General features: G+C 39.4%; 6 protein-coding genes across 8 annotated transcripts; 3 read left to right on the forward strand and 3 right to left on the reverse strand.

The window, feature by feature from the left end:
- Nucleotides 1-453: 453 nt before the first annotated feature.
- On the forward strand, nucleotides 454-13953 carry atp1b1 (ATPase Na+/K+ transporting subunit beta 1; the record flags this gene model as incomplete). Its single annotated transcript, NM_001016488.2, is given in 6 exon segments — nucleotides 454-803; nucleotides 3643-3771; nucleotides 7795-7947; nucleotides 9666-9850; nucleotides 11155-11235; nucleotides 12559-13953. Coding segments are annotated over 6 exon segments (915 nt in total). The 3' UTR covers nucleotides 12826-13953.
- On the reverse strand, nucleotides 13773-76872 carry nme7 (NME/NM23 family member 7). The gene is made up of 12 exons (NM_203572.1): nucleotides 76791-76872; nucleotides 51605-51712; nucleotides 50171-50337; nucleotides 49190-49300; nucleotides 47632-47682; nucleotides 42410-42617; nucleotides 41084-41189; nucleotides 27571-27635; nucleotides 26976-27044; nucleotides 22436-22537; nucleotides 14612-14719; nucleotides 13773-14018 (listed from the first exon to the last, which is right to left on the reverse strand). Exons 1-12 carry the CDS (start codon nucleotides 76791-76793, stop codon nucleotides 13986-13988), a joined length of 1131 nt encoding a protein of 376 aa, NP_988903.1. The 5' UTR covers nucleotides 76794-76872; the 3' UTR covers nucleotides 13773-13985.
- A 101-nt stretch (nucleotides 76873-76973) lies between these two features.
- blzf1 (basic leucine zipper nuclear factor 1) lies at nucleotides 76974-84119 on the forward strand. The gene is made up of 7 exons (NM_001008040.2): nucleotides 76974-77050; nucleotides 77843-77922; nucleotides 78970-79394; nucleotides 80561-80760; nucleotides 81162-81290; nucleotides 81930-82149; nucleotides 83553-84119. The coding sequence occupies exons 2-7, from the start codon at nucleotides 77895-77897 to the stop codon at nucleotides 83730-83732; spliced, it is 1182 nt and encodes a 393-aa protein (NP_001008041.2). The 5' UTR covers nucleotides 76974-77050; nucleotides 77843-77894; the 3' UTR covers nucleotides 83733-84119.
- Nucleotides 84120-89341: 5222 nt separating this feature from the next.
- LOC100488106 (peptidyl-prolyl cis-trans isomerase) lies at nucleotides 89342-89815 on the forward strand. Its single transcript, XM_004912350.4, has one exon. It carries the CDS (start codon nucleotides 89357-89359, stop codon nucleotides 89798-89800), a length of 444 nt encoding a protein of 147 aa, XP_004912407.1. The 5' UTR covers nucleotides 89342-89356; the 3' UTR covers nucleotides 89801-89815.
- Nucleotides 89816-93496: 3681 nt separating this feature from the next.
- On the reverse strand, nucleotides 93497-120196 carry ccdc181 (coiled-coil domain containing 181). 3 transcript variants are annotated; one of them, XM_012957662.3, is made up of 6 exons: nucleotides 119899-120196; nucleotides 116301-116450; nucleotides 103652-104479; nucleotides 100388-100534; nucleotides 97551-97702; nucleotides 93497-93951 (listed from the first exon to the last, which is right to left on the reverse strand). In XM_012957662.3, the coding sequence occupies exons 2-6, from the start codon at nucleotides 116424-116426 to the stop codon at nucleotides 93789-93791; spliced, it is 1416 nt and encodes a 471-aa protein (XP_012813116.1). In that variant the 5' UTR covers nucleotides 116427-116450; nucleotides 119899-120196; the 3' UTR covers nucleotides 93497-93788. The 3 variants fall into 3 exon arrangements, with proteins under 3 accessions (XP_012813116.1, XP_017947041.1, XP_017947040.1); XM_018091552.2 differs by lacking the exon at nucleotides 119899-120196 and adding an exon at nucleotides 119621-119795; XM_018091551.2 differs by lacking the exon at nucleotides 119899-120196 and adding an exon at nucleotides 119483-119795.
- On the reverse strand, nucleotides 106181-114427 carry LOC116408820. The gene is made up of 2 exons (XM_031896802.1): nucleotides 114386-114427; nucleotides 106181-108794 (listed from the first exon to the last, which is right to left on the reverse strand). The coding sequence occupies exon 2, from the start codon at nucleotides 108105-108107 to the stop codon at nucleotides 106548-106550; it is 1560 nt and encodes a 519-aa protein (XP_031752662.1). The 5' UTR covers nucleotides 108108-108794; nucleotides 114386-114427; the 3' UTR covers nucleotides 106181-106547.
- Nucleotides 120197-123909: the final 3713 nt, after the last annotated feature.

Raw genomic sequence — 123909 nt, forward strand, 5'->3', positions numbered from 1 at the left:
AGAAGGAATTTGTCAGCTGAAGGAAAGACCCTCTCCTGCTCAGTCTAACAGAATCAACGCAGGCTTCTAGCTCCTGAAATGTGCCATTATATATATAATTTCTCTGGCTGTGTTTAATAGGACGCATATTAGGAAGAGGCCAAGGTGCCCCTTTACATGTTCCTGATTGAGGCTTGAGCAGCTGTACCTTGCCCCCACATTAGCTGAAGGCTACACTACAATACAGTACCTTGCCTGAGGGGCGGGGCGATTTACGGATCCAAAGCTCAATTCTGTGAAGAACCAGCTCGTCCTTGAAACTGCCGCTTCCCTGCACAACTTGCCCCTCCTTCCTTTCCCCCGTTGCATGTTCTCAACCTGTCATTGGCTGCACCGGCCTGGGGGCGGAGCCTACTGAGGAAAGAAGGTAGATAAATACAGAGGTAGAGGCTAGGTTGGATCTCGCCGGTTTAAGTTTCTGCCGCGATCTTACCGGGAGCGCTGGTTCACTAAAAACATCCGAACCCGCTGCCGATCGGCTTTCCCATACCCGCATACAGTAACCAGCGTGACAGTGGCCAGCCAGTCCCATTGTTAGATAACAGGAGAATTGTAGGGACAAGGAAGAAGAAGCAGCCCAGTCACGCTTCCCATCAGCGCCCAGTGACATCTCAATAGCCGGTACCGCAAAATAACACAGAACCCTTAACTGAAGTAGGACAATATGGCCAGGGACAAAGCCAAGGAAACCGACGGCGGCTGGAGGAAATTTATCTGGAATCCCGATAAGAAGGAATTTCTTGGCAGAACAGGTGGCAGCTGGTGTGAGTATCTGACATGTGCCCGCCGCCCTCTGGGCTGATGGAGGCTTGTGCTATGTGTGTGCTCGGGCAGGGTGGCACTCGCTAAACTGGCACTGGGACGTGCTGCTGTGTAAGGTGTATGCTCCTATAGAAGGGTACAACTGCTTTGTATAGATGGGTACTTTTGGCTGGTATAATGGGATATGTTGGTCTGTATATTCTGTATAGAGGGGCACATCTGGTCTGTATAGATGGGTACTGTTGGTTGGTATAATGGGATATGTTGGTCTGTATAGAGGGGCACATCTGGTCTGTATATGGGCACCGTTGGTTGGTATAATGGGATATGTGGGTCTGTACTAAGGGGCACTGCTTAGTTGCTAGTTGTGCTACAGGTGGGATGTGGCCGGGTACCTATGTGGATATGATGTTGCTGTGTATATGGCTGCTCCCCAGGCAGGAATCATAGTTGGAACTGATGGACATGGTTACATGGACGTGCCCCCCTGCCAATAAGATGTGTTGCTCTGGTACTATAGGGTTCTTTAGACTAAGTGAAACTGTAGTACTCGACCTCCCTTGGGCTGCGGGGGATGGTGGGAGTTGTAGTCAGTAGCGGCTGGGGGTGTATGCAGGCAAGCCTGCGGTTCGAGGGTGGCAGAACGGCAACTTGAGTGAAATGCCGCTAATGAATGCCCGGCTCGGGTGACACTGTTACTATAAGTAGGTACTTTGTATCCTTTTCCTAAAACTCGGCTCCAGTTACATCCTTTTCTCGTTCTGCGTAATTTGGTCTTTTCTCTCGGAAAAAGGTCATTTTGAAGGACACCGATGTAGCCAATCTATAAGAGCTGAGGGGAGAGGGAGGGGAAAGCCCTGTGTGTCATCGTCACCCACTACACCACGAACAGGGAGAGGGGGGTGGCCCAATGCAGTTGTTCTCTAGCAATGGAAAATACGCACAGGCTGCTGCTATCATGGGGGAAGGGAAGGATGGGGACATTTCTCTGCCAGTGGTACCCCTTGGGCTACACATGGCAGGGGCACAGTCCGTATTGTGTAAAGGGCTTACTTACTCACAACTCTGGTCATGCCCATTCCCACACCTTGTGTCTCAACCCTTTCTCCTTGTAGATTGTAAGCTCTTTTGGGCAGGGCTCTCTTCACCTCTTGTATCGGTTATTGATTGCTTTATATGTTACTCTGTATGTCCAATGTATGTAACCCACTTATTGTACAGCGCTACGGGATATGTTGGCGCTTTATGAATAAATGTTAATGTAATGTAATGTAATGTAATACTTATAACTTTACTGCAAAACAGTTTTGGAGAACTTTTAGTAATATTTGTAGCAATCTATATGGCAGCACCTTCACCAGGAAAGTGGCACAGTTAATAATGTGAGAAGGAATGCAGTGTATACATAAGGCAAGGACCGCAAAGCCTCTTTTTAATGCCAAAGTGATTAAAAGTTAATCACATTCAAGCTATACCTGGGAAGGCTGGTATGAATATCATTAGGGTCATGTTATTGTAAAAGACCCAGATAGCTACAGAAGTTCTACAGAATATTTCTCCATCATTATTTTGTTCTGAAGGACAAACCCATGAACTGTTACTGCCAGTCTTAGCTTGCCTGGGGAGGTCTGAAGCATCTCTGGATGGTTCTGTTCGGGGTTGAAACTGTCACAAGCCCACAGATTGGCAGTTGGAATCCAGACCTGCCTGGAAAATGTATGGCTGGGGGGTCTGGATGAGGGTGTGAGGAGATAAACGAGTTAAAAACTGCATCACTGCTCAAGGTTAGGCAAGGTGACTGCTTCCTGACATGGGCTGTGTATCTACTGTTCAGTGAGGTAATTCAGATACATGATCTACGTATGGGAAACACACATTGCTCTTTTCATGCTTTGATAATACATAGGACATAATCACATAGCTGGACAGAAAAGAAAGTACGACTGAGCAGATCCTGGGAAGGTCGTATCCTAGCAACCATTTGTAACTGGAGTTAGGCCTCAAAGGGACACTACAGATCATGTGATTCCCCAGTCTGCCACCAGTCTCTGATTCACTCTCTATGTATAATGTATGTGTTGTTATAGAAACACTAATTAAAATTTGCCCCTGAACACAAGGATGTCTTCTTTATTCAGTTATATCTGATGCAGTTGGTCTTCTTTGCTGAACAAGACACCATAATGACTCACTTTTAAATGTGTGTAATATATATATATATATATATAAAAAATCTACCTGAAGCTAAACCCACTACAGCCAAAAGGGTCTAGTCTAACACACTACTAGTTACCTGTGAGTCCCTAGATGTTACCTGGCCTCAACTTGTTAATGTAGCATTGTGGCAGCAGTGCAAAGGAACGGAGCATTACCTGACACTTGCTAGAGCTCAGATGAGAGATAAGACTAGGTCTGTGTAGCCAGACAGCCTGTACCAAGAGGTGCTGGAATAGGCTCTAGACTGCGGCCTAGGGTGAAGTCAGCCACATGTTTGCTTAAGAGCAGCGCTGCCTCTTTTCTCCTATGGTGGAGCTGTGGAAAAAATTTCCAAATCTCCCTGACGTCACTGACACTTTCCTAGCGCTGCCTAGATACCAGCATTAACTATCAGCATGCCTTGTTCCCTCCTGCACATAATGCTTAGGCTCATGTCCCATGACTGGTGGCAATAAACAGCTACAATGGGGATTATGTTAAGTACCTTGTAGCCGGATAATTACATTTTTGTATGCAGTTTAGAACTTTAGCCCTAGTAACCCTCACCCATTATATATGTTTATGTCCAATTTTATGATTGTGACAGTGAAGTCCCTAATATGTATATTGGTTTTTTTTTTCCAGTTAAAATTCTTCTGTTCTATCTCATCTTCTATGGGTGCCTTGCTGGCATATTTATTGGGACCATTCAAGTACTCCTGTTAACCATCAGTGAATATGAACCAAAGTATCAAGATCGTGTTGCACCTCCAGGTACTGTTTGTTTGTGGTGGGTAGTAATGTATCTGAATTAGTCTTCTTTACGATGCCATGGCCCCAGTCCCTAAAAGCAGGCTGGGGCCCCAATCTAAAAAGAGCGGGGAGGGGAGAGGGGGGTGATAATATGTAACTCATCTGTGAACCTCCAGCATTTGTTGAACTGCAAGTCCCAATCCACAATTAGTTTTGACAGATGAATGTTAGCAAATGCACACTGATTGGTTGCTATGAATAACTGCACTGGTACATTGTAGCCCTTTTGATTAGGTCATTTTTGTTTGTTTTTGTGTGGCCTAAAGGTGAAGTTACTAGCCAAGTACTGCATACCAATAATAATTTACTTTACTTGTTGCCTGTATCTTTAACAGTTGTTACAAGCTAGTGGAAAATTCCAACCTCGTGGGTGTGAACTGGTTTGACAAATCAGTTACAGTACAGTCAGTGTGAAAGTTCCTATTTGTTCACTTTAACTTCGTTATTAGTTAAATGTTAATAAACCCAGTACTATCTCTGCTGAGTGGCCTTTTCTGCTATCTAGTCTGTAAAGTTATGAAAGCTTTAAATAGAAGGTTCTGTTATATCTGACCCTGCTCCCTAGCATTGTATGCCATTCTGTAGTTTAAGCATTAACCTCTTATCTGAATGTAACACACACAGCGCTGAGGCTCGGATACCAAAAAAGGAAGTAGGGGTGTTTTTTGCATAGTGTATAATTTTTTTGTTCTCTCTACTGACATACAGTGTGAGGAATTATCTCCTCTACTTCTACACTATACGGATGACCTTGGATTCCTGGCATTGCTAATAATTAACTGTTTAAGCAATATGCTAGTTTAATTCTGGCCACATTTGACCGTGCATGCTTTAATTACTCTGGCGATTACAGTTACAATCATTCCCATGACCATTTAAGCAGCTTTTTGTATCATAATAATTGGTTTACCCTTATTTCATATTGTTAAGCCAATTAGTGAATAATCCTAAATTAAAAGCTAGAGTCTTACGCTTTCCATTTCACATCTTTGCCTGCATTGCTATTAAGCACATAGTGATTATCTATAAAACGTGATTTCGTTTTTCTGAAGACCCCCAGCAAATCCAATGTATTGGTATATCATGTTTATAATTTTTTGCTGAAATTGCCATTGCCATTAGACATGATAAAACTGGCAGTTAGGTATTTGAATACTTTGATATTAGTTGGTCTGTTTGGGATAATGAACAGTAAAACAAATACATTGTGCAGTTGTACAGTTAGAATTTGGATGATTCTGTTTGAAGCCAGTATAAGTTATACCTCCTGCCCCAGTAACAAAGTAAATACAGGATCAATTCCTCATCATACTTCATGTTACACAGGGCCAAGCGCTTAAGGTATTTGTTTCCCTTTGGTTTCGTTAAGGCACATGACAAGTCTTCCTGTGTAGTCATTAGTCACATGCCCTTTATGAGAGATTTATCCACAAAAGCAGCATTTCTCTTGCCTGCGGCTTAACAAATATTATCCAGGTAGTAGGAAAGCTATATATCTAGAAGATAGCCATCTCATCTCCACATATTATTTTTTTTTTAATCTCAGAAGATTTTAATACATACAAGTCAGAAAGGGAACCTGGGTGTAGGCTGGCTCATGAGTACAATGAAGAGGAAGTACAGGAAAAGGATTTTGCCCCCTTCCTTCACTTATGTTATGATTGCACCGTGTGACAGTTTATGTAATGGCGACAGTTAACACAATTAAGCAAGCTGTGTGTGTTGGTGGAAGCACGTCACTTACCTCCTTTTTCTTTGATCCAAATTCCGATCTGGCTCTCACTCTGGAGCTAGCTGTGTGATTGAACTTATTATAATGTAATCATATCCAAAGTAATATCCCTCATTCTCTGCAATTGCCTGCAACCCACCCAAAATCACAATGTTACAGGTGGTTCTAGGAGTATCCATGACCAGTATTTAACTCTTAACCCACACTACCTTGATGCATTACCCACAATGTCCTTTTTTCTGCTTTTTTATTAAAGATGATATTCTTGCAATTCACACTGACGCACATTTGGTCCACAATTTTTGGGCCTTGCTAAACCTGAAATTATTTAGAAGCCAGAGCCACTCCTTGGTGCCACCATCTGTAATAGGAAAGTTATGATAAAACCATCCATAGGGTTATTCCACTGCATTTGTATTTTTAGGGCATTATCTGTGTTCACTATTTGATATTAAGTGTCTAGATTGTCAGATTACAATGTCGCATGACAGCAGAAATGGTGCTTGTGACAAGGGGTTATATTATGTGCAAAGCAGGTCTCTAAATCTGCGCAGCTTTCTACCAGTCAGTGAACTAATCAATCCTCAGTTCCCTGAAAACAAAAATATAGAGGTCAGAACATTACATCTAGTGCCTGCTGTTACAAGAAGGTGCAAATCAGATGTTATAAATACTAGCAGTCATCTTGCTGGGGTCTTGTCCCACCAAGAGAGCTTGGGGAGTGTCGCTGCTTGAACTGCTCTGAGCCCCGACTGAGCCCCTAGAGTGTCACTGAGCTCAAGTGCCAACAAAATCACTTTATTAGAATTGACCTGTGCAAAGCACACAGGCCTATTTTGAGCATTTTTTCCAACAGCCAATTTTACTTGCTAAAAATGCAGTGTCAACTGTCTTCCAGTGCCCCAGTGAGAATCACAGCAAACGCAGTTGTCTCGTGATTCTTGCCTGAAAATGCAACCTTGCACATTTCAGCCAAGTACTGAGGGATAATCACTAAGCAAGTTTTTTTTTATATGATTCTCGCTGGCATATGGCACCCTTGGTGTTTTGACTTACACTGTGCTTTTGGACAGGAATATGGCAGCCAAAATGCTCTCCCTGCCTGAGTGGCTGTCTTTGCTTCTCATTGAAAAACATGAGAAATATTTTGCCTATGGCAGACTCTGGCACATACACCCTACCCTTATAATTTCATGCTTTTTTCTCATTTTAGTTGTCAAATCATGCACAGTTTAGGTGAATTCTATATAAAATTAGCGCCTGCTGCCATCAGTTATGTTCCAGTAAAAATGTCAAGGACTAATGAGATGTAGAAAGTGCAAATGGCAGCCAATCAATAGAATAAAATGCTGCTGGGAATTGACTTGTACATCTGACTTGTACCATAATAGCACATCTAATGCTAATCATCTTTCTTTAAAATGTAAAGGACAAATACATATTCACAAATAATCAAGACAATACAAAGTGCTTTTTACATACCTCCATGTTATGTTTGCTGTTGAATGCAGGGATAGCATAGTGCAACTGTAATGTTCTGATACAAACTTACTTAGATAAGTGATGCACAAAAGGCATCCCAGGGGCCCCTTGAGCTCGGCTGCAACCAAGGAAACTTCTGCTGTGTCTGCTGCCTGCACTGGCTTTCTGGCTCATACTAAAATTTTTGTATTCTCAAAGATAATGTAAAATAATTTACATGGCTGGATTTGACTATAATACTAAGAATATTTTCATGTCATTTTCATGCCTTATTCACTATTACCGATACAGCATGCTGCACATGTAATGTGCAAAAAAGCAGACATTAATAGAGGGGCTTATATTTAATATCTAATGGACAGACTTGCTTGGGCTTTCAATTGAAGAGTGGGTCTTTATTTTTTAATAGTACGGTGCCATTTTTTACTTGTATTATGATAAGTGGCCAGGGGCCAAATGTGAAGTCCTACAAACCTTGCATGTTGCTTATCACTGGCCAAACTGGAAGTCTTTGGGTAGGCAGATAAGCATAGCTATGCCTTGGAGGTCTGCCATTTGGCCGATTGCATTTTCTATTTGCAGGGTCTTATTTACTAACATAGCTGCTAAAATGAACCAGTGCAATCGCTCAAAGTAACAAAGAAACTGCAAATTTATACTGTCATATAATGTAAAGTATTCATTTTGAAGTTCTATATTTTTAAAGTAAAGAATACAATGGACAGGCTGCGTGCAACAAAACCTTTCATATTTTTATCCTTTCTATTAAGGACTGACACAAGTACCCAAAGCCGTCAAAACTGAAATCAACTTTTCACCAAACGATCCTGACAGCTACAATGATTACGTGCAAAGCATGGAAAAGTTTATTTCGAAGTACAGCAACGAGAACCAAGTATCCGATAAGTTTGAAGATTGTGGCAGTAAGTTTCCTCGTCATTTGTCCCTATTTATATTATGTTTACCGTATAATGTCTAAAATACAAGGAAAGTTTATTCTGAGTCAGATTGCAGTTGGTCTTTTGAAGATATTTTGTTCATGGTTTTTTTTTAACCATTAGCCTTTAATTTTGCCTGTAAGATATTCTATGATAGCCGCGCTAACTGACCTCAGCAACCACGAAAAAAGGTTAAGTCAAAACCAGATCAGTCCTTGGATTTTAGTTTATTCACTTATCTTTATGTTGAGTCCTTCTCCTAATTATGTTTCAGCCTGTCATTCAAACCGCTTTCTGGTTACTACAGTAAGTGGGACACTAGCAACCAGATATCCATTAAAATACGAAACTGGGGAGCTTCAGAGCAAAAATGAACCTAATTCTAAAACCACAAAGAATAAAAAAAATACAGACCAGTTGTAAGGTGGCTTATAATACTAAATCTACATCATACTAAAACTTAATTTAAAGGGGGACAGCCCAATTCAAGGAACAGTTTTTCCTTCTGTCAAGTGCTAAGTACAGGGTCATACCTGTGTTGGCAGTTTTATATATTTGGACATTTTATGGAAAAAACAAAAATTATTTGTTCTACGAAGAATCCTGTTTCTGGTCCTGTTAGCTGGCCAGTCCCCAAGTGACATCATTGTTTTGCAAGGGTTACTAGGAGACAGCACTTCTGGTGATTATAACATAATAGGCTAAACAGGTGATAAGTTAGCTTGTGTCCAGCCAGACAATAGCTGTTACAAGTTTAGTTACACAAATTAAATGGGAATAACTTCCCATTTTAAAAAATCCCATTTTTTTTTTCCCTTAACATTTTTTTATTGGTGAATAAAAAAGAAAAATAATAGAAAAAAAAAAGGTTTACAGCAATAAGTTGCAGTGGTTTTAAATTATACATTCTGTATACATAATGAAATAAAGCATTGCATCATCAGTTTGTACAAGTAGAAGTAGTTTGTTGTTAGTAGTATATTCACCAATTTTAATACTATATATTAGTAGATAACACACATAAGAAAAATCAAATACCCATTTTTTTTTTTAAAGTTGTTTTATACCCACTGGTGTGTATATGTAATGATAATATTAAAATGTGTCAAACTACTGAAATTTATTTGTAAATAATCAGTAAAGAAAAAACAGGGAACTGCTTTTCTTACCCCAAGTGTTTGTCTTTCTGCTGTAAATGGCTAAGATCACACCGGGCAGAAGTTGGAAGCGTCAATATAATACACAAGAATGTTTGTGTATTAGCCTGCAAAGCAGAAGGAATCCTGGGAAAGAAACAACGTTTTTGGCCCAGAAATTGTCATTTTGATAGAATGCCTTACAGGCTTAAGCTCTCCTGCTAGGTGGGGCTACTTGTTTAAAATGCCTTTCTTCTGGATCCACTTCCCTGGCTCTACATATGCTGATCAGGAAAGCCTGCCCTACGCTAATTAGCCCCAATAAGGGTGAAACCAGTCACTGTTGGGATCTGATCAGCAACAGCCTTAGCTCTGTATTAAAAACCAGTAAATGAGCTTAAGAAAGGAAATCCAACCATATTCTTAACACAACATTATGACTATTGTATAGTGGATCATTAGAAGCATGTTATTGCCTTTAAAAGAATACAGTGCAGACAGAGAAATATACAAGTATTGTCCATGTGTATAACTGGTGCAGTTTTGTTAATGATTACTTTATTTCAGCTATGCCTGGGCAGTACCGTGAGAGGGGGGGTCTTAACAAGGATGGGGGACAGAAAAAATCCTGTGTGTTCAGACGTCAATGGTTGCAGAACTGCTCTGGCATAGATGATCAAACATTTGGATTTGCAGAGGGCAAGCCATGCGTCATCGTGAAGCTCAACCGAATTGTGGCATTTAAGCCAGTGGTTAGTAATATATTTATTCATTTGCTTGTCTTCCATTCAGAGATTTGTAGCTTTAAACTATAAATATTAACTTTGAGCCAATAGCTAGCTGAGAATTTGGGTTACAACACCCGGAGACCACAAGTATAATGCCCCTGATTTAGAATCCAATTGATACAATTTTAAGGGGCAGATATATCAAATTGTGAAATTAGTGCAGACTACAGAAACAACTCACTTTCTTTTAATTCCTATTGGATTTTTAGTAGCGCATTTGTCAGTGGTTGAAAGTTCATCATTTTCTAAATACGCTTGTAAAAATCTCATAGGAAGGAATAGAAAGTAGGGGAGTGTTTTTTTTTTTTTAAGTGAGCTCTAATTTCACACTTTGATAAATCTGCCCTAAATGTTAAGCCTGAATCTCAATTTATAGAAATAAAACTGCTAAAAAAAAAAATCTGATGCTGAAACTGTGAATTTAATAGAGCTGTGGCTGCATTTTTAGACTGTGGTGCACCCAAAACAGCTGCTGCTATTGCAGGACTGAATGTACCGTGCAGTTGCTTAGAGTGCTAAATCATTAAATGGAGCTTTGCCCAGTGCAGTCTCTGCACAATTTTATCTTTTGTAAGATTCCAAAGTTAGTAATGTGTTTGTGGGAGTTATTTTTTCCTTAAAAAAGGATGTAAATATATTCTGTATATTGCAATCATACAAAAAAATCACACACACAGCTAGAAGGGCTGCACTAATTCAACTGAATTGTAATCAATGGGAGTTCTGAATTAGTTTATCCTCTTAATCCATGATCATTATAATCTCTGATATAAATATTAAGGGATCTCCCCCTTTTCCCTAAATGCTAAATGGATCATTCTCCTGTTAATGTAGGAAACTCCAGATCTGCTTTGAGAAGGTTCTTTTTAGGTAGCTGTCTTTTTGCTTCTATATAAGCCCATTGGTACAGATTTCTTATTTATGTGTAATTAAGCCTATCAGTTGCTGTAAATTCTGAGAGCAGAATGCAGATGCAGAGGCCAAACAGCTGAAAACCATAGCATTCTGTTAAACTGCAACAGTGCAATGCCACTCCAATTTAAGAGATACTTTAATCATTCATTCTTTACTTCTGCAACAAGCATTTTCAGCTTCAGTTTAATGCTGATAAGTAACTCTATCTTTGCAATATAAATACAAAGTAAAAAATATGTTGAAGTCGCAGATCGGGAATACTATTATAAGGCTCTGCATATGAAAGCAAAACAGTGATTGATTCAAACAGCGCTTTTCTGCCAGTGACATTATTCTTTGCTTTTATTTTGTAGCCTCCACAGAATAACAGTCTTCCACCAGAAATGACAGCGAACTACAACCCATACGTCATCCCTATCCACTGTCAGGGCAAGGTAAGACAACTCCTTCCTTCCATGAAAGTATAAACATACAAGGATAAACTCCTACAGTCTTGGGGTCATTTTGCTAAAACAATGTAAAAAGCTGTGTTATAAACAGTTGTATAAAGGTGGTCCCCAGGCTTACAGTTTCTCCTAGCTTGTATGTAAAACAAATCTATAATACAGAGTAGCAATATAGAGCTCCCAGCAAGCCGAACTGGTGCAATACAGTATGTTGCTGCATTGAATACTTGGAAGGCCACTTTCATTAATGACATATGAACTAAGCCAAAGAAGGCTCAGAAGGCCATACTGCAGTAGGAATGACTACCTCCATTGCCATCAAAGAGCTTATTTATAGAACTTACATTTATATATGCTGAATAAGATGCATGATTTTTAAGAACAGGGTAAAAAAAATACATTAAAGTATATACTCAACCCTGTATTGATTCCAAGGTACAGTGGCCCTATGAATATAGTTTTACTCCCTGTCTCCTCCCCTAGACATTGCATATGGTGGACGAGCATGTACCAATGTGGGCATATGCATAGGAGCACAACACTGGGCGGCCTGTTAAGTACATGAGTAGGCAAAGTCTGCTTAGGGTCAAGGTACTTGGTAGTTGAGACAGAAGCTTGAACAATAATACAAGCCATTCTTAAAGGACATGTAAACCCCACACAAAAATTAATCTGTGAATGGCCTCTTTGAAATCTTGAAATACCTGCCACTCCTGTTTTTCAAAGGTTAATAGTAAGGCTGCAGCATCCCCTTAATCACTTAGGATTCCTTCTCCTCCTCTAACCCACTCGGACCCCCTCCCTTGGGAATTTACTGTTGGCTTTTAGGCATGCTCACTTCCAAGCCAAGGCATGAATCTTACCAGCTCTGATTACTAAACATGCCCCCTTTAGTCTAGCCACCAATAAAGAGATGGCATTGCTGGTTCCCATGGAAACTGTGCTCTAGCTCTGATGTGTCAGAGGGAAAATGGCCACTGTGTATAGGGGCTATTTGTTTTAGAAATATGTGATGTTGCTGGCAAATGTAGGGGATACTGTATATGCAGTACAAATTATGCTGTTTGGGTGGGGGCCCAATTTATATAAATGGTAGGAAAACTTCGGGATTACATGTCTCCTTAGGGTTTATTGCCTTTCCATATTTAGTACACCTAATACTGAAAATCACAGCAATATTACAAAAATGTAGATAAAGCAAAGCCCAACACTCATGCTATGACCTACTCAATACAATGGGCACCAACACAAGCTTGTGTACTACCCTGGCCTTATTCAGTTATTCACAGACACATTTTTTTTTTATTTCAGAGAGATGAAGACATACCTAACATTCGGGAGGTGAAATATTATGGAATGGGTGGATTTGCAGGATTTCCACTGAACTACTATCCATACTATGGAAAACTGTTGCAGCCTGAATATCTCCAGCCTCTTATTGCAGTGCAATTTACCAATTTAACATTTAATACAGAAATCCGTATAGAGTGCAAGGCCTATGGTGAAAATATAGACTATCATGATAAAGACCGCTTTCAGGGACGTTTTGATATCAAATTTGATATAAAGAGTAGCTGATCTCAAGCACGACCTGCATAAATCTCCCCCCCAAAAAACTTCTAGTCTTGAACAAACTGTCATGTATGGGACCTACACTAAATATATATGCTTTACACTAGCTTCCCGCTTCTACTAGGTTAGAATGTAAAAATCAAGGTGTAGCAATAGAAAGAAGTATTTATTCTATGGTAAATGATCCAATTCAATGACTTGAACCTTGGGAAATGCCCATTTTGCTGTAAATTGTTATTCCATCATCAAAATGTAGTAAAAGCAGTGTTTCTGGCCACAAACTATAGCTGCTTTTCTTTTTTTTATTTTAGTGTGTTTGTACAGTAGGATAAGTGCAGATTCTACAGTCTCGGCCAAGCCATGTTTTGTTTTGTTTCTGCTTTGTGAGCAAGTTTGTAGTCCAAGGTGTAAATAGTCTGTAATGGGGATAAAACTGGCATGGTAATTTTATTGCTACTTTTCTTGTTTTGTTTTTTCTTTTTTTAATTTAAACGGAAGTGGTGGCCAACCAATAATATTTAATAGCACTCCACAAGTCCTTTAAATAAGGCATTGATTTGTTTTATCTGTAAAAGAGCTTCTGTTTTTGTCTTTCTCTTCTTAGTTTCACTGAAATGCAAGAGGTGATGGGTTGTGCGGTGCTTTTTATTTAATGCTTTTTATAGAAACTTTCCCCTTTAAATGCTTAAGCCCATTATGAAGGTGTGTGAAGCCCCGGGTCCGACTGTCACTTTTTGTCAGAAATAGGGCTAATGGTTTTTGAGTTATATATATATAAATATTTTTATTTTATGTTTTTGTTTTTTTGTTTTTTCTGAAAGCATCACAGTTTGGTGCTTTGTCTTTACAAATGTTTTAACCATTTTCATGGTGGAAGAATTTTATATTTATGCAGTTGTACAATTTTTATTTTTCTTCAAGAAAAAGAAAATGTATGAAACAAACCAAAGTAACCTGTTGAAAAATAAATCTTTATTTTAAAACAACGTTCATGGCAATGCAGTATCCCATAGGATGTATTTAAATGTCTACTGTGCACACATTGTTCATACATCTGTAATAATTGCCAGGAGTCCTGTGCTCTTGTTGGAACTTCAGTCAAGTTAAACATGAGACAATAAAACAATAAACAAAGTTTGGTGTTTTGGATTCTTCTGTTTTTCAATTCAGCTATCCAGAATCTTGAAAAAATATTGCACCTGTGAGTGAAGTATTGTCTTGTTATAGGTTTAAATCAAATAAAATCCATTATTACAGTTCAGTCACAAAAAAAAATGAAAAGTAATAAGGGAAAAAGAACATCTAGCCATGTATGTACTTCGATTTCATATCATCTTATGGGTACAGAAATGGGCAGCTTTAGGTTTACATTGGGGGTGGGGTGGGGTGGGGTTTGTAACATGATTTTTGTTGAGAAAAGAACAGTAGTTCTGCATACAGATACCATTAGTTTGGTGTTCTTACAAAATTGTCATGAAAAGCAGTTGGTAGCAAAATACATTCAAATATAATAAGTAAATGTAGCTGATGCTGATGAAAGCCAAGTCAAGAAGTAGACCCACATAGCTGTAGATGCCCCAAACCACATCCTCTAACTGCCCGTTCTTAGTTTCTAAAGGTGGGGCAACTCTACTAAAAAAGGCCTCTTCGACAGGGTGTGTAGCAGAGTTGCACACAGACACAGCTGGGTGAACTGAGGAGTTGCCTTGCTGATTTGAAACTACAGAACTTGGGAAGTATGCCACACTAGGCATAAGAGTATCTTCTACATTAAGACTAGTCTATATCTCACCTCTAATGGCGCATCTTCTGGTAAGTCAGTACAATGAACAGCATTCTTAATTTTGTTTTTTCCAAAGCGAGCACGAAGTGTTTTAGGACGCAAATGGCGAGCTATTTCCTGTTTAGATAAATAAAAAAAAAACCTGCATTGTAGGAATTTATTGATATATACCATTCAGCTTAAGAAGACATGAATTACATTTTTCGAAATTAGCTATGATGGTTGAAACTGGATATTTATAAGACAAGGAAATCCACACATTTTTATTAAAGTTAAAAAAGTGCACCTGTACAAATATATACAGTTATTTTAGTAATGCGATGTGAAGTGGGCTAAAATACTTTTTGGTGGGTCACCTTGTCAATATACCTTTTCACTGTAGATGATGTTACCAAGTAATCCAGATACACAGATTTATATTATTATTTTAGGAGTAGAAAAAAACGTACTTTTAATGGCCAATGGAAAGTTTTTGAGGTGAAATTTTCTATGAACATTTCCCTAAAGAAGTGACCTGTACTGTAAGCTTGCAAGACATTTCTTTTCAGAAAGACTTTCCTGAGTGCACCATACATTTTTCTTGCTAACCAATGGAAAAGCCAGAGTAGCCCAATGCCTTTATTGTGGGATAGCAATGTATTATTGGCTTTGTATATATGCATCTAGTTTGTAGCTGCCCATCCTGGAGTTAAACACACATTTCAGATAGCAAATACTCTAATACTCTGCATACTGAAGCTGGGGGAGCTGTTCTATGTCTGTGATGACGAAGCAAGTGTTTGAAAGTAAACCTGGGTCAGTGCTCCTCCTCTGGCCCAGGGTAGCTTTACTGTGAGCATGATGCTGCCATATATTTCTGGTGTTTTTAACATTTCTGTAGGGTGCATGGGCACAACAAAAGAGAGCTTATTTTTGCCCAAATGGCATTTTAGTCCAAATTTTACTCAAATTAGAATATGTAAATTACAGTTTAGATGCAGTTTAGTCAATTCTTCTATGGAGGGTCAGTATTTGAGAAATCTAAAAGTGAGACATTTGATGCATCTCTTACACTACTACTGGTTGCCAACAAGGATAGGCCATTCCACCTAGCCACAGTTCTCCTTGATGGAATCAAGACAATCAAAACTGTCTATGTACATGTGTACATGTTGAACAGCAAATGCACATATATGTATTCACAGGCCTAAGCACAGCCCCTGCTTGTGAGCTACACATGCACGTGGTTGCATGACTTCACTTCTGCCTGTGATGTGCTAAAAATGGGCCAGTTACCCCCCCCAGCTGCACCAGATTTAGACAGGAAGTATCTGGTGGCTGGGGATATTTTTTTCTTAAATTTATTGTATCATATAGGCACTTGAGTGCAGCCCCCCTAAGCTGCTGCCTTAGGAATGGGCCCTCGGGTGCCTATATATAAATATGGCCCTGTATGTTCAACTGATGAGATCATGCACTATAAATATGGCTACATCTATTAAATAAATAACCTGACACAATTCTCTGTCATATAAAATTGCATCTATAAAGTTGTGCAATGAATGTGAAGATGAGCATAAAATCCTAGTGTAAAATGCGGTAATATTTAAACATAAAGGGGCCCATTTATCAAAGTACGATCGCTTCTGAATAAAAAAAAACATTTTTTGTGACTTTTTCGTTTTCGGCACAACTTTTTGTACTTTGCAACAATTTGTGCGACAAAATCGTATTTGTCGCGATGAGTATGAAAGTTCCGGATTCATTCAAGCTTCAGTATCGTGACTTTCCTTGGGCCAGGTTGGAGCTGCACAGTGCCATTGAGCCCTATGGGAGACTTTCCTTGGGCCGGGTTGGAGCTGCAGAGTGCCATTGAGTCCTATGGGAGACTTTCCTTGGGCCGGGTTGGAGCTGCAGAGTGCCATTGAGCCCTATGGGAGACTTTCCTTGGGCCAGGTTGGAGCTGCAGAGTGCCATTGAGCCCTATGGGAGACTTTCCTTGGGCCAGGTTGGAGCTGCAGAGTGCCATTGAGTCCTATGGGAGACTTCCAAAATCATCCACAGAAGGATCAAAGTCGGAAAGGTTTTCCCACCGTTTACGATCGTTCAGATACGAAAATTTTGTGACTTTGGGGTCACCAATACAATATTATCATGACTAATACGATTTTTTCGTAAGCATTATCGTGACATTTCCAATCATTTGAAATTATCGTATCTAAACCGAATTTTACCCATTTCGGGATTCGAACTCGTACTTTGATGAATCTGCCCCTAAGTGTAAAGTTGTATCACTTTTTGCACAACTTTTTACATCACTTTTATTTTTCAAGTTTCAGGTGGTGAAAAATAATGGTGTAAATTTCTGGAGTTAAAGGAGAGTGAAACCCTCCTCCTCGCTCCAGGCTCATTCCAATGCCCCCAATTAATCGCTCTGGTTCCCAGCGCCACAAGTTGTCTGCCATTCCTTTAAATATGCAGGATTCACAGCTTGGTTGGGAGAAAGAGATCAATTATCACATTTCCCCACCTTATTGTGTTTTCCCTGTGCCTCAGGCACAGCAGTAGGGAGGAGCTAATCTTACAGTGACCATTATCCCACCAAGGACAGGGAGGCAGTGTGGGATTAAACAAACTCCTATTATCCCAGCGTAAAGGTGGCCATATATGGGCAGATTTAAAATGCAGATTCAGTCCCTTCAGTCAAAGGCAGTAGGTTATCTGCCCATGTATGGGTCCCACCAATGAGCCTGCATGACGACAGCTTGGCAAATCAGATCAGATAAAGAGCACATCCATACACTGATGTGTCCCTCATTTAATGGGGTCTCAATCAGCCCCACTGCCACAGGGTCAACGACTCCATCAGTCTGATTTGGTCCAGAATATGGGTGGCCAAATAGGGTACAGATCTGCTCATCTGGCAACCTTGCCATATCAGCAGATCTGCCTGTATGTGGCCATCTTTAGAAATTCTACAGCATGCGCTGATTTTTGGCACAGGATTTTTCATTCAACGTGTTCAACATTCCATTGGGTTAATCTCTGATTCATTAACTAGGTTTAAAGCTGTTCTGATTGTTAAAACCACACATTCATTTTTGTAAGTCTTTGTATTCTGGTTTTCAGTTCCCATGATTATGGATACATAAGGTGTCTGACTCTGAATTCTGTGTTTTGTCCTTATCTATTTAAATAACCTATAATATAGGGTAAATGAATTGTTGGGATGTTTTCTTAGGCACTACATTTTCATTTTATTAGTGACTAATTATTTTATATATTTATAAATATATTATTTTTATAGATTTAACTTGCTTCAAAGTTCTTCATATATACCTTATTAATGAGAGAATATTTTCTGTTATAGTCATAGTAAACGGTGAAGGTTTCTCTTAAATGCTAAGAACATCCAATTTAACATTTACTTATATGAGAGAAAGGTATATTTCTGTCCTTGCTTAAAGTATTTTCACTAGCCTCGATAAAACACTACTATCTAATAGCCATAACCAAATCCTGCTAATTATATTGTTTACCATAAAAAAACAAACAAGCAGGTTAATTGGCCCCGGATGAAACTGCCCCTTTTATGAGAGCCATAGGGACCTTAGATTGCAAGCTCCACTGGGGGCACGGACTGATGAGAATGATGAGCAATCTCTGCATAAACATGTCAATGCTATATATAAATACAAGTATATATTGGTGCTATATACTGCATATAAATAAAAGGATAATGATAATAATATGCCTTAGCTGTGTCAAGCTATTTGGCTGATCCCATTCATAAGGAAAGTCCTACGCTCCTCATTCTTTACCATCTATTGGGGGAAAATAAACCCTAGGCATATTGTAATTGGAATCTGACCTACTACAGTTGGAGACTTTCCATCCTGATCCTTATATAGAGGATGAGCATGGAGATATAGAGGGTTTCAGACTCTTTTCATAAGCCCTCCTGTTGGTTAAGGCTCTGATAAAAACAAGTTTACAGATATATATGAAAATGCAGCTGTATCAGTAATTCAGCTATAGTTCCAAAAACTTAAGTATTTGCCCCAAATCTCACATTAATTATACCTTAAAGGAGAAGGAAAATCATTTTGACATTTTACTGCCAATAGATTTGCCACATTAGTGCCACCTAGAACAATATATTTATTCTGCAGAAACCATTACCATACCTGAGTAAACAGCTCTAGAAGCTTTCTCTGTTTGCTTAAGACAGCAGCTGCCATTTTAAGTAGCTTCCTGCTTGCAGTGTAGCTGTTATAGCTCAAAGGGAGGGGAAAGGGAGTTCTTAGCATTCTTGAGGGAGGGGGAGCAGGAGAGGGGGGGGGGGCAGACTCTGGCCCAGGGAATTAAGGATTTTTCTGAGAGAAAGTCAAACACCTAAACATCATGTTTACAAAAAAGGAGACAAAAAAAATTGTTTCTTTTGATAGCGTGCTTATGGCTGTATTTACATTGACCTTTCTGATAAAGCTTACTTAGTTTTTACCTTTCCTTCTCCTTTAAGTTGGACCCCCATAGACACTGCTCTTGCCCCACACCATCACAGAGGCCATCTCCAGCCAGCACTAAATTGCTATATATCAATAATAATGCAGGTAACGTAGTAATGGCTGATGCTACTCTCTACATTCATATTATTTTTCTGCTGTGCTTGGCATTACCAAGTGTAGTAAAGTAAGGAATAATGACCTGCAGTAGTGTTCTGGGTAAGCCTTTTTGGTTACAATGAATTGTATTAAATGATACTCAGCTTTAAACTCAATCCCCAATTACTGGAAAACCTGCTGAGGGATCAGTCACTGTGTGATTGTACTTTAGGAACAGTTATGTGAATTTTTTTGCATACTCCTAAGGGCAATGACAGACGGGAAGTTTTGTCGCCTGCAATTAATCTTGGCTACAGACTGGGATGAGAAAACAAGGGTCATTTTGTCTCTCACCATCAAGACTAATTGTGGGCAACAAAACACCCTGTCTGTAATTGCCCTTGTAAGGGCCAATCACAGTGTGGACTATTGGAACTCCATGAAAAGGCTATGTTGCGTTTGCTGTATGGGTCTATTCAGAAATTTAAAATTTTTGTTTCTACCTCAATTTTTCCAGGAAATCTGCATACACCTAAGCACTCTACAATATGGTACAAAACACTTTGGGGTATCTCCTGGACAATAAAATGGTATAAAAATGCATATTTGCTATTATTGTAGCTTCAGGGCTACTTAAAGTTTTATATTATTGTGTCAGTAAAATCAAAAATTCACTCAAGAATGTTGACAAGATTTGTTCAAATTGTGCCTGAAAAATATGATATACTTTATTTCATTGCGGTTTCCTACTGAAAAAAAAAACTGATAAGAGCTACATGCTTAAAACTGACTAATTCACCAGTTTATTCAATCAGTTTATGGAAAATCAGCTGGCACTGAAAGACTTCAGAAGACATGTCTTAATACACTTAAAATAATTATTTGATAGTAATGAAACCTTAAGGCTTTCTTATAAGACTTGTATTCTAGTGGTAATCAGACTACAGGAAATTGCTTCCTACTGACAACTAGCTGACCACATTCAACCAGTGTTGAATGTAAGTGATAATTTCACAAACCACATGATATTTAAGCAGCCCTTGTAACAAAGTCCCGTGAGATGGGAGAACAGCAGCACTCTTGTTTTAGAGCTTCCCATAGTTTGTTTAAATATCTTGTCTTTGCTTGTAGATACTACCTGCAGTTTCACATATTTTATGCAGTGAAGGACTGCCATTATAAGGAGAAAAGGGTCTGTTTTAATCAGGAAACTTAACTTTCATTCAGCAGTGGTTAATAAATAATTTACAAAGGAAGTCATGAGGTACAGTACATTTTCTTTTATCTACTATCATTCCAGCTTACATGCGTACTTAGAAACCAGTTGAAGGGACACAGAGTTTCGATATCTCTCAGTAACTCATACACGTAAGATCTTAAGATGTTACCATTGGAACTCTTAGAACCCCCTGCCTTTTGGCACTAATAAGCACACACACAGCTAAGTTCTTGTGCAATCCATATAAATAGATCAGGTGCTTTTCTTTAGTTCACATATAGAAAGACTAGATCAAAATGAGGCTGTGGAAATTGAGAAAATCCACAATCATCAACAGGGTTGTATGTAGTGGGTAGGAAGAGGAGGCCTCTGTCTCAAACTCTTATCATAGGAGTTTGTGGGGCAAGGTGACATGATACCTCGTACTTTAAACTTCAAAGCCCTTCATCTACTTCAAATAATGTGTGAATATAATAAGGGACAGAAGTATTCACTGTGAACTCCAGAATCTTTGCAGTAATCACTGTGGCATCAGGTCATATCTGAAATAGACGGGTTGCACTGCAGTTTAAGGGACAAGGTAAGCTCAATTCACTAGGGCCTACCAGTATGTTATGCTCCTCCCGGTGAATTCAATCTCTAAGTTTTTTACCTGGGCCAGTGCTCTAATTAGGAACAAAGTAGTAAATGAGCCCCATTGTTTTTTATCCTGAGCATATACTGCTGTTTCCAGAAAACAATACATGACTGCCAGCATGCAAAGGAAACCTATTTCTCCACCTTACACAATATTGAACATTGTTCCCAGGTACTGCCTATGTAAACATTTCTATTGACAAAAACAACAGGTCCTCTGCACACACCCATTATCAATATACTGTATATAGGACATTAAGCCAGATTGACTATATTGCATTATATGGACAAACAATCCCTGTTTTGTTTAAAGGGGAGGGCATATTTTGATAGCTTAGTGCACAGAATGTCTTAATGTCCTATATATTGATAATGGGTGAGTGCAGGGGATCTCTCTGTATGAATTTTGTGGTCACAGACTCACTGCACCCCCGCCTAATGGTTTAAAATTTAGTAGTGATCACAACTTGCTCCCTTTTTTGCTATAGTTTATATAGAAATACTTCCTATTCTATTGACAGCATCAAAGAATTTTATTTTTTTGAGGGGTGGCGGAACACTAAGGAACACGTTTGTTAATAATAAGTTTCAGTTTCAGTAATAAGTAAATTAGGTCTTACTACTCCAGCCCAAATAAGTACTGGGCTTGACAGGCCACAATTGAAGCACAAGACCAGGGTCGGACCAGGCCGACGCTGCACAAGACAGTGAAGACTTGTTACAGTTGGCAGGAGTGAAATTAATATAATTCAATTTTGCAATCTAGTCTACATTTGGCCCTAGGGCCAAAAGATCAAATTAGATCGCCAGGTAAAGGCACCCATCGGTTCGGTGACCTCATCAACAAGGCAATGCAGTCCCTGATACGACGAAATTCTAACCTGCCTGATTAAGATCTGCCCGATTTCAAGCCAGATGTCGGTCAGGCAGGCCTGTGCCCATACACTGGCCGATAAGCTGCCGAATTGGTGTATGGCCACCTTAAGCCCCAGGTCTCTCACTAAGTCTTAGCTTTTGCTCATTATGCATGTGTGACATCACATACATGCCCATGATCAACGAGCTAGGAGACACGCTCAGTATGTGCATGGGTGTCAGCAAACATTACCAAGGAGCTCCCATGGTGGGCACATTGTACCTTCTACAAGCATTTTTTGGGGGTAAAACAGTTTGTTCCCCCAAGTAGAGTATAGGCTCTATTATCCCACACCTTCTGTGGGGGAAACGATTTCCATACAATAGGAGCCCTTCAAATTATTTCAAGCATATAAAAAATTGTAGTTATTTGAAATCCAGAAATGCCCTTTGTGACCTGAACCCACCCAACCCACAGGTATAAGATATCCAAGGGTGCATTTATTATACAAAATGTGTTTCAAAATTGTATATACTTACAGGATCAGCAGGACCACAGAAATCTCTGAAACGTTTTGGAGCTTCGGCATCCCGTATCTCTAAAGCAATGCATGGACCAGAACACAATTCTACAATCATATCCTATAAAACAAGATTGTATAGAAAATCTTAATTCGGATTTAACGCATTTTAATATAAATTAATTATCTTCAACAGGTTTTAATTGGAAATAATATAAAAAATGCTTTGGGGTAACAACTTAAAGTGATAGGGGAACATGGGGGATAAAATAGGTAATGTAAAAGCATCAGGAAACTACAAAATTATAATATAGGATGCTAAGACAATGTAATGTAATTTTTGATGTCAGTATTTCTTTAAGTACATAGAAATATGTCTGAGCTAGTATAGGTATATATATATCTCAATGTGTATTTATATTTCTGTCCATACATACATATTGTGTGTTTCTTTGTTTGTATGGGTGTCATTAAAAGGAGAACTAAACCCTAAAAGTTAATATGGCTACTGAAGTTATTACAGCCGCCTTCCTCTACCTAATCCCATATATTTGAAATGTGGTAAACTACAGAGTTGGCGCTCCAATATAAATACAAATACAAATTGTGTTTAATAAAAATCAGTTTTTATTTTCCTTGTGATAGAACAATTCATAACACATTAAAATCAATATGGCATGATATAACAATATCTCTGTAGTAGTAATGATCTAGGCCTTAAAAGTTGGCACAGGAGCTCCCCATCTTGGATTTTGTTAGAAGTGTCAGTGACACACACATGTTCCAAAATGCACAAAAATAATGGCACAACAGGACTTCTTTAAGCGGGATGAACCCTACTATTTTATTAGTAGTAAACCATGTAACGTTTTGGGGGCACGTCCCTTCATCAGACATACCAACCAGTGTAGCTACCAGTTTGGGGGTATTTTACTTGTAATAGCTCTGATGTAAAATACTGTGTCAAATGCCCTTGTGGGCTTGCCTATGTGGGGCAAACAGGCAGACCCATTAAAACACATTTAAATGAACATAAATCCACTATTCGTAATTACTTACGATAATACAGACAAGAAAAGAACAAAAAGGAAACTACATAGGGTATCACAAGTAAGATAGCAGATACTGGAAAAGACTGAAGTAAAATGGGACCAGGATAAGAAAAGGGTTCTTTTGCAATGTGAATCTTATTGGATTTGGGCCCTTCAAACTTGGGTCCCTCAGGGCCTTAATGAAGAGTTTCATTTGACCTTTTTTTTTTTATAAAACATTGTGCCATTTAAGAATAATTTTGTTCTCTTTATTCACAGAGATGAATTTTGAACAGGAACATATTCTTTACCTCCTGTTATGTAGGGTAAAGTAGTAACTTTCTTTCATACTAATCCTATTAACGTCCTTGGTTACAAGTGTTACTTTTCTCAATTTATTAAGCTGTTTTGTTGCTACATTGTTTTGTTTCTGTAGTTGTCCACTTAGGGCTCTGGCACACGAGGAGATTTGTCGCCAGCGATTTTTAAAAGAGCGATTTGGCGACAAGACGCCAATGCTAAATCAAGGGAAATCGCCAGCATCAAAACATACGAGGCTACTTCAAATCGCCTGCTGTTTCAAATCGCACACAGATCCTTTTCTGAGCGACTTGAGTAAACATGTGGGAGGGGTAACTGTTGAGTGTACCATGGGTAGCAGATCGCCTGGAGCTCAACTCGTATGAAATCTCTTCGTGGGTATTGTCGTGGCAACTTGTCGCCAAAGTGCCAGGGGAAAAAACGCAGGCGACAAATCTGCTCATGTGCCAGAGCCCTTAGGTGGTAATTTTCACACATAATACAAGGGGTAATGGACTTTGGACTATGGACTAATTAACCCCTCAGTTTCTATGTATTGTATTGGGAACAAATTAGTTAATTAAATGTATGATGTAATTGCTTCTACACTTTAAAAACTGCACTGCTACACTGGTTGGTATGTCTGACAAAGAGGTGTGCCCCCAAAACGTTACACATTTTGCTACTAATAAAATAGCAGGGTTCATCCCCCTTAAAGAAGTCGGGGTGTGCTGGTGAGTGTGGATTAGTAACACTCACATGCTCAGTGGGCTCTGGGCAGCTGTTGAGAAGCTGAGCTTAGGGGCTGTTTCAAAGACTAAGGGAAGAAAAAGGTTGGCCTGTCATAGAAATTAATGCTAGAATACTAGTTATTAAAGTCTGATTTTAATTGCAGTGGTTCCTGAGCTTCCATGTAATGGAAATCTGAATGAATTACAAATCAGCCTTTTATTGTGGCATTTATATTCTGTATATTCAGTATATTGTGGGTCAGCCCTTAAGCTCAGTAACAGACAGCAGCACAGAGCATGTGCAGTAAATCAGCAGAAAGATGGGGAGCAATTGGGGGCATATTTGGAGACACACTTCTTCCCTGCTAAACGGTTGAGGTTGCCTTGGGCTGGTACAGAAGCCCAAAACACAATGTACAACATTTATAACCTATGTCTTTAATTTAGCTTTAGTTCTCCTTTAAAGGGCACTTGTTACCCTGAAATGATTTCCTCCCACAAGAGCTGCGGGCCTTAAAAACTCTGGTTGGGGGAAACAATATATATATATTTTTTAAAATAGCCCCTGCAACCGCTAGGCCACCCACACTGGGAGCTCACTCCTTGTGCGGGTGGCCATTTTGGGGAACATGCATACACATAATGAGCAAGTGTCACAAGTGTGTGCATGTGTGAGTGCACATGTGTGTGATTTAAGCTTGTGAGGCGCATCCACTGTGCTTATGTCAGACGCATGCTCATAATGAGACTTGCTCATTATTCACATGCCCAATATACAACATGGCCGCCCGCACCTGGTGTGGCCTAGCACAAGTGGGGGTGACTTCAGAGTGACAGGTGCCCTTTAAGAAAACAATTTTTGGACTGATTTCCTTGCTCTGTAATAACAAAACAGTACCATCCACTTTATAGCAACTAAGTAGCATAAATCCAAAACAATATTATTGGGCCTTTTTTAATGTTTAAATGATTTTTAACAGCTTACGGCAAATTTATCCAAATTACACAAAGATCCCTTATCCTGAAAACCCCAGGACCCAAGCATTCCAGATAATAGACCTGTACTATAATTCCCTTAGAGTTATATGATTTATGACTTTATATCTTTATATTGTGTATCAGTACATCTATAGTGTGAAAGCTGAACCTGTCCTAAAAAAAAATAAATACATTTTTATTTTTGATTCTGCAGAAGTCAAATCTTTAGGGGAAGATGTAGAAACTGTACATAGAAAGTTGCTTTCCATGGCTTTCTACACAAATGATCAAACTGCTCTGTTATGCTTAGCCTGTTCCAGTCCCTGTGGATTTCTAGTTGAACAGTTGAGTTCTTCAGGTTCTTTACCTACCACCCTAACCTTCCTGCTTCCTGGGTTTAGCAGCTAATGAAAATGACTAAAACAAATGAAAAACAGCATACTACTGTACCTAAATTCCAGTTTATAGGGTGCACAAAGGAATTTTTTTGTGCACAAGAAGGAATTATAGGGATCACTGCCTGTAGTTAATGCTTGCCTACTGCAGGTAAATTCACAGTTCCACTTTAGTGAGATGCACTTAGCCCCATGCAACAGATTTTTAATCCATGGAAAAATGCAGCTTGCAGATACCAATCTATGGGAGAAAGTGTTCCCCGTATAGGCCCTATTGTCTAACATATTTTCTTAGAACTCCAGCATTTGTGTCTGTAGGTTTGGTAAATAACCCTTTATATCTTTTGTACAAGTGTAACTGTCTACTACAGGTTTAAGTCTATTATCCAGAATGCTTGGGACCTGAGTTTTCCAGATAAGGGAAATTTGGATCAGTAAAAATAATTTTAACATTGGCAGATTTTTGGCTTTGAAAAGGCTTTAGTGCAGAGGAGTGTTTTGATGATCCAGTTAGTGTGTGCAGCCAGCTTTGGGCACAGACAGCAAATGGAAATCAAATCATCATCAAATTGATAATCCAGTTAGTGTGTGCAGCCAGCTTTGGGCACAGACAGCAATGTTTTGCCTGCCATGCTTTTTTAGTAAAGCCCTGTAATTTTACCCTAACGCCACTGTTCAATGTGGCATACTGCCCCCTTTTCTTAGCCCACCCCATCCGCAGCTCCAGGTAGCTGCACTGACAGGCACAGCGTGACCTGAGTACAGGAAAACAGAGAGGGGATTGGCCAAAAAAATGCATGCTTTCGCATTTTTAGGGGCCGATCTCCACTTCAAGTAGCTGTACTCAGACTAACACTGTGCCTGTCAGCAGAGCTACACTGAGCCGTGGTCAAGAGCGTACCTGTGTTTTAAAGGCAGGTGAAAATTCTGTTTTTGACACAGTAAGTGATACTGGCAGCACATATTAAATATGAGATTACTTATAGAAGCAAGCACTTTCTTCAACACCTTAGCTGAACTCACAGTACCAATGCAAATCGTTGTTTTATACAGCAAATTTCCAATCAAAGTACAGTGTTTTCTGAGTCATATTTCAGTGAGAGTGCCAACTGGCTTGTACTTACACTGAATTCTGCTACCACACCTTTATATATTTCACAGAACTCCTCAGCGTTGGCTCTCTCGATGGTAAACTTAAACACAAACAAACAAAATATTACAACATTTATAAACTGCCTTGCCTTGCACTGTGTAAATAATGTTGACTTATGCTTTATATAAATAAAGCATAAACATGCATAGGAATGGTCTCAAATAGTTGCAAAGTTATAACCATCTCAGATTATGTTATATTTTCATTTTTGATAACAAACAACCTACAGAATGTATTTTACCCCCTTCCCTTGTGCACCCATATTGTTACTGTTTTCTCCCAGATATATTCCTCAGTGACCAGAATACTATTTTAACAGCACAGTCTGTACTTAAGGCCATTCTGCATGGTTTCCTTGCCATATAACATAAGAAAATTCCAAAGACAAAAACTGTACAATGACTAAGGTAACCCTTATTTTGTCCTACAGAGAAAAATCTTGGATTTAGTCTTGAAAAGCAAAAAATACTGGAATATGCTATATCTGACATAAAGATATCCTATTCATCTCTTTTGCTTTAAATTCAAAAAACAAGGTATACTTTCCTGTTCAGATCATAAATTACCATTTGCATTGCTGAAATCTCAAAGCCTGCATCCAATATTGCATTAAGGATTTTTCCAGTTAGGCCTGTGTAAAAAAAAAAAAATGACATCTTCATTTTGCTGCCACATAAAAAAGTGTGAAAAAAGTAGAAATATAAAATAGCTTTGTAACAGCAATAAAAATATATATATAATGTACCATGATTTCCATTATGCCAATTCACAAGAAACAAAAGAAAGAGCTGACTTTGCATTCCATATCTTTGATTATATACATGCTTTCCCCAGAGTGGATAGGCTGTAGAGTAAAACTAACAAGCTTTTACAATTTTGTAAAACAGGTTAAGAGATGCAATACCAGTTTATGCCACCAAACATTTTTTTCCATAAGAAAAAAGATGACAAATTTCAGAGAATAATATTCATGTCACCCACAAATTATTTTTTTTTTATTGTAACCTGAAATTTTCAGCATTATTCAGCTTAGAATAGTAAATATCTGATTATGGCATCTATGATGGGATCTGTATTTATGCATATAAATAAACACAGGGAGTTTCCCGTGGTATTAATTGTACATTTATGGCCCAGTTCATCTAATCACTTCCCAAATACAATTACACTATGCTCCAGGACTACCAGGCCAAAACACTGCTGACTTCATATAAAGAAAAATACAAAAAAAGTCCTGTAAAAAGTGACAGAATTTGTGGCCAGGCCTTTCATGAGGCAATGGCTTCTTAAAGGAGAAGGAAAGTCTAGTAAAGAGTTAATCTCAAGCTGCAGGCATACCTTCAGTTGTCTCAATAGTGCCCTTAAGTCTCCCCATATTTCTCCCGTTCAGATGATCAGAAGCCAAACAGGAAGAGAAAACGCTGAGCTGTGTAAAGAAAGTTCCCATAATGCCTCACTCCTGCACCAAGACCAAGACCAAGTGAACATGCTCATTTAGTTAGACTATGGGGCTGATTTACTTACCCACAAACGGGTCGAATGGAGTCCGATTGCGTTTTTTTCGTAATGATCGGTATTTTGCGATTTTTTCGTATGTTTTGTGATTTTTTCGGATTCTTTACGAATTTTTCGTTACCAATACGATTTTTGCGTAAAAACGCGAGTTTTCCTATCCATTACGAAAGTTGCGTAAAAAGTTGCGCATTTTTCGTAGCGTTAAAACTTACGCGAAAAGTTGCGCATTTTTCGCGTAAGTTTTAACGCTACGAAAAATGCGCAACTTTTTACGCAACTTTCGTAATGGATACGAAAAACTCGCGTTTTTACGCAAAAATCGTATTGGTAACGAAAAATTCGTACAGAATCCGAAAAAATCGCAAAACATACGAAAAAGTCGCAAAATGTTCGTTTTCAAGTCGGAACTTTTCCAATTCGGGTCGGATTCGTGGGTTAGTAAATCAGCCCCTATGAGTCAGCTTCCTGCTGATTGGCTCAGATCCACATTCCTAAGTGGGGGGGTGAGTTCTTAGCATTCTTGAGGGAGGGGGGAGCAGGAGAGTGCAGAGAGCAAAGAGCTATGTGTCTCTGGCACATGAATTACAGACACAAGAAATCTTTTGACAGAGAAGTCAGTGCAGTGATTATGGCTGTATTTACATAGACCTTTCTGATAGAGCTTACTTAGTTTTTACCTTTCCTTCTCCTTTAAGTAAGGCTAAGCATGTGAACAGCATCTTTGGAAAAATTAATGAAAATGTATTTGTATACTAAGCTTTTAATAATCTCATTATGAAAGTCTGTGTTATGAAAAGATTATGAAAGATGTGCTAATAAAAAAATGAGTTTGGGTTTCACGTTTAATTTAAAAAAGGACTTTTATTTTACAGCTTTTTATGCCTGGGTGACAGGTCCACTTTAAGTAAGGGCAAGAACAGCAGCAGAATAGCTTTTTTAGTTTTATCCTCAGTGGAGTTCATGTTTTCTTTTTAAAATAATAGAGTCAGGTGCAAAATTCAAATGAACAGAATATATTATCCCTTTTCTTTATGACATTAAAGACAGCAAGGTATGCTGGCATATATTGATTTAAATAATGAATTGTTTGATTATTGTGATTAGATTCTGAATGGATACAAGTAGTTACAATCAAGAATAAAGGTTCCCATACACCTTAAGACATCGCCAAGCAAGCAGATCTTCTCCCGATATCCCCCACCTACGGGAGTGCGATATCGGGAGAATCCAGGCTAATTCGATCGTTTGGCCCCAGGCAAAGTCGGTTCAGGGACCGCATCAACGAGACGATGTGGTCCCCGATCTGACTAGATTTTTAAACCTGCCTGATCAAGATCTGGCCGATTTCAGGCCAGATATTGGTCAGGCAGTCCCGTCGGTAGTGCCCATACACAGGCCGATTAGCTGCCGAATTGGTCTAAGGCAGCTAGAATCGGCCAGTGTATGTGGACTTTCAGGGCCAACCCCAAAGCAATAACACTGCAGGAGTTATTATAATGGATTTGCTAAGCACAGCACATTTTTCTTTGAGTGGAGGACCCACTAGCAGTAAAAGGACATAGCTAGGTCAAGGGCTAAGTGTGCTTTCAGTGCCTGCTGGAGCACTACTTGTTCCAGCAAGACCTATACAATTGTTCTAGCAGTTGCTTTGAGAAAGCTGTGTGCACATAAGCAAGCTTGCTTGTGCTATTCCAGACACTGTAAGCCTTATACAGTCTAGGACATGACCAAACAATCAATCCTCAAACACACAAGGTAAGGTTAACTCTTTCTATGCTGGAGCTGCTCCACGTGTTGCTAGTAACCACATGATGTGATCACAAATCAAAAAGAAACACAGACATTTAGAATATACAGTGCTGGCACCCTGGTACTTTATTGTCAACACCGTAGATTCTATAATGTGTGGCATGTAAAGAGTTTTAAGGAGTAGTTCACCTTTAAGTTAACTTTTAGTATGTTATTGAATGGCCAATACTAAGCAACTTTTCAATCGGCCTTCATGATTTATTTTTTATAGTTTAATTATTTGACACCTTTTTATTATTGTTGTTATTTTTTTTTTTTACCTAGTTTTCTACTCAGGTCCTCTTCTATTCATACCAGAGTGTCTCATTCTAGCCACTCACTGATTGCTAAGGTAATTTGAATCCTAGCAACCGGACAACTGCTGAATTTCCAAACTACAGAGTTTCTAAACAAAAAGTGAAATAATTACAAAACCAACTAAGACCAACTGCAAATAGTCTTAGAATATTACTTTTTACAATACATCATACTAAAAGTAAATTCAAAGGTGAACAATCCCTTTAAGGCAAAATATAAAATTGATTAAACTTATGTGTAAATATTTGCTATTAAAAGCAGTACCTGTCTTTCCCTTGCAGTTCTTTTAAAGGGGTGCTTCACTTTCAGGTTAACTTTTAGTATGTTATAGAATGGCCTTTTCTTAGCAAATTTTCAATAGGTCTTCATTTTTTATTTTTCATTATTTGCCTTCTTTTTTTGACTCTTTACAAATTTCAAATTGTGGTCACTGACTCCTGCATCCAAAAACTATGGCTCAGTGAGGCTACATTTTTATTGTCATATATTTTTATAACCTGTCTTTCTATTTAGGCCCTCCTCTATTTATATTCCAGTCTCTCTTTCAATCCACAGGCTGGTTGCTAGGTTAAACTTGACCCTAGCAACTAGATAGCTGCTAAAATTCCAAACTGCTGCTGCTGAACAAAATAATAATAAAAAAATGCTAATAATAAAAAATCTAGACCAATCACAAATTGTCTTAGAATAACACTCTCTACATCAGGGGTGGCCAGATTTCTTTCGGTCACAATCAACCAATGACCAGGGAATGCGGAAGTGTAGCACAGCACTTCCGCATCCCCGGCTTGATCGCGGTCCACTAGGAATCCGTGGGGGATCGACTGGTGGACCGCGATTGACGTATTGGCCAACTCTGTTCTACATCATACTAAAAGTTAATTTTAAGGTGAACAATCCCTTTAACTACATGTAAAATTACAAACATTTAGTCATCCATCCAAGACATTATTTCCCACCAGGTCTGGACAGAGATTCAAGTACACAGAGGCCCAAACAGCCCTCCATCAGCCCAATAAAAAGTGACTGTCTATGGCATCTTACAGCAGCCCCTCTGGCATTTACCAGAATCCACAGATTGCCAATGTGGGCCTGTTTCCCACAATGCATGCATATTGTATTATTCTTCTTGGTATATCATTTTAACTAAAAGTTCCAGTTTCTGGAAACGTGCAGAAAGTAGCACTACACTATTATCCCAAACATTGCTATATAATGTTTGCTATTTTTGTACTCTTCAGAGGATTTCTGTTGAAGACTGGGCAGAAGGTTTTGTTTAGGAAAAGGTGTAAAGTGAAGAAAATGTTAGTAAGATAGGGTCGCCACCTGTCCAACAGTCCCGGTTTTTAAAGGGCTGCCTGGATCAAAACTGGACAGGTGAAACCCTAGCATACTAACAAAGTTTTGCACTTTACACCCTGTAATACACTTTGTAAGAACAATTTCCTAAACTTTTCAAACCAGATTTATGGCTATAAAATTATTCCCCAGGAGCCTAAACATCCCCTTGTGGTGCACCAGCCAGCTCAAATTGTACTTATTAGTGCTGTACTTATTGCCTATAAAAGACAGCCTTTTAAAGCTCAATTTCTTTGTTGTTAAAGGGACACTCTTTTAACATTTGTTTAAAAGGATGCATCTTTATAGTTAGCGCATGACTGATTATAAACAGATGCATCTGCATGTGCATGTCATATTGTTTCCATTAATTCTGAGAGGTCAGAGACATGACAACCATTTGAGCATAAATATTCCACATCAATAATGTATATTTTAAGCTTGAATGAAAAACAATGTATATTTTAAGAATGTGACTGTACAACTGCAAAGAAAGCAAAGTTAATATCTGTTCTGTTTCTAAAGGTAATATATATTGCCTTTAATGATCTCTATATTTTGTGACATTGTAAAAAGTGTATAAAAAATGTTGTCTAGCTTTAGTTTTTGTAAAGTGACACATGGTGCTAAATGCCTTGCTCTGTCTCTAGATGCATCACAATCACAGGGCTTACATCACATCAGTTGTATATATTTTCTCTGCACAAATAGTAAGCGGTGTTGAATTCACTTGCATGTTTGTTGCAATATATTTAGCAATCTGCTGAACACTTTAGAAAGCAGAACATTATGGCATTATGAAGACTCAATATAGCAAAGTTTCATTACTTCACTATTATACAGGTATAATGTTAACTTAGAGGAAAAGAATATTTAACTGTTGGCCCATATTTTGTCACATGTACACTCTGTAAGCCTTTACTCAGGATTAGTATGCAAGATAAAGTCCATTCAAACATGCCCCCCCCTTTTTTTTTTTGTTACACTCATGTTCTCCTGCTAAACATCTTCAGGTGATTCTTTTTCTCTTTTAACTGATTTAGCAGTTTCCAAAATTCTCTCTTCCTCACATACCTGCTACCTACCTACCTACCAACCAAAACGCCAATATCTACCCAGTGTTATTATGAATCAAATTAAATAGTTATTTATGCTTTCTAAGGCTGAAAAAATGAAAAAAAATTCTCAAACTTCTTAATGGCTACAACTACATGCCTGCTATACCAACTGAATTTTAGAATAGCATAAGCCCATAGCTGTGTTAAACATGAATTTATAAAAATCTTTCAACTTGCAACAAGGCAATAAATAAAGAATGGCTTTCATTAATATATAAAGCAGCTACAAAAAACCAATGCACTGAACCACATAATACAAATGATTTCAAAAAAGTTAAGGCATATTGGCATTAAAATGTAATTTCTCTCCCCTCCGTAACATCTTAAACCAGAACACAAAATCATTAAGCGTGTCATCCTTTATTCACACAATGACAAGACATTAAGCAATGCAGTACAAAACACCAGAAGGCTTATAACCTTATTGCAGTATGAAAGATAAGTAAATGCCTTGCTAAAAACTAATTATAATCTAGCATACATAACATACAGTTTATTTTCTAAAGGTGCTGGAAACAGTACCTTCAATAAAACATACATACTCAAATGAACATATGAAGCTAAAAACAATCCTGAAAGTAGACAATGGGCACACACAGTTAAAAAAAAATATAAGAAGAAACCGTAATAATATTGAAGGAGCCTGGAATTATGAAAATCAATATTGTGATTGAACATACCATATAATATGGGGCTAAGTTAAATATTAACTTAGCCCCATAAAACCATTTGCTTTATTTTAGAGGAGACAGTACAAGGATAAACATATTTTGAGTACAAACAACTAAGAACAAGACTGAACTTTTCTTGACATAAGAGCAGCTATTAAGTTCATTTCAGACTTGGATATAGGATACAGATTTATTTTATTTCAATAATGTCCACAGGGATCCACTACCCTTCCGTACCAGTCCCAAACAGGCCTGGATTGTCGACCTGTAGATTCAAGCAAATGTCAGAGGGGGTGCTGTAAGATGCCATAGATCAGTGCTTTCCAACTGCTGGCCTGCAGGCCGTATCTGGCCCACAACCCCCCTCTGTGTGGTCCCCCCACCTGTCTGGCTGCTTTGATGTCTTACCTTTGTGTAAGCTTTAAATGGTATCAGTACTGAGATCAACTGCCCCTCTGCATGGTTCACACATCAGATTCAGGCTGTAATCCCCTGTATTGTTTATTCATGTAATCCCCTGTACTGTTCACACATTTAAATCCTTGTGTTGTTCCCACCTTTTAGTGCCTGCATTGTTCACCCCCTGCATTGTTCACACCTCAGGCTCAGACTGTAAGTGCCATTGTTCACCTGTCTACACCTCAGACTGTAGGAGCAGTGCAGCATTGTGTCACTGTATGTATAGGGCAGGCAGAGTAAGGCACACACACAGACAGGGTAGGAGTATGGCACACAGGCAGCATAGGGCAGACAGAGTATTGCACACACAGGCAGCATAGGGCAAGCAGAGTATGGCACACACAGGCAGCATAGGGCATGCAGAATATGACACACACAGGCAGCATAGGGCAGGCAGAGTATGGAAAACGCAGGCAGAATAGGGCAGGCAGAGTATGGCACCCAGGCAGCACAGGGCAGGCAAAGTATGACACACACAGGCAGCATGGGGCAGGCAGAATAAAGCACACACGGCAGCATAGTGCCGGCAGAGTACTGGACACAAAGACAGGGTAGGGCAGATAGAGTATGGCACACAGGCAACATAGGGCAGGCAGAGTACTGCCTGTGTGCCATATTTTGCCTGCCCTGTGCTGCCTGTGTGTGCCTTACTCTGCCTGCCCTATGCTGCCTGTGTGTGCCAAACTCTGCCTAACCTATTCTGCCTGTGGGGGGTGAACCTGGCAGAACCTGGCAGTTCTATGAACTATACTGACAGTTCACACAACTGTTTTGCATATAATAAGTATTTTTAATACTTTAACGATTTGTTACCTTGCAGAAAAGAGAATTTTCTGAACGTTAAGCCTTGCAAAAAGATAGTTAAAATGTAATGAAAGTTAAATTCAGAAGGGCACCACTGAGCTGTAAAACCCCATAGCACAGAATGGAGTTTTAATCCTCAAAGTAGTCAAACACATTCTGAGAAACTGACTTATTGATATAAACAGTACATAATGTGATAAATGTGTTACAAAACAGCTAGGATTCCATCAGGAGTGCAGCTTTGCAGCATATAATAAAAAAACATTCTTTATACCACCTATTATAAAAGAAAAGCAGTATTTTTAAATAATTCTTCATTTTAGAGACTGTGTGCTAAATAAGTTTGTTCTATATATGGAGGTGGTGAACCAAAATACAATAGGCTTATCAAGTTGTTATTATATAAAAGGACTATTTGTCATAGTAAATATAAGTGTATTCCTTTAACCCTTTCCCTGCCAAGACCGTAGGTACTACGTCGTTTTAAAAAAAGCAGTTTCCTGCTAACGACATAGTACCTACGTTTTTTCTTCCTGATCGGTTCTCTCTGCATCGGCGGCAAAAGCCGCCGGTGCAGAGAGACAGATGTGCCTCCAACCCCTTCGGCAACGAGCCGAGGGGGTTGGGGGGGGATAGTCCTGCGATGCCATTATCGCAGGACCATCCTACAAGCAGCAGATGCTTGTACAGCTTCATGCTTCCCCCCCCCCAGAGCTGCCTCCCACCTACTTCCTCGGCGACTGCAGGAAGGAGAAGCAGGGAACCGATCTGATCTTCAGACAGGTAAGTGTGACTTTATTTTTAGTTATACACACTTTTACACACACTTACACACATTTATATACATTTATATACATTTATACACACATACAACACAATTTAGCACAGGTTTTTTTTTTCCACTATACACTCATATACACTTATATACACTCATATACACTCATATACACACTGTCACACAACTTTTACATGTGCACATGTATACACAAACTCACAAAACTTCTTAAATTTTTTTTAATTTTTTTTTAATTTTACTTCTTTTTTTTTTTTATTTCCCCCCAAAACTGTTTATTTTGACAGCGTGACTATTTGATCAGATATTCTGACCACTAATTATGCTGTTGTGTGACTTATTTTGTTGTTTCATTGATTTGCACATTTTTATCCCTATATTAGTATTCCTGATCTGTTTTAGCGTAGCATTGCCATGTGTAACTTTGGTGTACAAAAATAACTTTACCTATTTTGAATTCATCAGAATGTGTACTTTCCAAAAATATATGGTTTTCTGGGGGTCCCTGTGTAGTTTGGGGGTCTTACTACATATAATAGGCCGTCAGGGGGCTCTGTGTGCAAAAGCTGAGCTGGCAGGCGAGAAATCCTTATGCGCTATTTTCATTTTGGGGTCAGTACATACCGCAGACTTTGGTATATCTATGCATATTGGGCATCAAACTGTTCAGTAGGCCTCTGGTGTTCCTATTTGGGGTGAGCTGCCTTTGTACGCAAGAAATTGTGTGAGATAAATGCGGCAAACTGCAACATTTTTATGTGATTTTCTCAAATGTCATAAAAACCACTAACTTTAGGAAAGCTTTGCAGATGGGTACTTTGGTGTAGAAAGGACTCTTTACCCTTGTTGGATTTGTCAGAATGTGTACTTTCTAAAAATATATGGTTTTCTGGGGGTCCCTGTGTAGTTTGGGGGTCTTACTGCATATAATAGGCTGTCAGGGGGCTCTGTGTGCAAAAGCTGAGCTGGCAGGCGAGAAATCCTTATGCGCTATTTTCATTTTGGGGTCAGTACATACCGCAGACTTTGGTATATCTATGCATATTGGGCATCAATCTGTTCAGTAGGCCTCTGGTGTTCCTATTTGGGGTGAGCTGCCTTTGTACGCAAGAAATTGTGTGAGATAAATGCGGCAAACTGCAACATTTTTATGCGATTTTCTCAATAGTCATAAAAACCACTAACTTTAGGAAAGCTTTGCAGATGGGTACTTTGGTGTAGAAAGGACTCTTTACCCTTGTTGGATTTGTCAGAATGTGTACTTTCCAAAAATATATGGTTTTCTTGGGGTCCTTGTGTAGTTTGGGGGTCTTACTGCATATAATAGGCTGTCAGGGGGCTCTGTGTGCAAAAGCTGAGCTGGCAGGCGAGAAATCCTTATGCGCTATTTTCATTTTAGGGTCAGTACATACCGCAGACTTTGGTATATCTATGCATATTGGGCATCAAACTGTTCAGTAGGCCTCTGGTGTTCCTATTTGGGGTGAGCTGCCTTTGTACGCAAGAAATTGTGCGAGATAAATGCGGCAAACTGCAACATTTTTATGCGATTTTCTCAAATGTCATAAAAACCACTAACTTTAGGAAAGCTTTGCAGATGGGTACTTTGGTGTAGAAAGGACTCTTTACCCTTGTTGGATTTGTCAGAATGTGTACTTTCCAAAAATATATGGTTTTCTGGGGGTCCCTGTGTAGTTTGGCGGTCTTACTGCATATAATAGGCTGTCAGGGGGCTCTGTGTGCAAAAGCTGAGCTGGCAGGCGAGAAATCCTTATGCGCTATTTTCAATTTGGGGTCAGTACATACCGCAGACTTTGGTATATCTATGCATATTGGGCATCAATCTGTTCAGTAGGCCTCTGGTGTTCCTATTTGGGGTGAGCTGCCTTTGTACGCAAGAAATTGTGTGAGATAAATGCGGCAAACTGCAACATTTTTATGCGATTTTCTCAAATGTCATAAAAACCACTAACTTTAGGAAAGCTTTGCAGATGGGTACTTTGGTGTAGAAAGGACTCTTTACCCTTGTTGGATTTGTCAGAATGTGTACTTTCCAAAAATATATGGTTTTCTGGGGGTCTCTGTATAGTTAGGGGGGTTACGGTACATAATACGCTGTCAGGGGGCTCTGTGTGCAAAAGCTAAGTTGGCGAGAAATCCATATGCGCTATTTTCATTTTGGGTTCAGTACACACCACAGACTTTGGTATATCTATGCATATTGGGCATCAAACTGTTCAGTAGGCCTCTGGTGTTCCTATTTGGGGTGATTTGCCATTGTATGCAAGAAATTGTGTGAGATAAATGCGGCAAACTGCAATATTTTTATGTGATTTTCTGAAATGTCATAAAAACCGCTAGCTTTAGGAAAGCTTTGCAGATTGGTACTTTGGTGTAGAAAGGACTCTTTACCCTTGTTGGATTTGTCAGAATGTGTACTTTCCAAAAATATAGGGATTTTAGGGGTCACCCAACATTTCTGCAGCTTCTACCCCTCATAAAACTGTCATGTGTTTATGAATTAGGTAAAGATAAGCCATGAAATTTGTGTGCACAAGGTATATTTGGGGGTCTCTAAGTGCCATGTGCTTTGATAAACCTATGTACAGTGGGCATCAAACTGTTCAGTAGACCTCTGGGGTTCATATTTAGGGTGTTTTATCTTGGTACCTAATGACCTGTAGAAAATAAGATGCTGTATAGTGGAAGTTTTGAGGTGATTTTTGGAAATGCCATAAAAATCATCAAACTTAGGAAAGCTTTATGGCTTGGTACTTTGGAGTAGAAAGACATGGGTACCCATTTTAGATTCGGGGGGATGTGTACTTTCCAGAAATATATGACTTTCTGTGGTGAATGTACTTTTTACTAGCATTATCCCACATATAATGATGTAAATGTATTGATTTTGCAGAAGCTGAAATGACAGAAATGATAGTTCATATGGGGGTATGTTCTCATTGTGGCCCCTACATGCCACATACTTAGGTAAACCTATACATATTGGGCATCAAACTGTTCAGTGGGCCCCTGGCGTTCATATTTAGGGTGTTTTATCTTGGTACCTAATGCTATGTGAGAGATAAGATTCTGGAAACTGGAAGCTTTGAGTGGATTTTTGGAAATGTTATCAAAATTGCCAATTTTAGGAAAGCTTTGCGGCTTGGTACTTTGGAGTAGAAAGACATGGGTACCCATTTTAGATTCGGGGGAATGTGTACTTTCCAAAAATATATGGCTTTCTGGGGTGAATGTACTTTTTACTAGCTTTATCCCACATGTAATGATGTAAATGTTGATTTTGCAGAAGCTGAAATGACAGAAATGACAGTACATATGGGTATATGTTCACATTGGGGCCCCTACATGCCACATACTTAGGTAAACCTATACATATTGGGCATCAAACTGTTCAGTAGACCTCTGGGGTTCATATTTAGGGTGTTTTGTCTTGGTACCTAATGACCTGAAGAAAATAAGATGCTGCATAGTGGAAGTTTTGAGGTGATTTTTGGAAATGCCATAAAAATCGTCAAACTTAGGAAAGCTTTATGGCTTGGTACTGTGGAGTAGAAAGACATGGGTACCCATTTTAGATTCGGGTGAATGTGTACTTTCCAAAAATATATGACTTTCTGGGGTGAATGTACTTTTTACTAGCTTTATCCCACATGTAATGATGTAAATGTTGATTTTGCAGAAGCTGAAATGACAGAAATGACAGTACATATGGGTACATGTTCACATTGGGGACCCTACATGCCACATACTTAGGTAAACCTATACCTATTGGGCATCAAACTGTTCAGTAGATCTCTGGGGTTCATATTTAGGGTGTTTTGTCTTGGTACCTAATGACCTGTAGAAAATAAGATGCTGCATAGTGGAAGTTTTGAGGTGATTTTTGGAAATGCCATAAAAATCGTCAAACTTAGGAAAGCTTTATGGCTTGGTACTGTGGAGTAGAAAGACATGGGTACCCATTTTAGATTCGGGGGAATGTGTACTTTCCAAAAATATATGGCTTTCTGGGGTGAATGTACTTTTTACTAGCATTATCCCACATGTAATGATGTAAATGTTGATTTTGCAGAAGCTGAAATGACAGAAATGACAGTACATGTGGGTGTATGTTCACATTGGGGCCCCTACATGCCACATACTTGGCTAAACCTATACATATTGGGCATCAAACTGTTCAGTGGACCCCTGGCATTCATATTTAGGGTGTTTTATTTGGTTACTTTATGACCTTTAGGAGTTAAGATACTATAGACTGGAAGCTTTGAAGCGATTTTAAAAAAATTTCACAAATTTTGATAAAAACCAATAATTTTAGGAAAGTATTGAGACTTGATAGTTTGGAGTAGACAGACAGTTGTGCCTATTCTGGATTCCCCAGAATCTCTTCTTTCTAAAAATGTAAAATTTTCTGGGATAAACTTTCTGTTAGCGGAATTTTTGGCCTTAAAATCTAAAGTGTGCAGCTTTCTGGAGCAGTGCTTTGGAAATTTGGTAGTGTACTGCTGGGAGTTTTTGACCTATACATGTGAGAAATCTCCATAAAACTATATATATTTGGTATTGGCACGTTCAGGAGACATGGGACTTTCCAAATCAGGTGTATTTTCATGCATAAAATAATTTTTGTTTCTGGTATGTGTGTTTATATTATGGAAAATATAATTTTTTTTCATTTTTTAGACATTTAGAAGCCTATATCTTGTTACAAAATTGGAATTACACAAAAATTCTACCATATTTTAAAAGCTTAGGTTGTCCTGAAAAAAACAATATATTGTTTTCCTGGGTAAACTAAAAGTTCCCCCAAGGAAAGGCCCCTAAAGTGAAACAGTGCAAAATGTTCAAAAACTGTCTGGCAGTAGAAGTTCCACTTTGTTCAAAACGGCTGGCAGTGAAAGGGTTAACATCAAATGAACCAAAATATCTCCAGCCTTACTTACAGCCACCTTGAGAGCCAAAAGTGTAGTTCCTTTCCCTAACCACCAAAAAGGGGAAATGCTGAATATCAAAGTTGTAGGAACAGAGATAGGCTCAACAGCAGGACATACCTTGCAGAAGTGCGTTTATTGTGCCATTTTCCAAAAAAAAAAAGGCACAATACATGCACTTTTTCAAAGGAAAGGAAAGTCCTGCGGATGTGCCTATGTCTGTTCCTACAACTTTGATATTCCTTTTACATATCCTGCTGTGAAATTTTCACTGTTTTGTGTCATCCTTTGATATGTAAACAATAGCATAGTGTTATACTCACCTTCAGAAATGGCATGGGGCTTAATAATACAGCAAGTACAGTCTGTAAACTTTGCAGTATTTTTTGGAGCACGTCCTCCACTTGATGGAAAGAAAAATTCCAATTCCTAGTAACATTTAACAAAAAAAAATTAACTTTTGTTAAGAATTTGAAGGCTAGCATTCCTGTTACAAGAAAAAAAACATTTGTAAAATAAAAACTTGGCAAAGGGACAGCAAGAGCTGCAGTACAGTTAAACTCACAGTATCAATCTACTAGTGATATTAGGAGTTCCAGAAGCAATAGCTACAAATGTAAAAGCGAGTCTATCCATGGCCAAATATCTGTATATATATATATCCTTGCTAGTATATGGAACTACAACACAGATAAGCCATGCAGAGAAATAAAAAGGCTGTGCAAATTCTAAAGCTAGGTACAAAACATCTAGTTTGTGCCAGGTTACCATACCAGTTTTTTTGTCTGAGATGGTGTGCCAGAACTCTCATTCAAGTTAGGCTACGTGAAAAGATGAAAACAAAACTCTATTGTTTATAAACCACAAGCATTCTATAACAATATTAAACCCTCCAACAGATCAGACTCAATCTGCATAATCTGTATTAAAACCCAGTTTTCCATGTTCCCAGAGTGAACCAGCACTAAAATTAGGTCAGTTCCAGTAAGTTCTTACTTGCTATATTCTGTCTGGGGTTGTGATTCATTTGATTTACAATGAGTTAGCAGATTTAATTGAAAATACCAAAAAGGGACTTCAAAACGATTGCCAAGGATTTATGCAGATATGTTTTAACAGGGCCAATCAGTGCTGAGGTCAGGCAGAAAGAAATAAGCTTTTAAAGAATGTGTGCAGTATTAGGGAGTTAAACACAGTTCTTTTAAATAACCAGCCAGCTGACTAAAAAGTAGAGGAACATCAATAGTCTATTGATTTTGACAGAGAAACCCGATGATCTTAGACAAATGTTTTCTTATCATACTATACTTACTGCATAGACACTAAAGGAGTTATTTATTCTACCCAGGAAAGAAGTGCTTGAGCACTAAGGGGCACAGGTCCCCCAGGTCTGGCTGCACTCCACTGTATTCAAATTATGCCTGGCTGATAAGAATAAGATCACAGTATGTTTCAGTATGATTATTTGCATTTTATTTTTGACCTGCTATTAAATAAATTAATTAGAAGGTAATGTATTCCTTCACTTACTCTTTTCAGAAACAGCTATATTACTTACTAAAATTCATATAATATAGAGTTGACTAAAGAAATCAGGACTGACAAAACATTTCCATTTTTACTAGAAAGTATAGATCTTCTATACTTACACGAGCAGCTGAAGCAATGGAATCTGAACCATGAGCTGCATTCTTGGTGCCATCAGTTCCAAACCTTGCTCTTATGCTCTGAGGAAGTTCACTCCTTGCAATGCTGGAATTTGTTGGTCCTAATAATTTTCTCCATGAAGAGACAGCTTCATCTCCAACTACCTCCATTGCTACAATGGGCCCACTTGTCATAAAACTAATAAGATCACTGAAAAACATATGAAATGGTTTACTTGGACATAAAATCAAAAGGTGTATTGAAAGTATAACATTTCACATTTTGCTTAACAGCACAGAACAATGCTTTTTCTAAAGATAATTTTATGGGATCTCTAATTTCTATAGAATATGAACAAATGTAGGACATTTTGGGGTGTTTCTATGTACCTGTAACTAGTGATGAGCTAATCTGTCCAGATGAAAAATTAGCGAAACTTACCCTTAAATTTCGCAAAACGCAACCTTTTTTCCGCAACTGCAACTTTTTTTTTTATACGACTGCAATATTTTGCTGCCATTTGGCAAAAAAAAAAATTGCCAATGGCAAAATGCGGAATTTCCCTGCAAATCCATTTGTGGTAAAAAACTTAGCTCATCACTACCTGTAACCATCAGGCCATGACCCCAAATGGTATTTTAATACTTGACTAAAGGGGTTTGGGAGTAGAAAGGGAATGAGACACTAAAGTCATCACATCATTACATAACTTTATATTTTTCTATAACTTTTATATATAACTTTAATATTTAAAATTTGCCAGAAATTGATATGTTTTCTTCCGTAAATGACAAGAAAAAGCATAAGGAGAAGGAGAATAGTTAGCCCAAAAAAGGATTTTAAAAATAACTAAATACCTGTTTATCATTTTTTATCTCTGTGTAAAGTTACCCTGGTTATCCCAGTCTTTCTGTACATTGCTTGTACAGGTATGGGATCCCTTATCCGGAAACCCCTTATCCAGAGAGCTCCGAATTATGGAAAGCCCATCTCCCATAGACTACATTTTAATCAAATAATTCAGAATTTTAAAACCGATTTCCTTTTTCTCTGTAGTAATAAAACAGTACCTTGTAATTGATCCCAACTAAGATATAAATAATCCTTATTGGAGGCAAAACAATCTTATTGGGTTTAATTAATGTTTTATTGATTTTTTAGTAGACTTAAGGTATGGAGCTCCAAATTACGGAAAGACCCCTTATCCGGAATACCCTCGGCCCCAAGCATTCTGGATAACGGGTTCTATACCTGTACTAGTTACACACTAGTTAGTTTGAGAGTGCAAATAACAGTCAGTATATGGAGGTGTGTTTGTGGTGCTAAAAAATATTGTCCAGGTCATGGGATCTTTTATCCAGTAACCCATTATCTAGAAAGCTCCAAATACAATTTCCCATAGTATCTACTTTTTAAATTATGAACCTACATGAAAAGTTACCTATAGATCATGTTGATCGTTTCTTGCTAATAGGGCTGTTTTTGTAAGTAATTGTTACTTGAAATTCCTAAACCTGACTGTTTTGCCAACCTGACTGTCCTTTCTCAACCTGTCAGTTATAGCTTCTAATGCTAACGGCCTCCTGCTGCACAAATATGGCAGCCCCCTTATAGGGGAACATGAGGGATCAGAGAGGTAATGTAAAAGCATCGGACAAATACTTTTATGGCAAAATTATAAATAGCATGCAAAGACAATGTTATGATAGATGTAAAAAAGGTTTCATTTCTGGTATCAGGATCTCTTTAAATATTATACCATACAATAATAAACCACTTTTCAATAATTTCTGGTGTAAATAATTTTACACAGTATAGTAAATAGGCCCCTTTGTCTTTAAGGACTTGGAGTGCAACAACAAAATTGTGATTAAGCCAGCAGATAAGAGATTTACCCAATTAGTATCTGACACACCCAAATAGCTTTAACAGATTAATATAACAACTAAAATGTCACAGCACTAAGTTAAACCATTCCAGCTTCCTAACAAGAATCTAGCCCAGACAGCTTTTAAGGTTAAAAAAAAAAAAAAAAAAAAAAAAAAAAAAAAAAAAAAAAAAAGTGTGCACATGTGTGTATATGTGTATTTTTAGTTCTTTATCCTAGATAAAAAAAATCCAAGCTGGCCATATTTGATTATGTTTATCATGTTAAACAAACTATGTTACTCTAGATTATTTGATATACAGATATTTACTTTGCTGAAAGAACATTAAAACTAATATTTGCTTTTAGCATACTATACCCTATATAGTTAACATATGCAGCTATCCTCGCTGCGAAATTGTAGATTATTTCCTTTATAATTTTTTTTCCAAGTAATTGTTAAGGCAATCACAGATTGGGTTTTTTCAGTGATTATGAGAATAGACTGACAAGAAGCAGGCAGACATTTATATAGTCTTTAATAAAAAGGTAGTTTGGGGTGTTTGGTTGCCCATGCAGAAGAGATTTTGTACATTCCAGAAACCACCTTCTCTGTTTTTAGGCCAATGCCACATGGGGCGGATTCTTGGCCTGTGGATAAACGCAGGCTGAGAATCCTCCCTTGCACTCAATAAAGCTTATGGTTGTGTCTGCACTGTGTACTGTACCCAGGCACAATGGCTCCAGGTGCAGGCCCATCAATAAGCTTCTTTAAATGCAGGGGTGGGATCTGCCCTGTGAGGCACTGGCTTTAACATTGAAGACATAATATTTACATATGTTTAACCCAAGGCAACTTGAATTTTGGCTTCTTCTGTCTTTGTGTTTATTTAAAAAAAAAAACCAAAAACATTAAAAAATCTTTGCTTACGAAAAGCATCACATCACCATTGAGTAGGATCTCTTACAGCAACTTCCTCCCACTGTCAAAGTCACTGTGGGAAGAAACCTTATTATGTAGACTGACTTTTCCTTCTCTCCAAATGTGTTGTTTCTTTGTGTTTCTTTCCCCATAAGCACCCTGGCAGATAAGAAGTTTTGTCGCCTGCAGTAAATCTTTGCAACTGCGGACAACAAATCTCCCAAAAATGCCTTCTCATTGCCTAACATTTGGACCTGGCAATGTACACAATGTTGTAGGCAAAATTGAGTAATGGCTAAAAGGTAACTAGAGGTTAAGATGGAAACAATAACAACAAAGGATTTCCGAGAATAAAAGAAATTAGTACTTGTGTATGAGGATTTAAAATACTGGAATAGGGGTTGAATTCAGGAGTGTTGACATTATATATCAGCAGAAAATGAATGAAAAGTGATATATCTGTGCTGATATACTGTAGGTATATAGAATTTCTTGTGTAATGGAATGCTGAGGCCAATGTTATCTGTTTTGTATTTGTGGTACTAGTGGTGGGTGTGGTGTTATATGAAGCCAGTAAAGGATTAGAAGGTGGGTGGAAATTAGGATTACAGAGGTTGTTTAGTGAGTAGAACTTCTTTGGTAGCAGTACAGGCATGAATCTCAATTGGAGCAAGTGAGGGCCTGTCCATGACCTTCTCAACTGTTTTTGGCTGATCTGGAGGCATCTTTAAAGGCATGTAAAGCCTACATTTGCCTACAAGGTATATCAGTTGGGCATGTCACCCCCACCATAATGGCATTATTTGTACTGCATATATCCCCCTCCATCACCATCACATTTTCCTAAAGCAAATAGCAGCTTTCACACGGTGGCCATTTTTCCTCTGATGCATAATCAGATACATTTATATCTGCAAACAGCATACACACACATACCCTTATTCAGCATTCAGCTGAGCTCAGGAGAGGAGGTTAGGAGAAAAAAAGAGAAGCAGACAGCTAGAGCTGAGTTTATATGGAAACCAGCAATGCCATCTCTTCACTGGCTGCTAGTCTGAAGGATGTGTTTAGTAATCTGAGTTTAGAACAACTGAGCATGCCCACAAGCCAATAGCCAAAGCAAATTCCTGATGGGAGGGGGCCCAAGTGGGTTTCAGGAGGAGAAGGAAATCTAAGTGATTAAGGGTATGTTGCAGCCTTCCTATTAACCTCTGGACAACCAGAGTGGCAGGTATTGAAAGATTTCAGAGGCTGTTCACTGATTACATTTTTGTGTGTGGGTTTTACATGCCCTTTAAAGGCAGCAAGTTGAAATAGTGTGCCAAAGTTGGATTAGCTGTGGGCCAGAGTAAGTGTAAGGGTACAGTTGAAGGGGAAAGCATGTGATAAACTGCAAATTTGAGAATGCTCAGGTTGTATGATAATTGCCTTATAAATAGGCACTAGGACACATGGTTAAGTGAGCAAAGGCAAGTGGACTAACACCAGGGGGTGTAAACAAAATAAAAAAAATCCAAACAAAACAGGGACATGAACATCCAGTTAGGATACCTTAATCTTCCCTAATAATAAAAGAGAATCTCTAAAACTATGTCAAAGCATATATATTTTTCCATAAGCAGGTTGTTCACAGGTGTGCATATTTACAAAAGGAACTTGAGCTACAGCCTGAGTTATTCCAAGGTTCCCATAGCAGGCTGCGTCAATAGGTGCAACAAATGTAGAGACACTTGCAAAAGACACAGTAATGCCATTTGAATAATGCAATCCCCACAATGAAATTTTGCACTTGCTTCAATTTTGTTGTATCAGATACTACTGTGGTTAAAGGAACAGTAACACTAAAAAATAAAAGAGCTTTAAAGTAATAAAAATATAATGTACTGTTGCCCTGCACTGGTAAAACTGGTGTGTTTGCTACAGTAACACTACTATAATTTATATAATAAGCTGCTGTGTAGCCACGGGGGCAGCCATTCAAGCTGGAAAAAAGGAGAAAGGCACAGGTTACATAGCAGATAACAGATAAGCTCTGTAGAATACAATAGTGTTTTATCTGTTATCTGCTATGTGCCTGTGCCTTTTCTCCTTTGAATGGCTGCCCCCATGGCTATATAGCACCTTATTTATATAAAATTATAGTAGACTTTCTGAAGTAAACACACAACTTTTACCAGTGCAGGGCAGCAGCACATTATATTTTAGTTACTTTTATACACTTTCATTTTTTGGTGTTACTGTTCCTTTAAGACAAGCCACAATGACATTGAAGTTGTGGGTAAAAAAATGGCAAATTGCAGCTAAAAATTGCACACTGCACTCACAGTCGTAAATGGGACTTTATATGTCAAATATGGTGACAAAATTGTCCACAGTGTACCGCAACTGAATTTTAATCCCACTTTACCTTCTGTAGATCAACTTTAAAACCATACCTAAAAAATGATTTTGAATGATGTTCATTATAAAAGTCCATTGCTTCAGTTCTGTAAAAAAGAATAAAGAGATGTTACAGCTGCATTTCTTTTCCTCTTTACCCCTGGCAAATTTTGTCTTATATTTTACATTAGGGGATACACTATACAGATGAATGAGTAAGATTTGGCACCCATGGCCAAATAACACATCTAAGCTAGTTTAAGTGAAATCAGCAAAGTAAAGAAAAGAAACTGTGTGTATGTAAGTACGTACGTACGTACGTACGTACGTACGTACGTACGTACGTACGTTATCCACGCCGTTATCTTTGAATCTTGGACAATTAAAGGGAGTGCGGACAGTGTGAGGTATTTTTATTTATATATATGTATAAACACACACACACAATTTATTCACTTTGTCCAGCCTTACCCTCTGTATTGTGTACTTTAACTTATGACAGTTTCTTTCAGCCCATTTCCAGTTCTAGGCAGCTAATATAATGGGGGTGGATTTGCAGAATTGATATGAACCACACTGAGAAATAACCGCAAGCTAATATAATTTACTAGAGCTTAATGACACCATTAAAGTAAAGCACATCAAAGAGAGGTATAAATGCTGATTAAGGTGGAAAAACAAACACTGGTATTTAACATTGTGGCTGATCTGATTTAAGAAAGTGGATAAAAAAATACTAATTTAACTTTATGAGACAAACAATAGGGCAATAGCTGTCATTCACTACCAGCTGAGGCTAATTTAATATGTACTGGTTTCTAACTAAAACTTTCCATGCCGCCTCTTGTCATGGGACACATCTACAGTGGTGCTGTCAAAGGGAGGCAGTGTTCTCAGATTCAGGTATTTCTCCATTGGTGGACATAGGCTGGCAGATACAACTGTCCTACCTACCTTTCTGATTTGAAAACATGGACATTTTAGAAAAAGACTTCCATAATTTACCCAAATCTGGTCCCCTCTGGGTGCTTCATTCTTCAGGTTAACTTTTAGTATGCTATAGAATGAACTGTTCTTAGCAACGTTTAAATCGGCCTTTGTTTTTTGGTTTTTTTTTATAGTTTTTAAATTATTTGCCTTCCTCTTCTGACTCAAGAAAGATGCTGAACAACAGGCTAAATAATTAAAAACCCACAAATAAAAAATGAAGACCAATTGTAAACTGTTTTGGAATAGCACTCTCTAGATCCTATTAAAAGTTAATTCAAGGCTGATGGCCCACAGAGTTAGTCGCCCGCAATAGATCTCTGCTACTGTGGCGACTACCTGCTCCGAAATGCCTTTCCACCAGCGACAACAGGAGTCTCCGCTGGAGAGGCCTACGCATTGCTTTGGCTTCCAAAGTTGCACAAAGTTTCCTCCTGCAGGCAACTTCACGCGACTCTGGAAAGCCGAAGCAATGCACTGGCCTTTCCACCGGCGACTTGTTCCGTGAACAACCCCTTTAACTAATTATTAACTTATTACCCATAATTTATAAAGTTCCAACATATTCATTTCAAAATATGCAAAGAAATTACAGCACAACTGCATCAATTTTATCATAATATTTACCTTAAGAGCAAAACCATTTTAGCCTTTGAGATTACAAACCCTGAGTCCAGTATGGCTTCAATAATTGAACCCATTTTTGTTACAGCATCTGGTTTTATCAAAGCTAATGTTCTGCAATAAAGAAAATATAAATATATTTTAGAATGCATTTGCTTTAGGTAAAACAATGTATTAGCATTTTCTATTTCTGCAAGCTTTTGAGAATTTATTACTGTAATCAGCTGCAATTTTAGCCACTGTCTCTCAGGCTGGCTCCTGAAAAGCTTTCCCTCCCTCTTTTATTGTCTGGGTTAATATCCAGTTACAAAAAGCAAGAAAAAGGTGTCAGGCACTCTCTATAGCAGGGACAACTCTCTGGATTTTCTAATAGCTCATATTAAAAGATACCATAAATTTGTGCCAACATAGGCATTTCTTTTGTGGCAGGCACAATTCTGCAGGCTGTTTAGAGTGGACTATAAAATATAAGAGTAACTAAATTAAAGACAATGTAGATCTTAGTGCTACACATTTCCTGATGAAAAGTATTTAAAAAAAACATGCATATAATTTAGTTTTCTGTTATGCAGCACTTTACAATCATTTATAACAAACCAGGGTCTTACAATAATTTAACAAACAAGGGTTACAGAATAAAAGAAGGATAAGAAGGTCAAAGCACAAAGTACATACCCTTTTAATGGCCTTTAATGGAAAGATTCGCCCACCCCTGTCATTACAGTGTATATAGCACAAAAGGTGAGTGCACTGGCCAACAGGATGTCTTACCACAAGCTACAAGCCAAAAAGTAGTCCCAGTGTTCATATGCTTAATCCAAGCATGTTACTATATATTAGAACCACAATCATGTGGTAGGAGCCCATTTGCTTTAAGCAAAGATTATCTAACAACATAGCTTATATATTGTGTTGAGACTGTGATTGTAAAAAAAAGTCTGCATAGTAGATTCACAGCAAATTATAAAGCCAAGATCCACTTACTTTTCCTTCTTGCTTCCAACCTTTCGAGAAGTATATTGATCTGCGTAGTCAATTAAATGAAGGTGCCGTGAAAAAACATTAATTTTGTTGCCCACAAATAAATCATCCTTACAAATTTCATCATATTTTGTTCGTCTTAAAAACACTCGATGGTTTTTAATGTCATACTGTAAAAAAGAAATAAAAATTGGGCATAGCCAAAATATTTAACACAGGAGATCACATAGATTAAATCCATCAGTTTTCAAGTTTAAACGTTTCAAGTTCTTTAATTTATAATAATCTGATGTTTTAAATGTGTCTTTTTAAAACAAGAAGCACTCACTAATAAATATATAATATATAGGTAATTATGTACAAGCTATCAACTATAGACAGCAGGAAAAAATTATTGTATTCTAAGAAAAAGTTATTGGTATAAAGATGTACATCATACTGCAAACAAATAAAATTCTTAGAAAGTATTTTACAGCAAAAATTATAAATAACATGTTAATAGCTAATGTTATGATACATGGAAAAAAAAGATTTAATCTCTGGTGTCAGTATCTCTTTAAGGGGAGATATCAAAAAATTGTTTCCGGCACAGGGAAACAATTTTTATTTAAAAAATTGCCCTCCCTCGGACCAGCTTTCGTTCCTTATGCGTAGGGGACTTTGAAGTAGGTAATCTTCTTTATTTTTTCAGTTCCTGGCTTAAAGTAATTAAAGATAAAAATATATACCAAATATACCATATTTACCTGCAGGTTAATCTGTCTTATAAAACTGAATTCAGAATTCTCCACAGGAAAACAGAGAAACACCTTAACTAAAAGTTATAAATTGATGACCTTATTTTGTGGTTTCCTAAGGATCATTTTTAGATATTTTGCTACCTGGGCAACCAAAATATCCCTTCCCACAAGAGGTATACATGCAGAGAGAGAAGGAATGTTTCCTACACTAATTAATACATAATAAGCTTATTGTACTATCTAGTGGAAAATGTATATAGAGAGAAACTGCCAAATAGAGTTAACTGTCCTGTGAAAACAGTACATATCAGGTCAGAGTTTAATGTTCGCACATTCCTTATTGCATAATTTCTTGTTTTACTTTTTTTTCAGATGAACTGGAGAAGCCACATTTCTTGCTTTGGTAAAGGCATTCTCATTTCAACAGCATTATTAACTCAAAGAGAGTCATATTTTCTTTCCCTAGAGTTTGTAACACCCCATTAAGTTAGATGTTACTTACAATGCCCCTTTGGACTGTGTATTATCATAGTTTGTTAGAATTTTTTTGTATTTTGCACTCAAATTAGTAAATAAGGCCTTATGTGCCTTACATGGCTTATTTTATCCAAAGGATTTGATATAATATTTGTTTATTAGTTCTAATAAGAAATATCTGTTTAATAATGAACTCTTTTTGTTCACATCCATATCTTACCATTTCAACAGATCCATCCTTAGTGTAATAGTTCAGCTGGTATCGTCTTTGTATTGCTGCATTTGGATCATACCATTCAGCAATAAAGGCAAACCTGTCCTCTTCACTCTAAATTGTAATAAAGACATAAACGTCATTATATATTCACTGCAGAAAACATTTGTTTTCAGGAATACTATGCAGGTCTGCATTTAATGAACATATTGTCAGGTCCAATTTTTCCTAAACACCAGTCATATGCAACTTAAAGAAAAACTATACCCCCAAACAATCTAGGTCTCTATAAAATTATATTGCATAAAACAGCTCATATGTCGATCCCTGCTTCATTTAAATTAACCATTTTCATAGAAATTTACTTTTTTAGAAGTATGTGCCATTGGGTAATCCTAAATATAAAACTGGCACATTTACTAATCCACGAATCCGAATGGGAAAAGTTTGGATTGGAAACGAACATTTTGCGACTTTTTCGTAGCCGTTACGACTTGCGCGAATTGACGCAACTTTTTCGTAGCCGTTACGATTTGCTCGTATACTTTTTCATATTGAGCGCTCGTAAACGGCGGGCAAACCTTTCAGACTTTGTATGATTTTGGAAGCCTCCCATACGACTCAATGGCACTCTGCAGCTCCAACCTGGCCCAAGGAAAGTCACGATACTGAAGCTTGAATGAATCCGAAACTTTAGTACTCGGCGCGACGGCTATGAAAAAGTCACAACAATTTGCGCAAGTCGTAACGGCTACGAAAAAGTCGCGACAATTTACGAAAAACTCGTAACAGCTACGAAAAAGTCGCAAAATACCGATCATTACGAAAAAACTGCATTCGGACGCTTTTCGGACGTTCGTGGATTAGTAAATGTGCCCCTAAGTATTAAGGGCTGCCTCCTGGGATCATATGAGTCACGGTGCACACAAACAAACCAATGGCATACACACGTTAGGCCACGTCATCCAATGAATATACAAAGCTGTGTATTTTAGCCCCACGCTTTTTCCTGTTACAGTTAATGCTGCATTATTTCCTGTCAGGTGATCTCTAATCGAGCACACAGATCACCACAAAATGATGGTTGAAGAGACATATATATTGCAGTTTGGTTGGATTCTTTAATAGGCAATGTAATATGATATAAGCTATCTGGTGGTAAAGTGTTCATTCTGGGGGTATAGTTTTCCTTAAATTTATGGCCTCCGATCTGGACCTTGGCTGGACTCAAAACACTAAAAACACTGTTCTTGCAGTTCACGCAGACACATCTAGAATGTCAGAAAATAGCTTGACTAAGCACTATGGCACATGCTGTGTGTTGACGGTTGCAGTGCTCTCAGGGAGACACATGAAATCAAATCACTAGTCATGCTTGGGTAAACCTATGGGTCAGGTGGGTGCAGGCCAAACAATTGCCCTCCAGAGGCCTCTCCACCAAGCCCCTTTACAGACATGTAGCACATACTTTTATGCTTATGCTAACTCTGCCCAATCCAATGACATGTTTTACCCACAATAAACAGTTTCCCCCCAAGCATACCAGTGTCAAATTGTGTGTGCATGTTTTTGAGGATCATGGCTAACATTTTCAAAGTGGCAACTGCATTACTTCTGGGGGGCACAGTGTAAGCATGTGATCCTTTTGGAGCAAGTGTGCTAAGGCTATGTATGAAACCCACTGTGGGAACCCTGGAATTACAGTCACATTCAGGTGGCTGCATTGTTTCCTAGCACCATAATGTGCATTTGCACATGATTCAGCAGAAAAGGCAAGACAAAATTTGCTTAGCGCAACTATACAGAAGTGCAAGGAGCATTTTGGCATATCAATTTAATGGAGTCAATATGCACAAGATTTGTGTTAATTTTAAAGCAAAGTTTACAAGTTTGTAAATGACCCTTCATGTGAAGCATTTGCTATGCTTTAGTTCTCCTTTAAGAGAAATACACTGTACTTAAAGAACAGGCGACAGGTGGATACTGATATCAGTACATTTACAAAAAAGCTCCAGTGAACTAAAAGACTCATTTCATTAACCATTAACAAAATATTATATTTGATAAGCAGAGCTAAAGAATATTACCTTTAACTTAGATAAAAGAAGATCAAATTCCATTGCTTTTTCCATAAGTCAATAAGTGGTATACCTGTACCTCATTCAATTTTAATCAAAGATAAAAATACATATAACATGTAAATTCACCAATACAGGATCAGTAGCACTAATGCAGTAAACAACATTACTAAAGTTTTGCCATCCTAAAGGTATACTGCTGTCAAAATTAAAAAGGTGTTACTTGCGCTATAAAGCAATATGGCTCATTTATGCCCGCAGTCCCCACCATGTTCCCACAGTCAGTTGTGTGTAAAACCACTTTTATAAAAGCACGGTGGCTCAGCAAGTAACAATCCTGCCGTGCAGCGATGGGGGCCTGAGATCAATCTTAGCCCAGGCACTATCTGCAAGGAGCTTGTATGTTCTCCCTATGTCTCTGTGGGTACTTCAGTTTCCTACCACACTCCAAAAACATACAGGCTGGTTAATTGGCTTCTGTCTAAACTGCCCATAGTATGTGTGAATGTCATAGGGACCTTAGATTGTAAGATCCTCTGGGGCAGGAATTGATGTGAATGATGAATAATCTCTGTAAAGTGCTGTGGAAATGTGTCAGTGCTATATATATAACATGACATCCTGACCAGGCTATAGTTCTAGGGTTCCCTTCATGCCCAGCATCAATAGGCACAGCACAATTATATAGATTGTAAGCTCTACAGGGCAGGGACCTCCTTCCTCTTGTGTCCTCGACTCTTAACTTATTGCTGCTGTATTTATCTGTATTTATTATTATACTTTGTATTTATCTATTATCTTATTAACACCCTGTTTGTATTAATGTATTCTACTGTACAGCGCTGCGTACATAAGTAGCGCTTTATAAATAAAGATATACATACATACATACATACATACACTAGCACCTAGAACATCAGGCGCAGATGTAATTTGCATGTAGAACACCAAAAATAATGCCAGACTGACTTGCAAGCAATTGTGTCAAAATGAGTACGTAGTTTCAGTAATTTTAATGAATCTTCCTAGCTTCTTATTCTTATTAAATTTTGTTAGTTTGGCAAGCTCACTATATGTGGATCTTTGCTAGTTTTGGCCAACCATTCAGCGAGCCCAATCAGGTTTCTCTTTTCGTTTGAAATCACACAGAGGCAGGGCTGGAACAAGGGGTAGGCAGAAGGAGCATGTGCCTGGGGGAGGCATCAGACACGTACCTCTTCTGTCTGCCTACCCCTAGTTTGTAGCTCCTGGAGGATCTTTGCACTGTTTGCTGGCCCACATGCAGGAGGGCAAGGGGATGAGAGCACTTTGCCTTTGGTGGGTGCATGATTTGGGTGGGTAGTACACAGAGGTCTTGTACAGTCCCTTCAGAAGAGGATCTCATCCAAGTCCAATGTTGTCTTCACCCAACAGGCTATTTCAGCCAGCCTGATTTAAATCTGTCCGAGTCCTAACCAGACAGAGAACATCAAATTATGGTAGGGATTCCTCTTGACACATACCCAGAATCAGCATTTGTCTCCCACAGAACAGGATCAATGTAATACATGTTGCTTGAAGAAGTCTAATTTCTCTTGTGCGGAGGCCTCTACTTTGTTCTATTTTATTAGTGGGCACAACTAAAGGCACAGAAATATGCTCAAACCTGCACATACCAGCATGCTTTTGGCACAGAAAGTGCCTATTTCTATTTTTCCTTTTACAATTACAATTTCCTTTTGCAATTACTGTGACTGTTGCACAAGGTATATGGGAGGCATGTTTTTTACAATTGCCATTTACCAGAATGTAAATACTGTGACTCGCATGCGTAATATGGGTGCAAATATTGTGGCATTTACGTAAACAAGCTTGATTGGTACAGGCAAAATTTTGATTTTATTGAATTACACAGGAATTTATGATAAATATACTGCATTGTGGGGGCAATTTGCCTGATTAATAGATAAGGCCCAAGAACTCTGAGGACAGGGGCTACAAAAAATCTCACTTACTAAACTTATAAAATAATTGAACTCCAAACCCCTACATCAACCTTTGGATTGAGGTTCACTGGTTGTTTCAGCCCTTAGTCAGACTGATGGTGCATGCAAAAGGTGGTAGGAATATTTGTTGTGGCATTTGTGAGCAGTATAAGCCAGTTACAGCCATGTTCTACCACGGGCAGAGCATTTCCCCTGCTTTGCTACAGGAAATGATGAAAAGTCAAAAGAGGAGATTTTATGCTAAGCTGTTTTCTGCAAAAGCACCACAGTGGTCAACATATCCCATATTCCATAGCCCTTAGCCTTGCCTGAGCTGCCTTCAGTCTCAGGCTAGCTGACTACATGCTTTATTTTTCCAGTTGAGTTTTGTATTATTAAAAGAAACTTGCAGGTGGCATCCCTTAGTTAAGAAAGGGTTATGTGTGATTATTATATTATATTATGGGCATTCAGAGAATTGTTCATTGTGGTCCTTCAAAAATTTCTATGGGCCACAGAGTATTGAAACCTCCACAACTATATAGGGGCAATATAATTAAACAGGTGAACTTTCCCAAGGAAGAAGCCATTTACTTATTAATACTAAGCATTTTAGTACAATTTATCTTATTACTGGCCCTCAAATCTGCATATTGTCTGTTCTCTAAATTAGTACAAAAGCAGCATGTGCATGGGTAATATGTAAAACCTAAACACACAACAGACTAAAGCTTTGCTGTTACTTTTTGGCAGTTTTTTCTTTAAATACTGCTAATGCTGCATATAAAGACATTTATTTGTGCGACTTCATCATTTTTTCCTATATTCCATTTTTTCCATACTGCCCAACCCTTCTTCTCTGTGACGGCCTTTCAGCTGGCATACCTCTGGAATATTTATCTTCATAGTAGGAATGCTTTACTCATAATGACGCAGCACAATGCCATTACCTGCGTCAGACAAAGGCAGACAAAAGAAAGCTGTTTTCTCATGTACTCAGTCAACTATAATGTCTTAACTATCTGCTTTACATATGCTAAATACCTGCTTTAGCATCTTCTTGACTCTGGGCCTTTTTTTAAGTGTGGGACAGGGTGCAGTGCAACGTGCAAAAAATGTCTGCAAAAGTGCAATGTTTTTTACCGCTTTGCATCCTGCTCCAAAAATTGTGTCCTGAGGCTTTAGAATGGAGTACAAAGACATACACCTTTCCCATGAACACAGCTCTGACTGCATTGGGCAGTGCTGCTTTCATAAGAGACAGGCTAGGGCAATATGTGGGCATACCCTTGAATGCACATCATGCAGATATAAAGTACAAGGTTCCTTGCACCCTCAGTACTGCACTGTGCACCCTGCATTGAAATCCATTATATGCAAGTGATCTGTGGCTAGGCCCTTTTGTGTCCAGAACCTGCAGAATTTGTGAATAAAACCTCATATTGAAATAACTATTTTTAAAGGGGAATATAAACCATGAAGTAACATTAGCCTGAAAGAAGCTGAAATTCCAAGTAACTTTTCAATATACATTTATTACAATTAATAAATGTTACTTGTAAACGTAATTCAAAAGCTATGCATAAGCAATGCAATCAGACTTACCTGTGTATTTCCCTAAGTCCAGAACAAGTGGTTATATTGAAATCCTACAATCTTCCTGTTTCCAATTTCTCTCTGCTTTTTGGCTGTGGCAATTTACTGCTTCTGCTTGGCAGCCACATGAGCATATTTGTCCATTTGCAAAGAATAACCCACCATGTGCCCCACCAAATCATCACAAAATCGTGGCTTTTAGTAAAAGAGGTTAAAAAAAGGCTATATTTACTGATATATATGCCAATTTGGTAAGAAATATTATGATATATTATCTGTTAGTTAAGCATTCATTATAAAGGTGCAGTTTTTTTCTTTGGGGCAAAGCCCCTGTATAAATTCTTGCAGAGCCAGTTTCCCAGTTTGCTAAACTTTTTCTCATTTTGCCCAGATACCCACCCAATCTTCTCAAATTTAAAGTGAGTCAAAAGGTATCAGAGATGTCATCATGCTTTGCTGCTGTCTTAGCTTCCTAGCCCAAGTTAGAGCACCTACAAAGGGTCCTATAACTAAGCAGATGGTAATTTCATAGTTCCCCATGAGGGTAGCAGATGGTACACCCTCCCATACCACGCAGCAGCATAGAGGTCATTGCACAATGAGAGAGGCAGTCACTTGAAATGTTAGCAACATTGATGCTGTGTTTCGTGCATAGCTCTTAAATGACCCTAAGGATGTCATTGTTTCTGATCATTGTTAGTTTTAGTTTCAACCAGTGTCGCATTCAAAATAACTTTAATTGGCTATTTTCTAATCAATCAAGGTTTATGTCCCACACAATTTTAAAAACTCATCAAGTAGTAAGTAACCTTCAGCCGGTTGATACCGGGAAGCGTCAGACCTAGGTAGCTTGCATAAGTGTTCCAAAGTGCACAGAACTCATTTTCCACTTACTGCTTATTGTAGGCACATAATGAACTTCATAATTTATTATCTTTTCTACTTCAGTATATAAAAGGTGGCCACTTGTATCACAATCAGGAATACAATGTACACAGTTGTAAATGTTTGAAACTATACATATTTCAGATTTTTTAACTACTCAGATCAGAATGTGCCAGACTGAACGAATTTGTACCTAGGACTTGTTAAACATTAACGTCAGATTAAGCGCACATTCCTGGTTTAACTAATTCTACTGTATTTTGCAGGCAGAGCTCTATTCAAGGGGCAGCCCGCAGGTCTCTGTGCTCTGAAACGCAGTGCAGAGGCTTGCGGCCATTCTGGGAAGGCAGAACCTATTTAGGGTGGCCAGGGGTGCAGAATCAACCCTGCCTAATGCACTCTAATGGAGTTTGCCAGGTGAGGTAACCCATAGCAACCAATCAGCAAGTAGAATTTTACAGACACCTGTTTAAAAGCAAACATCATATTGGTTGCTATGGTTTACTGCCAGAGCACACCGAAGTGTCGCAGACACTTTCCAAGATGGGGAGCTCCAGTGACAAAATTGAAGTCCTGGGTCATTGCTGCTGTTAAGATGCTGGTGCAGTAAGACCAGTATATAAAATGGGCCATTTTTAGCAATGTTCATTTTTAGACTTTAGTTTTCCTCACTGGGTCATGCTAAACATTTTGCTAACCCCTAGTGAAGTAAGGTTTACTTATCCTTTAAAGGGTCTTACAGCCATTTGTGTATGTCAAATATCCTGATGGGTTAACCAGAGCCTATATAAAACCTATCTTTAGGGCAAAAATTATAACATAATATATAATTATAACATAATAACATAATATATAATTATAACATAATATAAGCTTTATAAGACATTTTTTTTATATTACTCCTCACTCTTCCCATCTCTGCAGGTTTTCTCTCTCAATTTTTACTTCAAAAGTTTCAGCATCTCTATAGTATCAATGATATTGGCCTTTAAAGTTGTCACAGGAGCTTCCCATCTTGGTCTGTGACAATGCTTAATGTGCTCTGTGCAGCTGTTGAGAAGCTAAGCTTAGTTGACAAATTATCAAGCAGAAAATGAGGCAGCCTGTCATAGAGACTAATGCTACATGGCTGATTATTAAATTCTGATATTCTGATGCTAACTGCACTGGTTTCAGAGCTACCATGTAATGCAATTGTGGATGAATTACTAATCAGCCTTACATCATGACATTTATATTCTGTATATACAGTATATTCTGAGTTGGCCCCTAAGCTCAGTAACAGACAGCAGCACAGAGAATGTGCAGTGAATCAGCAGAAAAGAAGATGGGCTCTACTGGGGCATCTTTAGAGGCACAGATCTTCCCTGATAAAATTCTGTGGTTGCCTTGGGCTGGTACAGAAGCCACACATAACACATAATGTAAAACATTTTTAGACTATTTCTTTAGTTAAGCTTTAGTTCTCCTTTAAAAAAAGAAGAAACTACTTCATAGCGATAAACTACTGGAACCCTGTTAAAAATGGTGATCAGTGGTGTTTCATGCCAAAGCAAATTTCATAGAATGCATGCCTAACTGTGGCTTATTTATCAAAACCAAAACCAAAAAATGAGTAGTGGTAGTACCAACTTAAAGTTGAAATTACATGTGAACACTTTAGCACTTTCCCTTGTAATGGTGGTAAATGAGCCCATGAGGACCATAGAAAATAACCGCATACCACAGAAACTGCAGCCTCTTTAAAGAAGCTGAAACGTGTTGGAAACGGCTGCAGTGTATTAACAGTAATTATGCTGGCTTACCTTGTCACATGAATAGGATTATGAATAAATTAAACAGACCTATGCTCAAGAAATATGCAAACTAAAAAGTGAATTATTCTCTACTATTACAAACCATTACTTCTAAATATTTACTCCTTTTTTTCTTATACAGCTTAGCCACTTTTATTTACTACATTTTTACTACATTTACTACATTCATAGTATTTGCAAGTACTTGTGTTGGAAGACATGCTCACAAAGCAGAATAAGGGCACATAAAAATGATATACAGTGTAAATGTAATTACAATATAATTACAATGTAATTTGGGGTGCCGATTTTTGTCTGAATAACCCCCCAAAAAAAGAACAGATTTTAATGGCAGTTTTAAACCCTAGTTGTGATAAGCCCAATTTTTAAATTTGCACAGTAAATACTTGCATTGAATTGTTTAAAGGCAATTTTCAACATAGGCTTAAAAATGGATGATTTCCATACATGATCTAGACCAGGGGTCCCCAAACTTTGTTACTTGTGAGCCACAGTCAGATGTAAAAAGACTTGGAGAGCAACACAAGCATCATAAAAGTTTGTGGAGGTGCCATGGAGGTATTCAAAAATAACTAATTGGTTTGAGGGCATTGAGAGCAACATCCAAGGGGCTGGTGAGCAACATGTTGCCCCAAGCCACTGGTTGTGGATCACTGATGTAGACAGTGTCACTTTAAATATTTTAGGGCCATTTTATGGCTGCAAGCAGCATGACTGTCAGCATAGAAAGTTGCATACTCTAGCTGGCACCACAACAGTGGTAGCTTCATTACTATAGCTGTCATGGCATTACCGCTGACACCACACGAAGGCTTCATGCCCAATATGGGTTTGTATGGGAACAAACTCCACTCAACATCTCACCTGCAGTTTTGCTTTAAATACAGGATTCATTTGGGAACCATTTTATTTATATGCCTCAAGAGCAGCTCCACCCTGAAATCATTCAAGTACCACATTGCTGGAAGCACATTCAGGCTGATATTATGCATATTCAACATGTATGTGAGTGTAAGCCTGCAATAAGGATGCCTTGGAAAGGTCAGTAAGATTGCAGTGCTGCTTTTTAACAAAATATGATATGCAATGATCTCCTATATACTAAAGTGTAGTCAATCTCAAGGACCAAGCATATTCTGAATTACTCCCTCCAGTGGAGTAAAATGAATACAAATTTGCTTGTTATTTTAGATGTTTTCAACATCATGGATTTCAAATGTTTAACCTGCAGTTACAGTTTTATTTCCTAAACAATTATACCCAGTCACTAAAACCCATCCAGTTTTTCTGTAAAATGCAACATCCTTTAATAACTGTTTTATTACTGCTTATATTATCTTTTGGACAATATTAACTCCACTAAACTTGTACACAACAGGATGTCTTAATGATTATAGTTTTAAAAAACAAATTTTATTTAGCTCATGCTGAAACTGTTATAGTGTAGCTGACTTTTATTTTCAAAAATATTTAATCATTTGGAAGATTGTGTGTGTGTTTATTTGAATGGGAAAGGAATGCCCTATGGCAGATACTGGCACAGTCTGGTAGGTATCAGGATCTGACCAGGGAACTAGCACTTATATTGTAATGTCACCCACTGTGACCTACAGCACTTATATTTGCCTATTTGTGTCTGTAGTTACCCTCCCATATAGATTGTAAGCTCTACGGGGCAGGGACCTCCATCCTCTTGTGTCGTTGACTCTTAACTTATTGCAACTGTATCTTGTATTTATTTGTGCTTATTGTAATACTTTGTATTTATCTATTTTAATACCCCTGTTTATATTAATGTATTCTACTGTACAGCGCTGTGTACATAAGTAGCGCTTTATAAATAAAGTTATACATACATACATACATGACTTCCATATTCCCACTAGACAGTGCTAGTGTCTGTCCACCAGGGCACTTTATATTCAAAAGAATTGGAATTAGCCACTGGCAATCCTCCCTAACCCTTTCCAGTATGCAGCATGCAGTCTTAGGGGGAGATTTACAAAGACCCGAACGCTCCAAGCGTATTCTTGCCGTCCGCGCGAAAAATTCGGAAAGGCTCTGCCGCTATTTGCAATGGTTCGGTACGAAAATTCTGTGACTTTCGGATCGCTAATACGATTTTTTCGTAAGCATTTTCGTGATATTTGCGATCTTCAGAAATTTTCGTTTCCAATCCAAATTTTTCCCATTCGGGATTTGAACTCATGTTTTGATAAATCTGCCCCTTAGACTGGGATCCCTGAGGTCCACTGGAGAACTTGACCTCAACAACCCTGGCCTGCCACAGCCCACCACAAACCCCTGGCCAAAAAAAAGGTGTTCTAGCACATAAGCAAAGCTGCAACTGGTGCACACATATCTCACCATTCTCGGTTTTCCACTATGCATTTACCATGTTAAAAGAAACAATGAATCTTGTTTTAACATCTGCTTTTTTTCTTGTCCTTTTTTCCCCATATATTTCCATATACCTCTAATCCTTCCCTCAAATTTCTGATTATAATTAACACTCTCTCTCTCTATGCCTTAAGCTTTCCTCTTTTAGCCTACTTTTCCCCTTTTTCCTTATACCTATTGTCCCTTCAGCCTCCCTCTTTCCACAAGTTATTCTTCTTTTATCACATGTGCCATTTACTCCACATTAACCCTTTCTCCTCTGTTTTTTTCTCCATGCTTCAACCCTCTGCCCACAAAAACAAGCTTGCTTCAACCCTCATTTACGCCTACCCTACCTATCATAGGCCACTTTATCATGTTTGTCTCTCCATGCTCAACAAATAAGGCCTTCTACAAAGTCTAGTTAATAGGTTTCGTTCATGACAAACGTTTGTACACAATATTGCACAAGTCAGCACTTGGTGTTGGGGGTTTGCTAAGAACTCTGGTATAAAAGGGAGCCCCCACCATGTGTCAGTAGCTTCGCCTAGGACTCCTGAACGAGTGCCGGGACATTTGGATCATCGCTTGGTTATCGGGAACCTGAAGGTTGTGAGGCTCCCCGATTGTGCTGAATTGATGCAGAACTGGCTATGTTTGTAACTATAATCATACAAAGATAAGTAAATCTATTTGATTCTATTATTACTTGTGTGTGTGCAAGTTATTGCTCACTAACAGTTTATCAGAAAGTTTAATCACTGATCCTGCATATTTATTAATATTTGTCATTAATGTCAATTAATACAAATTATTAATATTAATAAAGGTTCACCCCCTTTATTACAGTCCCACTGAGTATTCTCCTGGTAGCCTGTCTAGCCTTGGGAACATGCCATAATGAAAAAGCTTAATTTTACTGTAAACATGGGATTCTGTGTGTGTTTTGAAAGGAATGATTTTATAATGTTGAGGGATACTTTAGAAATAGTCCTAATGCCGCACTGTCCAACTTCTTCTCTATAAGAATTGGCAGCTGGCTGGTAAAAATGATGATTGATGCCAATGTGATTAATAAGTAAGACAAATATAGGAAATATTTTTTATAGGAAGTATTTTTTCTTTTTTTGCAGAAAAAGTAGCAACCTTATTCCATATACATGGCAATTCATCCATTAAAGGAGAAGGAAAGGTAAAAACTAAGTAATAGTTATTAGAAAGGTCTATGTAAATACAGCCATAAGCACTTACAGAAAGAGAGTCCTCTATCAAAAGAAACACACGGTTTCTTTGTTTTTCCTGTGCCAGAGGCTGCGCAGCTCTCTCCTCTCTCCCCATCCCATAAGAATGCTAAGAACTCCCTACCCCCCTTAGGAATGTGTGATCTGAGCCATACAGCAGGAAGCTTCCTCATAGTTTCACAAACTGGGCATGTACAGGGGTCTTGGTCTTGGAGCAGGAGCGTGGCATTATGGGAATTTTGTTTACAGAGCTCAGCATTTTTTTTTCCCTATGAGGCTTCTGATCATCTGAACAGGCGAAATATGGGGAGACCTAAGGGCACTATTGAGAGAACTGAAGATATGCCTGTAGCTTGAGATTAACCCTTTATTAGCCTTTCATTCTCCTTTAAAGATATAATGGCTCAAACTATTAGTTAGTCATCAGGACCCACCTCCCGTAGATGCCACTTTTTGATTTTAAAGTTTGGCAGTACACAGTCAAAATGTTTAGGTCTTGTTTCCTTAAAAGCACATTTTGGTTACCACCTTATCACTATGCACCTAGCAATCCAAAATCCATAAGCAAGAAAAGCCAAGAATTTCAGGAGGCTGTAGCACCAAAAATGAGGTGTTAAAATACCAGGAAACAAAGTACCTTGAATGACATACCAATGATTTTGGTGGTATTGAGACTTTAACAATATTCCCAGATAATGTTAAAATTATGATGTCACAGCCAACTGATAAGGAGGCAATATAATCTTCTGTTAGGTTCACATTCAGCTCCCAGACTTCTAGCTGCACAGTCCAATCCTAAGTGATTTACGGCACAATGGTGAACTTGATTGACTTGTCATTTGTCATCCTAAGCTACTATGTAACTATGCACAAAGGAAGATAAATACTAATAGCACTAATCACTTGCAGTGCCACGTGAAATGCAGAGCTGATCTGTACTTGCTTAACTATACTGATTTATTGCTGAAACAACGTAGTTAAAGAAGCAAGTATATCAGAATGGCATGCCTGTTGCAAGGTCAGATCTGTTTCGCCGTTCTTTAGTTCTTCACAAGGTAAAAAGAAAAAACATACAAAGTTAACCTAGCCCTTGTCTTCAAGCTTAAAAGTTTGTTTTTAAAGTCATGATAGATTATAATGCTGATCTTGCAAAAAATTAATTTAGGCTGTGGCCACATGGGAAACTTTCTTGTACCTGCAGTATTTAAATTGTAAAACTTGCCAAGTATCCCACAATTAATATGTTTTTGGAAATAAATATTGTGCCTCACACTCTGGAACAGCTCAATCTTATGAATTTGGGCAAAGAGAAAATCCTACAGCACTAGGTATAATCTTGTTTAAATCCTGTTGGTTAGTCACTAACATAAGGGTTTTGGATACCATGTGATGATGGGCTAAACGGCAAGAAGAAGACATTCCAAATTGTCCCAAATTATCCATATGAATTAAGCTCATATATTTAAATTGAGAAAAAAAATTCTAGTGTACATGCAAGCTTTTATAATATTCACTAAGCTAAACTAAATTCACTAACTAACTAAATAACATAGTCATATATTAATGCATTATAAATTAGATTTATATTTAGTTGCATCCCAGCAACTTACAGGATTTGGCCAAACCCAGTCTGAACCCTTATAACAAGTTAGACCACTGGACAACTGAAGGTGCTCTCCTCTACAATCAGCAAAGATTATGGGGCACATTTACAAATCCACGAACGTCCAAAAGCGTCCGAATGCGTTTTTTTTTTTGTAATGATTGGTATTTTTGCGACTTTTCGTATTTTGCGCGACTTTTTCGTCGCCGTTACGACTTTACCGTATATTCTCAACTATTTTTTCGGCGCCGTTGCGAAAAATTTGGATTGGTTTTTCCGCCGTTTACAATTGCTCAATACGAAAAAATCGTAACGGCGACAAAAAAATTGTGCAAAATACGATAAAGTCGTTATGGCGATGAAAAAGTTTTGTAAAATACGAAAAAGTCGTGATGGCGACGAAAAAAATCGCAAAATTTTCGTTTCCAATCCGATTTTTTCCATTCGGGATTCGGATTCGAGAATTAGTAAATGTGCCCCTATGTGTAATGTATTTAAGTACAATTATGAAAATATCTGTAAAAGTGCATACATATTTTTTTTCATTTCCATAAGCTACAAGATTTTTAAATCATTATGCTGTTATAAACTGTTTGGGATAAAACATGTTTTTTGCCATGGAAACTGTGACTATTACATTTTGAGGTATCTTACAGCCATACAATGGAAATCAGTAGCTGTTTTGTATTCAGCCCAATGACAGTGTTTCTATTGGCTTTATACCCTCTTTTTATATACCGTATATACTCGAGTATAAGCCGATCCGAATATAAGCCGAGGTACCTAATTTTACCTAAGAAAACTGGAAAAACTTATTGACTCGAGTATAAGCCTAGGGTGGGAAATGCAGCCGCTACTGCTAAGTTTCAATAATCAAATTATTTAATAAAGGACACTCACAAGTGCTTACATGACTACATGCGTGCTCGGTGTGCACTCCTCCCCCCCCCCCCCCCCGTGTGTCATGAGGGACCAATAAAAACCTCTCTCAAGTTAGAGAGAGGCCTACACCTAATGGACACTGCAAAAAAAAAAGTCACAGTATCACCTGAAATATTACATGGAATTATACCACGTGGGACTACAGTGCACAATCCACCAATCTGCCCAAGCCAATTTATCTAGGGGATTTCCATAAATAAGCCAGAAGGGGCCAGTAAAATATTGCAGTATTTTGTGTGGCACTCAAGAGTGGCAAGTGGGTCAAATACTGCACAAATGCATTGTCCTCTATATGGACAACTGTCATGGCTGTAGAGGATTGTTCACATGCAGATGTTCAAAGGATTTATCCTTGAAAAGGGTTTACAGTGAGAAACTGGCAGTTACAGGGTGACTGACAATGGGAGAAAGTGGAGTAGGTGCAAAGCAGCTGTATGAGGTTATGTCACAGATACTCACAGTAGTAGTAGTGAACTAGATGTAACTGCTGGCAGCATCATTGTTGGTATTTGGGGAGGCACCAGACATGTAAGCCTTGGGAGGCGTTTAGCATTAAATATATATCGGCTTGCAAGCCCCCCGTGTGTCGCCCGCTCATGCGCGCTACCCCTCCCCCCACGTGTGTCGCCTGCTCATAAGCGTTCGGCGTGCACCCCGCCCCCCTGTGTGCGCATGACGGTGGAGCGGATGCCTGACAAGCCATATACTCACTCGCCGCTAGTTTAGTACGTCAGTCCACGGGGGATGGGGCACGCACAACGGCGGAATGGATGACAGACAAGCAATATAATCACTCGCCGCTACTTGACTAAGTCCGTCCACATAGGAGGGTGCGCGCATGACGGCGGAATGGCAAGCCATATACTCACTTGCTGTTAATTGTGTAAGTCCGTTCACGGGGGTGGGTGCGCACACGACGGGAGCGGATGCCAGACAAGCCATATACTCGAGTATAAGCCGAGAGTGACTTTTTCAGACCATTTTTGGGGCTGAAAAACTCGGCTTATACTCGAGTATATACGGTAAGCTCATTTAGTTAGGTTTATGTACAAAAACAAAAAGGTGCATTAACACTATATAAACCTCCAAATGATGCATTCTGGGAGTGTAAGTCCATCTGCTTTCCACAGAACCTGTAAACTGCCTGTCATGTAAAGCATTGGGACATCATGGCAAGGTGCCGCACGTCACCACTCCCATTTCGCTATACCTGCAATATGTTGCTCTTTATTCACCAATACTAGATGCACCCATGTGCAGTACACCTAAAAGCATTTTTGGGCTGGGCTAAGTGACAAATATTACTTTTCCCCATGAAATATAATGATTTAGCTTCACCTGACACAACCACTTTAGATTTCATTCCTCTAGATCAGTGCTGTCCAACTGGCGGCCCGCGACCCCCCCCTGTGTGGCCCCCCACCTGTCTGGCTGCTTTGATGGCTTACCTTTGAGTAAGCATTAAATGGTACTGGTACTGAGATTAACTGCCCCCCCCTGCATGGTTCTCACCTCAGATTCAGGCTGTAATCCCTCTGTATTGTTTAAAAATGTAATCCCCTGTGTTGTTCACACCTTTTAATACCTGCATTGTTCACCCCCTGCAGTGTTCACACCTCAGGCTCAGATGGTAATGACTCCCATTGTTCACTTCTTCACACCTCAGACATAGGTACTGTAGGCAGAGTATGGCACATACAGCCAGCATAGGGCAGGTAGAGTATGGCACACACAGGCAGCATAGGTCAGGGAGGGTATGGCACACACAGGAAGGGTAGGGCAGGCAGAGTATGGCACACAGTCAGGGTAGGGCAGGCAGAGTATGGCACATACAGGCAAGGTAGGGCAGGCAGAGTATGGCACACACAGGCAGCATAGGGAAGGTAGAGTATGGCACACACAGGCAGGGTAGGACAGGCACAGTATGGCATACACAGGTAGGGTAGGACAGGCAGAGTATGGCACACGCAGTCAGGGTAGGGCAGGCAGAGTATGGCACACACAGTCAGGGTAGGGCAGGCAGAGTATGGCACACACAGTCAGGGTAGGGCAGGCAGAGAATGGCACACACAGTCAGGGTAGGGCAGGCAGAGTATGGCACACACAGGCAGGGTAGGGCAGGCAGAGTATGGCACACACAGGCAGGGTAGGACAGGCAGAGTATGGCACACACAGGCAGGGTAGGACAGGCAGAGTATGGCACACACAGGCAGGGTAGGACAGGCAGAGTATGGCACACACAGACAGCATAGGACAGGCAGAGTGCTGCCTGTGTGTGCCATACTCTGCTTGCCCTATGCTGCTTGTGGGAGGTGAACCTGGCAGGGGTTTGTTGTAGGAGTTTGTTAGCAGTTGGAAATAGCCATTAAATGGTCCCAAAGGTGTGTAATTATGTACTGGGGGTTGCTATGCTATCCACAGGGGAGGAGGAGGCATATGGAATTTAAGGGTATATCTTAATATGACATAATTCTTTCACATATGAATGATGGTTGATATCCCCACAGTAAGGACCAAGCATTTGGGATTTTGCTGTGCTACCACCATTGTGATAAAATAGGTGTGGTTTGAAGTGGGTGTGGTTTCAAAAAGGGGAGTGGTCAAAACTGGCTTCCATTAGCGGCCCTCCACAATGTATGCTAGAGAAATTCCGGCCCTCGGCACCGTAGAAGTTGGACAGCACTGCTCTAGATCATTGATCACTACCAGTGGTTCACAAGCAACATGTTGCTCACCAACCCCTTGGATTTTGCTCCTAGTGACCTTAAAGGGGGTGATTATTTATTATTTCCTGGCTTGTAGGCAAATTTTGGTTGCATAAAAGATAGGTGTAAGGCAAAAAGAACCTCCTGTAGGCTGTCAGTCCCCATATGTGCTACCATATAGCCAATCTTGGCACCCCAGGAACATTTTTTATGTTTGTGTTGCTCCCCAACTCTTTTTACACATGATTGTGGCTCATGCGTACAAATGGTTACAGATTATGTTGGCAGTCAGGTCTTTCACAGTTGGATCCATATTTTATGATCTAAAGGCAGTAAATGGTTAAAGAACAACTACTCTACAAAATCTAATCAATACAAACGAACAGGAGATTTTGCAGTGAAATTACCAATACTTGTCTCTTGTAGTTAATTGCAAATATTGGAAGATTTGTTTCCTCTTGCTCACACTGTACTAGACATTTAAATGCTAGCAAGTGAATGGTAACCATACACAACACCAAGGTTCTTTAGTATGCTCCGGGAACACTGCATTTTTGAAGAACCTTATAAATCATTTACTATATCTTAAGGAATCTCACTTTGTCTCAACCCTATGACCCGTTATCTCACAAGTCTTTAGATGTTCTTTGCCCTGAAGGTGGAATAAAATGTGAACTTCCTTCTCCAACCAAAGGTTACTTGGTAGCAAGTTCTAAGAATTTGAGGCAAGGCCAAAATAAAAAATACAGGTGCAAAGCTCCTCCAGCAGCAATTGCACAGTCAATACAGTAAAGCTGGGTATAGAAGACATTTGCTCAGTAATACCACCTGTTTGCTGGGTCTAATAGGTGGTAACAATCTTTGGCCCCCAACAACTGGATCATAATGCAGGCATACAAAGACAAGTTGAAAGATGACTGCATCTACACTAGATGTGATTCTCAAATGATGCACTTTTCTAACTTTTCTGAAGCATATCTGGCAGGTTCTGCCTAGATAGTGGTCAAGCTGTCCATCCGGCCCATCTATAACCATCACAACAATGAAATCAAGGGCACCTCACCTTTATTTTCATGAAATATTAAAATCTTAAAAAAAAAAACTCTCAAAGAAAGATAAAGTCATTGGACATGGCAATTTGTTAGACACCTGCCAGTGACACACTCCAGTTCTTAAAAAATCGCATTGGCACAGAGAAGTTTATGGCAGGGAGGGTGGCCACCATCTGCCCTGGAATTCTTTACATCATGCCTTTCTTGAGGCATGTTCTATTTGGAAATGTTCAAGTCTGCGCATGCAGATTGTGATTTTTAAATGGAGCCCTGGCTTGAGTTATGAGGTATTACACACCATGTCACTGTGAGAAGCCTAGGAAATTAGCACCCACATACAGTGATGTGACAGGAGCAGCATATGCAGAGAATTGTGAGAATGGTTACAGACAACCCAAAGATCACCTCCAAAGACCTGTAAGAACATCTCGCTGCAGATGGTGTATCTGTACATCGTTCTACAATTCCGCACAATTTGCAAAAAGAACATCTGTATAGCAGGGTGATAAGAAAGAAGCCCTTTCTGCACTCACGCCACAAACAGAGTTGCTTGTTATATGCAAAAGCTCATTTAGACAAGCCACAGTCATTTTGGAACAAAGTGCTTTGGACTGATGAGACAAAAATTTAGTATAATATATGATGCTGGTTTCACTTTGGACTAAAAATTAATCCTATCTGTAAAAATGACCTCTTTGTTGGAGCTCCCTATAGATCCTCTCTGGTCCCTGTATGTGTTTCAAATGAGGGGTGGGCATGTCTCAACGGTCCCTGCCAGAAGCACAGTAGGAGGGGAGTAGTCAATCACAGCCCTGCAGTCACACAAGTAAAGACAGGCTTCAGTTCCCTACCAGGCCAGCCTATCCTACAGTGTAGTGCGCTGAGTGCTGCCGGCACCCCTGCAAATCCAGATAATTCAGCCAGCACTAAGTGGAACTAATGGGCGGGACTAGTAGGGTTTGGGGGAATTTCTTAGGGGAACTTTTTAACGCACATTCCTTCTGTATTTAGAAGTATAATGCACAGATACAGTCTTAATTTTCACATTATATGTCTCTTTTAAGCCATTTTATTAACAAAATTCTTATTTTACTGATCTTTTTTACCATAGAACAAGAAAAATAAAATTAAAACACACCTGGATAGAAAAAGACAAAAATTACTTTCATAAATACACCCCCTAGAATAAATGTGAGAACACACACGATTAAATACATTTTATAAATGATGTTTCCATATAGTGTCTGACTAACTTAGGATGTTATGTCAAGTGTTAAAGTACCACCTAGTGGTAATATCCGGTAAAAAATTACTGTGCAGAATTGTAGAAACATTAGCTAGACCCAGAAATGGATCAATAGCTGAAATCTATTAGATACTGGCTACAGTAATAATAACTTATTAATAAAGATAAGGGCGGTAGTAAAAAGTCAGGATGAAATGTGACAAATGTTTCCATTGTAGCAAATCCATCTCTGTTCTACACACGACAGAACAGAGGTAAGCACACTGACATCTTAATGGGGAGTTATATCCCTTTCATTAAAATATTTTATTGTGAGTTATACTATGCAAACAGTGTGTGTTGCATGTCACACACAGTTCATATCTATTCTACTGCAGAGTGGATTGGGCTGTGAGAGGCTTCCCTGTGATTGTATATAAATTTGTTTTCTACCTCTATTCTATTCATTCATGTACACTAACATTCCATTGTAACACTAATAAAGATGCAGAAAGTGCTATTCTGATGTTATGTATAATAATTCATCTTTATTTTTTGTTTTTATTTTGTATTATTCTTTAGTAGTCTACCTTTCAATTCAAGCTAAAGCTTAATCTGTGCTTTTTGCCTTGCATTCGTTCATAAAACGTAATTTCACACTTTTTTCTGTTGCAATATAGAAACTTCATTTAAGGGATTATGTCAATTTTATTCTTGAACAAATTTAATTTGTTGTTGTAATATTGTTGTGCAGACAACCATCTTAGTGCGTTGTGCCTGAGTCTGAGCTTTCAGAAGGAACCAGCACTACACATTAGAACTGCTTTCAGGTAACCTATTGTTTCTCCTACTTCCATGTAACTGGAGGAGTCCCAAGCCGGACTTGGATTTCTTACTATTGAGTACTATTCTGATATCTACAAATTTTTAGCAATTCAGGTGTCAGGGAGCTTCTGTCTTGTTACTTTTCCATTGTTCAGTTAATCAGCTGCTGGGGGAGAGAGGGAGGCTGGTGATATCACTCCAACTTGCTGTACAGCAGTAAAGTATGACTGAAGTAGGGATGCACCGAATCCAGGATTCGGTTCGGTATTCAGCCTTTTTCTGCAGGGTTCAGATTAGGCCAAAAACATTAAACCCTTCCAAATCCTAATTAGTGTATGCTAATTAGGATTTGGTTCGGATTTCAGCCGAATCTGAAAAACTGAGTTCGGTGCATAGACTGAAGTTTATCAGAGCACAAGTCACATGGGTGTGACACCCTGGGAAATAAAGATCATGGCTAGCCCCATGGGAAATTTCAATTTTAAAATTAAATATAAAAAATCTGTTTCATGCAGGTTTCAATGTAGGTTTCTGCTGGAGAGGCGCTATTAACTGATGCCTTTAAAAAAAAAAAAAAAATGTTTTCCCATGACAGTATTCCTTTAAAGGAGAAGGAAAGTCATTTTGGCATTTTACTGCCAATAGATTCACCGCATTAGTGCCACCTAGAACACTATATTTATTCTGCAGAAAGCATTGCCATACCTGAGTAAAGAGCCCGAAAAGCTTTCTCTATTTGTTTAAGACAGCAGCTGCCATTTTAAGTAGCTTCCTGCTACAGCTCTAGCAGTTATAGCTCAGATAACACAATTCTGGTGGGGGGAGTGAGTTTAATGCATTATTATGGGAGGGGGAGCAAGAGAGGGGAGAGAGCAGAGAGCTGCGCAGACTCTGGCCCCAGGAATGAAGGATTTTTCTGAGAGAGGAAGTCAGACACCCTAAGAACATGTTTACAAAAAAGGAAACAAGAAATCCAGTGTTTCTTTTGATAGAAGGCTCAGTGCAGCTTTTCTTATGCTTATGGCTGTATTTACATCAGGGGGCTCAAACTCAATTTACCTGGGGGCCGCAGGAGGCAAAGTCAGGATGAGGCTGGGCCGCATAAGGTATTTCACAAAAAATTGGCTTTCAAGGGATAATGCAAGGCACGGCGGGAGCTGCTGATTGCGGAAATGATGTTATGCCATCATAATAGTTATTATGGGAAGATGTTCTGTGTGCACAATTAGCTCCTTAGCAGCTAATTGTGCACACAAAACGTCTTCCCATAATAACTGTTATGATGGTATAACGTCATTTCCGCAATCAGCAGCTCCCGCCCGCCGTGCCTTGCATTATCCCTTGAATCGCAATAAAAATCGCGATCCATTCATTGCTTTTGAGAAGGCGTTGGTGTGGGCCACAAAATACTGTACTGAGGGCCGCAAATGGCCCGCGGGCCGCGAGTTTGAGACCCCTGATTTACATAGACCTTTCTGATAAAGCTTACTTAGTTTTTACCTTTCCTTCTCCTTTTAATATAATGTAGAGCAGTGCTGTCCAACTGGCGGCCCGCATGGCCCCCCACCTGTCTGGCTGCTTTGATGGCCCTTGTGTAAGCTTTAAATGGTATCTATACTGTGATTAACTGCCCCCCTGCATGGTTCTCACCTCAGATTCAGGCTGTAATGCCTCTGTATTGTTTAAAAATGTAATCCCGTGTTATTTACACCTTTTAATCTCTGCATTGTTCACCCCCTGCAGTGTTCACACCTTGGGCTCAGACTGTAATCACCCACATTGTTCACCTGTTGACACCTCAGACATTGTATGTACTGCCTGGTCTATGCTGCCTGTGTGTAGGCAGCATAGGGTAGGAAAAGTATGGCACATAGGCAGCATAGGGCAGGGAGGGTATGGCACACACAGGCAGCATAGGGCAGGCAGAGTATGGCACACACAGGCAGGGTAGGGCAGAGTATGGCACACACAGGCAGCATAGGACAGGCAGAGTCTGGCACACACAGGCAGCATAGGGCAGGCAGAGTGCTGCCTGTGTGTGCCATACTCTGCCTACCCTATGCTGCCTGTGCGAGGTGAACCTGGCAGGTGTTTGTTCTGGGAGTTTGTTAACAGTTGGAAATAGCCATTAAATGGTCCCTAAGGTGTGTAATTATTTGCTGGTGGTTGCTGTGCTATCCACAGGGGAGGAGAAGGAATATGGATTTAAGGGTATGTCTTAATATGACAAAATAATTCTTTCACATATGAATGATGGTTGATATCCCTACAGTGAGGACCAAGCATTTGGGTTTTTGCTGCACTACCACCATTGTGATAAAATGGGTGTGCTTTGAAGTGGGTGTGGTTTAAAATGGGGAGTGGTCAAAACTTGCTTCCATTAGCGGCCCATCACCATGTATGTTAGAGAAATTCCGGCACTGCACTGATGTAGAGAGTGATAATCTGCAACTGCTCTTTGTACTTTATTATTTGTGATTTTGGAATTATGTAGCTCCTTTTTTAACTCTCTAGTTTGGAAATTGAAATTCCAGCACCTATCTGGTTGCTATGGTCTAAATTACCATAGCAACCAGGCAGTGGTTTGAATAACAGACTGGAATATGAATAAGAGAGGTCTTTAGCAGAAAGATTAGTATTAAAAAGTACTAATAACAATAGGTTTTTGGGTGCGGGGTTCAGTGACTTCCATAAAAAAGCTGGAAAGAGTCAGAAGAAGAAGGCAAATAACTCAAAAACTATACAAAATAAATTAAGCTGCTAAGAATTGGCCATTCGATAACATACTTAAAGGTGACCTACCCCTTTAATTGGAATAAGCATCCTACAATCAAGCTACAGCATACCTCCCAACCGTCCCGCTTTCAGCTTCTCAGCATTGCCATTTAATTGATTGCTGTGCCTGCTCTGCTCTGGGGAAAAAACCCGCCCCCTTAACTCTTGAATCTCCCCTGCTACCTCAAGCTCACAGCCCTACCTTGATGTTATTTGGGAGGAGCATTTGTGACAGGCAAGGGTCAACTATCGGCATTGGCGGCATCCCTCTCCCTGCTCCTGCTCACTGGGTCAGGGGCTCAGGTGGGGCTCTGTCTTTTATCAGGCAGAAGAGGCTGCTGCCTTTATTTGTGTGCTGGACAGGTTCACCTTTCCACCCCTAACATATACTGTATCTCTCACTACTGGGAATCTCTGGCAGAGCACAGCATGCAGGGAAATAGGAGACAGAGGTATCGCAGATCCGTTCATAAAATATAGCAGACATTTAAAAGGGGCCCTTATAAGTTTGGGAACCTTAGGCTGGCCTTGTTAATATGGCTAGAAATTCTAGTGGTACATTAATATTGTTTTGCTTTCAACTGATTAAGAATAGAAGGAAATATGCCCTTTATCAATTTAATGTAGTCATACTGGCATGTTTGAAGTTAATATGTCCTTTATTCTTTTTATTTAGCGATTATACTGGCACATCTGGGGCATGTAAAGTGGGTGTGGCATGTGGGGCGTGGTCACAAAGCAGGCGTGGCCAAAAAATTTTGCCGCACTACCTGCGTAACATATTTTTGTCCCTCTTCCTTTTAATGAAATGTTGGGAGGTATGCTACAGTTCAGGTTCCGATAAACCTAACAGTAGGTATAAAAAGCCATGTTAGCATTACTTAAGTAATAAAACACTGAATAAGCTATAATTTGGTATTTTTCAAACATAAATGTTTATATACCATTTTATACATATATTATATATATATATATATATTATATATATAAGTTGCTTATTAGAAATTCACACTAGATGATTATAATTTGAGTCAATAACTCGCATTATTTGCTGCTAGGTGTTGGTCCTTAGTAGACCTACACCTTAGCACAGTGGTCCCCAACCAGTGGCTCATGAGCAACATGTTGCTTGCCAACCCTTTGTATGTTGCTCCCAGTGGCCTCAAAGCAGGGGCTTATTTTTTAATTTCTGGTTAGGAGGCAAGCTTTGATTGCATAAAACCAGGTGTAATTGTCAAACAGAACCTTCTGTAGGCTTCCAGTCAACATAGGGCAGGGGTCTCAAACTCGCGGCCCGCGGGCCATTTGCGGCCCTCAGTACAGTATTTTGTGGCCCACACCAACGCCTTCTCAAAAGCAATGAATGGATCGCGATTTTTATTGCGATTCAAGGGATAATGCAAGGCACGGCGGGCGGGAGCTGCTGATTGCGGAAATGACGTTATACCATCATAACAGTTATTATGGGAAGACGTTTTGTGTGCACAATTAGCTGCTAAGGAGCTAATTGTGCACACAGAACATCTTCCCATAATAACTATTATGATGGCATAACATCATTTCCGCAATCAGCAGCTCCCGCCGTGCCTTGCATTATCCCTTGAAAGCCAATTTTTTGTGAAATACCTTATGCGGCCCAGCCTCATCCTGACTTTGCCTCCTGCGGCCCCCAGGTAAATTGAGTTTGAGCCCCCTGACATAGGGGCTATCAAATAGCCAACTATAGCTTTCACTGGCACCTCCAGGAACTTTTTTGATGCTTGTGTTGCTCCCCAAAACTTTTTCCATTTGAATGTGGCTCACTGGTATTAAAGTTTGGGGATCCCTGCCTTAGCAGAAGCATTTTTCAGCAAAGTGGAGGGCCAGCCTGGGGTCATATATAAGGGGTTGCCAACAAATGCTCCCCACCCCCGTTATTAATCCTTTCCTTTTTCATTTTCCTTTCCACTGCCATTGAAACAAAAGTACCGGAACAGTTTTTACGCTAGTATTTTTGAAATACTTTTTTTTCGAAAACGAAAACGTCCCACATTTGTGTTACAGTATCAGTCCCACTGAAAAATAATGAGCAAAGTATAGTGGGCATCTAACAATTAGCTACTCACCATTTTATATCAACAGCGCAGGCCCCTACTGTGTTGTCAGTAACTCGACTTCTCTCTCAAGCGTCCCACTCCGTTGTCTCCCTGGCAACAAGATAGAACCGGAAACGTTTGCTGCCGTACGCAATCGTATGCGGAAGTGACGCGCGAAATTTGTTCTTTCCAGTTCCAGTTCGCCAGTCTCAGACTTTTCTTCCTGTTTTACTTCCGGTACTGAGCTGTTTTTTGGATAGTTTCCTGGAGGTTGTCTGATAGCAGAGGAGGTAAGTATTAGCGTGAGACTGTTTGTTTCTTTTTAACAATACATGGGTGGTTTTGTGACTTTTGCAGTTAAACTAAAAGACTTACCATCCCTATACTTTTTGTAACGTATTATAATAAACATCATACGCTACTGATCATTGGTAGTTTTCATGAAATGAAATGGTTTAGACATGTCCTTTATGGCTCTGTGCGTTACTGCCTGAGGCAGCTCTGTAGGTCAGGCTCTCATGGCCAAGTAACCGTCTGTATAGGAATAAAGCTAATGATTGTGCTTCTAACATCATATTTGAAGCACATCGTCCCTGTTCTGCCGGGCTGCTAATCTAGTATGGTTCTTGTTAGAATCCTGGAATTTCAGAGGGTCGCCAAGTAGTGAATAAAAAGCTTCCAGGGTATAAAAAGATACATTAAACCAAACCAACCTGAAAAAGTCCTCCGCCCCAAACAGTATATTTGCATAATGAAAAAATGTCATTTTGAGCAACTTTATATTACACATTTTCAGTTTTTTTAAAATAATTTGTAAATATAATTGCTATTGAAAGCAGCATTTTTTTTATCCCTTTTTGCTGTTTTCAATTATTGAAACAATGCAGCAGAAGTCCATTCTTGTATCGTGCAGTCAGCAAAATATCATTGGAGATTTACTTCCCATTATTTTCAGGCATGACATGTAGGATGGTTGCCAGCATATGCCTTTTACATTTTGTGCTTATATAATAATGCCAATGTATTGTAATCAGTTCTTAGCCACTGAAAATCTATTTTTTGTCATGTATTTTGATTCATAGTCCATCTGCCTCTACAAGTACAAAGCTACTATCAAAATACCTAAGCTCAGGAATGGCAGCCACCATGGAGAAGTTAAAAAGTAAGTATAGCTATACTTTAATGCTGATTATTGCTTTCTCTATACATTTTGATGTCCATATTATGTAAATCATATGTCTGATTGGTTTGTGTAAGGCCGAAGACAAATTGAGTTGTGATGGTTACAACAATGGCAATATGTTCTGTACAGCAAATTTCACACGCGACCACTTGTACATTTGCATATGGAATTCGTTGCCATGACTAGGTTTTTTAAAATCACTGTGACTTATCACCCAGATTGTCTTTGCCCTAAGAGCAGCATTTTTTTGTCAATGCATATCTCTGGGCCAATGTGTTACATCCTCTCGAGCCCTGCATTTTCCTCATATTATAGGGCATGTAGAAGAAAAAAATATATACACTCCATTTATCTGAAAGTTTAGTGCATAAGACCACACATACCCATCACAAATGATGTATGATTTTATGGAAAAAACGTTTTTTTTTGGGGGGGGGGGGGGGGGGGGGCAGATGCCCACAGAGCTACAGCACTGGTTTAGTGAAGCTCTTACTCCCTGGATGTCTGTCTGGACATCACTATGTAGCATTCCTGATGAAGGGATAACCTGAAAATGTTGAGCACTATCACGTCTGTGGCTCTATAAAATAGTCAAATACCTTAAATGCATATGAGCACCATTCCTTTTATACATATATACAGCATGCCACATATCTGAGTGCTATAGTAAGGCAATCTATTTAGCAGTCTGAAGAAGCCCTTGGAAGGCTTTATCTGGCCATCAAGTTTTAGTCTGTTATAATATATAAAAGCATCATGCTTAAAATCTGCTAAAAGCATAACTCCAGGGCCCTGGGCCCTGCAAATTCTTTTTCATTGAAAAAAATTGCGTCAAAGTCTGGAGAAATAGGAAAAGGGGAAAACCTAAAAAATAAGCAACAAAAATAGCAAAATTTAACTTAAGTTGAACTTTTTGGTTGCTTGGGGCAGTGCTCTAGAACTAAATAGTAAAAGCTAATTTAAAGGTGAGCCACCCCTCTAAATGAAAGGCACTTCTAAAACAGTTACTTTCATTTTTCCTTTTAGCTTTGGCATCCTCAACTCCTCTCCGAGGAACAGGTGATGGCATGGAAACAGAAGTACCTTTGAAATCAGAAGTTAATTCATCTTGCACTAAGACAGCTCAAAGCCCAAGAAAGAAAACCACTGTATCACCATCGCTAAGCCCAGGGGTACTTCAACTGGGAAAAATTCAAAGTGACAAAGCTGTTGAAATCGAAGCTATCCGGATACTAATACCAAAAGCAGCCATAACACATACATCAATGACTAAGAATTCTAAACACCTAGAATCAAATGGACACAGCACAACAGAACTAGCAGAGAGTGTCACTGATCCCTGGAAACAACTGTCTGAACTTAAAAGCACCCTAGAAAAGTTAAAGAATTCAGAGAGAAGATTATTGCAAGACAAAGAAGGTCTTGCCAACCAGCTTAAAGTTCAGACTGAGGTATGCTTTTTCACATGTGTTCTTTATAGGGTATTAAATGTTATTTTATTGAAAACATTTTGCAGCATTTTAAAATTAACAAAAACTTCATTATTAAGCCAACAAACTAGGTTTAGTTTCCTTTAAAAGGAGATTTTCAATTCAACTGAAAAAATACAGTTTATCAATCAGAATTGGAGTGTTTTTATTTAATCTCATACTTTTGCTTAAAATTAAATATCTGTAGTCCTGTTTACCTTTAGATTTGTGAATGTAACATTTATAGGTACCCTTACTGCCATACAGTTTTTGAATATTTTTTGCCTTTTTCCTGGAGGGACTTATACATTACCTAGAAAAACTATACATCATTTTTTGTAATGTCATTACTCTTACATGATATGTTTCTAAATAAAATCCTTATTGTATAGATTTATGAAGGGTTTACACTACCACATTTTAAAAGCACTGCTTCATAAATCTGCATACATTTTTCAAAAGAACTGTATGATGAATCCAAAATGCATAAATATGTATTTCTACTTGAAACTATTCAGTTGCAATGCTTTCCCCAATTATTGGTTTTTATAAAACAATTTTGAATATTTTTAAAAAACACTTTATAGCTTGTAACTGCTAAAGTCGGATACCATTTCTGAAGACCACCTCAAAGCTTGCTCTTTACCACAATTTATTTCCTCACATTGACTTACACAATTCAGTATGTAATGGCAATACAGTGCTTTTGTTTGGGTGCAAATATGTTTGTATTGGAGAATGCCAGTGTGTGTATATGTATGCTAAATTGGAAAAAAGTATTCCCTAAATGTGTGTATGTGTTACCTAGTGTATATGTGTGATGGAAGCTGGAGGCACACACTGTTGGGGTCTCTGTGGGGAAGGTTCATGGGACACATTCTGTAGATGCCTGTCCTCAAGTAGAATGTGCTTCAACAATAGATTCAGTGCTGAAGTGCTTTTCATGAACTGCTGAGAAACATAACGGATACATTCTTGGCAGTTTATTCTGTGCGCCTGCTGGTACTTTGACTTAACGGCAAAGGGTTAATATTGTACAATTTAAGCTAATGTTGACTCATTTTATATCCATTGCTAACTTAGGCATTAATAAAGCATTTTACTAAATACACTTTTTCTGTTTTCATTCATACATTAATCATTTTTAGGTAAATCGGGAGTTGAAAAAGTTGCTTGTGGCCTCTGTAGGAGATGATTTGCAGTATCACTTTGAGCGTATGGCTAGAGAGAAGAACCAGCTTATCTTAGAAAATGAGGTTTTGGGCAAGAATACAGCTCAGCTCTCAGAGCAGCTTGAACGCATGTCTATACAGTGTGATGTGTGGCGCAGCAAGTTCCTTGCAAGTCGGTAAGTTAAAATTTCTCCTTGTATGAAAAAGGCATTTCTGTGGAATTCATTGATGTGCCAAGGACCATCATTTTATAAGAAATGGCTTTTAGCATGAGGGACTCTTGTCTTGAGTGGGTCCAGTAAGAACCTTTGACATCCATGCCCCCACCCTGCACAGTAGCTGGTGGTGCAGACATATAACTAGTGCACCAAGAATGTACATATAGAAAGCTCCCATGTCTGCCTTCACATGCATACAGCATTTTTAGTAGAAGCCAAATAATTTACAAACTATAAAAAATTAATAATAAAGACCAGTTGAAAAAGTTAGCTTAGAATTGGCCATTCTATAATTATACGTGTTGTATATTGTATTAGAATTCGGCATCCTGAAACTGAATGGGCCTGTGTCTTTACAGAGTAATGGCGGATGAACTGACCAACATGAGGACAAATCTACAACGACAAAACAGAGATGCCCAAAGTGCCCTTCAGGATTTGCTGAGTGAAAGGGAGCGGCTCCGCCATGAAATGTCTGAAACACAAAAGTAAGATTTTCCAGATAACAGCACTATTCATATTTAATTTACTTTGTAAGCTGTGTAAAATGTGTATTTTATACAATTAAATATATGTGCGTATTGTACACAAAAGCCATAAATGTCCTGTAAATGATATCCTTACAAATGGTGCTTAGTGAGGTTATCCAGTATAATCAGTGCTTAGAGATGTAATTTGTGTCACATGAAATGACACCCTGGTTTAAAATATAAAGATGCTAGAAGTCACCTCAGAGCTTCATGACCTTTATAAAAGCACTCAGCCTTTGGCCTTGTGCCTTTATATGCCTTACAATAGGGGGGTACATTATTCCCTATATACATGCACAGTACGCAGGGTCTTAGTAAAAACAAACCTATGACTTGCATATACACAGTGATAATGCTGAGGCACTTGGTCATTATGCTTGTGCTCCAACAAGGCCAGTCACACAGAGGCTTGCCTCCTGCTGTGGTGGCGTAGCGCTCACAAGGGATGTTTTCTTGAAGAATTACTAACGTTACCACCAACAAGAGTGCAGGCTCTGTTAGTTCGAGCCTCTGGTGGGTGAATCAGTTTTGATCATTTTTCACTGGCTGTATAAATGTGCTTATTCATATGTGACTTGATACTTGCATTTCTTACAGAACATTAGAAGAGCTGTTGGACTCTCTGCAGTGGGGAAGACAAAAAATATATGCACCAATTCCTCAACCTCACACAACTACAGAACTTATTGCAGCCAACCTCAAACTAGCAAAAGCTATACAATCCCACCTGATTGGAAATACTGGATCGGACCACCAAAAACCAGCCGCAAAGCCAATAGAGTATTGCAGCACTCCTGCAGAAAATATGGCTGAAATGGTAAATTCATTCATGTTGAATTTTTCTCTTTACAAAACATATAAACTCTTACTTACAACAGTAACTAAGTTCAAAGTTCTATAGTAATATCATTTGATAATTACTTTTTTACTTTCCTGCATTTTACTTTTTATGATTTATGCTACACTGGCTAACCAGGGGACAATTTAAGATTTAGAATTATGTCCCTTGGTTTTCCTTCTCTCTGCTGAGAGCTAAGGGTGAAGACACATGGGGCGAATAATCGCCGCAACTTTTAAAAAAGTCAATCACGACTGATTGCGCCGACTTTCCCGCCATTGGTAATTATTAAAATGTTGCTGCAACTAACACTCTACTTTTTCACTGTGTGGTTAGCCTAGCATTGTTTCTCTGTACATCCTTGTGCCAAATGCATCGTACTGCAATCCAACACTGACCCAAGTTAACATTTTATAAAGCAATGTTTTACGATTTAACTGAGAAAAGATATAGTTGGCCCGAATTTTCACTAGTTATAGTCAGCCTGCAAACCACTAAGTAACTTAGTGTCAAAGTGACATTAAACATTTGGTGTGATCTGGTTTCTAGTGAGTTGGATAGGATGCCACTTAACTGAGTGGTGTTAGGGTTCCTAACCACTCACTGTAAGTGTAGGGACCTGTGGGTGCTCTCCTGCAAGGACAAAGACGTATACGGGAACAAGAAGGTTGCAACCACTAAGGCAGATAAAACTTGCCCATAGCTTTTATACCTTTTGTGTACGTGCAAATACAAAGGAATGTATTAGAAAAAATAGAAAGAGACCCCCTTAGCTTCAAAGATGACTAATGCAGGAATGTGAGGAGTATACAGGGAGTATGGGATGCATCAGTGAGCAGATAAGATAAAGTTGTTTTTCATAACATGTATTCCACATGGTGCAAGCCATGCTAGGGAACTATTTGGGAAAAACAACTATGATGTCAAGCCTTGCAGTCAGCAGTTACAAAATGGAGCTATATTTTAAAATGGGGTATAAAATGCTAAGCTTCAGAGTATATGAATATATGATATTATGTCAAACCTCACAAGTGGGGTGGCAGAAAACTCACAAATATATTACCTGTGTCATTCTAAATATACTGCTAAGTACGCTGCTTTTTATGGCTATTTGCTGGTTGTTTTAGCCTGCTATCACTTTCAATTGCCCATCATATCAGTCTATAACTTTATTATGCTATAGAGATGATGACTTTTAGGCTGGTGCAATAAGTGTGGTATATAAAATATGGCATTTTTCGACATTTTCTGGTTTAATTCTCCCTTAAATTCGTACCTTTCTGTACATTCAGAGTGGCATGAGCTAGATGTATCCAGTGAGAAATTACAAAATATCCAAAACTATATTTTCCTCTTTTTAATTTTTTTTTTCCCCCCCATAGTTGTTGAAAGTTCTGGATCCAGTTTCCTGCACCGATGGTTCACCAGACATCCCGTTTTCAGATTCTTCATCCTTTCTAGTAGCAAAGCAAAATATTGGCCGGTTTCACCCATACACCAGATATGAAAATATCACATTCAACTGCTGTGATCGGTGCAGAGGAGAACTGATCGCTGTATAACAGCATACGATAGTCGTTGCTCTCCCTTTTTGCAGTTGCAGTATTCCGCTGCTGTGGGCTTATACATGCCATTCTTAAGATTCACAGCACAGCAATAGATTTAAATCCAAAGACTTGATCAATTAATAATAAAAATAAATTGTATTTTAGATCTATCATGTTTTATAATAAATTATTTGATAATGATTTTGGTGTAATAGTCATAAACATAAACGGTTTACAAATAGTGCAATACCCAACACTGGGCAGGTTTATTTATTCACTAATAACTATGTTTTTCTCTACTTGAGCATATTACAGTGTTAAGTGCAAAGCTTGCTTAAGTATAAAACTGTGGATTCTGTTACAGCGACATGTTAAAAAATAAAATACACACACAAACATTCATGTGCCGAACTGTTTATTTGGCAGTAGCTGTTCACTTAATAATGGTAATAGCAAATATACTTATTGCAGGTGTTTGATCGCTCCATGGGCAGTTAAAGGGGATGTTCACTTTTAAATAGAAGTTAGAAAGTGAACAATCCTTGAAATTAAAAACCTTTTTTCTAATTCACGTTGGTTTTTTAAAATGAAGCTTTGCCAAGATATTTGGCTTTGCAGGTTTTGAGCAAACCTCCAAGTCCAGCTTGGTTTCCTCTTCTGCCCTGCAGAGTGCCTAAAAACCTGAAGCACTATTACGCATCCATCTTTCTTCTGGTATATTTGCATATCAGTGATCCCATTAGCTGGCCCACTTCAGCCAATCAGATCAATGACATGCAAATTAAAGGGCCATGTGCAATAGCACTGGATTCCAAGATTACTTACTATGTCACCCTGTAGGTAGGGTCCACTGGCACAAGCAGGGGTTTGGCAACCCCCCAGCACGAAGAAGCTGTAGAGGTAAATCATTGGTGTACTTGTAAGCAAAAGACCAAAATAAGTCATTCCAATTTGGAGAAAGAAATGGGTTGAAGAAAAAGACTATATATTGATATGTAAAATTCAGCATAGCCATCTTTATGATAAACTAGCCAATTACATTGGAAAAACATACGGATTACTTACAAACAATATTACTTTTTTTTTACATTTAATTTTGAAATTTCACATGGGGCTAGCCATATTTTTCATTTCCCAGGGTTCTACAGCCATGTGACCTGTGCTCCGATAAATTTCAGTCACACTTTACTGCTGAGCTGCAAGTTGGAGTGATATCACTCCCCTCCCTTTCCCACCCAGCAGCAGAACAATGGGAAGGTATCAAGATAGCAGCTCCCAGTAGATATCAGAACTCAATAGTAAGAAATCCAAGGCTTGCGACTCCTCCAGTTACATGGGGGTAGAAGAAATAATAGATTGCCTGAAAGCATTTCTTATATGTAGCGCTGGCTCCTACTGAAAGCTCAGACTCAGGCACAATGCACTGAGATGGCTGCCTACACACTGATATTACAGCTAAAAAATACATTTGTAGATTCAAGAATAAAATTTTAAATGGTAGCATGAATTATTTCCAAACTATAAAAACTATTTAAATGTATGCTAGAAAAATCATGACAGAATCTCTTTATCTAGGCTGATCTGATATAAAACTGAAACCTGTCTTTGCTTGTGTGAGTGCAGGGCTGTGATTGGCTCTCCCCCTCCTGCTGTGCTTCTGGCAGAGACTGTTAGGACACGCCCACTATAGGGATCTATAGGGAGCTCCAATAAAGGGGACATTTTTACAGATAGGATTAATTTTTAGCACAAAGTGAAACCAGCACCATATATTATTAATAATTGCCTACAAAATTAGGGTTTTTCCCATTTATCCAATATATCTCCTTTAACGCATTGCCTGCCAAGGACATATCGCAGCAATTACCCTAGACCAGTGCTGTCCAACTGGCGACCCCCCTCTGTGTGGCCCCCCACTTGTCTGGCTGCTTTGATGGCTTACCTTTGAGTAAGCATTAAATGGTATCAGTACTGAGATTAACTGGCCCCCTGCATGGTTCTCACCTCAGATTCAGGCTGTAATCCCTCTGTATTGTTTAAATATGTAATCCCCTGTGTTTTTCACACCTTTTAATCTCTGCATTGTTCACCCCCTGCAGTGTTCACACCTCAGGCTCAGGCTGTAATCACTCCCATTGTTCACTTCTTCACACCTCAGACATAGGTACTGTAGGCAGAGTATGGCACATACAGCCAGCATAGGGCAGGTAGAGTATGGCACACACAGGCAGCATAGGTCAGGGAGGGTATGGCACACACAGGAAGGGTAGGGCAGGCAGAGTATGGCACACACAGGCAGGGTAGGGCAGGCAGAGTATGGCACACAGAGGCAGCATAGGGCAGGTAGAGTATGGCACACACAGGCAGCATAGGTCAGGGAGGGTATGGCACACACAGGCAGGGTAGGGCAGGCAGAGTATGGCACACAGAGGCAGCATAGGGCAGGTAGAGTATGGCACACACAGGCAGGGTAGGGCAGGCAGAGTATGGCACACAGAGGCAGCATAGGGAAGGCAGAGTATGGCGCACACACAGTCAGGGTAGGGAAGGCAGAGTATGGCGCACAGAGGCAGCATAGGGCAGGTAGAGTATGGCACACACAGGCAGCATAGGTCAGGGAGGGTATGGCACACACAGGCAGGGTAGGGCAGGCAGAGTATGGCACACAGAGGCAGCATAGGTCAGGGAGGGTATGGCACACACAGGCAGGGTAGGGCAGGCAGAGTATGGCACACAGAGGCAGCATAGGGAAGGCAGAGTATGGCGCACACACAGTCAGGGTAGGGAAGGCAGAGTATGGCGCACACACAGTCAGGGTAGGGAAGGCAGAGTATGGCGCACACACAGTCCGGGTAGGGAAGGCAGAGTATGGCGCACACACAGTCAGGGTAGGGAAGGCAGAGTATGGCACACACAGGGTAGGGAAGGCAGAGTATGGCGCACACACAGTCAGGGTAGGGCAGGCAGAGTATGGCACACACAGGAAGGGTAGGACAGGCAGAGTATGGCACACACAGGCAGGGTAGGACAGGCAGAGTATGGCACACACAGGCAGGGTAGGACAGGCAGAGTATGGCACACACAGACAGCATAGGACAGGCAGAGTGCTGCCTGTGTGTGCCATACTCTGCTTGCCCTATGCTGTTTGTGGGAGGTGAACCTGGCAGGGGTTTGTTGTGGGAGTTTGTTAGCAGTTGGAAATAGCCATTAAATGGCCCCAAAGGTATGTAATTATGTACTGGGGTTGCTCTGCTATCCATAGGGATAAAATAGGTGTGGTTTGAAGTGGGTGTGGTTTCAAAAAAGGGGAGTGGTCAAAACTGGCTTTCATTAGCGGCCCTCCACCATGTATGCTAGAGAAATTCCGGCCCTCGGCACCGTAGAAGTTGGACAGCACTGCCCTAGACAATAAGCTAAGGGGACTGTCGTGTTTGTCCTGCAACAATTGAAACCCCAAACAGCAGACAAGTCACAAATCAAATCAAATCACTTTTATTGTCACATCATATTACTGGTACACTGGTACAGTACATGTGAGTGAAATTCTTGTGTGCAAGCTTCACAAGCAGCAGTGGAGTACAATATATAGAATAAATATGCACATGAGTAGGCATGTATAAAGTATGTACAAAATATAAGAATGAGTCCACATGAATTATGTAGTTTCCTGTCCAGCTTCAAGGGAATGATGGTGTTGAATGCTGAGCTGTAATCTACAAACAGCATTCTCACATACGTGTCTCTCTTCTCCAGGTGCGAGAAAGCAGTGTGTAATGTCAGGGCTATGGCATCATCAGTGGACCAGTTGTGGCGATATGCGAATTGTAGAGGGTCCAGTGAGTCCGGTAGAGCAGAGCAGATGAAGTCCTTAACCAGCCTCTCAAAGCATTTGCTTACGATGGGGGTCAGGGCTACCAGTCACCAGTCATTCAGTGATGAGGCTGTGGATGTTTTGGGTACCGGGTCGATGGTAGCCATTTTGAAGCAGGCTGGGACTACAGACAGAGAGAGGGAGAGGTTGAAGATGTTTGTAAACACTCCAGCCAGCTGAGCCGCGCATGATTTAAGGACACGGCCGGGGATACCGTCAGGACCAGCAGCTTTGCGTGTGTTCGCCTGTCTAAAGCACCTCCGCACATCCTCTTCAGATACGGTGTGCGCACTGACATCATCCACAGTGCGTGCGCTATCTGGTCTCGTGGTGTTCACTTTGTCGAATCTAGCGAAAAATACGTTTAGATCCTCACACAGAGAGGCTGTGGTCTGTGGTGTGCTGATTTTCCCTCTGAAGTCTGTGATTGTGTTCAGTCTTTGCCACATTCTCTGAGGATTGTCAAATTGTTCCTCCACTCTGCCTCTGTACTCACGTTTGGCTGATTTAATTGTCTTCCTGAGTTGGTAGTTGGTGTGTTTGTAGTCTGATGTGTTCGCGGAGGCAAAGGCAGAGTTTCGCGCCACCAGTGCCATGCGAACATTATTGTTTATCCATGGTTTTTGATTCGGGTAGACTTTCACTGTTTTGGATGGGACAACATCATCTACGCATTTCCTAATGAATCCACAGACTAAGTCTGTGTACTCATTGATGTCGCCAGCAGCCATGCGAAACATTTCCCAGTCTGCGTGATCAAAACAGTCCCGTAACATGGATTCTGATTGGTCCGACCAACAGTGCACCGCCCTCAGGGTTGGAGCTTCCTGTTTCAGCTTCTGCCTATAGGCAGGCAGGAGCAGAATGGAGTGATGATCCGATTGGCCAAATGGGGCTCGGGGGAGGGCTTTGTATGCATTCCGGTAGGAAGTGTAACAATGGTCAAACAGCCTCCTCGTGTGTTGAATTGTATGTGCTGATGGAGTTTTGGTAAAACTTTCCTCAGGTTTCCTTTGTTGAAATCCCCGGTCGTGATAAACGCCGCCTCTGGGTGTGCGGTTTCCTGACTGCTGATCGTGCTGTACAGTTCCCTTTGTGCCTGGTCAGTGTCGGCTTGTGGGGGAATGTAAACAGCCGTAAGAGTGACTGCTGTAAATTCCCTCGGTAGCCAGAATGGCCGACACATAATCATCAGATACTCCAGGTCTGGTGAGCAAAAGGACTTTATCAGGTGCACGTTTGCATAATCACACCAGCTGTTGTTGATCATGAAGCACACACCGCCGCCTTTGCTTTTTCCAGTTACCTCCAGTGACCTGTCCACACGGTGCACTGAAAATCCCGGTAGATGAATGGCAGAGTCCGGTAACTTGTCCGATAGCCAGGTTTCTGTGAGTCAGATTACGCAGCAGTCCCGCATCTCTCGCTGGAATGAGATTCGTGCCCGGAGTTCACACAGCTTGTTCTCCAGAGACTGCACGTTAGCCAGTAATAAGCTGGGGAGGGAGTGGTGGTCTGTTAGTGTGCAGTCTCTTTCGAACCAGAACGCCAGATCTTCTGCCTCTGTGTCGGCGTTTGCGGGCTCCAGGGACCCAGAACAGAGGAGTCTCAGATGAGATGAATGGGGGGTTTACAAACAGAGGTTCTGTGTACCAAAACTTGAACTCCGGAAAACGGTAAGAAAGTCCAGCTCTTATGTCCAGTAGGGTTTGGCGATTGTACACAAAAGACATATCATACTATTAGTACAAAAGTAAAGGAAAAGTAGATGGGCCTTATAATCATGGAGCTCAGGAGTGATGTGGTTCCAAAGACTGCAGAGAACTTCCGTGCCCTTTGCACACATGAGAAGGGGTTTGGCTACAAGAACTCTGGCTTCCACAGAATTATCCCTGAATTCATGTGCCAGGGAGGTGACTTCACCAACCACAATGGAACTGGTGGGAAATCTATCTACGGAAATAAGTTTGCTGATGAGAACTTCCAGCTGAGGCACACTGGCCCTGGAATCCTCTCTATGGCCAATGCTGGAGCAAATACAAACGGCTCCCAGTTTTTCATCTGCACTGCTAAGACCTCCTGGCTTGATGGAAAGCATGTCGTGTTCGGGACCGTTATTGATGGCATGGATGTCGTGAAAAATACGGAGAAACTAGGTTCTCAGTCTGGAAACGACTGTTGCTTGAGGGAGCTTGCGACAAGGCTGCCATAAACGGCACCAGTTAAACAATCATGTGTCTGCTGTTTGGGCCTCTCTTACAGCCTACACTTCCTGCTAACTATAGGAAATATTGGTAGTTTGAAGTAGAAAAAAATATCACCAATGTTAGATTCATCAGAATGTTTTCTTTCCAAAAATATATGTTTATACATATAAATGAGGGGACTTTGTACTGTCATCGGGGCATTGTTTGCAGTAGCTAAATTGGTAGCCCAGAAAATTCCTATACATTATTTTAATCTTAGGGTCCCTGTAGGCCACATACTTTGGTAAATCTATGCATATTGGGCATCACACTCTTCAGTAGACTTTAACTTCATATTTAGGATGATTTACTTTTGATTTACTTATGTAAGAAATTGTGCAAGATAAATGTGGCAAACCGCAACATAGTTACATAGGGTTGAAAAAAGAGTAAACCCAGCACACACAAACCTATACTGACCTATCTATACACTCACATACATAAACCATATATTCCAACATCAATACTAACTGTAGATTTTAGTATCACAATAGCCTTGGATACTATGTTTGTTCAAGAACTCATCCAAGCCCCTCTTAAAGGCATTAATAGAATCAGTGATTACAACATCACTAGGAAGTGCATTCCACAACCTCACTGCCCTCAATGTGAAAAACCACCTACGCTGCTTCAAATGAAAGTTCCGTTCCTGTTCTTAAGGGGTGACCTCTGGTGCGCTGGTTGTTTTTATGGGAAAAAATAACATCACCTATCTGCTTATAATCCCCTCTAATGTACTCTCGTAAACGCCTTTTTTTCCAGAGAAAACAACCCCAACCTCGACAGTTTAACCTCCTAGCTTAAATCTTCCATCCCCTTTACCAGTTTACTTGCACGTCCCTGCATTCTTTTCAGCTTATTAATATCCTTCTTAAGGACTGGAGCCCAAAACTGCACTGCATACTCAAGGTGAGGCCTTACCAGGGACCTATAAAGGGGTAAAATTATGTTATCATCCCTTGAGTCAATGCCCTTTTTTATACAAGACAGCATTTTATTTGCTTCAGTAGCCACAGAATGACACTGCCTGGAATTAGACAACTTGTTATCTACAAAAATCCCCAGATCCTTCTCAATTAAGGATCCCCCAAAACACTTGCATTTAGCAACATTTTTAGGGGATTTTCACAAATGTGATAAAAACAACATTTTGGAAAGCTTTGCAGTTTGGTAGTTTGAAAATGTTTATGTAGTATTGTCATTTTGGGGCCCCTACATGCCACATACTTAGATAAACCTATACACATTGGGCATCAAACTGTTCAGTAGACCCCTGACATTCAACTATACCTAGATTAAACAACCTACATACCTACATATGTGGAAGATAAGATGAAAGCTTTGGGGCAATTTTCAAAAATGTTATCAAAACCACTAACTTCAGGAAATCTTTGTGGTTTGGTAGTTTGCATTTGCATTTTGGATTTGGGAGAATGTGTACTTTCCAAAGATGTATAGTTTTCTGGGGTAAATTTACTGTTATACAGATTTCTGCAGCGTTGCTTTGGAAATTTGGTAATGTACTGTTGGGAGTTTTTGACCCATACAAGTCACAAATGGTACAACAAACCAAAACTATTTCCTCACAAATTATTGTTTATGAAACCTATAATATTCCCAGTAATATGTTTTATTAAAATTAGCACAAGACAAGATGAGATTGCTTCTGCACATGCTGGATGTGTGCATGGCTATGGGAAATTAGTGATTCCTGTACTGCCTGTAAATAGCTCAAGAGTTTCTCTAATGTATCTTCAGTCAGAGGATGTTGTCACTTCAAACATTGGGTGTTTTATGACCAAATAAATCTGAACAATTACCTTGTTTTGCTTACATTTTTTCCTGCCATTTTAATCAAATTTTAGTTTGGACTGGATATTTCCATATCTTGCATTGTTTCTAAAAAAATTGCAAAATTATCAGTGTAAAAAACAGTGTATAGGCACCTGTGCAACCAGCTGTTTGTTTATTTAATTGGCCAAGGTCAACTATAAGGTCAATTAATTCTCATTAACGCTACTAAACATATTTCCTTTACATTTATTACTGCAATGTCGCCAATAGCTTGTATTTGCCCTTGATGGGTAAGTGGTGGATTTATTTGAAACTCTTGACATAGATAGGTTCAATCAAAATGAGTGGTGGTGGCTGAGGAAAGACTGAATGGAATCACAAGTCTGTAAGAGTTGCAGGGTTCATTTCTCTCAGGCCCTACGTCAGTCTTTGTAAAAGACTACCATAATACAATAATCGCTGCAATTCATCTTTGACAACAGCTGGGTCAATAGGGTGCAACCTTCTGCATATTAAGAAGTGATTATTCAGAGAAATAAATTGTACTTTCATTAGACCTTGGGGTAAAAATACCCCCCCCCCAAAAAAAAGACTATTTTTATTTCTCACTTTTAAGGCCCTTTGCCATTTAACACTTTTGAATTCAAAACTGCTCCCTGGTTGCTAAGTAAATTATCCCCAGCAACCAATTAATCATTTAAATTACTGTTAATGTTGATCTCTTCTCATACTACAAGTTAATTTTATGACCAACATAATAGTTCTAACATTTCTTATATTGCACATAAATATAGATAGAAAAAATGAAGGTAAAGAATCCTTTATTTTTTTTACATTTCAGTCAAGAACTAACAGAAGAAGTTGTGTTCTCCTACTACAAATAGCAAGGGTCAGATCTTCAATAAAAAGGTGTCAGGGGCCCCAAGAACTTTAGGGGCCCCATCAATACTAGTACTATGAAGGGGCCAGTTTAATTTTCACATGTGCGTAGGTGCGGGTATAGACTGAGATGGTAGGGATTAAGAAATCCCTCTCTCTTTTACAGCTCCATTTCCTGTGACCATAGTGTTGGCTAAGTAACTGATCCTGAAAATAATACCTGCTAATGTACCATATCAGCAGGCATATAGTGCACTGTCTCACGAGGATGCGAAAGGAGTCACAGCTCCTCATAACTTCCTCACAGGTCAGACAACAGTTTAAGGGCATCCCTAGCACATAAGGAAGTGAGAGGAGTGACAGACCCCTGTTACAGCCAGGTCAGTGGTACAGTATCCATCTAGTTTGGCCAGGGAAAAAATGGTCAGATACATTGACAGTTTGGCCAGTGTATGCTCTAGTGACTGGGATAGATTTTACTAAAGAGCGAACAATTTACTTAGGCTAAATGTGACCACAGGGCACTTAGTCAATCCCTGCTTTACTGCTCAGCCATCAGTGCAACAATAGCCATCTACCAATCCAGGGTCCGCCAGGACACCGGGATAAAACCCGGTGAGCCCTGACTCTAGGGGGCGGCCCAGACCCGACCCTTGCCAGCACTTCCCCTGCCCACTGTTCCTCCCCTGTTGCGTTAAACTTATGCACGCTCAAGGGAGGACGTTGGGTGGGGGACCCTGTGGGGGGGGGCTAGGTGGGCCCTGTGGGGGGGTTAGGGGGTGCGGGGGCCGCCCGGTGGGCCCTGCGCCCCTCAGTCCAACCCTGGACCACCCTGTGATTCTACCTAGTTTGTCTCTATATAAATCTGGTCTCTGTGTGAGAGCTCCCTCTCATTTCTGTTCAGATCCCTTTGCTCAAGCCAGAAACCAGTAGATCAGATTAATGCAACACTTCCCCCATTATCCATATAATTTTCATTTCTTTCCCCATCTACAAATTTATTTATTTTTTTGCACAAAATGATTTTCTACATTTTTTGCACCCAATAATTTTGTTAGCCTCAAACTTGCTTATAATTTGATTTTAAGTTAAACACAGATTTTAAAGACAGGTGGATAATCAAAACTAATGGGCAAAAATGGATAACTAACTCTGGACCACAACTGTCTTAGATTTGAAACCCAAATAAATATATCTATATATGGCAAGTATCAGTAACACATTATAGTACTCAGCATGAACATTTTGCACTTTTATCAAGAATGCTGAGAGAAGGATCATTTATGTGTAGTTATCCACATAACGAAATGATCTGGAGTCAGATATGCTGTAAAGCAAAGTCTGTATTTGCTTTTTTCTTCTGGCGTCCATTAAAAGTCTTCTAGATCTCTCCAGTGCTGCTTGCTGTTCTGTTCGTTTTTGTATTCTCTTTTCTTTTAACCACCTACAGTAAATGAACAGATTCATAAATGAAAATGATTTTAATTCTAAGTACAACTTAATAGCTAACTTAATTTACCTGTTATCACCCAGGAGGTACTAATACCAACAAGACATAAAGTCAGTAAATAATCATAGTACTGGCAAGGTTATCACTTTTAAAGGACAAGGAAAGTCTAAATACAATACTCTGACCAGGGAAAGGCATACCTCCATACTGTGCAATAGTGCTTTTATTTTGCTTAAGTTCTGAGCCATTTAGTAGATCTGAAGCAGCAGTTTTCCCAAAAGCACTTAGTTTAGAAAAAAAGAAAACCCACAATCCAACACTGTATCACCAAACCAAGACTGGAACGCATGTTCAATATGTAGTGTTCAGATTAGGTCTATGCGCAGATCATAACGCTCAGGTGTGTTTGTGTTCACCTAGGCCTGCAGAATCGTTTGCATATGTTAACAAGGCTATACCCACCCTCTTTTACACTTCAGCCAGCGGTTCTAACTAACCCGTTTAAACATAGATGCCAATCAGCAACATAGAAGTTTTCATTCATGATCTGCGTTGATTGGTGTCTGTCCTTCCCATCCTTGGCCAGCCTTGCTTCCAGCCTACCCTGCTACTCTTACTACATGTACATAAACCTAGCGATCTGGGAGAGCAAGGGGGTACTAATTAATTGGGGTATTATATAAAAAAAAACTGTTTCATTCAATGGTTGTCATTTAAAATGATATTAAATCATTACTGTTCTCAATTTATTCCATTAATAAGAAAAAGTAGAAGTGTTAAGAATCACCCTATGTGGCTTAACTCTGAGGTAAAGAAGTTAATAGGGAGAAAAAGGAAAGCTTTTAAGAAATATAAGTCAGAGGGGACAGTAGCTGCGTTTAATGATTATAAACACTATAACAAGTGTTGTAAAACAGCAATCCGGAAGGCAAAGATAGAAAATGAGGAGCGCATCGCGGCCGAGGCCAAGACTAACCCCAAAAAGTTTTTTAAGTATATTAATAGTAAAAAGATGCAGGTTGAGGGTGTGGCCCCATTGAGTTATAATAACAATATGGTTACAGCGGATACAGAAAAGGCAGATGTGCTTAACCAGTTCTTTTCTTCTGTGTATACAGTAGAGGAGCCAGTGGGACAAGTCCCACCCAATAGCTGCACTGTTGCCTCAGCTCCAACTACACAGTGGTTGGCACAGGATATGGTGCTTAAAGGGTTACACACGATAAATGTAAACAAGGCACCTGGGCCAGATGGAATACACCCTCGGGTACTGAGAGAGCTAGGGGCAGAATTGCAGTGGCCCTTGTTTCTGATATTCTCAGACTCTCTTTCATCAGGTATGGTACCTAGGGATTGGAAGAAGGCGAATGTCATTCCCATATTTAAAAAGGGAGTAAGATCTCAGCCTGGCAATTATAGGCCTGTAAGTTTGACATCCGTGGTGGGCAAGTTATTTGAAGGCTTGTTAAGGGATCACATTCAAAATTATGTAGTGGAGAATGGCATTATGAGCAGTAATCAGCATGGCTTTATGAAGGACAGGTCATGTCAGACCAATTTAATTGCTTTTTATGATGAGGTAAGTAAGAAGCTGGACAGTGGGGATGCAGTAGATATCATCTATTTGGATTTTGCGAAAGCATTTGATACCGTTCCCCACAAACGACTGCTTTCTAAGCTAAGGTCTATTGGTCTTAGTGAAGTCGTTTGCACATGGATAGAAAACTGGCTACAGGATCGGGTACAGAGGGTGGTTGTTAATGGTACATTCTCTACTTGGAATAAGGTCCTCAGTGGGGTCCCTCAGGGTTCTGTACTGGGTCCACTTTTGTTTAATTTGTTCATAAATGACTTAGGGGAGGGTATTATGAGTAATGTATCAGTGTTTGCAGATGACACAAAACTCTGCAGACCAGTCAATTCTATTCAGGATGTGACATCCCTGCAGCAGGATCTTGACCAACTGGCAATCTGGGCAGCTAAGTGGCAGATGAGATTTAATGTGGATAAATGTAAGGTCATGCACCTGGGATGTAAAAATATGCAAGCCCCGTATACCCTTAATGGGACTGCAATAGGCAAATCCATAATGGAGAAGGACCTTGGAGTCCTTGTAGATAATAAACTTGGCTGTAGCAAGCAATGCCAGGCAGCAGCTGCAAGGGCAAACAAGGTTTTGAGCTGTATTAAAAGGGGTATAGATTCACGGGAGGAGGGGGTTATTCTTCCCCTTTACAGAGCGCTGGTAAGGCCCCATCTAGAATATGCTGTTCAGTTTTGGTCTCCAGTGCTCAAACGGGACATTACTGAGTTAGAGAGGGTCCAGAGAAGGGCAACTAAGCTGGTAAAGGGTATGGAAAGTTTCAGTTATGAAGAAAGACTGGCCAAGTTGGGTCTGTTTACACTGGAGAAGAGGCGCTTAAGAGGTGACATGATAACTATGTATAAATATATAAAGGGATCATATAATAACCTTTCTAATGTTTTATTTACCAGTAGGTCCTTCCAACGGACACGAGGGCACCCACTCCGTTTAGAAGAAGGGAGGTTCCATTTAAACATTCGGAAAGGATTTTTTACAGTGAGAGCTGTGAGGTTCTGGAATTCCCTCCCCGAATCAGTCGTGCTGGCTGATACATTATATAACTTTAAGAAGGGGCTGGATGGATTCTTAGCAAGTGAGGGAATACAGGGTTATGGGAGATAGCTCTTAGTACTAGTTGATCCAGGGACTGGTCCGATTGCCATCTTGGAGTCAGGAAGGAATTTTTTCCCCTCTGTGGCAAATTAGAGAGGCTTCAGATGGGGTTTTTTGCCTTCCTCTGGATCAACTAGTAGTTAGGCAGGTTATATATAGGCATTATGGTTGAACTTGATGGACGTATGTCTTTTTTCAACCCAACTTACTATGTTACTATGTTACTATGTTTCCTTGTCCTTTAAAATAGGAAAAACTGGAATTAGTCACATACACGGGTGCATTAGAGAAAGCGGTTATATGGCTTCCTCCATTCTCTTGAATAGCAGAATTTCAGCAATTGTATCTTTATAAAACTATATTATTTATATATATATATATATATATATATTTATATTATATAAGAAAACATCTTTGAAAACATTATCTGAGCCTTTTGTACTATACATCTGAGGTTCAATGCTATACAGTTGTGTGTATACAATGAGCTCTGTGTGTATGTGTGTAAAAAACACACACACTTTCCTGCAATATAAATATACAGGTATAGGATCTGTTATGCAAAATGCTCAGGGTTTTCCTGATAAGGGGTCATTCCGTAATTTGACTCACCATACTTTAAGGCTATAATAATTTAGACATTAAATAAAGCCAAAAGGATTGTTTTGCCTCCACCTCCAATAAAGATGAATTATATCTTAGTTGGGAATAAGGTATTGTTTTATTATTACAAAGAAGAGGAAATCATTTCTAAAAATTTTAATCATTTGATTAAACTGGACTCTATGGAAGATGTCTTTCCTTTAATTTAGATTTTATACATAACATTAATTTCCACAAATTTTTGGGCCATTTCATGCTCAACCCTCATGTGGTTCAGAAGCACTTTGCTTACTTTTTAAAAGCTTTTTCACCCCTTCCTCTTTCCACGGGGTTGGCCATAGCCTCTTGTATTATCAGGTCATCGAACCTTTGTTCCCTGAGCTTTTCTTTATGCTTTCTCTTGAGCCAGAGATTAAAGGCCTTCTGTGGATCTCTTTTTTCTTCCTACAGGAAATGATTTGAAACAAGGTTTAAAGATATAGGACATATATGGCTGCAATATGTATAAATGTTTGTTGAAGGGCATGTTGGTGCATACAGACAAACAAACTACAGCAACAAAATGTCATTATGTATAACAGATACTTGTCATGTCTTGTACGTGTCTCATAGATGTCACACAGATTGCCACAAAAATGTCTCATAGATTATAACATAACAAGACTATAACATGTTTTAGCCAAGACTCTGGACCCCAGAAAAGAAAATGCCAAATGTATACATTTCTTCATAGACTCAACTGCCTACAGAAAGTTTAGACAGTTTGGTCCCTGTGTGTTTCCATACAGAATAAAGAGCAGCAAACCAACATCCAGTGCTTCATGACCAGCTGGGTCTGTATTTTCAGTCAGCGATTTGGACAAAATGAAGTGCCACACCATTCCTGCATGAATTACCAATTTGATACTGAGATGCCCGTATCACTTTAAAAGAGGCAATATACAACCTTTGAGTCGCAGAAGTCCACAGAAGGATTTTCTGTGCATTGGTATTCTAAATATCTACCTCATGGAGTAGATGCCTCCTCCCCAGAGTATGGCACACACATGCAGGGTAGGGCAGGCAGAGTATGGCACACACAGGCAGCATAGGGCAATCAGAGTATGGCACACACAGACAGGGTAGGGCAGGCAGAGTATGGCACACACAGGCAAGGTAGGAAAGGCAGAGTATGGTACACACAGGCAGCATACAGTGACACAATGCTGGTACTGCTCCTACAGTCTGTCTGAGGTGTGAACAGGTGAACAATTTGGTGGTTTACAATCTGAGCCTGAGGTGTGAACAATGCAGGGGGTAAACAATACAGGGATTAAAAGGTGTGAACAGTACAGGGGATTACTTATATAAACAATACAGGGGGTTTACATTCTAAATCTGAGGTGTAAACCATGCAGGAATCTAGTTAATCTCAGTACTGATACCATTTAATGCTTACACAAAGGTAAGCAGTCACAGCAGCCAGACAGGTGGGGCAGCCGCCAGTTGGACAGTACTGATCTGGAACAGTGCTGTCAAACTTCTGTGGTACAGAGGGACAGAATTCTTCTGGCCTCACCTCCCACAGGCAGCATAGGGCAGTCAGAGTATGACACACACAGGCAGAGTAGGGCAGGGAGTGTATGGCACACACAGGCAGGGTAGGCAGAGTATGGAACGCAGGCAGCATAGGGCAGGCAGAGTATGCCACACAGGCACACTCTGCCTGTATATGCCATACTCTGTCTGCACTATGCTGCCTGTGTGTGCCATACTCTGTCTGCACTATGCTGCCTGTGTGTGCCATACTCTGTCTGCACTATGCTGCCTGTGTGTGCCATACTCTGTCTGCACTATGCTGCCTGTGTGTGCCATAATCTAAAGGTAAAGACTCGAATAAATAAAGCCCAATTTTTCTCTCTGAAAATAATCCTTTAACACATTATAAGCCATATTTAACATACCAAACAACAAGATGAGGCTCAGGTGTAAAGACCCCGAGCCTATCACTCAATAGCAGATCCCGGAAATAATCAAATTTTGCAGAATCTTGCAGAGAGAGAATAAATGTGTGCTCACCGTTATCTAGAGGTGGTCCGGGTGCCCAAAGCCCCGAACCCGCAGCTGAGGGAAGATTTCACCAAAAATTGAAAGGAAACATCGAACACACCGGACAATGGAGTCTGCTTAAAACACGATCTTTTATTCCTTCAGCTTAAAATGGCACCTTGTTTTTAAGATGAAGGAATAAAAGATCGTGTTTTAAGCAGACTCCATTGTCCGGTGTGTTCGATGTTTCCTTTCAATTTCTGTGTGTGCCATACTCTGTCTGCACTATGCTGCCTGTGTGTGCCATACTCTGTCTGCACTATGCTGCCTGTGTGTGCCATACTCTGTCTGCACTATGCTGCCTGTGTGTGCCATACTCTGTCTGCACTATGCTGCCTGTGTGTGCCATACTCTGTCTGCACTATGCTGCCTGTGTGTGCCATACTCTGTCTGCAATATGCTGCCTGTGTGTGCCATACTCTGTCTGCACTATGCTGCCTCTGTGTTCCATACTCTGTCTGCACTATGCTGCCTCTGTGTGCCATACTCTGCCTGAACTATGCTGCCTGTGTGTGCCATACTCTGCCTGCCCTATGCTGCCTGTGTGTGCCATACTCTGCCTGCTCTACCTTACCTGTGCGTTCCATACACGCAGGCAGCATAGGACAGGCAGTAAATACAGTGACACAGTGCTGGCATTGCTCCTACAGTCTGACTGAGGTGTAAACAGGTCAACAATGTGGGTGCTTACAGTCTGAGCCTGAGGTGTGAACAATGCATGGGGTGAACAATACAGGCACTAAAAGGTGTGAACAGTACAGGGGATTACATGTAGAAACAATACAGGGGTTTACATCTGAATCTTAGGTGTGAACAATGCAGGGGGGCAGTTAATCTCAGTACTGATAGCATTACAGAAAGGCAAGCACTCACAGCAGCCAGACAGGTGGGGGGGGAGCATACAAAGGGGGACGCAGGCCGCGAGTTGGACAGCGCTAGACAAGACAATTTAGAGTCATGAACTTTGAGGCCAGTCCATATATAGTACCAGTTTGACAGCCCTAGCAAATAGTATGCCATATTTGATTTGGATTAACTTACTGTGATTGACATGCCTTCCAACTGCTTTGCCTGATAAATTCTCCTTTCTTCTGCAAATTGGTCTTTTTTTCTCTGCATCCAGGCTTTGAAGGCAATTTCATTTTCTATCCTTTTTTGTTCTTCTTCTTCCTTTTTCTGCTGTTCTTCCTTTTTCCAGAGACCCAGAAATATTGCAATGACAAAATCAGTGTTAAAGTTTATGAATTTAAGGTATAAAGTAGTATAAACTACAGGGTTAGGATCTAGCATCTGGAATGTTTGGGAATTGGGATTTTCCAAATGAAAGTTCTTTCCTTAAAGGAACAGTAACTCCAAAAAATGAAAGAGCTTTAAAGTAAAGTAATAAAAATATAATGCACTGTTGCCCTGCACTGGTAAAACTGGTGTGTTTGCTACAGTAACACTACTATAATTTATATAATAAGCTGCTGTGTAGTCACGGGGGCAGCCATTCAAGCTGGAAAATAGGAGAAAAGGCACAGACACATAGCAGATAACAGACAAGTTCTGTAGAGTACAATAGTGTTTTATCTGTTATCTGCTATGTGCCTGTGCCTTTTCTCCTTTGAATGGCTGCCTACATGGCTACATAGCAGCTTATTTATATAAATTATAGTAGACTTTCTGAAGTAAACACACAACTTTTACCAGTGCAGGGCAGCAGCACATTATATTTTACACTTTCATTTTTTGGTGTTACTGTTCCTTTAACTTGAAGCACCATGCCATTAGGCTATTAAAATACTGAGAATTGTTTTGTTATCAACATGGAGTTTGATGCATTTTTTAAATAGTATTAGAAATGGCATTACTTGTAGTTTGAATGCAAAAGGGATACTATAGCTAAATTAAAGGGAATTGCTGGTAGATAAAGGGTTTAATAGATCTACCACTTGACTGTTTACAAATATGCTTTTTAAATAGTACTGTTTATATCTAAATAAAAATACATCCTCAATTTAGCATCCATGTGTGTTTATTTAATGCATATTGAAAATACAGCTGTAAGAAAACCTGGAATGTATTCTGTGTCAATACTTAACACACCGTTTAAACATTCAGGCCAGAAAAACAAATTGAACCACATTTTTTTGTAATATTTAACGGAGACAACCTTCCTTAGTAGAAATAATCTCCCCCAAACCTTTCTGCCAAACAGATTTTAAGAACGGTAAAGGCCCCCATACACGGGCCGATAGAAGCTGCCAATATCGGTCCCTTGGACCAACTCGGCAGCTTATCTGCCCGTGTAGGGGCAGAAACGAGCGGGCTGGCCGACCGATATCTGGCCTGAAATTGGCCAGCTATCGGTCGGCCAGGTTAGAAAATCCAGTCGGATCGCGGTCCCCGAACCGACTGCCCCATTGCCGCCTACATAATCCGATCGTTTGGCCCCTGGGCCAAATGATCGGATTATTTTTTTTTTTAACTTCAAGCTCCCCGATATCGCCCACCTGTAGGTGGGGATATCGGAGGAAGATCCGCTCGCTTGGCGATCTCGCCAAGCGAGCGGATCTTACAGTGTATGGGGACCATTAGGAAATATTTTAGACCAATCTTTCTTGAGCCTTTATTTGTCTTACTAGTAACACCAAGGCTTTTAGAAATTATTTCAGCATTATGAACCTTTACAATTCTTCTTCTAGCGTCCTATCATATGAGGAGGTTTATTTATCAATATTCAAATTTATAAATTTTAAGTGGTTTTTTTTTTTCAAATAAACTAGACATTTTACCAAACTTGAATATTTGCTTATTTATAAAAAAAACAAAAACCTTGATCAAATAAACCCGTGAAAAAAACCTTAAATGCATTGACTTCATATAAATTTTTAATGAGTCTACAAACTCTCAAAAGTATTAAAAAAAATTTTTTGAAAAAATAGCTTACATTTTGCCTATGACTATCCCCACTCACTTCTACATAATCTTACAAGCTTTTAGATGCCAAAGTTTTACATTTGAGTTTTTCAATTTTTTTGCACTTAATAAAAAGATTTGAGACATTTGAGTTTCGGAAGCCCAAATTCAAATTCATGAGTTTTAGTGCAAAAAAATCAAATTTGAACATTGATAAATCAGTCCCTAATTCGTATTCAGGCATGTTGAACTTGAACAGCTATTTCTCTGTGTGCACTTTATATAAGGCAGGGCACCTCCAGCCCACAGGTCCAATCCTATCTTACAGATTACAACATCTAACTCCAAGCAGTGTTTGGATAAGTCATTAGGCTAGAGGTTCACATCTTTTTTCAACCCAGACTGTGAATATTTAAACAATATGTTCAGCACTGACAATAAGTACATTATTATTGTGTTATCAGTTTAAGCTGATTGCATCTATCTATTATTAATAAAAAAATCCAAGTCTAAAGCTGGCCATACACATTCAGATTTTAGGCTAATAACCATAAGGAGATTTAGTCACTGCGCTTTTTAAAAAGAGAGTTCCAGCGACAAGTCGATTTATATTCTTCTCTATGTAGAGACAAAACAAGCGAGTTGTCGCTGGAACTCGCTTTTTAAAAATCGCAGCGACTAAGCTCTCCCTGGTACATTACCACATGTCTCATTCTGACAAACGTTGGGATATCGGACGTATGTCGAAATGCAACAATCTATAACTAACATTCAGACTTAAATTGTAGGATAAAGCCTTTAAAATACAAATAAAAATAGTTGGCAGACATCAATCGTATGAAATGCATTGTAGGTCCCCCAAGGATATCGCCAGATACACAATACATGTGCAGATTTTACCGTTATCCGACTAAACGACCGATTGCCATGGTAAGAAAATTATCAGGATGATAATTCAGAGCCCATACAGGGTCTGAAAATTGTATGAAACTAGGTTTCATACGATTTTATGGCCAGTCTAATATCAAAGGATTCACGTTAATGAATTATCATACATTATGAACTTCATAGACAGTAATCTACATTAATGTCTGGAAGCCACTGAACAGTTACAAAGGCAGACTGATAAGTCAATTCTGACATAATCAATGTATAATGAATGTCACTGAAACACCCATATACTTTTTGTAAATCCTTTGGTATTACCTTTTATATAATAACAGATAAACACAATCAGCTTAAACTTTTTGCTAATGATGTAGCCAAAATATCTCAATTAAAATATTTACTCATTCCTAACGCCTACAATTGCACAGTTAGATCAGGAGTAAGGGTGGTAAAACACAGAGCAATACACTTAGTGCCTAAACCTATTTTGAAATATGAAAAAAAAAATTATTATACCTCTTTTTTATGTTTCATCTGCCTTTCCTGTATCCTCTTTTGTAGCTCTTTTTGCTGCGGCGAAAGGCAAAATGTTGTGTTTCTGCTTGGTAGTCCTGCAGATTGCACTCTGCGAGGTGAATTCATTCTGTGGCTGGACTTCATCAAATGAGCAGCAGAACTTGGGCGAACCTTTGGTGTAGAGGGTGGCTGAGGTAGGTAGACATCATTATAGCCATTAATTCCCTTCTGTCCAACAGAAGCTTCCTTACCAAATGCACTTGGCTGTTGAGCATTAAGTATGGATTTTTGCATATCCTTCTCACCAGATGAATTATTTATTGGCGGAAGAAAACTCTGACTTTCAATATCGCTTAAAGTGACAAGCTCAAACTTTCCATCTTTCTCTATGAGAATTTTTCCATCCTTCTGTTCTTCAGTGCTACCTTTGTCATCACGGTGCTCATTCGTCCCTGTAGCATTAGAAAGATGCAGCTGAGACAAACCATCAACGATTTCTTCATCAGCACTTTCATTTCTTTCATCTTTCATTTCATGATATTCCACTGGGGGAACTTCCAGGTCTACCAAATTATCTTTAAATTTTAATTTTCTCTCTCGATTTTCATCAATAATTTCTGTCTGTAGTAGTTTGTTGGCCTCTTCAATCTTCTCTGCAATGTATCGCCTTGCTTCTTCATCTTCAGTGTCATTATCTTGGTATTCAGCTTCTGTTTCATCTTTATCAGTTAATTCAAACATTGGATTAGCATTATCTACATCTGGTATAGGAGCAATGTTTTCCTTCTCTGAATTCTCATCCCCATTTTCTTCGAGCATTATTGTTTTCTAAAAGTCAATAAATTTGACACCATTAGAATTCTAGAAAACAGCAATAGCATTAAGTTAAAATACATAATAATCCATATTATGCCATAACCAAATTTGAATGGATATTTTTCTGATAGGTAGACTGCCTCAGACTTTCTGCAGGGGAAAGAGCATACTTATTTGTTTTGCATTTAAGGGTATTGGGCATTTTGCATTTAATAGATAAAAAAGGCCAACATGAAATATCTAATGCTAAGAACAGGGGCACACAAAGTGGATTGAGCCCTTTTCTCCACATGCATTTTTCAACCATGCAGAGAAAAGGGTATGTTCCGCTTTGTGTGCTCCTGAATATTGGAAGACCCTAATATAGAGATTTTCATTTTTTCAATTTTATTTCAGGGTTTATTTTCTAGTTTAATATTTTTCCAGAGATACACAAAATGTCGTTATAACAGGCATCTTACCAGAGTGGTGCAGACGTACAGGTATGGGATATGTTATCCGGAGTTCTGAATTACGGAAATGCCATCTTCCATAGACTCAACTATAAGCAAATAATTCTAATTTTTAAAAATGATAATTCCCTTTTTCTCTGTAATAATAAAACAGAACCTTGTACTTGATTCCAACTAAGATATAATAAGTCCTTACTGGAGGCAAAACAATCCTCATGTTTAAATTATTTTAGTAGACTTAAGGACTTATGGAGATCCAAACTATGGAAAGACCCCTTATCCGGAATGACCCCAGGTCTCGAGCATCCTGGATAACAGGTCCCATACCTGTATTTTGAACATCAAACTGATTTAGGCCGCTTACATCAACTGCCTTGGTGCCTTGAGCACCCAGGGGTAGCCTTGCAATTTGAGGATTCCTGACCTTTGAAATAACTTTACAATCTTAGATGTAATATAATTTAGAATGTTTGTTTGCCTGCAGGGAAGAATGGTCCAAAAAAACAAGATCCAGCTAACAAGTGTGTGAGATGTGCCAAGAATTACAGATGCCGTTTGCCTAATTGAATTGCCCATGACTGTGTTATGAATGCTTTCATCCAAGGATGCAGTTAGAAGTTGGGATCTATTTACACATTGCTTATTCCACATAATAAGAAAACCATTTGTGGTATAGCTGTAGCATCTAATATTTGTATATTTAACCTGCACCCAAAACCAACAAAGCATTTGGAACTTTTTAAGACATTTTAAGAACAGTGTAAGATTATTAATATAACTAAAGTTCTACAGTATAGTGTGGCAAAGAGATCACTGAACAATAAGTGTAAAAAATGATTTTATATTAATTGGAAACAAATATTTACATAAACATAAATCATAAAGCAGATAAAATGGATAAACAATAGACTACAATAACACAAAAGGGTAATACAAAACAATATACGACAAATATACACAATACTTACTTAACTAAATACACTCAAATGAAACACAGGGACCCAGCCACCTAAATAATAATAATCCCACACCATATAAACACACTCTATGAAACCTCTACTCTAGAAGATTATACAGCCTAAGTATACCTCTCCTTAGGTTTGATAAGTGCCTGGTCCGTGATGTCAGGATTCCCTCTGATCTGGTAAGGTGGTCACTTCTCTCCTGGCCCTGAGTCTCCATATGCCCTACTGAAGCCAACCTATATACAGGAGAGAGGGGTGGATTCTAGAACTTTCTAGAAGTCTCTCCTGATTGGTCCATTTGAATGATGCTAGCACATACCAGTCAGTTACAGGAAGTTACCCGTCCTCCATTTTGGATTGGCAAATTGTCATGTAGTCAACATCTGTCCTTCCTGAACTAACTGATTATGCATATCACCAGGGATCCATTTAGTGCTGGCTCCGGTGTCCTTGACTCTTTGATAATGTTAATTAGAGTTTAGGTGTGACCAAACCTTTCCCAGAGCAGTACCTTTGTTTCCCCAAATTAGGAAACTCCTATTGTTTGGACCAGACACCCAGGTGCTAAGCTAATTAGGCTGTTTCCTCTACTAAAGAAAGGTTTCATTATAGATTTGATAAAATATAGGAGCCCACAATATATATCTATATTTTACCAGAATCTTACAGTCCCCACCTAGAGGGTGAATGAAGCTTATGTGATATGATCCCTCTTTCCTGGACTTGTCCATAGGTAAAACGTTCAAGATTCTTAATGGTTCTAGTCATTTTGCAAAACAGAAGTAACCCACATATTACAAGTATACCTTGGATACAGATTAACATTTTGAATGATAACCGAAAAATTGGGTGTTCTGAAACATTGTCCATTGAATCCCACCATTTAGTAGTTGTTAGTTGCAATACAGAGTCCATAGCATTCTTTGTACTTTGTTTCATTTGTAATAAATGTTCTGGGGTTCTTTCCATTAGTTTATGGACATCAAGTGATAATGTCGGTATTGGTACATGTAATTGCGGAACCAAATTTTTTATTTCTTCCTGATAACGTAACTTTACTTGAACTTCAGAAGTGTCATGATAAACTGGGACAGGGATGATAGTGTGACCATTGATTTCCATTTTTTCCTTTACTGTTAAGCAGAAGTTTGGACTGCTTAAGGTGCACTCATTTCCCCCATAGAAGAAGTTATGTCCTTTTGCTATTATGCAGTATTTCCCATCACCCACATAAGCCGTTTTTATCATATCCTGGTGCCATCTAGTTAGTTTTACTGCACACGTGGTAATGGTTTCTTCAACTTTCATCTTCTCTTCTGTTCTGAAAGTCTGATTCAGTGTTAGGCCACAAGTATCTCCAGCCAAATCCAGGATGTTGCATCTGCATATATAGATGTCCTTTTCCTTTAAGCAGCAGGATGTGTCTGGGGATTGCCAGTCACCAGATGGGTGTTTAACCAAAAGAGTAGGAGGTCTTTTAAATTCCTTTAGAACACTTTCCTCGAGAATCCCAAGGGAATGAATTTTTGCCAAGTCTCTGTAGATTCCGTTGGTGGGTATAACAGGGAGAGATATTGTCAATGGTATCATAGTACTGAGTGTGTCATCACATTTGATGGCATGTAATGTAACTTTAGCCAAGTCCCGAATGGTACACATAGTCACACCTGTCTCAAGTTTCCCATACCACCCCCTAATTCTCGTATCTGGAATAAAATCAAAGATACGTTGGAGTTCAATATCACGGAGCATGTCCGATATTTTGCTTAAGATGAAGTCCCCATAAGCAATACATGCCATTTCTCTGCCCAGCTTATTATTAGTGGCATCTTCATTATTGACAGAAATTAGTTCATTCAACTTGTCTTGCATTTGTAAAAACAATTTTGCTATTACATGCATATCATAAACAGTTGCTAATTCTTCATTTTCTAAGCCCAACTGAGAGGAGGCAAGGGGTTTAGTAATCTTATTTCCCATTAGGATCTTAAGTTTCTGCTCATTATCCCACAAAGATGATATGTCAGCCCTGTTCCAGATAGACATCCCAGAACCAAAAAGACCAGAGACAGTACCAATTATCCCTCCAATGTCTCTTTTGGAGAACCTTCTATGGGTGTTCATAAGGGGGTTCAATTTATTATTAACCTGTCCTGTGTTACGCTTCCAAAAGGAATTTATTTTATCTTTTATAAATATGTCATACATATTAATTATATTCATATCACATATTTGGCTGGGTAGAGTCCAGTTTTTAAAATTTAGAATAACTGGAATATGAATGTATTGAACATTGTTGTAGAGCACCCCAGATATTGGTTAAACCACTTAGTGATATAGGTTGCAGCTCTGGACATACTTCAGACTTAAGAATATTTATTCTAATCTTGCTGTCCCAAACACCTTCAGCCCAGTCACCCTCAGGAGAACATGTAACTATACCATTACTTGTTAAAGAAATATTTTTAAGCAGCAACATGCTCTGGGTAGACTTTTCAGTTGTATTGGTCCAATATAGTTCGGTACTTGTGTGAATTTCTGTGCCACCAGGATAAGTCCATCTAATAAGCTTACCAGGGAAGATTAATTGAGACGCGGTTATATGGCATTGAACAATAACCCATTCTCCCTCTGATCCTGATAACATGGTCCCATTTACTACCACTCCATTTGACATATCTCTAATTGTCATAGTAATTACAGCAGTAACCTTCTTAACATTTCTGATTGTTAGTATAGCACTGTTATCTTGGTTGGGATAATCAATCTGTTTAGAACTAGTATTGATAAGTGTTAAACACAGGGTTACCACAAACACCATTGCTGTAGCCATGATACTTCTTCCAAGACACCCGCCTTTTCCTTGACATAAAACAGCATGTTTTTTTTCATAAATGTGCCGCTCCATGTCTGAAAGAATAATAGGTTTCTTATTAACAGTTCTTCATTTGGTTAATGTGATACCACTTTAAGGTAACCTTCCCTTTGCCACCAACAGTTTTGACTAGATATGTTGCTGGACTGGCTTTGTCTACCACAGTAAATGGGCCTCTCCATATTGGAGTAAAGGAATGTTCTTTTTTTCCAAAGTCCCGGACCATTACCAAATCCCCAACATTGTATTCAAAAAGTCTAACCTTCTTATCAAAGTATTTTTTTATTTGACTTTTTGAATGGCCAATGTTCCTTGCAACAAATTTGTTAACTTCATTAATGTGCTCAGCCACATTTTTAACCCATGCTTCTGTGACTGCACCCTGTAAGAGTGGTGTTGCAGAGGGTATTAATAGGTTCCCAGGCATTCGCATTAATCTTCCTGTCATGGCTTGGTAAGGGCTAACACCAGTTGTGGAATGTGGGGTAGATCTTATAGCCATTAGACACAGTGGCAGCATTTGTGCCCAAGTACTTGGTTTCTCTGCACAAAATTTAGTCAGCATTGTTTTTAATGTTCTATTTCCCCTCTCCACAGTTCCAGAAGACTGTGGATGAAAAGCAATGTGTAATTCATGCTTAATATCCAACAACTTCTGTAACTGTGAAAAAACTTGGCCAGTAAATGATGTTCCTCTGTCACTAGCTACAACCTTTGGAAGTCCCCACCTTGAGAACAATTCAGATATTAAGACTTTAGCAGCAGTAAGAGCTTTCTGATTTCTAGTTGGAAAAGCTTCTATCCATTTACTAAACACATCAATCACAACAAGGCAGTGAGAAAACCCCCCGGGTGTTTTAGGAAGTGGACCAATAAAGTCTATTTGAATTTGAGACCAGGGACCCTCAGCAGGAGGAGTAGATCTTAATAGAGATCTATTAGTACAGGATGGTGGATTTACTTGCAGACATGGTAAACAGGAAGAGCACTTGGAATTAACATCATCTTTTATAGAAGGCCACCACACAGACTGTAGAATCTTGTGTAGTGTTTTCTCTGCAGAAAAATGGCCTCCCACTGGATGAGAATGGAATATCTGAAAAAAATCATCTGCACATTCAGGGGGTACACAAACTACTGGAAAAGGCAAATCTCTTTGATACAAAAGTATTTGGTTCTGGGAATCCCCAGGTGATAAAATTGTATACTTTGCCCATTCATTTGGAGCCAGTTCATTTTTACCCTTCAGATGCCATTCTTTTACCAATTTATATGGTTCATACGCTTTCTGTAAAGAGACCAAATCAGGTGGTGTGTTTCCTGTCAGTGCTGAAATCTCAGGCGCACTGGGAGGAGACCACAAATCAGCCTGCTTTGCTGCCTTCTTTGCACACTGGTCGGCGAGACTGTTTTTCTCAGAATGAACAGAACCCTTTGAATGCCCCTTAACCTTTACCAGTGCACACGGCAAAGTCCTTGCCTGCAAAAGATCCCATATATACTTTAGCAATGATGCATGGGTTAATGTCTTCCCATCAGAGGACCTAAACCCATTATTTACATACAGAGGTAACATAGTGAGAGTATTTACTGCATATGCACTATCACTATATATATTGCAAGCTTCTGTATTACATCTTTCTAAGGTACACGCAATTGCAGCAAGCTCTGCATACTGAGAGGAATGAGGCAAACACTTATGCATAACAATGTGGTTAGGCAAAATAACTGAAAACCCAGTATATGGGGTACCCTGGTCATGATAAGATGAACCATCACAATACACATCTATACCTGGCACCTGATCGGAGGAAAGTGGGTTTGGAGGGAGGTTAAGATTAGAGGGTAAAGGACATTTGTGTGGCTCTCCATCATATAGTAAAAATGCTGGCAGAAGAGTAGTTTGCTTGGGTGTAATGTCCAGATCTCTCTGCATGAGCATAAGTGTCCATTTGGATAAACGTGCTGAAGAAAGAGTGGTATCACCTGGCTTAAGCAGCAGATTAAGTGGAGTATGTGGGCTGTGGAGGGTTAAACTTTGTAGTCCAGTGATATAAGTAAAATGTTCAATGGCCCAGAAGGTAGCTAAGAGGTGACGCTCACAAGCTGTGAATTTTATCTCCACTGCACTCAGTACTCTTGAGGCATATGCAATAGGCTTTAGTTTTCCATGTTTTTCCTGACAAAGAACTGCAGCCAGTGCTGTGTCAGTAGCAGCTACCTCTAAATGAAACCTTTTCTTTGGGTCAGGGGTGAGTAATGCGGTAGCCTCCATCATTGACTGTTTCAGAACATTGAAAGCTTGGGTGTGTGGCTCTCTCCATTCCCCTCTGATATCTTCCTCTGGAACTTCCTTCTTTAGTAGGTCATAAAGTGGCCTAGCCTTGTCAGCAAAGAATGGTATAAAGTCCCTTTGGTACTGAACTAGGCCTAAAAATGAGCGCAGAGCTGTTTTTGATGCAGGTAAATTGAGTCTTTGAATAGTGTCCATTTTATGCTTATCAGGCAACTTCCCCTCTGGTGTGATGTTCATACCCAGAAAAGTGACAGAGGTTTGCATGAACTGGCATTTTTTTGGGTTTACCTTAAGTCCAGCTCTGTGGAGAAGATGTAGGAGTTCTTTTAGCAGACTCAGATGCTCTTCCTCAGTTTCTGTGGCTAACAGGAGGTCATCAACATATTGCAGGAGGTTTTCTGGTTTAGTGAACCCTTTAAGAACGGCTGCCATTTTCTTATGATATATCGTGGGTGAGTTGTGCAGTCCTTGGGGCAAACAGTTCCAGGTATATTGTTGATCCTTCCAGGTAAATGCCAGTTTGTATTGAGACCTAAGCTCCACTGCAATATTCCAAAAGCTGTTACAAATATCAATGCTTGAAAAATATTTAGCACGGGGTGGAATGCTGGAAAGTAGGGTAGGGGTCTCTCTTACCACAGGTGCACAGGCAGGGGTCACAGAATTAAGTTTGCGATAATCAATTGTCAATCGCCAACTACCATCAGGTTTCTCTACAGGCCATATTGGGGAGTTGGTGGTTGATTCACATACTCTCAGTACACCTTGCTGCAACAATGAATCTATTGTATTTTGTATATATGATTCACTTGCTTTAGGAATGGGGTATTGCTTCTGAGGCTCATGAGCCCTTCCTGGAATAGACACTTCCCCCTCAAGTCTGCCACAATCATGCTTATGTTTACCAAATACATCAGTACATTCATGTATTATTTGAGCTACCCTGGGGTCAGAATGTGTTGGCATTTCAAAGAACTCTGGGTTCTTTATTGCACTTACAGCATGAGCATCTGATATTACACAATAATTACCATTTCCCTTGAACCATATTTTACTGTTTGTAAAATCAATAACCGCTTCATGTTGTTTAAGAAAATTGGACCCTAGAATGGACATGCTGTTGGGTAATGTCATTAAAAGGGCACTGAGATCAAATGCTGCATCAGCAATCAGTAGCTTGGTTTTACTTGACTGGTATGCCTCAGCATGTGACCCTTGGAAAGCTTCCAAACCTACTTTCTGCCCAGTGGACAATGGATGAGATTGTGGGTCTAAGGTATGAATGATGGAAACAGAAGCGCCTGTATCAATTAACATGGATTGCTGTGGGCCTCCCTCAACAGCTGCTGAAATTACAGGACGATTCCATCCATCACGCCTGAACCCTACTACAGGCAAAATGGAGGCCGCTATTTCCTATGCTGATGAAGTTGTGATTTGTTCTGTGATGGATACAACTCTAAGCTTATCAATATCCTTTCTCATGTTAACCAGCTCTTGTAATAATTGTTCGTTTGATATACTTGACTGGGCTGGCATTGCATTTGCTTTTAAGAAGGGACAATTTTTTATAATGTGGCCTAAATGACCACAGCTGTGACACTTGGGCTCTCCTGATTTATAGTTTGGGGGTCTTGCTGAATTATATGGTTTTGTAAGAGGACCTTCCACTGCCGCAACTTTACCCCTGGAACTTCTCTGTTGTTCCCTTACCATTAACTCCGCCCTTTTTAAACAATTAATTATCTCACCATATGTATTAGATAAGCTTACAGTAAGACCTACCAACCGACAAATCTCTGGGAGGGATTGTTTAATTAATGCATTTTTAAAAACCCTATCCTCTAAGTCTGCTCGTCCTGGTCTCTGTACAGTAAAACTGTACATAGCATAAAGACGATCAGAGAATGCTTGAATGGGTTCCCCTTTCTTTTGTAAGCAGTTTACAAATGCATTGTGGGCATAACTTTCATCCCAACCCAAAACCTCCAACACAGCATTCACCAAAACATCCAACAAATGAGTTTTGTAAACTGACCCAGGTATACTTGCTTTGATGCCCTGATCCAGACTACTTACTACAACGTCAAAAACATCGCCATCCTCACAATCAACATGGGACTTCTGAAAGGTTTGAATACGGAGCATGGTCTCTACTGGATCATCACTTATTCTAATGAGTCCAAGCTCCTTACTCAGAGTACCTATGTCTGAGTTGGATAGTGGTGTTTCAACTCTTGTTCTACCTACTTCTTCCCCATCAGTCCCAGTTTTAATATGCACAGTTACTGGGGCCATTGGGGCTGAAGCACAGTTATTTAGACTAGTATTCTGTTGACTGGGCTCTAACAAATCCCAGTTAATATCAATGAGACTTTGATCTGTACCTGGTGTGTTAAAGGCTGCTACAATTGCACCCCTCTGTCCTAACTGTTCCTTTAACTCAAGTATTTGAGCTTGGCATTTTGAATGGTCACTGCTGCCATGGTTTCTAGAGACTGAGAGATATCTAATAGCACCCTCAGCATCCTTTAACCGAGACAATAGTTCCCCATTCTCCTTTTGCAACATTTCATTTTCCTGAGTAGTTTTATAGTGCCCCATACTCATGGTGGATGCATTACTGGCAGTGATCTTTAGCATCTCTATTTTATCATTTAAATCTTTTACTTTTTCCTCTAAAAAACTATTTTTCTCTTTGAGAGCCTTAAAATTCCCAGCAATCCAACATGCAGAGAATAATAATGCTCTCCTTCCTTTCTTTTGTGAAAGTTGCTTTTCTTTAATTGCAACAGTCACAAAATCTTTTATTTGATACCAGGGATCATCTGCCTCCTGCATGCGCCTTATAAGTTCCTCTGTATTTTTAACTGTTGCTAACTTTTTGTTAAATCCTTCCATTTTTCCTACTAAACAATTTATATTTAGCAAATATATATTTCCAATGTCAGTGATTTCAATGCCACTCTAATATCTGCCTCGTGCCTGGCTTAGCCAATTATGTAAGATTATTAATATAACTAAAGTTCTACAGTATAGTGTGGCAAAGAGATCACTGAACAATAAGTGTAAAAAATGATTTTATATTAATTGGAAACAAATATTTACATAAACATAAATCATAAAGCAGATAAAATGGATAAACAATAGACTACAATAACACAAAAGGGTAATACAAAACAATATACGACAAATATACACAATACTTACTTAACTAAATACACTCAAATGAAACACAGGGACCCAGCCACCTAAATAATAATAATCCCACACCATATAAACACACTCTATGAAACCTCTACTCTAGAAGATTATACAGCCTAAGTATACCTCTCCTTAGGTTTGATAAGTGCCTGGTCCGTGATGTCAGGATTCCCTCTGATCTGGTAAGGTGGTCACTTCTCTCCTGGCCCTGAGTCTCCATATGCCCTACTGAAGCCAACCTATATACAGGAGAGAGGGGTGGATTCTAGAACTTTCTAGAAGTCTCTCCTGATTGGTCCATTTGAATGATGCTAGCACATACCAGTCAGTTACAGGAAGTTACCCGTCCTCCATTTTGGATTGGCAAATTGTCATGTAGTCAACATCTGTCCTTCCTGAACTAACTGATTATGCATATCACCAGGGATCCATTTAGTGCTGGCTCCGGTGTCCTTGACTCTTTGATAATGTTAATTAGAGTTTAGGTGTGACCAAACCTTTCCCAGAGCAGTACCTTTGTTTCCCCAAATTAGGAAACTCCTATTGTTTGGACCAGACACCCAGGTGCTAAGCTAATTAGGCTGTTTCCTCTACTAAAGAAAGGTTTCATTATAGATTTGATAAAATATAGGAGCCCACAATATATATCTATATTTTACCAGAATCTTACAACAGTCTGTCTAAATATGTTGGTATGATTTCAATTAAAATGTACATACAATACTGTGCTAAAAATATATACAGGTATGGGATTAGTTATCCAGAAACACAGAAAGCTCTGAATTTGGGGACGGCAATCTCCCATAGATTTTAATCAAATAATTAAATTTTCTCTGTAATAATAAAACAGTACCTTCTACCTGATCCTAACAAAGATATAATTCATCCTTATTATAGACAAAGCAATCCTATTGGGTTTATTTAAAGGAGAAGGAAAGGCTAATAAAGAGTTAATCTCAAAATGCAGGCATACCTTCAGTTGTCTCAATAGTGCCCTTAAGTCTCCCCATATTTCTCCTGTTCAGAAGATCTCAAGCCAAAGAAGAAGAAAAAATGCTGAGCAGGGTAGAGAAGATTCCCTAATGCAACGCTCTTCCCCTTGACTTGAGGACTTAGAACTGATGCGGCGCATGCGCAGAAACAGGAAGCTCCCCCTAGCGTCTGCAGCAGCAGCATGAGACACACAGGCGAAAGGGGACACAAGCGGCGGTGCTGGCAGGGGGAGAGGCACAGGGGAAATGAGCAGAGCGGCGGTGCAGGTAGGGGGGAGAGGCAGGGGGGAACGAGCAGCGGCGGTGGTTCTGACAGGGGGGAGGGAAACGAGCGGGCCGGTGGTTCTGACAGGAGGGAGGGAAACGAGCGGGCCGGTGGTTCTGACAGGGGGGAGGGAAAACGAGCGGGCCGGTGGTTCTGACAGGGGGGAGGGAAAACGAGCGGGCCGGTGGTTCTGACAGGGGGGAGGGAAAACGAGCGGGCCGGTGGTTCTGACAGGGGGGAAGGAAAACGAGCGGGCCGGTGGTGCTGACAGGGGGGAGAGGCATGGGGGATGCAGCTCCAGACAGTGAGGCACAGTGAACTTAGAAGCCGGCAGCGGCCATTTTAAAGATGGCGGCGCCGTTCAGTGAAACAAGCATGTAGTTCTAGTAAGTGTATCTCTGTAAATCTTTCATTAGGAAAGCCAGGAATATAGCGTTTTTACTCAGAAATAGTAGTACTATTTAATAGTGTGCTTCATAAAATTTGACTTTCCTTCTCCTTTAATGCTTAAATTATTTTTAGTACTTAAGGTATGGAAGTCCAAACTACACAAGGACACCTTATCCTGAAAACCCCAGGTCCCAAACATTCTGGATTACAGGTCCCATACCTGTATTTACTAAGGACATTAAGGATATAATGTCTCAATAACAAACCAAAATCAAGAACAAAGCAAAGCCAGAAACAGGGAAAATGTATATATAAACCATTAAGGGTTATGCCATTACAGTCTTATCAAACAATAAAACACACAGCCTGACTGTATTCAGACTGAATGTCATACCTGCATATCTGCATTGACCTGTGCATCCTCATTTATTAACCAGTCAAGATCTTTCTCAAAATCATCTTCATAGTCTTCATAGCCAGGAGCTTTGTCAAATTCTGTTTCATCCTCTTTTTCACTCATTTTAATGCTAAACGTTTCTGTTCTCTAGTAACAAGCAAATATGCATAATTAACATAACACATTCCAACCCATATTTCACAGATAACTGACAATATTGACCTCCCAGGAGTAGTATGTACCCAAAACATTTTCTACCCAAGAAGACAGTGAGTTGGTGTTGGATAAGCATGCATAGGAACAGCATCAAAGAAAGATTTTCTTTTAAGTCAATAAATTGACATGTAAATTAACATGTCTCAACTAATAAAACCACTGGACCCTGACATAATATGATCCCTAGGTTAGGCACTTTTTAACATGTGCGCTTAGATGAAGGTTTGTCTTCACTGAATTCTCCAAGATGTCAGGCTGAGTAGAGTACTGGGCGTACTATTTTGCACTGCTGCAGTTTTGGCCCAACTCTGACACTGCCCTAATCAGATAGCTATGTACCCAGTCTGTCAGAGAACTATTTACAGGCAGTGGTAATAGCAAGGGGACAAAGGCTCAAAATGGCCTTGGTGCACTTCCTTGATAGGTTATTACCTCTGACAGGGGTAGGCTCCCTGCACATTCAGGTGAAAGGAATTAAAATAAATTGAGGGGCTCATTATAAGTGTTTTGTCTCATTAAGTCCCACTCCCAAAAAAGCCCCCACCACCCGTAAAGGAAACCTATCACCCAAAAACTGTTTCTCCCACCGCACTTTGGTTGTGAAAAACAATAGTTTGTTCCCAAAAAAAATTCACTAGGTGGTCTAATGCACGGAGGGGGGCTATTTTTTGTTTCCTATTTAATTTATGGTTTAGGACACTGTGAAATTTAACAAAGTTGGAGAGTAGTAATGCTGCAGATGTTATTTAGTAAATTTTGATATTTGCACATAATTGATTACTATGGGTCTTCTAAATGGAAAAAAATTATGTGGGTTCTCTCTACTAAGGTCACATGTATGCAATTGATTTACTAATGGTTTTAAAAATTAAACATGAAACAAAGTAGAAGAAGAGGGTTCAAAAAGCCCCAGACCAATCATACATGCCTGCAGTTGTGACATTGTTTACATTTGCCGAAAATACATTACAGAAATAATAAAAGCATTATGAAAATAAAACATTTTAATTATGAAAACAGGCTGTTCAAGTTCAGTTAGCTGCCATCTCTCTCAAGAGCAGAAAAAAACAATGGAGTAAAGTATAAACTCTTTAGAGAATAGGAAGTGATCCCACTATGGTCCAAGGTCTAAGTGAGAGAGGTTTGCACAATTCTGTGTGCTGATCAAGTGGGTGATAGGATTATTGCTTTATAAGTATCACAGCCAGCATATGGTTTTATTATATTTTCTGTTTTGCCTTGCTCTGGATTCCTATTCAAACACTGTTTGCACCACCCTGTGCAAAGAACTTAAAGACAACATTGAAATTGATACATTGAGATTGATCAATTAAACTATATAAATACAGAGTAGGTTGGATTGCTTTGGACCGTTGAGGAACCCCCTGGGTTTGAGTGTAATATATAGTACCGAGATATATACTACACAAAAGAACTGCCTCAGCAAGTAGAAGTCTCCGTGCACACTCCTACAGGTAACGCTGTCTTGTTTCAAGTTCATATAAGTCAATAAGAAAAAACATTGTTCCAATGTTTCAGTCCTTTCTCAAGGTCCTCCTATACAATTTATACCGAATGCTCGGGCCTGGCATTTTTCAGATAAGAGGTCTTTCTGCAATTTGGATCACCATACATTTAAGTCTACTAAAAAAACATTTTAACATTAAATAAACCCAATAGAATTGTTTTGACACCAATAAGGATTAATTACATCGTAGTTGGGATCAAGAGCAAGGTCCTGTTTTATTATTACAGAGAAAAGGAAATTACTTTTTTAAAATTTGAATTGTTTAAAATAAACTCTATGGGGGACATCACCTTTCCATAATTCAGAGCTTTCTGGAAAACAGGTTTCTAGATAATGGATCCCATATTTCTACTAGCTGGAGCTTAGGATTCCTGTGTCTCCAATTAAAGGGGTGGTTCAACTTTTTTAATGTTTACCCTATATTGCCAAAATAAGCATTAAGGGCATTTTTAAAAGGGCCAAAATTCATTCTTGAAACCCCAGTAGTAACCCAAATAACAGCACCACCCAGGCAGTTTTCTAGACCAGGGATCCCCAACCAGGGCCAGAACTAGGGGTAGGCAGAAGAGGCAGCTGCCTAGGGTGCAACGATTGGGGGGCGCCAGGCAGGAACCTCTCCTGCCTACCCCTAGTCCGCTCTCTTTAGTCATTGCCCCCGCCGCTTGTCCTTACGTGGTGGGGGCAATGATCCATTGAATCGCAACGCGAACCCCCCCCCCCCCCCGTGCGTTCAACTGCGCATGCGTGCCAAAGGGGGGGGCGAATGAGGAAGGTGCAGGGGCGAGGTGGAGGTGGCCAACTGAGTTGCCTAGGGTGCCCGGTAGGCTTGGCCCGCCCCTGTCCCCAACCTTTTTGACCCATGAGCCACATTAAAATGTAAAAAGTGTTGGGGAGCAACACAAGCATGAAAAATGTACCTGGGGTGCAAATAAGAGCTATAATTGGCTGTTTGGTAGCCCCTATGTAGACGGGCAGCCTATAGAAGGCTCTGTTTGGTTTTACACTGGGTCTTATGCAATCAACACTTGCCTCCAAGCCAGAAATTCAAAAATAAGCCCCTGCTTTGAGGCCACTGGGAGCAACATCCAAGGGGTTGGGGAGCAACATGTTGGGGATCACTGCTCTAGACCAATACTACTACATGCTGAGTGCTATAAATATGTATATGTTATATACGCCTCAAGCAACAGAGAATAACAGAGCTATAGTGCCCTATTACAATGACAGGAGAAATCAAGAAAATTAGATTCAAATATCCGTATATTAAAACTCTCTGGATTCCAGTCCAAGCCTTTAATGCACAAAAAATACCAAAATGATTCAGTCGATAGTGTAAATGACAAAATATTGTACATTTTCATATTCGAATTCAAACACAGACATTACATAGGGCCACAGAATGATTATCAAGTATATTTTAGGACAGTGTACCTACCACATAGCTTGTCCCACAGCACAAGCCCCGCAAGCACTCACTGCCAGCGTTCGGCTTGCTGTAATCACAGTTCCCATAGCAACAGCCCAAGCTGGTTTCGTTTGCCCCGCCCCTTTATATATCCACCGCTTTACGCACCTCACTATCCCTACAAGACGCTCGGCTTTCTCGTACAGCGAAGACCCAAGAGAAGGACCCCACACGACAACCTGTGCGATCACTAGCTTCCCAACAGCCGCCTCAGCCTCCTGCCTCTTACAGTAATTATCCGGTATCCAGGTCACGCTAAAGCTCCCTCGTTACCATGGAGACGATGACGCTAATCTCTCGCGATATCTAAGAAATGCGGCTGGAGTTTGTATGTTATGTTCTATGAGTAAATAGTAATACAGCAGTACCCACGTTGTGTTACTCACCTTTACCCATGGTTCTGTAGTTGTTGTCAGGGAGGCTCTTGCTTTCCAGTGTAGGCACCGGCAGGAAAGTCTATGTTTGGCTGGTTGCTGGGCGTCTTCATCAAATAGTCCTATTTAAAATTCCATTAAAATTGCACCAAGGGGCATATGTTAAGCTCTTGGGCTCACAGAAAATGAATTTTCGGCACGCCTCTAAACTTTAGGAAAGGGATTTTCTATAATTTACTTTAAATCTGCTTTTTAAAGGAGAAGGAAAGGTAAAAACTAAGTAACATACAGCCATAAGCACTCACAGTAATGCTGCACTGAGTCCTCTATCAAAAAAAAATACAGGATCTGTTGTCTCCTTTTTTTCCTGTGCCAGAGTCTGCTTAGCTCTCTCCTGCTCCCTCCCCTTTTAGGAATGTGGATCTGAGCCAATCAGCAGGAAGCTTCCTCATGGTCTTACAAACTGCACATGTACATGGGTCTTGGTGCAGGAGCAAGGCATTATGGGAATTTTGTTTACACAGCTCAGCGGGTTTTTTTCTATGTAGCTTCTAATCATCTGAACAGGTGAAATATGGGGAGACTTAAAGGGGAAGGAAAGGCTGTCACTTGGGGTTGCTAAAATGTTAAGCACCCCCAAGTGACTTGAATCGCTTACCTCGTACCCCGGGCTGGTGCCCCTGTTAGGAGAAAACCGCACCAGCCCGGGGCACCTGGGGCGATTCGCTTCCTCCTTCCTTTCCCCTAGACTCCAAGTCCGGCGCATGCGCAGTAGAGTGAAAAAGCCGACTTTTCTGTTAAAGTTCGGCTTTTCACTCTACTGCGCATGCGCGCGCAGCGAGAGAGGAAGGAGGAAGTGATCGCAGCTACCCCGGGCTGGTGCTGTTTTCTCCATACAGGGGCACCAGCCTGGGGTAGAAGGTAAGCGATCTAAGTCACTTGGGGGTGCCTAACATTTTGGCACCCCCAAGTGACTTAGCCTTTCCTTCTTCTTTAGGGGCACCATTGAACTGAAGGTATGCCTGCAGCTTGAGATAACTCTTTAATAACCTTTCCTTCTCCTTTAATTGCTGTACCTTAAAGTGATACTGACACTAAAAACTACTCTTCAAAATATTAATGTACATTAAAAATTACTTATAAGTCATACAGACCATTATTTGCCGATAGGCCTGATTTTGTAAGTAATTGTTACTTGAAGTCCCTAAACTTCACTGTTTTGCCAACCCGACTGTCCCTTCTCAGTCTGTCAGTTATAGCTTCTAATGCTATTGGGCTCCTGCTACACAAATATGGCAGCCCCTCATTGAGGAACATGGGGCAATCAGATAGGTAATGTAGAAATATCAGGCAAAATTATAAATAGCATGCAAAGACAATGTTATGATAGATATAAAAAAGGTTTACTTTCTGGTGTCAGTATCTATTTAAGAGCCCTTTTACTTTTAAAATCTGCTTACTTTGGGGTCCATTTACCAAAGTGTGATAGCTATAAGTCCATACTGAGATTTATTATAGGCCTTGCCATTTCAAGTACACAGGCCCAAACATTCCCCTAGAGTAGTGATGTGACCTGACCCTAAACCACTACCTACAGGCCCAGCTGGTATTCTAAATTTACCAGCCCACGACCCATCACTATTGTGCAACCTGTGGGTTTTGGGCCGGCCTACATATCACTACCCCAAAGGCCCAATAAATTGTGGCATTTTTCAGAATGTACAGATAACATGCTATAACCTTTATGCTAGGCAAAATAATCTTTTTTGCAAAGTTTACTAAAGACTAGCACAGATTTGTTGTCAAATAACAACAAAATATGTTGACAATTTATATCACCACCCAAAGAGTGGCGTCATAACAAGCCATGAAAACCCTGTAAATAATATCCTCTAAAATGGTGCCTAGTGATGTCATCAATTACAAATTCTGCCTTTGATGTCATTTCTGTCACATGACTCACTAACTTCTGTAGTATAATATTCACCCCCCACCTGTTATAAAACTTAAGGTTATTAAAAGTCACCTTAGAGTTTTTGGCCTTCAGTCTCATGCCTTTATATAGACATGGAATTCTTTGATGACTTATCCTTATATTTTACAATGAGGGGTACATTATACTCTCTATACTATATAAACTATTTTATAGTGTGGTCATTTGAATTGGCACCAAAAAAAGCTGCAGATTGTTCAGTTGACCTAAATGAGCACAAGAAAAATCAAATTGCAAAAAATGATGAAACCCCTATTTGAGTAACAGTGAAAACGGTATGAAACCTCACATACTCCAGACTTACCAGAAGTGTATGTTGTCAATGAACTTCTCTTAAAGCAGCATCAAAGTCTTTGTCATAAGGGGCCCAGAGAAAACTCCATAACAACTAATATCAGCTGCTATGCTTGCGGAAATATAGGCAGGTATCACAACAAATTTCTCAGATCACACTTTAGCTAAACATAGCCATTAAATTTTTTCTCAAGAATATTTGCTTAGTTAGTGGACAGTGAATTATAGGCAATTTTTATAAACTTTAGTAAATGGATGCCTTTATGCCAAACACAGGTTTGCTGGAATCTGCTCTGGCTCCTAAATAATTTCAAGTTACAATTTTATTAGAGTTTAATCTGGTATTTATTGACTAGATCATGGAGAAGGATAATGGAATACAAATTTGATGGTTTCCTGGATCTTATTAATAGAGTCAGAAAATTGTAGTTATCAATGGGCCCTTCTAAACAAAAAATATGTTGTCTACATACCTTATTCTGCAAAATGGATTTCTCTTCTAGGTCACACATGAAGATGTTAGCATAGCCAAGTGCTATGAAATAGTTTCAGCCATCTTTATGAGATGGTATTGCTTAACCCGTAGGTATCAGGCACAATTCAGTTGCATATCCACTTATGCATATGAGAAAGTGCACCCCATGTCAGGTTCTTTCTAGTCGGAGAGGAGGAGTGCTCAGAAAGTAAACGGGGGGGCGACGACAAGGAAGTAACTAAAAGAACTGCTGTTCAGCTGCTTGTTCTTGAGAAACAAAATAAATCTACATGCAGGGAGAAAGGTATGTTATTTTGGGGGCTGTGTAGACTAACTCTAGGGGATTTAAAAAATATATCAATTGTCAAGTTTTGTTCAATTGAACTGTTCATTGCTTAGCTATGAAACTTAAAGTGCAAGGTGCCTGTAATTGTATGCAGTAGGAAGACAGAAAATACTGGTGTAATTGTATACTGCTGTAACACAGCTTTCGTAGGGTGCTTACTTTTTAATGAAATTGTTACTTTGATTTTTTTTTTCTTTCCATGTTTATGAGGCTTTATGTAGGTAGTGAAAGTAGATACAGTGCTGCATAATTTAAGAACACACGAGTAGATAGGCATTTGCTGAGAACACAATATATACAGAGTGACTGTGTTGTTTCTTGTACATTAGTAAAATAACATACCCATTAACAATGAACATGATAGTAGGTGGATTGATTGGTTTAATGATCAACTTATAAGTTAGTACCATTTCTCTGTCTAATTTATGAATGCTAAACTTTAGTAGACTGGAAAAAACATTTCACTTTAATGACACTAAGGGGCATAATTTATTATAGTGTGTAAGCCAACGTCACTGGTGATGTTCTCCATAGCAACCAATCAGCAAGTAGAATTGAACCTACAAACAAAAACAACGATCTGATCACCAGTGATGTTAGCTTACACACTATAATACATATGCCCCTAAATGTACAAAAGGGTTATACCTCCTTCAGTTTTAAAATGACATCAAATACAACTATTTTAATTGAAGCCATTTGTCTTGAAAGATACAATGAAAAACATTATTGTATACTTCAAAATAAGGATTGCTCAGATAATGAAGCCATAGAAAGTTGTATTTATTTTTTAACAACATTTAAAGTTGATGTACAAACAAAATCTTCCAGTTATAACCAATGCATTTTAAAACAATAGCCATCAACTGTGCAATAGTACTATAGCAAAGTTAAAGATGTATTCCTGCTTTGAAT

Source organism: Xenopus tropicalis, chromosome 2 (assembly GCF_000004195.4).
Source record: "Xenopus tropicalis strain Nigerian chromosome 2, UCB_Xtro_10.0, whole genome shotgun sequence".
Lineage (NCBI taxonomy): Eukaryota > Metazoa > Chordata > Amphibia > Anura > Pipidae > Xenopus > Xenopus tropicalis.

Coding starts and splice junctions, on each gene's coding strand:
- ccdc181 (XM_012957662.3), bottom strand. CDS start 116,426: ATGAGTGAAAAAGAGGATGAAACAGAATTTGACAAAGCTCCTGGCTAT. Junction 97,703..100,387: donor TGGAAGGCATGTCAATCACA/GTAAGTTAATCC, acceptor CATTTCCTGTAG/GAAGAAAAAAGAGATCCACA. Junction 93,952..97,550: donor GGTGAAAAAGCTTTTAAAAA/GTAAGCAAAGTG, acceptor CATTTACTGTAG/GTGGTTAAAAGAAAAGAGAA.
- blzf1 (NM_001008040.2), top strand. CDS start 77,895: ATGGCAGCCACCATGGAGAAGTTAAAAA. Junction 80,761..81,161: donor AGCAAGTTCCTTGCAAGTCG/GTAAGTTAAAAT, acceptor GTGTCTTTACAG/AGTAATGGCGGATGAACTGA. Junction 82,150..83,552: donor CAGAAAATATGGCTGAAATG/GTAAATTCATTC, acceptor TCCCCCCCATAG/TTGTTGAAAGTTCTGGATCC.
- LOC116408820 (XM_031896802.1), bottom strand. CDS start 108,107: ATGAATATAATTAATATGTATGACATATTTATAAAAGATAAAATAAAT.
- LOC100488106 (XM_004912350.4), top strand. CDS start 89,357: ATGGGCCTTATAATCATGGAGCTCAGGAGTGATGTGGTTCCAAAGACT.
- nme7 (NM_203572.1), bottom strand. Junction 27,636..41,083: donor GCCCCATGCCATTTCTGAAG/GTGAGTATAACA, acceptor TTTTTTACACAG/GCCTAACTGGAAAAATCCTT. Junction 14,019..14,611: donor CAGAAGATGCGCCATTAGAG/GTGAGATATAGA, acceptor CTTCACTCACAG/GTGCAATATTTTTTCAAGAT.